At 41.9% G+C, this 130000-nt stretch overlaps 5 protein-coding genes across 10 annotated transcripts in view; 4 read left to right on the plus strand and 1 right to left on the minus strand.

Annotated features, from left to right (window-relative positions):
• Positions 1 to 2452: 2452 nt before the first annotated feature.
• On the plus strand, positions 2453 to 26031 carry slc39a14 (solute carrier family 39 member 14). The gene is made up of 10 exons (XM_071527655.1): positions 2453 to 2482; positions 6504 to 6693; positions 7165 to 7526; positions 11090 to 11267; positions 15610 to 15779; positions 18516 to 18638; positions 22213 to 22392; positions 24055 to 24280; positions 24915 to 25099; positions 25499 to 26031. Exons 3-10 carry the CDS (start codon positions 7194 to 7196, stop codon positions 25649 to 25651), a joined length of 1548 nt encoding a protein of 515 aa, XP_071383756.1. The 5' UTR covers positions 2453 to 2482; positions 6504 to 6693; positions 7165 to 7193; the 3' UTR covers positions 25652 to 26031.
• Positions 26032 to 28891: 2860 nt separating this feature from the next.
• ascc2 (activating signal cointegrator 1 complex subunit 2) lies at positions 28892 to 42943 on the plus strand. Of its 3 annotated transcripts, none has more exons than XM_071527648.1 (19): positions 28892 to 29011; positions 29879 to 29986; positions 30835 to 30991; positions 31686 to 31859; positions 32544 to 32673; positions 33161 to 33228; positions 33965 to 34078; positions 34995 to 35107; positions 35203 to 35277; positions 36612 to 36716; positions 36817 to 36885; positions 37895 to 37969; positions 38560 to 38788; positions 38963 to 39159; positions 39800 to 39919; positions 40897 to 41121; positions 41629 to 41719; positions 41829 to 41920; positions 42756 to 42943. In XM_071527648.1, the coding sequence occupies exons 4-19, from the start codon at positions 31791 to 31793 to the stop codon at positions 42925 to 42927; spliced, it is 1944 nt and encodes a 647-aa protein (XP_071383749.1). In that variant the 5' UTR covers positions 28892 to 29011; positions 29879 to 29986; positions 30835 to 30991; positions 31686 to 31790; the 3' UTR covers positions 42928 to 42943. The 3 variants fall into 3 exon arrangements, with proteins under 3 accessions (XP_071383749.1, XP_071383748.1, XP_071383750.1); XM_071527647.1 differs by having other exon boundaries at positions 28904 to 29011; positions 29839 to 29986; XM_071527649.1 differs by lacking the exons at positions 28892 to 29011; positions 29879 to 29986 and having other exon boundaries at positions 30840 to 30991; positions 32613 to 32673.
• A 2373-nt stretch (positions 42944 to 45316) lies between these two features.
• On the minus strand, positions 45317 to 54109 carry rnf215 (ring finger protein 215). Its single transcript, XM_071527650.1, has 10 exons — positions 53788 to 54109; positions 52356 to 52508; positions 51494 to 51565; positions 50799 to 50884; positions 50018 to 50072; positions 49040 to 49144; positions 47991 to 48107; positions 47390 to 47533; positions 46089 to 46191; positions 45317 to 45453 (listed from the first exon to the last, which is right to left on the minus strand). The coding sequence occupies exons 1-10, from the start codon at positions 54016 to 54018 to the stop codon at positions 45431 to 45433; spliced, it is 1089 nt and encodes a 362-aa protein (XP_071383751.1). The 5' UTR covers positions 54019 to 54109; the 3' UTR covers positions 45317 to 45430.
• A 136-nt stretch (positions 54110 to 54245) lies between these two features.
• sec14l8 (SEC14-like lipid binding 8) lies at positions 54246 to 81930 on the plus strand. Of its 4 annotated transcripts, none has more exons than XM_071527651.1 (14): positions 54246 to 54272; positions 55699 to 55744; positions 56164 to 56211; positions 58920 to 58995; positions 66727 to 66770; positions 68642 to 68704; positions 68904 to 69092; positions 69610 to 69705; positions 69808 to 69868; positions 70134 to 70217; positions 70967 to 71073; positions 76340 to 76479; positions 77648 to 77817; positions 78543 to 81930. In XM_071527651.1, exons 2-14 carry the CDS (start codon positions 55712 to 55714, stop codon positions 78689 to 78691), a joined length of 1260 nt encoding a protein of 419 aa, XP_071383752.1. In that variant the 5' UTR covers positions 54246 to 54272; positions 55699 to 55711; the 3' UTR covers positions 78692 to 81930. The 4 variants fall into 4 exon arrangements, with proteins under 4 accessions (XP_071383752.1, XP_071383753.1, XP_071383754.1 ...); XM_071527652.1 differs by having other exon boundaries at positions 54257 to 54268; XM_071527653.1 differs by lacking the exons at positions 54246 to 54272; positions 55699 to 55744; positions 56164 to 56211 and adding an exon at positions 57323 to 57440.
• Positions 81931 to 104139: 22209 nt separating this feature from the next.
• Positions 104140 to 130000, plus strand: part of LOC139650859 (metal transporter CNNM4) — a 43034-nt gene continuing 17173 nt past the window's right edge. Inside the window, 5 exon segments of the mRNA XM_071527643.1 lie at positions 104140 to 104223; positions 104225 to 105563; positions 123263 to 123406; positions 124047 to 124181; positions 126373 to 126542. Coding sequence (XP_071383744.1) covers positions 104140 to 104223; positions 104225 to 105563; positions 123263 to 123406; positions 124047 to 124181; positions 126373 to 126542 — 1872 coding nt within the window.

Below are 130000 nucleotides of genomic sequence, written 5' to 3' on the forward strand. Positions count from 1 at the left end.
CTCACTCATGATGAGTACAGCACATGGACAATGGGCTCTAAGAAGAGTCCGGCAGTTTGGTTAATGGCTGGTGAACCGACATTATGCCCATGGCCATTACTTTCTGAACTAATGACAGTCTTGGTTGATGATATCACCTGAGCACCGAGTGAAAACGATAATTACAGGCTTTGGAGAATGGTAGGTGAGTTGAAGCATGGCTTAACACGCCCATCCTTCCAACACTATAAGGTGGTCGGGGTTGAGACCGGTCCACTGTGCAGCCATAAGAAGACAAACCGCTGTCTGCTCTGAGGACAGGAAAGTGAAGAAACTATAGCCAGCCGTTAAAAGATCTGCAAAGGGGCAAGTTCTGTTTTGTTTCTACGATCATTAAAGGTATGCTTTATAATAGAAGTAGTAGTAGTAATTTTTCTTTATTGAGCCGGGGAAAGGAAAGCTAAGAGGGACACAGAGTTGGTGAGGCGCAGCAGGTTCAGGTGGGGTCCGATTCCTAAGCCAGCAGAGGCAGATGTGGGTTCAGAGACGGACATCTTAACCACCACACCAGCTTTGGACACATGCCGTATGCATTTATGATAATAGTTTGTGTAGGCTGTAGTCAAGACCACCTTAGTCGGGTCCAAGTCGATTCCAAGACAGTCCAATTCAGGTCCAAAGGGGGTCCAGACCAAGTCAAGACTCAGACGAGAGAAAATCAAGTCCTGTTCAAGACTAACACCAAAATAGGCAGTAAACAGTGTAAAAGTTTGGAGCTCAATGTTACATCTCTAAAATAATTTTTTTAGGAGTCTCTTAAGGATGAAACAGAGATCTAGAGCTATCTGCAGGAGCTCTGTACTAACTAAACCCTTCAATATCCAACTAATCGATGCATAGGATTTGGATTAAAACAATGCATAGAAAGTTTGAGGACCATCGCATGTGCATCACAGGTGCAGTCCCTTAAATTGTTTGTAGTGCTGAGGAGAAAAATAAACAAAGGTGGACCAAGGTAGACATCTGGAGAGTTAGATTATGGGGTTAGCGAGGCGACTTGATTCTTACAGGATGCCATAGACTTTATTGAAATAACTTTTCTTGCAAAAATTCCATTTACAAAACCCGATATGAGTGCAAAACATTGCAGTCAAATGAGTGAGACAAGTAAATTACTGTACAAAACAGGGGGATATTATTGAATTGGCATATAGTAGAAGGGCTCTTTGTAGGACATCGATGTTAAGAGACCGGCAGAACCATTTTGCCTTCCCTGATTATTTATTATATCAGAGATGTAATAAGAGATGCATTAGCCTAAATGTTTGTAGCGTTTCAAGGTCGTTTGCCCACTCTGGCTGTGGAAGAGGGCTTCTAACGCATGGCAAGTGGTTTAGATTTGTTGACTATAGTTATTAATAATGAACAAAATTTGCTGTTGTGTAGGCTATTAATTGCGCTGAAATTGAGTGATTTATGCAATATATTGAACCCTTATTCCCATCACCGCAGCCCCTGGAGAACATGAGGCGGACTTTGTTAATAGAAAAACTTTTCACAGCCTCAGTGTGACACAATATTGTATCAGTGAAAAGTACCATCACTGTGTCTTAATGACGGTGCAGTGATAAGACTACTTACTTACGCATTTAGGCCTACATTATCTGCAGTTTTTCCTCCTGCAGTCCTTTTCTGGCCTTGGCCCCAGTGTTGCTGCTTTTGTATTGCTCTAGGCCTGGGTATCGCCACTGATTTCCCGAATCGATTCGATTCCGATTCACAAGGTCCGGTTTCGATTGGATTTCCGATTTTGAATCAATTCGGTTGGGAATATTTCAGTTACAATACTAATTTTGCTTGGATATGAAAGAGATTCTCAGAGAACTAATGCTGTAAATTGTACAAGGAACCCTCTAACCTGGTGCATTATTAAAAATATGAATGTTTTCATTAAGAATTGACCCCAAAGCAGTTACATACTGTAATGTACTTTTTATTTAACATGACCAACACACTACAGCAGTCAACACAATATAGCCTAGTGCAAGTTGTGCAACTCTAAAGACTCTACAGGCATATATTGGGCATATATTAAAAGATCGATCTTGGGATTTTATGAATCGATATCAGATCATTCAAAATGAAGATCGATTTGAATCGGAAAATCGATTTTTAAACCCAGCCCTATATTGCTCATATGTACAAATGTGTTCTTCTTAAGAGAGGAACATACTGTACATGTTAGTAATCCATTTATTTCCCGTACTTCCCACTTTGACAGTCTACAGCGTTTACTTAACCAAAACACTTATTTGTAGTCTACCACCTTTATTTATCTGCCCATGTTGCATGTGATTGGCTATTTGTTACAAACCCCGCCCCTTTCATGCTGGATTGGGAAATCCTGGGTTGATTGTTGCTTGGTTTTATAACCACCTTTTGTGAGACCAGTTATCCAGGATTGACACTGTTGGGTTTTCTTCGTGACATAGGCCGCTGGTAGGTGAGCGCATGATTTTGTGGAATTTGTCAGCATTTGTCCTTACAGTTGAAAACTAGATGTTAGCTAGTCTTGCCAAAAGCTGATTTAGGAGTATGAAATGTAAACAGCGAGGTTCCATCAGCACTATTGTCAGTTATGAGTTTGCCCTGATTGGGGCTGGTGTTCGTTTTACAGAACTGTTGCCTGCTGACAGCCAGTATTAGTAGAGCAAGACTTCTCCATGCTGAAACAGGGTCAAATTGACAGAGCCTTTGTCTAGATGATAAATTATGCAGCGTCACAACTATTCACCAGTTTCTTTGGAAGTTGTGTCGGTCTTTCATAACTTGGTGATAAATCCTTAACTTGAAATGTTAACGTTTTACTCTGTTACATAATCCTGTCCCCTGTACTACTGTACAGCTTAAAGACATCGTTACTTCCATGTGTCATTCACATTCTGATGGATAAACCTATGAGTCAGCGTGTTCCTGTTGGTAAAGCGTCAGACTGTGGTCCTGTTGGTTTTGTGATCAATCGTAGATGTTTTTCTACTCAGTCAGCTGATAAAGGTGATGACGACAAGGGAAATTTTCTCAGCGTGCTGTGTTTTTATGGATGCAGGTGTGTTTGTGTGGGAGTGAGAGAGGTGACAGTAGTGCTGATAACACTGTTAAGTTTGCCTGTCTGATGTAATCACCAGATGTGCTCATTTACTCATTCCCAATGCTCAGATTGCCAAGTGGCCATGGTGATATGAACCTCAACGTGTGTGTGTGTGTGAGAGAGAGAGAGAGAGAGAGAGAGTCTGACTGACTGCATAGACATGTAGGCTTGTTGCTTTGTATCTGACAAAAAACACGAAGAAAGAGAAAGTAGGACCAACAGGAGACTTTGCCTTTGACTTAGGACGGAGAGTGTGAGAGGATGGGCAGAGTGGGATCGGCTGCATGCCTTTGGGATTGGAGACCAGCAGACTGTGACTAAACATTTTCACATCCTGCTCTCTCCTCTCCATTCTCTTTTGCCACCGGCTGTCTAGTAAAGCTCTTATTTAATATGGCAGAGGACTTTGCCGTCGTAGTGAAGGTGGAGTAATGTCCCTGGCTGTAGATAACCTGCCTCCTGGTGCTACGCAGACAAGCAGTCTGTTCCTATCACCTCTTATCTCCCAATCACAAGTAGGCCTTGGACCCTGAGGATCTAAACACATACACACACACATACACACACACACACACACACACACACCACACAAAGACACAGTGTCTCTGTTTATGTCCGTTTTATCAGAGTGTGCGGTGACACCAGTTCTGACCGGACATGCTGACATTCACTCTGAAAGCGTCTCCAGCCAAGTTTCTGCACTGACTTGATTTGACTGTGGCTGAGAGTGTTTTACCAAGGGAAACTCTATTTTGTTCATCAACAAAGACGGCTACAGCTCCTTCAGTGTTTATTGTAGCCCAGCTGCTAAGAGCAATGCCCTTTCCACAGCAAAAGGAGTTCTTATTTAGGAGCATGAGTGCATGTGTATATTTAGTAACCCTTCCAAGTCGTCAGTTATTGTCATAGCCAAGGCAACAGAGTCAAAGGTAGCAATTAAACGGCCATTCTCCTTCACAAGTTTTCTTCTCACATGCCAGCCCCCGAGAATTAAGCTACTGCAAAGTCAGCTTTAATCGGGTGAGACATTTGATTGGTCCATATACTTTTTGCTGACTCCTTGGCTTTGTATGTCCCCCTCGCTTCCTAAAGGAAAGTGGGTAATGCACTCATTCGTAATACATTGGTGTATTAACCGTAAACAGATGAGACCATGGTCCGGATTGGTAGCCTCTAACTCACACCAGTGTTGTTGTTAGTGTTAGTGTTTCTCAAAATTAATACCACATTTCTCATAAACTCTGGTTTCCTGTTGCAGATTTATCACTCTTCTTCCTCTTCTCCTTCTTTGCGTCTCCAGTCAAAGGTTTTCTCTTTGGCTTTACAGGAACCAAAGAGAAAACCTTTGCCGAAAAGTTGTAAGTGATTTTTTTTTTTCCATCTGCCATTGAGAGAAACTATGACAGCTTTAGCTTTTTTTGCGCTGGAAGAACAGCGCCCCCTTGGTGTTTTGTTCCATAAAGCGATCCACCAGATTGTGTGTGAAATCTGACCCAGTGACACATGATGTAAAATGCTGTATAGAGGCAGGTAGAAGCTGGCAATCTTCTCTGCAATGGTCTCATGTGTTCACGGTAATTATAATAATGTCTCAAAATGAATGTGGTAATGATTTATTGATGTGAAATTGCTACACGTGACACCTGGGTGTGGTAGTGTGTTTACTAGCAATACCCAAATGTAAACAAATGAGGTAGCTTTAACACTGGTTAACTAGAGCTAGGCTGTCTTCATGCTTCACCCGTGTGCCGCTGCTACCTGCCACTCCCATACATTTCCTCACACACCTTGCTTCTCTCCTCTCTCTAATGAAATATTGATGTGGAAGAGGAGAGAGCTCACTTTACCTCTGGCCTCTTTCCTGGGTGTGTAAGGGAGAGGAGGAGGGCATGTCGTCGTACGTCTGTCCTCTGTCTGGCCCTCTGTTTGTTTTGGTGGGAGAGGTCACACACTCCTTCCTCATTTTACATTTTAGGCAGCTCCAGAGCAGCTTATCATGAGTGTACGAATAGAGTAAGTTTCAATTCCTACATCACGAAGATAACCAGCAGCCAGCAGTAACGAGGGCAAGGGTCAGATTTCATGCAACCCCTAGAATGATCATGTAAGAGAGAAGTGCTGGGGATAGAAATAATAAAATAAGAGGCTTAGAAGGGTTTTTGTTTTCTTTTTTTCCTCCTACTTCAGGATAAGGCCAAATTAGACCGAGTAGAGGAGGGATATTTTGGAGAGAGGATATGATTCAGTGGGGAGAGGGTGACGTGAGATATTTGTTGAAGAGAACTGTCTCTGTCTCTCCGCCTCCTCAGCACAGAGAGACGTGGAGTGAGAGACAGAGAGAGAGAGAGGGAGAAAAAGGGAAAACGTTGGTGACTGAACGGAATTGAGAAGTAGGAGGAAAAAAAAAAGGGAGACAGACTGACCTTTTATGAAACCTTTATTTATCCAGGGAAATTCGGCGGCTTTGTCAGCACCGCTCTACTTCACATTCATACATTTACACATTTTCACACATGGGAGCTGCCACTCCAGCAGCTGGGGGTTTAGTGCCTTGCTCAAGGGCACATTGACATAGGGCTGGGCGATACGGTTGAAATCAATATCACGATAATCATAAGGATTTTTCTCTATCAATATATATCACGATATGGTTCATGTATGCAAAATCACGTTAAATAATCAAATTAATGTTCATCTCATTGAACCGAATGGTAATGTTAGGTGTGATGTCAAACAAAACAGAAATTTTCAAATATTATTCCTACCATACCTCATTTTATGAGAGTTTTTAAGTAAAATTTGCTTGTCATCATCAATTTAGACAGCAATAAGCCCCCAGCCCTACATTGACAGTATTTGTTGAGGGAGGGGAGACTGCTTCTCATTACCTTTGCCTGTCCAGATTTTCCCAGCAGGTTGGGGGGGGTTTGAACCAGCGTTCTTCTAGTCACAAGGCCACGTTTCTACTGACATTTCATCATAACAGTACAGTTGTCTGTGCTCCTCTACAGCAGCTGGATCAGATGTTTTTGCGGCTGCAGTGTATGCCCAGCCGATTCTAGCTAGCTAAATGGCCTTCACTGTATACAGCAGAACAGGAATAAACAAGGAATGCTCACACTGGTTCGGAAAATGAGCGACGTGGTTTTGGCATGGTGCTTGACTTTGTGGCTTGGGAGTGCTAGCTTGGAATCTCAAGAAGGCAAGTTGATGGATAGAGTGAACACAGCTACTTTATAAGCCTGCTGCTGCCATTTTCGGTTAGACCGTGTTTTTCTTCTTCACTGCTTCTTTTCTTTCTTCCATCCTCTCCTGTTCCTTTCTTCCTCGCCGGTGAGTCGTAACCTTGGTTTATCTGTCTTCCTCTCCTCCACAGTCCACTGCACTCCTGAGGACCCTGCTGCTCTCTGCAGGCATCTCTCCGTCTCTGCTCGCTATTCCCCAGGCTCCCTCCCTGCTACCAGGTAACCTGTAGGCGTCAACTCAGTGCACCGAGAGCCCCGGGGTAGGCAGACTGACTCAGACGCTCTACGCAAGACGTATCACCAGGGCCGCAGTTGAAAGAGGTGAGTGTCTCTCATGCGAATGAATGGAGCTGCTTATAATATACAGCCTAAATCGTTCACTCAGCATTTATGTAGACCTGGAAGGCTGACTGGGGGGTGTATGGAAATGAATTGCGGCTCTGTATGTATTGAACAGGGGAGTGGAAGATTAGCGTTTTCCCTATATGCAGTGTGTATGTTCATGTTTGTGTGTGAGAGAGTGTTATTGTACTTTCCCCTTCCTGATCGGTTACAGCGGGGCCATTGATAGCCGGTGTGTTGTGTAGTGGAAGTGTGCTTTAATTGTGTGTAATGGGTGGTTGTGTTTTCCCTCCGGTTTCCTGCCCTCCCCCCGTATGCATTGCGCTGCAGTTAAAAGAACAATGGTTTTCTGTCATAGTTTTATAGTTGTTTCAAGTTACACTTTGAGATGCTCTTTACCACCCTTTCCAACTATTTCTCCTTCCCCCCCTCTGTCACCCACCCTCCCAGATCTTGGCCCTCTAGCCAGTGGAGGAGCCATGCTCAGTCGGTCCCGTCAAGGCCGTACCACCACCGCCGTCACCCTCCTCCAGCCCCAGCTGATGCTCACCCTGGTGCTTGCTGTTCTGCTCTGTCCCCTGGGCAGGGTGCTGGGCCAGGGGGAGAGCCAGGCTCAGTCCCAGTCTCCTGCCCAGGTCCTCCAATACCTGCTGTCCCGCTACGGCGACAATGCCACCATCACCGTGCCCCAACTCCGCTCTCTGCTGGCCCGCCTCAGCCAGGGCGACGGCGACGGCAGCGACAGCAGCAGCAATGGGACCTCCGTTACTGAGAGACCTCCAGCCACGGTGCCCAAAGCCAACGGCTCCAAGGTGAGGACGCAGTGTCTACTTATCGTGCGTTTACACTTGATGGGTTGATGGGTGGCTTTATTCTGACTGACTGTGGGCGGTGCAAGAGGCTCCAGTTGCATCTGTGCAGTGGTCACGTGCAGCTACAAAGTTTTGAACAATCAAAATAACCTTTGTATACAAATCATATGTTGTTTGCTGCTTTGCTATTGCCTTTCATAATGTTACATCATTTTGATGCGTTAACACTGCTAGCTAGCAAGTGCCAATTGGGTAGTATTAATCAAAAATACACTGAAACAAAATCAGTAAAATGACTTCAGAGCTTTCGTGGACCCCAACAATTGATCGCAGCTGTTCTCCAAATATTGTGTTTGATATTCCTGTAATCTTTCTAATTAAAGTATGTATGTAGAGAACTGGGAGGCTCTGAATGGCTATAATCAACTTCTTGTCCATTGTGCACATACCAGCCAGTACTGTTTGTCATGAAACAAAATCACATTGGTAGGGAAACAAGGAACTACGGAAATCTGACTGGGTGTTAACAGCTGATGACCGTAGAAAGTTCAGCCGTGGCCAACCTTTCTCAGTCGACAAAGTTATTGACCATCCACACATCAGCCAGGTTTCACTGATCACATGGATTGATCGTGTTGCTTGCTATGTGAATGCACAGTCTTAGTCTTACAGACATAGCCATTGTAGAGGACCCACTTTTTTACTGCACACTTACTGAACTAACACAGCACTTTGGACCCATCCACAAGATAAAGTGTTTGGAAAAAAATAAAAATTACTAGCGTTTTGCTATGCAGTTTTCAAAATTGGTTCCACTTTGTCTTCGTTACATTCAAGAAGTAATTATCTGCAGCACTAATGCAGGATAGATGCATAAAGGAGGACTTCTACAATATATATATTATATTGTATATAATAGTGTATATTATATTCTTGGTCTAAGTAGGTGTTTACTGAATATTATATACAGAGATAAATATTATATCAACACCATTTTGTCAGATAACATGTGTAATCTTTTATAGGAACCACTAGAGTACACGGTTCATAAATGGACCTGAAGCCCCAGGTTTGACTCCTAGACTTTAAGTTTATAGGTTCACTCGGGGCTGGGAGATATGGCCTGAGATTCATCACTATATACTGTCACATTAACCTCGATAATGATAACACAAATGAAACCGTTTATGCAAAGTTGCCTACTTGACAAATGTATTTACCGAACATACGGACACGTTTTGGTAAATTTTCGATATATTGCCCAGCCCTAGGTTCACTCATTTTAAATTCCCCTTCCCTTCACAACCCACCCCGACGTTGACCTCTAGTCTCTACTGAGGTGGTCGCATCATGAGTGTGGGTGGCACAGCTTAGGCCTGTCTGGCGGAACAAGGAGCCACCGGTGCCAGATTGCTGAAATATTCTGCATATTTCCCAAGCTTAGTGCCATGTACGATTGACTCACTAACATGCTGATCTGCTTTGAGTGGATTTACCTTGAGTAATGGTGACAAGGTGATGGACTAGCCAGAGAAAATGATATAGATCATGAGGTTAAGGTCATAATCACTGGCCACTTTATTAGGTACACCTCTCTAGTACCAGCTGGTCATCTGTTGTTGCTGTCCATTTAGATAGATAAATACTTTATTGATCCCGAAGGAAATTCTGGTGTACAGTAGCATCCAATGTGTACATTACGAGATAGAATTCTAAAAAAGCATGATAAGAGACTAAAGACAGCTAGAAATAAACAAATTTATCATGAGGACCAACATCTTGTGTGTTCAGATGCCCTTCTGCACACCGCTGTTGGGAAGAGCTGTTATTGGAGCATTTGTGGCCTTTCTGTTAGCTTGACAAGTCTGCCCATTCTCCTCTAACCTGTAATGCTGGAACCAACAATCACATGACAAGTCGCACCTTGCCCATTCAAATGTTTGGTCGAACAAAAAAAAAAAAACACTTCACCATGCTTTATATATTGATTTGCTGCCACATTATTTGCTGTTTGGAAGAGCAGGCTATTTGTGTTAACGAGCCTGTACCTGTACCTAATAAAGTGGCCGGTGAGTAGCAGTGGGATTAGGTAACACTGAGGTAGAAAAGACATGCACTGGAGTGTTGCTGTCTTTACTGGTTGCTTCTGTCTGTGTGCATGTGACATAAGAGAGAAATGGGTGTGTAATGTCAATGTAGTGTGACCCCATGTGCCTTAACTGAGAGAACAGGAGTGCAACTGATGCCTCAAGGCGATAACTGTCACTGTTCTGTCTTGTAGCGTAGCGCATGCCTATATGCAGTGGAATTTAATGTGTCACCCGCATATTTTTAAACGCGTTTCAGAAACACTCCATCATCACTGGAGATGTGTGGCACTCTAATGGCGGTGGCTGCCACCTCATTAAAATGTAATTTCCCACCTTTTCCTTGTGTGTGAAAGGCAGAATTGACAAAGAGAACAATTTCCTTCCTTGTGTTTGTGCTGGGGAGAAAAGTAACACGTTATTTTTCAACGAGACAATGGTTCCATTGTATAGAATATTGAATATATGTCCTGCTGCGATGACTGTTTCTGATTTTTGTTAACATTTGGCAAAGTGGGGTGGGTTGTGCATGTGTACTTTCATTGCATACTGACTCATTACCAACACCCCTACTTACTGTAAGATTTTATATCTGGCATTCAGCCTGACTTTTTGTTTTTCCAGCAGATGAAATGCTGATTGCTGAAGAAATGCTGAATGGGCTCTGTGTCCCAATATGATATTTACCATGGATACAGTTACACTTGTCTTTTCAATGTGACTTTTGAGATCTAATTCTCAAGATAGGATTTCATACCTTGGCCACACTTGGCCTGACAATGGCTGTCAGACATCTCCTGTGGCTTTATTTATTCAAATCTGTGTCTACTAGGGTTAGAGCGATATATGGGTTTACTGATATATTGGGGTGAAATTTGCGTTTTGTTAAATATCTGATATCAGCCAGTCAGTGTCGTCCACCTCTGATATGATGGAGGTTCCTCTCTGAACACAGCTACATCATAAAACAGTCCTGCAATGAAATATGCACATTTTTATTTATTCATTTAATTGTTCTATAATGTTTTTTTGTAAATGATGTCTTCATTTTCATTTACCCTACCATTAAATAGGTGTGGGTCACCTGCTGTAAAGCCCTGCTAATGCTAAAATAATTTCATTAATCTGGGTTTCAGTAGAGTTTTAGTGTCTCATGATGGTCTAAATGTGGTTCAGAGGCTTTACCACCCTGCCAAGAATAAAACACCGGATACTTGGAAATTTTTTGGCATGAAAATTGTCAAATTTAAGGATACCAAATATCGGCACAAAATAATAACAATACTGGCTTTAGTTTGTAGCTTGATTGCCACCGGACTATGTAGAATTCTGATGGCAATGCGAACCCGACCATTTCCATATCTGGCTTTTGATGATTCAATAGCAGACACTAGGTCACTTCTTCTTTGGATGATAAAAGTCGCATTGAAACGACCAAAGCCAGAAACCGACTGATGGGTTTGTTTCCATCCCCAGTGCCTGCCTGCGGACACTCTGGCTGTTTACAGCATCAGTGAGCAGTCGCGGCTGGATGGGCGGGGCTTAAAGGAGCTTTGCCCCACCATGCTGCAGCAGTTGGACTCCGGCGTCTGCGGGGCGGAGAAAAAGGAGGAGCTTAGCAACGAGACCTCCCCCAGGCCCTCAGATGCCGAAGGTGAGCCCCAATTCTGAACAGTGTGGTTTCTGAATATATTTGTCTTTTACTTTGTACAGTAAAGATACTTTTTTTTACTTTACAATGAGCTTCATGTTACATTATGTGTGATGAATGTTGAATATTGTTTGATTTTCAGTATTCTTCAATGTTTTTTTTTTTGTTTTTTTTTGTAGTGGTAATTGTGTTATGGGTTTGTCAAACTTTGCTGCTGCAACTTACTGTTTATTGAGGTTTCATGTCTTTACAGCTTTTTTTTCCTTGCTATACAGTATATGTATATTCGCTGAACTTTTATTTTTCTCCTTGTACTCTAAGTACATCTCATCTCTGTCAATGACTAACTGCATGACATAAAAACCGTTGTGTAAAGTTTTGCCCAGTGTTCCTTATTTCTTTTTACAGCCCTGTTGGCAGTTAAAATGTTACCAAGAGAACCGGATGCAGGTAGAACAGATGCAGATCAGGTGCATCTGCTTGCATAGAAACTGTGATATGTTGATGTCCCCAAGGGGATCAAGGCCAAAGTTAGCATGCACTGTTGGCCAAAGCTCAGATTGTATTTCCCAATCTGACTTATAAACCAAAACATCCATTAGACCCCGCAATCCTGCCTCAGTCAGCAGATCCAGTGTCTAGCGGAGCTCTCTTCCAGTTAAAGACAATCTGTAAAGGAAAGAACCTCAGTGACAAACTCCTCTTCTTTCCTCTCCGTCAACCTGGCCGCCGTCCCACTGTAACTCCATATATTGTGCTGACTGGACAAACCCAACCGGCCGTCCTTGGGAATTCTTGAAGCCTTTTTGGCATCTGCTTCCAATCTGATGGGCGTGGAGATGTGGACTGCAGCGTAGGCTGTTGCTCAGTGAGTCTTTGAGTTCCTGTCAAGTAGGAGCTAAATTGGCTGTGGAGTAGGTGGCGGGTATAAAAAGCCGGGTAATGACAGACTTGGAGAATTTGGGGAACTTGTGTGATGTTCTGCCCTAGAGGGTGCAGCGCTGCCGCTCTTTCCTAGAGAGGCACAACTTCAGGAGTGTTCACAGTGCTGTAGTTAGGTTTGTGGGTGATAACAAGGGGTCAAAGGTGCCGTCGCCTTTTAAAATGAATGACCTAGGGCTCAGCTTCAATAACCAACCCACCAACCCTAGTTCTGTGAGAAGCAAGATAGGCAAATCTAAGCAGATAACATTTTCAGCCTTTGTTTTACTTGGCAAAATGTTCAATTCCAACCACAGAGGAGAGACAGCAGGATTTCAGCCTCTGATCCTCTGCTCTTCCAAGTCTCCTTTTCCTGTTTATTTCAGGCAGAGGCAGTAACAGTTTGTTGGCCCAGAGCGCCATCTTTATCTAACCCTCTCCGCTGACACATTTGTTTTCCCTCATCATCCACTAATATGCCCTCAGCTTGCCTCACACAAGCCCCTGTAGTGCAAGGCGGGCAGGTTTGTTTTGGGCATGAGATCTGTTTTTCCTTGTCTAGGCTGGGGAGATCTACCAGCAGCAGGGGAGCAAAAGTCATGGAAAAAACATCACTGCTCATAACTAGAATTAGGCAATAGAATAAATCACTAACTTCATATTCATATTCAAAGTTATGATTCTGGCTATTTGGGGAGACAAACATTTTTCAAATTGGTATTCATATCTATTCAGATATAAAATCTGCTGTAAAGATGCTGTTTTTGTGTCACAACTTCTCTCACATTCTTTTTCTTTTAGCGTCTTGTTCTTCACATTTTCACTGGACATAATTTTATGCTTCATTTTTCTTAATATTCTTGTGTTATTTTATAATGTTATTTATCAAGTATGTTCAATAATCATGATAATTAGATCTGAAGTTGATGAAGGAATTTGAAGGGTGTTTTTCCACTTTGTTTACTCTTCTTGTCTGTATTAATTGCCCATTTCATCATCACCTGTGACGATGATTTGAGTTGTATCACAGGACAATACACACTGGCCCTGATTTACTAAAGCCTTTCCTGGATGCAAAAACGTTAAGCATGTGAAAAACCAATAGTCTGATACAAGTTGTCTTGTTTGCACAAGACATTGCAGAGGTTTTTGTACCCACTAAAGGTTTTAGTAAATCTGGGCCACTGTGTCCCTTCTAGAGAAGTCAGTCAGAGCTGTTGCTGCGCTGCCTACCAACCCTCATCATCTAGTCTGTTTCCTTTCTCGTCAGACGGAAAATTTATGTCTCTCCACAGACTAGAATGGAAACCAAACTCTTCAATACTTAACACTTTCTCTTACAGAAACATCACAGGTGCTGCAGCCTCAGCCAAAACTGGCATGAGACACTATATATGTCACTAATGGGCCATAGCCTGATTCCTTTCTACAGGTCTCAGTCATGGCATTCACCCCTTTTAGCAATTATACAGTAAATGTACCTACTCCTGACTTTCTCTACCCTCTCTACATGAAAAGGTTTTTGTTTGTTTTTTTAAACCATGTTTTACAATAGGGCTGGGTGACATGGACGAAATGATTTATCACTATAATCAGAACAAATATACAAATATTTTGTTATTGAAATATAACGGTAACTGCTCTAACTACTAGAATCAAATTGAGGTTCTTTGCACCGAAATGTACGGTAACATAAAATATGATAAATTGTCAAATAATATTCCCTAATTTGTTTCACATCTCATTTTGTAAGAGATTATATTTAGTATTTTCTTTTTGTCATTAATGTAGGCAACAGAATTGTGCATCAAAATAACTCGACATCATTATTTAATCGCAATATGATTCTATTGAAAGAAAGTTACAATTTTGAATTATTGCCCAGCCCTACTTTAAAATGAGTTATGTGTGTGTGTACCCTCTGTGTATGAGCCTGTGTATGTTTTTAATTTTCACCTACCTCCCCCACCCCCTCCACCTCCACCCCTGCCCCCACCCCCGCCCCAGTGTGGGGTTTTTCTTTCCTGAGTGTGACGGTGGTCAGTGCCTTCTCCCTCACCGGAGCCTTCCTGGTGCCTCTCATGACGACGCGCTACATGAAGCGTGCGCTCACCTATTTCATCGCTCTCTCCATTGGCACGCTCTACTCCACCGCTGTCTTCCAGCTCCTGCCTGAGGTGTGCCTGCCATCCATCCACCCATCCATCCTCTACACCCTCCTGACTTTTCAAAACACACACCCGCACACACACAAAGTTGAAAACCTCTTTTCAGTTGAACATAGTATCACATGGTCTTTAAAAGTAGTGCACCATTGACCAAGCGCTCCCTTCCCCTGCCCTCTGGCCATTTCTCTTCCCCCTCCTTCCTGCCTTTGTTTTCCCTCTGTGTTTTTCTCGGGCTCTAATAAGCACCTTGGAAAGCTTTGGTTTACAGTCTATCACTCAGCTCTGCCTTCACTGCATCACTGATCAAGTGGTGGTGTGTGTGTGTGTGTGTGTAAGTGTGTGTGTGTTTCTATGTTTGTATCTGTGTCTGCACCTTCCCTGGCATTGAGATCTAGGCCAGCCATGAGGTTTAGCTCGGAGAGAGCGAGTTCAGTTGGCTGGCTGTGCTAACCAACAGTGCAGCTCGCTGTTCTGCCACTGCAATATGCAACACACTTCAAGAAAGCCAGGCTAAGAGAGCTTTTCAATTACCCAGTCCTTTTTGTTTATGAATGCATGAATTGCAGTTTGGGCAAAAGACAATGCTAAAGCAATGGACTGCAACGCCCTTAAAACATCCTTCAAATTGAAATGTGACCCCTTGTTAGCAGTGCTCCCTTTGCTGCTATTAGGCTATTTAAAGTTCATTTGGCCCCTTTGTGTCTGCAGTGAGCAAGCTAGTGTTTACCCCGAGGCTAGCACAGTGGTGCAGACACACCTGAGCTGACTGGAACAAAGTGTGTGTGTCTGTGTGTCTATAGTATGTGTGTGTGTGTGTTTTCAGAAAAGCGTAATTTCACTTTAATTACCTCCCGTCTTTATCAAAGGAAATGTATGGGGTTCGAACGCGGCTTCAAAGGACAGCGAATTACTATCTTCAATTGCACATGAAAGGTGGTCCTCCAGTGGTCCCGCAGTCGATGTTTTGAATGGACAGTGAGCCTTTTGTCTCGGGAAACACTGGCAGGCATCTTTGTCTGAGATCTCTTGTTTCTCAGGGTGATTTCACTTAATTCTTACTTCCTTTTTTTAGGGGGTGAACTGCAGGGTGTCCTCCAATGTCTCCCCCCCCCCCCCCCCCGTACGCTTTTGAACAACCATAATAACCTCATACAATCAATCCTGAACTAATGATCTCTCTTTCCTCTCTTTTTCTCCCTCTCTCCTTCTTTCTTCGACTTTCTCTACTCCCTTTTCTTCGTTGTGATGATGGTCAGTGTGGGGTTATGGGTTCCTGTGCGTGACGCTGATCTCGCTGTGTTCGCTGGTGGGTGCGAGCGTGGTGCCCTTCATGAGGAAAACCTTTTACAAGCGACTGCTGCTCTACTTCATAGCCCTGGCCATTGGCACGCTCTACTCCAACGCCCTGTTTCAGCTCATCCCAGAGGTAGTGTTGATGCTGCTCTGACTCACTTAACTAAAGCTTCTGCAGAGGGCCTGATAGGGATGGGACGATCTGCTTATCTCACGATACGATACGCAATATGGGGTTAACGATTCGATACAACCACGATACGATGTAATAAATAAAAGTTCAGTGAAAACACAGGCTGGCTGTGCAGAATTATGTTTATTTCTGAGCCACAAATCCTTATAGCGATGTCACTGGCTCGCTAGAATGTAAACAACAATTTAAAAACGTCCTTACAAAGTGCAAATAATATAATTTGGATGGAGAGCTTGTGAAATTGTGATGGTCAAGCCATCTCATTTGGGAAATTATGTTATCGTCGTAATCATTGCATAATCTATACTTAATCAATATAATCAAGGAGAATATAGTAACACATTCCTTTGATCAGACAGTACACATGCATGTACTATGCACAGTAAGAAGAGAGTAGAGAGAAAGAGGCCTTTGATACCAGCTCATGCCAGTAAGCTTCTCACAAACAAGAAAGATTAATTGGATTGTTATTGCCAGAAACAGAGGTTGTAGCCAAATATTGTATGCAGAGAGCACTCTGATCAGAGACAGTATGATACAGGAATTAGTTTCGGCCTAGTTTAGGCCTAGTTTAGGCCTAGTTTGGGCCTCGAGGTACAAAACAACAGGTGCTTTCCGTCAGCAGTAGCTGGATTGACATACTGACCACATTCCAACAGTTAGACCAATTAGAAAGCCATAATAGATAAAGTTTAGGAATAGACTATCCCTATAGGTGGAGCATGGTGTGCAGGGGGGTTAGAAGGTAGAAAAGAACCTGAAGATGAGAATTCTTTGTCAGACCCTTCACATATCAGTTGTATTATGTACTCTAATCAGAGTTTGTCTCATTCGTACAGTAGAAGTTGAAGAAAGAAGAAAATCTACACTACAACAATTACTACAGCAGAATAAAATGTAGCTAATATCACTAATAATAATTTTTTGCCCCATGATGCGTATTGTTACGTTTTTGTATTGCGATATATTGAATTTCGATATATCGTCCCATCCCTAGTGCAGGGTTGCTATACAGGTCTGGAAGAGTATGGAAAAGTTTTAGAATTTCCAGGTCTTGAAAACTTTGGGAATTGCACAAAAAAAGCTGTAAAAGTACAGGGAAAATATGGTTGTCCAGTCCTGACACTTGTAGACCCACTCTCATTTCACTTTATTGTGATATTTATTGTTGTGAGATTATTCTTCACCTATAGAGTGATGTGGTCTAGTTGGCAGTCACCTTGCCCAGACACCATCATCATCAATACATCATATTGAACGCCAAACAACATCTTCAGTGCCTCTCAAGAAATTAAGCTCTCAATTTTTTTTTTTGTAGGAACCTGACCAATTATAATATGGGGTATATTTGGCCTAGATAAAAAAAAAAAGAAAGTTATCAGCTACTCTACTCACTGCACTGTCAAATCAAATTTATTTAGAAATCACTTTTTACAAACCAAGTTCATCACAATGTGCTTTACAGATCAACACAAAAAACACAAAAAGCATTTAAAGACAAGAGAAAAACAAATACAGTTTGATAGTATGATGTGTGTGTGTCTGTGTTTATGGTTTTGTCTTTGTGCGTCAGGGCAGGAAACTCTTTTGTCTACCCGCTGCAGTGGCTGGTACATCCTTAAAATTCACCAGAAACTTTCACTTTACAAGCCAGCTAAATTTATTGACTAGAACTTCTAAACTTACTTACTTACCAACTTCACTAGAGGTGACATTTGTTGGAGACTTTTCCCAAATGGATCATCATTTGCAAGCTTCTTTATAAGCAGAGAGGTTTTATTATGACAGTGAAAACAATTTGACATATTGAGGCTGTAGGTGTGATTGGGAAAACTCTGCAGGCTTAGAAACATAAAACCACTAAAGTACAAAGTCATGCTTGCTTTCAGTGATGTAAAGTACCAGCTGTTGTCTATTAAGTTTTCAAATGTTGCTTAAGATATGTCTAGACAGTAATCTACAGATTTGCATGTAGCTGTAGCACCAAGCTGACTAATTCATACCAACATTTCACGTGGGAGTAAGGAAAATGATTCTGTTTACCTCAAACCTCAAGTGGTTTGATTAATGGGATGTTGTCTCCTGAGCCTAGACGCTTACGTGCATAACTCAACTTTTCCTTCAAATGAAGGACGGCTGTGTAATATCTCAGTAAAGTCTTCAAAATATATCAGCTTTAGTTGACTGCGAAGTGTCGGATGATGTTGATTATGCAATGTCATGTAACATCTGAAAAAAAGAAAAGCCCTTGAAAAGCGTTTGGCAATATGAGACAAAATTCTGTTTGTTCAACAGCCGACCCTGACAGTGAATGAAAACATGAGAGGAAAGTGTCATGTTTTTTCACCCTTTGCCAAAACCTCCTTTTGCCAGACAGTTGGCTACACAGCCTAGACCCACTTAGAGCTAAAACCTAGCAATTCACCCACCACTAATTATTGACTCACAAAACCTGCTGAACCATGACCCTTACATCTGTTTGCCAGTCATTTCAAATAACATTTTATCTAAAAAAAAAAAAAAATGCCTCACTTCCACATTGGTTGTAGTTATGAAAATTCTTAATCGCACATCCTTAAATAGCAAGAACCAGTGATGTCAGGCAGTGATGGTGTGATTACAGCTACCATCAGAATTCGCCCCAAAGCTAACAGTGTTTTCCTTCCTGTGCGGCAGGCCTTTGGTTTTGACCCCATGGTGGATTTCTACGTGTCCAAGTCCACGGTGGTGTTCGGAGGCTTCTACCTCTTCTTCTTCACTGAGAAGGTCCTCAAGGTGCTGCTCAAACAGAAACAGGGGGTGAGTGGACAAAATAAAAAAATGCCACGTGAAAAAGTAACTAAATCACAATTACAATGGCAGTTACACAGGTGAATAATCCTAAATTGAATAGCAGTTAGCAGTATGTCAGCTTTAAAAGAGGTTTAACAATCAACACTTTTTATATCTGAGTTTTCAAAACAACATGAGTTACAGTTCCAAAGAGGCCAAATAAATGCCGCCCTAATTGCAGGTGCATGAGTCACAAAAACTGCTAAATTATGGGATGTGGCAAGGGGAAAAGTTTTTGATTTTTTTGTTAAAGTATAGCACTCAAATTCACCAATAAGCTCTCTGGACCTCTGTCCATCACATCCTGAGTAAAACCCTCTGCGTTGATCTAGCAGCAGTTTAAAAAATTTGACAGTATCGTAAAAAATGAGACCTCTATAATGTTTAATTTTGGTCAATGTTGTTTCTTACCCCAAAACATGAGTCTTTGAATTTCACTAAACTAGACCTTGAAGTCCATTGAAACATCAACTTCATAACACATAACCTGGAATAAGGAGCACAAAACCTGGATCTATGAGCAGTGGAAAAAAATAATATGGTCTGATGAATCATCTGTCACCCTTTTCCCTACATCCGGAAGGGTTTGTTTGGACAAAGTTAAAGGATGGCTTCAACCCACAGTGTCTGCTGCATGGTCGTATATCAGCCAAGGAATATGAGGCCATTTTATAGCACCAAACACCTCACGATGTTTCCATATCCCGAGGTGACAATGCCCCCGTACACTCAGCTAAACACATTCAGGACTGGTTTGATGAAATTCCCTCCTCCCCAGTCACAGCATCTAAACATCACTGAAGTTCTGTAGCGCAACAGGCGATTTCGCTAATTATTATTTGCTCTGAGAGGAGGTACCATCTTGTTTAAAAGATTTTCCCCCCACGCTATTTATACGTCAGAGGCAGGTTAAACCAGTTAAACAGGATGTCACACACATGTGGAAGTTCATATTCAGATAGTGATGATATGATGTCCTTTTGTTGGCTTTGTTTTCTTGTAAGGGCGTTGCACAGTCTTTACACACGCACGCACACACACACACAGATGTCGTCACTGTCATTTTCTTTTAGTCTTGATACACGTGTACTTAAGGCGCATGTGTGCTTCAAGTTCACCGTTTTGCCCTAAGGATTATACATTGTGTAACTGAAGGTACACTCCCATACAGTAAACCACTTTCTCACTGTACATGTTAAAGCAAAGTTATACACGCAAGGAGATGCTTCACATTGTTTCAGAGTGGAATTCCTCAGCACATTCCTTCCACAGTTCAGAAACCACTGTTAGTGATGAGGTGGTGGTTGAGGAACAAATATCCAAGACATTGTGTTCCCCGACTGGATTAATTCAGTTTAATTCAGTTTACTGTAGACCTATACTTTGAAAAGCTAAGGAGTGTAGTGGTTCCTGTGAAGGGTTGTAAAGGCAATTTCTATTTTTTTGTCAAAAGTACAGCACCTTTGCAACTTACATGCAATTTAAATTTAATCCTGAAACGAGCTTCATCAAAATTGCAAACTCCAACTGCAAACCGGTTCATACAGCCTTTGCAATCAATTATTTTTTATTGCTTTGTCAGGCATTGAAATTTGAGAAGTACAATATAATTTGTAAAGACGAAGCCTACACCTAACCAAACATTTAGAACATTAAGACATTTATAACAACAGAACACAAGAATGACAAGAAAGAAAAGAGAGAAAAAAAAAAAAAATCCCACAGAAACGAGGATAAATGACACTAACCCCCCAATCCCCACCAAAATCCCATGTAGAAGTTAGTTTCTTTCATCAGTCAATAAGTCACAAGCATGTAAATCACTTACATGTCATTAAAAGAAGAGAGAGATAAAGAGAAATGGAAAAAAAGGTAAAGAGGTACATGTCATATTTAACTTCAATAACCAAATAAGTCAAATGAGGCTAAATAAGATAAGCATTAAAAAAATATTACATTACACCCCTTAAGGTAACAGTGCTATCCATTCATTCATAAAAAGCAGCAGTATGGAATGTGGAGTGGTGAGTCTGGGACAGTAGCTCCTCCTTGTGGTCACTTTCCTCTGAGCCATATGGTCCAGCCAGCCTGATCCGAACACTCGGACCTGGTGATCCTATTACAGAGGCTCTCTGACCTACATTGGCACCTGCACTGCTGCTGTCCACTGTTCACTTTAACCTCCAAAGGGGCAAGAAAAACCCTGTGAGCTATTGCTAGTCTGTCAGTGAAAACACATTCTTAAAATAATAGTGTTGAACTGTAACTTTGTGGTTGAGAAGGGAGACTGTAATCTGGAAGGTCTGGGCTGTGGTTAAGCATCTGCCCTGCTGAAATGTCCTGTAGCAACCCAATGATTTTCCCTACAGATAGTGATATAATATTATATAATATAGACAGTATTATCAGTTATTATGGCTTAGTTATTAGGGTTAGGGTTACGTCCTCAACCAATCATCATTGCATATACAAAGTTTGGGGAAACCTAGCTTTTGAAAATGTTTAATAAATAAGCATGTTTTCTTTGTTGGTTTGCCATAATTTTAACCCTATTAAAGACTAACTAGGTTTAGTTTGAGGAAAAACAAAATCATACATGCAAATATTTGTGACAATAACACTAAACAATTAAACAATATGTGTTCATCAAAAAAAAACTCCCTTAGCTGCTATAACTGCTGCACACACTTTCTTCATGCCAACAGTCAGAGACACTCTGCCATGAAAAACCTTCTCTTCACACCAAAGAGACACTTTGATGAACATGAAGCTGGGTGTTGAGTAAATATATCCAAAGTAGTGCTGCAGTGATTAATCGATTAATCGATTAGTTGTCAACTATTAAATTAATTACCAACTATTTTGATAATCGATTAATCGGTTTGAGTAATTTTTTAAGAAAAATAAGTCAAAATTCTCTGATTCCAGCTTCTTAAATGTGAATATTTTCTGGTTTCTTTACTCCTCTTTGACAGTAAACTGAATATCTTTGGGTTGTGGACAAAACAAGACATTTGAGGACGTCATCTTGGGCTTTGGGAAACACTGATCGACATTTTTCACAGTTTTCTGACATTTTATAGACCAAACAACTAATTGATTAATCGAGAAAATAATCGACAGATTAATGGACAATGAAAATAATCGTTAGTTGCAGCCCTAATCCAAAGTATTAGTAAATAGCTAAAAGCATAGCAGACATTTTTTCCTTAATTGAAAAATAACAGAGAAAATCAAATATTACTAAAAGGCAAAGTGTCTCCAAACTTTTGACAGGCAGTGTGTAGCCTGTCCCCGATGTCTTCATCCATGCCAGGGGGAAGGTGACAGACACACTCATTGTGCATGGTGTAGGCGTGATGATTTGAATTGAAACAAAGGTTTTAAATGTGTAAGGAATGGGAATTTGCATTTTATCGCAAACATTTGTATTTGTAGTTGGAAGTATAATGGCCTCTCTGTCACTCTCCCTCTCCCTCTCCCACTCTCTCTCTCTCTCCCTCTCTCTCCCTCTCTCTCTCTCTGTCTCTCTCTGTCCCAGGACCACGGCCACGGCCACAGCCACTACCCCGGCGCAGATCGCTACTCTGCAGCCAACGGGGACATGGAGGAGGGGGTGAGGGAGAAGCTGCAGCAGAACGGGGAAGCCAGCAGCCTGGCGTTGGGCAAGGTGGACGCAGGAGAGGGCGAGCTCATGCTCAGCCCTGCACAGACACCACAGGTAGAGGTTGGGAAAGGACAATAGTGATATATGATTATTTAATTTTATTATACCGGGGTTCCCTGCATGCCTCTCAGCACTGAGGTTAGAGTTGTGACCACATTAGCGGGACAAGAATCAAAATAAAGTCAAATTTGTTTTATTTATACACCACATTTGATACAACAATATAACTCAAAGTGCTTTACAGACATGGTCAAGACAGCCAACCCAAGAGAAACGAGATGAGCAGTATCATAAAGGGACACAAAAACAGGAGAAATAACATTTACAAAATGTAACTATATGTATACAGTAAGTGTGGTTAAAAAACAATAACACTAAGAAATATCAAACCTCGTACTCAGCCTGTGACTTGGTGCAGATCCTTTGCACACCTGGTGAAGAATGTGTAAGTCGGTCGCACACAAAACAATAGATCCCGAAACGTTTGTCTTCTTGTTCTCCTGTGCCAAAAAAAATAACAACTGACACGATCATCTAGCATAGATTAAATGCTTTAATTTCTGTGTGCGTAGACTAATTGGCACCAGCAGCATTAATAATCACATCCTTGATTATGACGTGGTATTTGCATATGGCTGCTATATTTCCGCAGGTGTGCTTACTTCACTTGGGTGTTCACAGATAAATTCACACACGATTAACTTATTTGCAATAAATGTCAATATTTGCTCACAGCAATCACAGAATATTTGAGTATGCAGCTCATTTCACTTGGCCGACACTCTCTGTGCCGTGACAATTAAATAAAACTACACATATTTTTGGTTACACACCCGACTCACCCAGCCTTCTCCCCAGGGGTGAAAGGAAGCGTACACGATCGGGTACAAAGCACGGGTCAACAACAAAAAAAAAATATTTGCATGGATTGACCGCAAGAAATAATGAATACATACGCAAATTGGCTCTGCCTATGTCAGAGAGCACTCTGCCACTCCGGTTAGCTTACTGTACAGGAGAGAAGTGTGAATTCTATCATATAAAAGTACCACGGGGCGTCCCGGGGGCTCAGTGGGCGAAGGGGCGGACCATGTAAACGTCTTGGGTTTGAATCCGGCCTGGACCTTTGTCACATGTCATCCCCCTTCTCTCTCCCAGGCTTTCCTGACTCTCTCAACTTTGAACTTTCTAATAAAGGGCTAAATGCCCCCAAAAAATAGTCTTTAAAAAATAATAATAACGATAATAATAACTAATAACTATGATTTGTATAGCATTTTTCTAAAAAACAGTGTTTACAAAGTGCTTTACATACAATAAAACAGAGAGACAGTCATGTAAAAGTGCCACATTTAAGTATGTAACTAAGTAAAAAATATAAATAAATGGTAATACAAGAGATCTACAGATACAAATAGAAAACAAACTGATATACAACTAAAAACAGATAGTATTTTACATAAAAGTGTGTGCTGAACCACATGAATGTCCAGACAATACAAGTTGTCCCCTAAAGAGACAGTAACGATTAATTAATTATAAAATGAAAAATAAAACGGAGATACAACTATAAGGAGCAATTCACATAAAAGCCTGTCTATAAAAGTGTGTTTTTAGAAGGAATGTAAAGGATGAATCTGTTATGGCTAGCCTGAAAGTGCTATGTATTCTTAATCTGCTTCCCATATACTATCCTCCCTCCCACTTCCCCCCCAGGACTCCCAGAGCGCGGAGGGTGGGGGCCGGTCCGGCGGCAGCTGCTATTGGCTGAAGGGGGCGACCTACTCGGACATCGGCACCCTGGCCTGGATGATCACGCTGAGCGACGGTCTGCACAACTTCATCGACGGCCTGGCCATCGGCGCCTCCTTCACCGCCTCCGTCTTCCAGGGCATCAGCACCTCGGTGGCCATCCTGTGTGAGGAGTTCCCCCACGAGCTCGGTGAGTCGGGAACGGGCGGGCCTTGCCGCTTTTCACATGTCCTGTTCCTACCTTGAGCTGCTTTTTGGGTCCAGAGTCTCATCTGAAGTCCTGATTTTATTATTTTATTAGAACTAAGAACTTTTCTACATTTTTAAATCAGTAGAATTGAGGATTTGGTTTTTTTTTTTATCAAAGAGAAGCGGCATTTACTCCGTTCAACAGAGTTCCCACGGGTTTTGAAAATCTTTGAAAGTTTGTGGATTTGAGAAAAATAAAATACAGCCTTTATAAGTTTTTGAAAATGAATGGCTGGCCTTGAAAATATTTATTTATTTATTTTATATTGGCACCCAAATTCTTCAGTATGCCTCAGCTCTGTGGACCTCTCAGACTTCACCTGGATTTCTTAACTTGATGAGATCAAGAGTAAAAAAAAAAAAAAAAAATGAGGCCTCTGATGTCTAATTTTCACCAATGTCATGTACATTTTTAGCCTTTATATAAGACCTTGAAAGTCATTGAAAAGTCCTTGAATTTGATGTCCAAGTGAGTGGGAACAGCTCTTTAATACTCAATTTCTCTCTCTCTCTCCCCCCCCCCCCCTCTCTCTCTCTCTCTCTCCCCCTCTCTCCCTCCCTCTCTCTCTCTCCAGGAGACTTTGTCATCCTGCTGAACGCCGGCATGAGCATCCAGCAGGCTCTGTTCTTCAACTTCCTCTCCGCCTGCTGCTGCTACCTGGGCATGGGCTTCGGCATCCTGGCCGGCAACAGCTTCTCCCCCAACTGGATCTTCGCCCTGGCAGGCGGCATGTTCCTCTACATCGCTCTGGCAGACATGGTCAGTTGTGAAAGTGTGTGTGTGTGAGTGGGGGATTTTGGGGCATCTGTGTAAGGGAAATAGGGGTGTGTGTGAGGTCAGTACACATATTCGTGGTTGTGGTTATGTGTGTGTTCTCGTAAGACTCCTTGTAGTCGATTGATAGAATATTAATTGAATATAATTTTGATAATCAATTTAATGTTTTACCAAACATTTGCTGGTTACAGCTTCACAAATAATAAGATTTACTGCTTTTCTCTGTTGCATGTGTGTGAATCTGCATGAATGTGAAGCAAGGCGTTGTTGGAAAAGTATGGATTCTCAGTCGACTTTCCCTGGATAGAAAAAGGTTAAAAAAGTGTTTTCTCTCTCTCTTCCTCTCTCTCTCTCTTTTTTTTTGTCTTTTATCCCTCTCAGTTCCCGGAGATGAATGAGGTGAGTCGCGAGGAAGAGGAGGCGGGTGGCAGCAGCTTCCTCCTCACATTCGCCATCCAGAACGCCGGCCTGCTAACGGGCTTCTCCATCATGCTCCTCCTCACCACTTACTCTGGACAGATACAAATGAACTAGCACTGGGCACATCCGGTACCAGTGGGGAACTGGAACTGGGGCCTAAGCTGGTTTATACCGGTGTGAACTGGCCCCAAACTGGCACCGAGACAGAACTGGCGGGTTGAAAAGGAAGCCCTCCACATTGTTTTGTTTTTTTGTTTTTTTTCCCTCTCTCCCTCTCAGATTTAGGTTTACCTGGGACCCCACAGATATCAGGATCCTACGGTCTGGGGAGTTTGGCTGTTGTGCGGCAGGAACGCACCTCTATCAAACTATCGGAGTACCTGTTCATATGAAGTTCTGACATGCAGTAGATTTATGGCAGAGGGGGCAGCAGCGTTGTTCCTTCATCTCTCATTGGCCTTCTTCTGACCAGTCCCCCTAACCCCCCCCCCCCCCCCCCCTACCCCCCCCCCCCCCCCCCTTGCTCTAACCCTAACCCTCCACCAGTCTAGAGATCTCTGGACTGAACCAGTATTCAGCTCAGAAGTACCGGGAGAGACATGAGATTCCTGCGCTGATCGCGACCCGACGTGCAATATTCAACCAGTTGCTCAGACTGTCCTGTGTTCCCCAGACTACTGATCAGACATTTTGTGTTCTGCTCTTTATCTTCTTCCTCTTGTCCTTCTCTCAGCGGATGTGATCGAGCCTCAACTAGGGCCTATTAAAATTCAGTAGGCACATATTTATATCAGTAACCCTCTGTGCCCATACACCTCCCAAGGAAGTGGGATAAGCACAATCAGGTAACGGCAGTTGCATTGTAGACATCCTCGGCCCGATTCTTTATCCTTCTTTCCACAGTTCAAGCCCCCCCCCCCTTTCATTCCATACCAAAAATAAATCCTAACGGAGCTGAACTGGAATTTTGATCAAGTGTCGACAACAAACGGACTTCCAGTGGGAATTTGTTTTTTGTGCGTTGATGGTTTATTTTTTTACGTAAAAAAAAAAAAAAAAAAACAACAACAAAAAAATGAAACCTGAAAAATCATGAGATTTTGAAGACCAAATACAGGCAGGCCATTGATAATGGTGAAGGGCTACATAGTGACGTAGACTCTGTTTGGAATACTTTGCTTGCATACTTTGTTCTCTTTAGTATGCAGGTGCATTGTATACAACCTTGGCATGCAGTTTCCAGTTCTTAAAAATAAAAACCCTGGGGCAATTCTGTTAAGTGAGACCAATGTTGGAAGCATGACATCTGGCTTTATCCGGTTATTTTCTCCGAGGTCAGGCGTGTCCACACCGCCATTTTCCCATAGTTAACCATCGGTGCCCTTCATAAATACAGCATTGAGTAGTTGTACTGTTTTTATTATTCCTTGTAATCTTGAACTCTATGAATGCAATTCCTCGGTCTTCGCTCATATCCCCATATACTGTTTTCATGTAAAAGTTTATGAATCTCAGAATATTTATTCTTTTACAGTCTGTTTAAAGGTTTTAATGGAATACTGTACGCTGAATCTTACAGGCACACACACTGTGCCTACTAGTATGTGACCTTATCCATAATATTCATCTGTAATAATATAGAGGGAAAACAAGTTATTTTATTAGAATCACCTATACTGTAGCTAGCTAGGTCGTTTAGCCAAACCCTCTGGTTCTCTCTGAGATATTTTAAACGTGAGGACGACCACCGATAAGCTGTTTATCATCTGTGATGCTGAGAGTTGGTGGATCTTTGGTGCGGTATGGTGAAGTTCATCAGGGGACCATTTGGTATTATTCATACACATTGGAACATAACAGGATTCACATCAGCAAAACCCCATAATGGCGTACAGAAGGACGACAGATTTAGGCAACCATCTAAACCATAACGGCTTAACCCTTTGTGCTGCTGTATACTCTACAAGATAAATATAAGGTTGGTGTGTGTCACTGGTGACGCACATTTTCAGTCAAACTGTTCCGCTGACACACTTGTGAACTGACAGTTAGGTGACATATTACAGATAAATTCTGTATCCGGGAGTGTATGTGTTCTCCATTCTAGATTAAGGCAAAACGCACAGAAAATGAATGAGAGCCGTTATCAGACGCTACATACTCTTTAGCAGATTAAATGTTACTATTTGAATAGAGCTGTACAATATAATTTAGCAGAGATATAAACTGGAAGCTGTCATTCTGTGTAGACCTACTATAAAACTGCAAGACATTTTTTGCGTTACTCCTGGACGGAGAAGGCAAACCAAGCCATGAAATCATGCACCGTAAGGTATTTTGAGATGCTAGAAATCTGTGGATGATAATTTATTATTGTTTGAGCCATGTAATGTTTCATGTCTTTTATGCTTTACGCTCACCGGCGTGCACACAAGATAAATTATTCTGTTTAGCTTTATACCACAAGCCATGGAGCCAGGCAAGAATGCAATCTTTTTTTTTTTCTCTTTGTTATCCAGTAGTTCATGTCTTATATAATCATTTGAACTGTTAAAGTAATGGGACAGCTGACAAAATACATAAGCCCTTATTGCAGTGTACACGTTTTTTTTTTAACTGTACTTGGGAAAAACTGAAGCCACAGCATGCACACACACACACACACACAGTCAAAGATGATATTCTGATACCTCACAGGTTTTGGTTGGTCAGACACAAACCAATGAATGATGTTAGACATTTCTGGAGACATTATTTATTGATGCTGTTTCAGACTCGTAATGCATAGTGGTGTCTTTATAAGTATTGTACCTTATGTAATTTATGGGAAACCTCATCAGCCTTCTCTTGTGTGTTGTGAGAATCTTTTTCTTTCTTTTTTTTTTATAAATATCCTTTTTCAAGAAAACAATGACTCAAGTTTCATTATTCCATGATATTTTCTTAATGGATGTTGTTAATTTAACAGTATATTTTAACTTTATCACCAGCAAAGACTAGCTAGGTTGAAGAATTAATTTTAAAAATGATCCAGGGTAAAAACAGGTAAGCTTATTCTAAACCCCAGAAGTGCTTGACATAATGGTGTTTTTTTTTTTTTATACTGCCACATCTTTTTGCATTTAGCTGTGCATGTGATTTAAAATAACCTCACTTTCATACACATGAAAAAGAGATGAGGAGAGAGGAGAGTTGAGTATAAAGTAGAAATAGGAGAGAGTAGAAAGTAGAATTTTATTTATTTATTTTATAAAGTAGAAATAGATGCCTGGTCATGCTGCATTCTCCTCGTTGCCCGCTAGGGGGCTGTGAAGACGTCAAACTACTATTCTTCTACTGCGCATGCGTGCTGCTAAAAATTCAAGCCACTTCCTGGCCCAAGACAGATGATTAGAAAAGCGCTGTGAAACTGTGACAAGCTTTTGACGACTTGGTGTTATGGCTTGAAAGAATTACAAACAGTCAGAGTAAGAGGTGAGCCGATTTACGAACTTACTTTCTGTACACTTCTCACTTTCGATTCTCACACGAGGAAGACTAATACCAGCCGGCTAGCCACGTTAGCCTCTTGCCATTGACGTGCTTTCACTTCTGTTGAACTTGCTAAATGGCAGATGTTAGCAAGTTACCTAAGCTAGCTTTATGTAGCTAGCAAGCAGTTACATAGGTTTTTCATTCAGGATTAGGCTAATTAACTAGCTGGCTACATTCCTAGCGAGCTGTAATACTGTCATTGAGCGGCTTGCTAGCTACATTACGTGTCATTACAATGCCAATGGCACGTCGATTTAACTGGGATTGCAAGCAACTGCAACTAGCGAGCTAACTAGTTTTTACCTATGGTTTTTACCAGCTGTTTGCTAATTAAACTGTTGCTGTTAGCAAACCAGCTCCCTGTTGCTATCATTAGTTCAGTAGGCACCACAACTATCTTTAAGCAGGGGTGAAAGAGTCCTAAAATGGCCTACTGACATAGAAGTACTGTTACTTTACAGACATTTTACTGAAATATCGTTAGAAGTGATTTGCCTATATGTAAATCTACTACTTAAGTACAAGTAAAAAAGTAGCTAATTTAGAACTAAAAGTGACTTGAGTTAGCTAGCTACTTTTTGACAAAAAAAACACTGACAAAAGGACAGAGATCAAACTAGATTCCTTTCATAAAAAACAACTGTAAAGCCAGATTTCTCTTCTCCCTCTCTGCTGACTGACAGTTCACTGCTATTGGCTCCACAATTGACCAATTAACCACTGACCAGTTTCTAATGCTACTCAATTACAGAAACGATTTCAAACAGAATCTCTGTTTGCCATCTTTGTGCTTGTATTCTCTGACAGAACCAACTAGAGAGGAAAGCGATGGCTTGTGCCAGAGTGCCACTGGATGAACAACAGGTGACGGAGCCAGGTGGGCCCCTGGGGAAGGAGCGCACCCTGCCTGCTCTGGTGAGGGAGGCCCTCATGATGCTGCATGAATACATTCACATAGCAGCCCTCTTGCACTGCAGAAGTAGCCTGATATTCCTTAATCTCGCATAGCCAGACCTCCATGTAAAACAAACGGAGGTCTTAAGAACTTCTTGTCAGAAAATGTTGGATAAGGAGACCTTGTGGACCCAGAGGCAGCCATTCGATTGGCTAAGAGTTTGAAAACACACAAGACACCCCGGAAACGGCATGTTTTTCTGTCCAGATGGAAACAAATTTCTGCTTTCTGTTTGCTCTTGACATCCAAATTGAGAAAATGAAGCCTTTAGAGCTTCTTAGCTTGAAGACTCTGCTCCAAAACAGGGATGTAATGGCTGTTTACCAACAGGCTGCGGTAAAAATTAGATTTATCAAACCTGGCTGACAGCCTGAGATGCATTAGATGGGAGAGAGAAATCTATAGTTTTAATAGTCTGTCCTCCCACGTCAATAATGGTGGAACAGGTAGCCGTTCTAAAGGCCAAAGGGATTGATGCTGCATTAAGCTGATCTAAGTTCAGAGGAGGATGCAAAAATAATGAGTGGGGAATGTTCTGTTATCTGCGTAGTTGCTGTAGTTGCTAGTAGGACAACATACAGGTGAGCACCAGCTCTAGCGTAGTTTTATTGGTCTGAAGCATGATGACAGCCCACAGCGTCTCCGCCCCTTTCTAACCAACTGTTCCGCTTTAATTTCTCCGAGAACTGTTTGTTTTCCACGGAGGTGTGGCTACGCTAGATTAGATATACCTCTCATATTAGATCAGTTTATTGGAATACACCCTGGGTCATCCAAGTGTCGCTTACAGCATTCTGTTCCATGTTAGCACCCGGACAGGAAGGAGGAGCGCTGTTTTGTGCCTTACATGCCGCTGCCAGAGAACGGCTGCCTGCTCAGGCGAGGAGTTTTTGGAACATGCCAAATTCATCACTGACGACCTGGAGTGGCTGCTGGCGCTGCCCCACGACAAGTTCTGGTGTCAGGTGAGCGACTGTCGCAGGCCGTCTTTATGGTTCAGAGGAGCACACAGAGGCGGTTTTTCCTGTCCATTCATTTAGCTGCGATGAACCCCAAGAGCTAGAAAAATGTAAATACAGTGAGAGTGCATCACCTGGCTGTATTATCAGTTCAGCTATTACAGCACATTTGCCATACATCATGAAATAAATAAACAAATAAAAGCCATCCCCATGAGTGACCTTGGTCTCAGAAAATTCACCAAAATCCACGCCACCTAGGGATCACTTTTCCCCTTATTCATTGATTTTAACAAGGTTGATTAAAGTTAGTAGGTTTGATGGAGGTATTTTCAACTGGAGATAGGAGGTGTGAATTGTTTTGTTTGCCACAGCAGATCATGTATTGGCACTCTAATGCACTGTTTAATGAAATCTTTATAGAGTGCAGTATTAGAGTAGTTCTTGTTCAAGACTCTGTTGTCTCCAATGGGAAACTGTCTTGCAGCGTGGGCACAATCACATAGAATCATACATAAGACTGTTAAAATAAAACAGTGGAACGGGCAGTAGATTGATTGACCGGGAAACTGTGGGAGATGGGTTGGACGTTACTGAAGGTCTGTTGTGCTTGAAGCTCAAATTGTTTTTTAGTTTTTACTTCTCCCTCTTGTCTCTTTTCTCCCCCTCCTCTTCCCGTTCGGTCTGTCTCTTCCACTAGGTGGTGTTTGACGAGTCTCTGCAGAAGTGCCTGGACTCGTACCTGCGCCACGCGCCCCGCGGCCTCGACCCCGCCGCCCTGCCCTCCTCCCCGGCGGTGGCCGACATGCAGCGCTCCGTCCACCGAGCCGTCTTCATGACCTTCCTCAGGATGGCCACGCACAAAGAGTCCAAGGTAGGAACCGTCCCTAAGCTCTAGAGAGGCACTGATGATGCACTTTTGTTGTTGTTGTTGTTGTTTCAGATCTTTAGGGGCATATTGGTCTTTTCTGGGGGAATTTTAATAATGCTCATAGTTCAGTTGCCTCCCTCCTTGAGTTGACATTTTTAGCTTATATACAATTACAATTTCACATTTGGCAGACGCTTTTCATACAACACAAGCAAGGTTCTAGTTAGGAGAGAACAACGAGAGTAAGTGCTATAAAGCTAAGTTCTGGTCCAACAGGACATAGGTGCTACGAGGCAGTGCTACATGGCAGTGCTATGAGGCAGTGCATAGAGGCACATTTTTATTTTTTTTTGGTTTGGTTACACGGGCCATTAGGTGAGAAGGTATTCGCTAAAGAGCTGGGTCTTTAGCCTTTTCCTAAGGATTGAGAGGGACTCTGCGGATCGAATGGAGTTTGGTAACTCGTTCCACCACCGGGGAACCACAGAAGAGAAGAGTCTAGCTAGTGACTTACGATTGGTCCTCACCTGGAGGCTTCAAAACAAGCACAGCTTCAAATGGCAAGCTTGTGAAATGGGAAATAGGTAAACCGTCTCATTTGTAATTACTACAGCAGAATAAAATGGAGCTAATACTACAATTCAAACGTTGTTTTTTTTGTGTGTGTGTGCGCTCCTCTTCCCTCAGGAGAACTTCCTCACCCCGGCTGTGTTTGGAGAAATCATCTATGAGAACTTCCTGTTTGACATTCCCAAGATCCTGGACCTGTGTGTGCTCTTTGGAAAGGGCAACACCCAGCTGCTGCATAAGATGATAGGTGGGCAGTTTGTGATTTGGCTCTTGAAATCTGATAAGTCAGCGTAGGGTATTTTGAGAAGAAATATAGAAGATCAAAAAGAATTTGCACACTGTAAAGACCATCATCACTTCTTAAGACAAAGAGCAACATCAGACAATATATCAGTTTGGGAAATCACTGGAACAAGCCACCATAGGCCAACCAGACAATAGTTCAGTTATCAGTTATTAAGGAGTGAGGAGACCAGAACGCTTCCTCATATGGTATAAACCTTTAGAGGGGGGTAACATGGCTGGACCGAGCGAGACTCACTGAAAAAACAAAGTAATCAATACATAAATCCGATGCAATATAAATATATTACAAAAAACAAGATAACATTTCCTCATTAACACCTGCTGAATTGCACACATTAGGTTGAATTGTGGTGTAAAGGTTTTTTTGTTTTTGTATTCTCTCTCTCTCTCCCACTCATGATGATTTCCACTGATTTATTCCTTTTCAGAGAACATCTTTACCCAGCAGCCCTCTTACTACATTGACCTGGATGAGACGGTGCCCGCTGTGCTACAGGTGAGACACAAAGAGGGAGGCAAGAGAACAGAGGAGCTGGATTTTAATTGAGTACAGGGTCTGAAGTTACTGCACCACCCGCCAAGCAGGAAACGCCGAAATTTGTCTTTGGCGGACAAATCGCCCACCGCATAACTTTTTGAGACGATGACACTTGAATGTCTCAGTTACAGTGTTACAGTTAGTTTGTAAGTATTTGGACAGTGACACACTTTTTTTTGGCTTTGTTACTCCAGCACATCGGATTTGCAATGAAACAATGACTGTGAGGTTAAAGTGCAGACTGTCATACCTCATAGTCATTATTTAATTTTAATTTCAAATCCAATGTGCTGGAGCACAGAGCCAAAACAACAAAAAATGTGTCACTGTCCAAATAAAAAAAACAGTTTTTGGTCTTCGCCTGTTTCAAACTTTGTCCCTGCTGACTGTAAGCAAATCAAAGTAAAACAAAGGTTCTGTGTCAAAACAGGCTTCTGATTGGCTGCCTGTTACGCTGCTTTACACAAAGTGATAGCATCTGAACTTCTGTTTCTCCGCTGCCTGGATGGTTAATTCCATATGGGAATAAACGTCACGTTATCTTAATGGAATAACCTCTCTCTCTCTCTCTCTCTCTCTCTCTCTCTCTCTCTCTCTCTCTCTCTCTCTCTCTCTCTCTCTCTCTCTCTCTCTCTCTCTCTCTCTCTCTCTCTCTCTCTCTCCTCTCTCTCTCCCCTCTCTCTCTCTCCTCCAGGTGTTTGACACCATCCTGGTTAGGTGTGGTCTCCAGTGTGAAGGGGCCACAGCCATGGAACCGCTGAAGCTGAACACACACAGCCAGCCCACTGCCATGACCATGAGCCAGCAGGTCAGACACACACACACACACACACACACATCTTCATTCATCACCACATGCCTTATTAATGTACTACAACATCCAGTGCTTATGACATGTTGGAAACCCATTGGCTACGTTTGCATGCAGGGAGAATTACATTCTCAACCCGGTGACACAAGTAAGCTGGATTTGGGTCGACACATGTAAATGTCATAACTCGGTTAGAATAACCCGGTTAAGGGACTACACACACTTCTTTTGGGTGATAGGCCCATTTATGTGACGAGAGGACTGGAAGAAAAAACACCAACTCTGGATTACTAAAAAGGTCTATCTTCTTATGTTAGACAATGCCTGTTGAGAATAGCTAAATAATTTGCACACACTATTGATTCTTCCAATACTTTATTTCAGTGTGACATTTCGGTCACAAAACCTTCATCTGGCATGACCATGACCTTATGACCAAAGCATTGCATTGTTCTCTATCCGGTTACGTTTGCGTTAATGGCACAGATGTAAATAACAAACCTAAAAAAAATCTGACAAATGGTATACACGGGCCAAGTAATTTGAAAGATTGGGCAAAAAGCTAGCTGTGTTAACATAATGTGGTAACAGCTTTTATCCGATTAAGGAAATTGCACTATGCTGTTTCCACATAACCGGAATTGCCTCAGTCAGACTATGATCAGTTTATCAGTGTGCATATAAACGCGCTCAGTGGTTCATATAAACAGCTTAACCTGAATAGGTGTTAAGCCGGGTCGCTCTGCATGTAAACATAGCCAGTGTTGTCTCTTATTGTGACTTGTACAACAAGAAAACATTGTCATTCACAGTTGTTGGACAATAAAGTTTCCACACTGTGTGACAGCTCAACTTGGTGTCAGTGCTAATATATAATGTGTTTGTGTTGTGTGTGTGTGTCTGTGTGTCCCAGGACCTTGTAGATTTGGCCCTGTACCTGTGTGACTCGACCACCACTATCCATGCCTTCCTGGACATCTTCCCTGCCGCCTGCTCCAGCTTCCACTCCCACGGCTTCCTCAACAGGTAGACGGACTCAGAACTTGGTTTCCCGGCCAGTGCTGGACCAGCGCTCACGGTCCAGAAGCTTTTCATGCTCATTTTGTTTCCTCTCCCGGCAGACTGGCCTCGTTTTATGAGACCGCCGTGCCTGACATTGAGAAGGCGGTGAGGAGGAGACATTTTGATGACAAAGGGTGAGTGTTTTACTTTGGTTGTTTTTTCATGCAGAATGAAACGGAGGGGCAGTGATGTGTGAATGTGCTCAGATTGTATTGCAACGGTTCTAGTATCTTCCACAGCCAATTAATTCGTGTTTTTGATTAGGGCTGAACAATTAATGGAAATCGCAATATGGCCTACTGCAATTTTCAAATCGCAGGAGTGGCAATATTTGTTAAAGGCGAAATATGTGTCAAAATACCATTTTAAATTAAATATTGTGGTGCTGCAGAGATGTCCTGGCCTACACGTCATATTCTACAAACTTAAGAAAACATCTTTGTGTGGTACAGATCCCCGCAAAAATCACACCATAATCATTTTAATACGTTTTTCAATGAAAATGTGAATAATGATGTAAAAATTATCATTCCCTCTAATATCGCAAATCATATCGCAATTGCAATATCAGTCAAAATAATCGCAATTAGATATTTTTTCAAAATCATTCAGCCCTATTTTTGATGTTTAAAAGCTTCGTTCAGATGTCAGAATGAATTATGAAGTCTCAATATGAAGTCCTGTTTGATTCATATGGGTCTGCTCAGAAAAAACTTTCTGAAAGGTTGCTGAATGATTAGGTCGCACGCATGATCTTCCAGACCCATAGGGGGGGGGGGAAGCAGACACTTGACCCATTAATTGCCTGTATTTTGGAAAATGTGTGGCATGGGTGTGGATGAGAATTCAGGGGGATTCAGTGGGGGTGCACCCAGGCTAAACGACTGTATGCAAAGATAAGATGAAACTTTAATGAATCCTGTGAGGAAATGAGGTCGCTGTAGCAGCAAATGTGATGGGATTGATTCGGCAGGGAAACGGACACATAGAATGTAAGCACAAAAACAGAAGATGCAGTAAGTAATAAAAACAATAACGGAATTAAATAGAATATAAACCATTGTGGGGTTATATAACAAATGCCTCTGACAATTTTAACACGTAAAGTAGACTCTAAGGGTGGGAAATATGGATTGCTTACACATATGAATTAACATACAGTTGTTACTTAGAGTTACAAAGATGTGTGATAGTCTAATGAATAAACTCCTCTAGGGCTGCAACTAATGATTATTTATATTATTGATTATTTTTTCGATTAATCATTTAGTCTATAAAAAAGTTACCAGAGCCCAAAGTGATTCTTAAAATGATTTATTTAGTCTGACCAGCAGCTAAAAAAACCCAAAGTATTCTTTTTATAATGCTATTATCATATATCAATTATAATTGATTAATTTTCTGTCGATCGACTAATCGATTAATCAACTAATCGTTTCAGCACTAAACCCCTCTCCCCCTCCTCTAGTCTTCAGGAGGACTTGTGGAAGAGGGTGTCCCACTCCTGTCGGAGGATGGTGGAGATCGCCCACCTGCTGCTGCAACACACCTGCCTACAGCCAATCCTGGAGGGGTGAGACGCCAAACACTCTCACTCACTCCTAGACAGCAGCACTGGCATTCAGTCATCATCACCTGTGACACACAGTAATGCTGCTGCTGTTATCTTGCAGGGGAGAAAACACCCAAACATTCGTAGAGGAACTTCTACAACATTTCACATCTTTTTTACCTGAGAAAAGGTATGATCTACAGTTTACATCGGTGGTTCAGGGATCCGCCCAAGGTCCTTTAGGGTGTTCCATGTATATGACAAATGGTCTATTTTCACAAATCTTTGACTTACTCAAAGTACAATGAGAAAATGTGTAAGAATGGCTATTCTGATCATAGCTTTCTCTCTGCTGTTATCTGCCCAGCCACAGGAGAGGCAGTTTTGTATTATATCTAACAGCAAATGTCCTTTCAGATTCTGGGTCTTTGGGGCAAAATTGTACCCAGTCGGTATCTTTGGCCTAATTAATGCTGAGCGATATGGTTAAAATCAATATCATCATAATCATAAGGATTTTTTTCAATATTGGTATACATCAAGATATGGCTAATGTATGCAAAATCACTTTAATTAATCAAATTAATGTTCATCCCATTGAACCGAACGGTCATGTTAGGTGTGATGCGAAACAAAACTGACATTTTTTAAATAATATCCTATCCATAATATTCCTCGCACCTCATTTTTTAAATAAAATGTACTTGTTATCATCAGTTTAGACAGCAGAATTGTGCGTCACGATATCCCAAAATCACCATATCATCACAATGTGATTCCACTGACAATAAGATTTAATATTGAATCATTGCCCAGCCCTAGGCCTAATATGTACCTATTTATAGAGTTCTTTGACATGGAAGAAGTTTGGAAACATAATCTAAATGGTTGCCAACATTTTTTTGGTAAGCCACTTTGTCCCCAGGCTCCTATTTTTTAGCTGTCAAACAGATGCTTAGTGGATGTGTTGGTTGTGGCTTATGGTGTTGCCATGGCAGTATTGAAAACCTGTTTGAAGTGTGGCCTTCTTTTGGTAAAAGATCAAATATATTTTAAAATATGCCAAGCTTTAATTGCTGTTGGGACAACAATGCGTCTTATCCATTGAAAGTAACATGAAAAAGAAGTCTGTGCCAGAAAGAGGGTTTCCCAGTAGATCTCTAAATGGAGATTGACCATTTGTTTGTCTCTCCTCTCAGGTTCTTGTCGGACTACGATGAGCAGTTCCCCATTGCAGACGACATCAGCCTCCTACAACAGGCCCTGCCTGTCATGTATCTTTATAAGCTTTATATCAATACCTTTGCACTAATAACTATCTGCATACAGTGCTGCTTCCAAAAGACCTAATTTGAATGAGTTCTTTGATATTTGTTAATTGTAAGTACTTGGAGATGGGCTTGTATGAAAGGTGCAGTGCAAATTATTATCAAGTCTGTAGTCAAGACCACCTTAGTCGAGACTGAGACCAGAGCAAATTGAGTCCTATTCAAGACCAAAACGGGTGATAAACAGTGTCTTTCCAAATGTAAAAATCCTTAAGGAGTTTCTTAAGGATCAACAGAGATGTAGATCTATCTGCAGGATCACTGTACTAAACCCTTCCAACTAATCAATGCATGGGAATTGACTAATCAGGGCATAGAAAAATAATAATTTTAGATTGTCACGAACAAGTAGAGTCAACGTCCAATAGTGACTGAGACAAGTCTGAGTTAAAATAAGACCAAGTCCAAGACGTCAGAAAAGTGTTTTTTAGACCAAAACTGTACTACAGTCCTGATAGTAGTAGTATTAGTAGTAGTACTAGAAGTAGTCTCAACCACTTGGTCAGTATTCCCTCCTTAACCGCCTCCTCCCTTAGTGATGAGACCAGGACGTCCTACCTGCTGCAGGGGGTAGAGAGTGCCTGGGACAGCGTGGGTCGGCAGAGACCCCAGAGCCAGATTCAGCCCAAAACCTCCTCGGCAGTGCCGGGCGGCCTGGGAGCGACGGGCGGCGGCGAACCCCGAGGGATCAGAGAACCAGGAGAAGGAGGAGAGAGCCTGAGGGGGGCAGAAGCCATGCTGGATACGCCCAGAAAAGGAAACAACGTTAGTCTACATTTCTACATTTAGACTTAGGACTTGACTTGAGACTGACTCGGGACCTCGAGCAAAGTGGACTTTGCACCTTTCAAATGTATTCAGAATGTATGGAACATTGGCAAGCAGCTCCACTTGACTTGCACCTTGAGCATGTACCTTTCTGTTTTACGCGTCGTCCAGGGTGCGGTGTGTCCGGTGAGCGCTGCGGAGCTGGAGTCTCTGCTGTCGTGTATCAGAGACCTGCTGCCCGACCTGGGCGAGGGCTTCCTGCTGGCCTGCCTCCAGGAGTACCACTACAACTCTGAGCTGGTCATCAACAACATCCTGGAGGACCGGCTGGCCCCCAGCCTGGACAAACTGGACCGTGCCATGCCCAGGTAACGCCACGCCCCCGGCCGGGATGGCCTTACAAAATGATGTTACTAACATTTTATTTTTCTCCTCAATGGTAAGTCAGGGGATAAAGATGATTTGAGGCTGAGATTCTCTTAGGGAAACAGGTTGCTGATAATGATCTTTCCCTCAGTCTGTGAGGAGTATTGCTTTAGATATTGTTGGTCGGAAGGTTATTGGTGTGCCTGTGTAGAGATCTAATTTCTGATTTAATAAAGTATGGAAGCATCTCTTGAGTAGAGACATGACTTTCACCACCTTTTAATTATCCTGGACCACACCGCTGTGCAGAATCTAGCCTGCCACTGTCTATTGTCCTACCTATTTTATGGCATTTTCTTTCTGTTGTCTGCATATTTGGGGCACACGGAACATCTTTTGCTACTGTAACTACTCATATCTTTCTTCAACTAAGATGACTTCCCTCTCTTACATGTTGTTACTGGCTTCATGGGTTTATTTTTTCCTCGGTCAGTCATGGAGATGAATTTTGTCAAATCCAGATCTTTTGTGTGGATCATTTGGACTAAATGGAGCGGATGGTATCGGAAGAAATGGTAAATGAAAAAGGGATCTTGTTACGATATCGCTGTATTTGGTCTCTCCCCTCTCTCGTCTCCTCAGGCCGGTGAAGGAGGAGCTTCCATCTGTCCTGAGCAGCAGGTCCAATGTGTTTGACGATGACGAGTTTGACGTCTTCCATAGGGACCAGGTGGACACGTCCCGCATCTGGAAGGGCAGGAGGTGAGCGCACAGGGGGACGCTCACTAATGAAACAGTAGAAAGGCCTGCACTCCATTATTTCCCTGCGATTGCACCGGCTTAGTACTAATTACTTTCTGTTGACAAAACTGAAGCTTTTCCCTGATCCACTTACATCAGAAAGTCAAAGCCTTCCACTATAACTCAAGTCAGTTTTTCATATGTTATATGCTACCGGTTCTAGTCATTCCACCCTGAAAATCACACTGAGGGCAATATAGGGGCTTTTTTTCTCATGTGACTTTGCCAACTCAAGCATTTCAAGGAAGAGGAGACTATCGAGGGCTCAACATTAAGAATATTTAGAATACATTAAGAATATTTTCTACTCACCTGGTTGGGCCAGCTGGTCAGAGTTTTACATGCCCCTAGTATGTTTTCAGTGACCCAGCAGGTAAAAAATTAAACTTAACTACTTTTTCATAACATTTTTCACAATTCACATTTAAAAAAAAAAAAAAAAACCTACAAACAATAGAGTGGAAATCCATGAATGGACTTTTTGCTTTGTAATTCCAAGTATCAACTTCACACAAACCTGTGACTTGCGCATATTTTATACTTCAATGAAAATATCGTCTGCATGTAAACTGACACATAAAAATCTCAACTTGCGTTGAGTCTACACGGAGTCGCGCACTCTGATTGGTTGATCATAGGGGCAATCATGATGACATCCAACTCTTCTTCAACACACGTCTGCTTCCTGTTCCTCTCTTCTTCTATGTTTCGTTTTGGTGCGATATGATTTTTTTTTTTTTTTTTAAACACTGCCTCCCTGTGTACGGAATTTCAACAACATGATACGCGCACATCAACGCAGAAGCACAAAAACTTAAATGTAAGCGCCGCCGCATTGTTTACATTCGCGCTTTACATTACGTTTACATTACGTGCGACTGTAAAATGCACTTACCTCTGAGGTGGCGTCCAATCTGATCTCTCTCTTAATCCCACAGGAAAGGAGAGAGCGCTCAAGAGATGCTGAACGACAAGCAGCACATAGCGGAGCAGAGGAGTCGTTACCAGGCCTATGAGACGGTGGTGGACGAGGTCGTCATCGAACCTGGACATTCGGCGGCCGACTACGGCCTGGACGACTACGATGACGAGTATGACGACACCTACGACATCAACCAAGTAGGAGCTAATGACCTGGACGGAGACAGTCTGCTGAACCGAAGGTAAAGTACAGAGGTCCTAGTGTATATCCTTGGTGCATACCTCACCTACAGTATCTCTCCATAGGTTTTATGCCTTGCTCAGCTGGACCTGTGACTCTTTTAGGCAGCATAAGATTGGATGTAGTAACATTTGATCATCACCTGAGGAGATCAGGCTGTCAGTCTCCTTTAAAACACTCCTTTTTATCAGAAGGCCTTTTTATAATCACTCTACTCTCTTGTATTTGTATTTAATTCATTTGAATGTAATCTTGTTTTATCTGAAATTTTATTGACGGATTGGTGTGACTATGCCTTTATGTTATGTCAGCTTTTGTTTTGATCTGTTTGTGTGAAGCACTTTGTTTTGAAAAGTGCTATGTAAAGTATTATTTTAATTTTTGTGGGATGCCCTCTAACTTTTTATTGAGCTGTGGTTTAAAGGAAACTATGGTGTTTTAGAGGCTGCTTGCACTCGATATGCTGTATTGATTTTTGTCTGGAATATGCCCTTCTGTCTCCCTGCAGGCCTTTCACCATCCCACAGGTCCTGCGAACGGGAAACAAACCAGGTGTGGAGGATGAGGAGGGTGAAGAAGAGGAGGAAGAAACTGAGCAGGTACCATTAGAAATATGATATATGTGGTCACACTATTTCTATTTTTTATTGTGTTCTTTGCTTTCCTTTATTACTGAGTGAGTTTACATTTGAACCCATCCTGTTGCAGAACAATGTGAACAGGGACCAGTTTGTGCAGGATCCAGCGCTGCTGAGGGAGAGGGCTGAAGCTAGAAGAGCTGCCATGCAGCAAAGGAAGGGGTAAAGACAAAACTCCTATACTCTCTCTGTCTGTCTCTAGCTGGGTTTCCATCCAAGTATTTATTTATTTATTTATTTTTGCGAATTGGGATGCATCAAATTACAGAAGTGGAACATTTTTAAAAATCCCCTATATCGCAAAAGTTTTCCACGCTAGCTTGAAGCTGAAGTGTTTTCTTTTATTTATTTATTTATTTATTTTTTATAAATTCTGCAATAAATAGTGCATTTGTCAAATAAATAATGAAGTAGGCTTGGCATGACCGGCCCGTCAAATGATTTAATCTCATTTCACAAGCATTTCATCTCAAAAGCAGAAATGTTGCCTGTGCATAACGTCCACCACAACCTCCCAGAAATGTCATACTTGTTTTTGCAAGAGGTATATAAGGTACCCATTGAGGTTGTATGGTCATTAGTTGGTAGATTAGAATGTCATACGTGTTGTTTCTAACATGTACAATTCTCTGTCGTGGTTATATGGCCATTAGCCATTGTATTTTTATTTTCGTCTTTGAATGAAAGCATGGAATACAGCCAACATTAGCAGAAACTAAAGAACAAAAAATTCTTGACTCTTTCCATTTTTCTGGTTGGCTGCTGGTTTTTCATGTTCAGGAAGCCTATTTATTTGCTTCAACCCAGCAGATGGAAACGCACTTAATTTGCATTTTATGTTTCATGAATTAAAAAAAAAAAATGTGCTTTACAGTTGGATGGAAATGTAGTTGATGCCTCTCACATTTCACATTAATACACTGGTAGAAGTTTACCCAGTGACTCCATCCATACCCGTCTTGACTTCCCTTCATCCCTCTCTTCATCTCTCTCCCAGCTACCGGCCGGACCCTGCCGGCAACGTGGTCGGCAAGCCCAAGGGCCAAGGCCAGACCCTGGAGACCTACCTGGACCGACGCAAGAAGGAGGCCAACAAGAGCCGCGGCGCCAACCATAACCGCCGCACCATGGCCGACCGCAAGAGGAACAAAGGCATGATCCCCTCCTGACCTGTGCCTGAGTGACGGCCCGCCGCGGGAACCAGCCGGACTGATGGGAGGGAGGAGACAGCAGGACGGCGGCTGAGGAGTGAGGGAGGGAAAGAAGAACTGAAGCCTAGGTATCGCTTTTGGTTACATTTAAAGGTTGGCGACATTTGGTTGACCTCTGGTTACCTTTATGATCCTCCTTTGTCCCCAAGATCGTGCCAAAGCCCCAAAGTCGTTGTCTTTGCACAAGAAGGAAAGCCACCGAGGTTATTCATGGTTAGCCTTTTCAGTTGTTGATGAAAAGTTGCACTAGTTTCCTAATTTTCTTTGGCAAGGCCACACTTTGGCTTTTTGTCACCAGAGCTTGTCAAGCAGCTTGTCGGCGGAATGTTTAAAGAGACACTGAACACCTACTTTTAATGTTTGAGCCTGAAGACTTGCAGTTCTTTGGCCCAATTAGATTTTTTTTTTTTTTTACAGTTCATTAAAAACCAAAGTTCTGAGTGTGAGCCAGCGACTGAGGACAAAGGATGAGACCTTTATTTTTGCCAAGTAACAAATCAGTTTATTATTAAGATCCAGAGTGATGGAATCAAGTTTCTTTGACATCATCATCATCAAATGAACAACATAGGAATAAAAGGAAGAGACATCCAGGGCATTGGAGAGACTGTGGCTCCTACTGTAGCTGGAAGAACAATTACCATGACCTGGTAATCTCAATCTGGACATCAGAGACGGGCTGGGAATCGGAGGCGTGTGTCTTATTACTCATTCTGTGTGAGTAGCATATGTGAAAGGTGCTTGCATAATGTTCAAGTGTATGATCCACCCAGTTCCCACCACTGTTGCCCAGCCTGCGCAAAAATCATAGAAACAGAAAAGCCGCTATTGTAACATCTCATTAGCACACTCCAGTGTGTTAGGAAGCACATGCTGTACAGAGGGGCCTCATGCCTCCAAACAAATGAGGTGAGGGGGAGAAGCTCCTACATTTTGCCATGCACAGCAACTATTTTCTATGAAGAGAATAGATATATCAGAGCATTTTGTAACAAAAAAAGCACATGATTGCTTTTTGGAGTTGTCATTACAAAAAACAACAAAAAATAAAATAAATACATTAATACTGTGTTTTGATATTCTTTAAATCGAAGCTTCGTCACTCATGACTTCAGTTATATTGTGCCAAAATCAATCATACTTCTACTTTTTTGCTTTTCTGGAACAATATGTTAGAAACTTCACTGGAGACATATTTCTCACACTAGGTAAGAGATTACCTGTCAGGCACATTCCCTTCTTCCCAGCCAGCGTTGAGGCTTTCCATTACTTTGTCTTTCCTTGACTTCTTCAAACGGATTGGGGGAATTTTCAAAGTTCTTCCTCCTTAGATCTTCTAATATATTCCGACCCAGCTTTTATCTCAACCACTAACATTTTAAAACGGTGCTACTCTACTGTATACAACTCAGGTTTAAAACTATAATTCACAAACTGTTTGTGGCATGCAGTTCCACCACTCTGCAGTTAAGTCATAAGGCAAGTTCAGGACAAGTGCAACCACTTTCCATGTTTTCTATCAACCGTGGCACAGTTAATTCTGGATTATAATTGGCTCTACAACTAACACTTAATTGCGAGTTATTAGTTTCTACATTGGCTGAAATCGATCAAGTTGGAGTTCCAGTTAGTCCACCTCATTAGTTGGCTACTGACATCATTTGGACCTAGAGAGAACATCGACATTGGCCGGCTATGGCTACCTGTAGATGCATTTTAAGGACATCGACACATCCATGCTTATAACCATAAAGCATTGAACGTCCATGCACAGACAATTCACTCGTTAAGTACTTGTGTTAGGTTAGCTAGGTTCACCGATTTTTAAAAGCCAACAAAGTTTGTATCTAGGCTGTTTGCAGCAAAACAGAGCACAAGGTATTCCTGGAAAAGAGTCACAAAGCGCACACACACACTCATGAAAAATGGCCTGCGTTCCCTCTCAGAAGCTACGGGGTATGACTGTCTTCCAGCTTGGAAAAAGGATCCACACCCACCTTCAGTGACCAATACTGGCTACCAATGTGCTAAAATTCACAAACACCCTCATGAGTCACAACATCACTGGTGTAGATCACACATACACACAACATACCGGCAAAAAAAAGCGTTCCACAATAGTACAGTAACATGATCCCGGGAAGAAGTACTGTTCACACACAACAGTACCAGTACAGTACATCATAGTATAGTTTTCACACAACCACCGTGTGCCAGTGAGACCTGCTTTGGGATTGGCTGCACCCGCACCCCGAGGGTCAGAGGTCAAAACAGGACTGCTCCACAGTCCCGGTGGCTGCTCAGCTGCTGTGAGAAGATTCATTTGCTCCCACAATCCAGTGCTGGAAGGAGGAAGCGGCGAGGTCAGAAAACGGCTACTGGAGTGTCACCAAAGACGAGACGAGACTTGATTCGCTGCGTTGTTCCGGTTGAGGTGAGGCGGCGCCGAGCAGCGGCAACATTAACTGTCTTTGCAGAGGTTGCCTTGGGAGAGGTGTGGAAGAACAAGGGGTGTAGTGAGTTTCAGGCTTTTGTGAATACACACATTACTGTTAGACCAATTGTCCTTTTATTAGGCTAAATATTGGATATCAGCCGGTCATTTTGTCCACTCTCGATATGATGGAGGTTAAGAGCTACATAAAAACTGTAAAACCTGTAATGAAATTTTATTTCCTTTGCATATTTAATTCATTCACTTAATGTTATTTTTATCAAGTTAATTATTAATTTCAAGGTATAAATCTATCTATCCCAGAGAGTTTCTGCTACCATTGAATAGATAAGGTGGATCACCCTGCCTTAAGGAGCTGCTACCCCATTAGTATTGGTTTCAGTGGAGAGTTTTAGTGTCCCATGTTGTCTAAATGCCATTTCAGAGACTTTTCCACCCTGACAAGAATAAAATTCTGGGGGAAAATCTGAATCCTTGTATTTTTTTGGGCATGAGAATGGAAAAATTGAAAGATAAAGAATATTGGCAGCTCCAATACAAAATACTCTGTCAGCCTTCAAAAACCCATGTCGGTCAAACCCCAACATGCACTGGACAAGGTTTAACAGCATTACAAATTGTGGAAGTACCGCAGGTAAGCATGACTCCATGATGAGAGACTTACTGAGTATGCTGCGTTTGCACAGCGGACAGGTGTGCTGCAGCAGCAGCCAGGGGTCCACACAGTCCCTGTGGTACTCATGGAGGCACGGCAGCACCCGCAGACACTGAAACAACACATCACATAACATCAGCCTGCATCATCTTACCCTTTCACTTCATTGCAGGGCAGTATTTATATATGTAATTATTTTTATGTATTTTGTAATTTTTAGATAGGGGAATGAGACGCTCTTCTCTGTTGCAGCCCTAATTTGTGGTTGGACAGATAGGACAGGTGTAAATGTTTCATAAATGTCTTACCTAGTGCAGCTTTAAAGGTTTATCATTTGTAGCAGGATATATTTTGATGCATTATGACTCAACTCTGTACATTTAAACTACTTAAGTTTTAAATTCATATGAGTTAAAACATCAAAACAACATGGTGGAGAGAGTGAACCAGTAGCAGAAGGTGTAAATGTGAGGTGTGGGTAATGATGTAACGATGCATCGTACTGAACCTTTCTGTGTGACGTCACCACTAGTATTTTTTGATTGAATTCAACTGGGGATGCAAAACAGCGCAGGATAAAGTATCCTACAGGCTAGGACCGGGTAAAAAATAACGATTTTCCGATTAATTGCTATTTTCATTTGGACAATCCGATATGGATTCTTAAAATCCAGAGATCGATCTTTTAATCTATGCCTTTTTTCAGTAGATGTGCGTAGATTTACGCAAAACGTTATTTGTAGCGGGCCTCCCCTCCTCCAATTGTCAATGTTAACATTAACATTTTTAGTAATGCACCATATTATACAGGGTTCCCTGTGCAGTTCACAGCATTAATTCTCAGAGACTTTCTTTCATACCGATATTGGTATTGTAACTGAAGTAATCCCTAATAAAATCAAATTGAATTGGGAGATGAGTGCTGATACTCAGCCCTACTGCAGGGAGTAGTGGGAGTGAAGCATTAGCCAAGCTTTCAGTTCAACTCTGGATCAAACTCAGCAAATCACCCTGACATGCTATGTGCATAGCAGTAACCTAAATACAACTTTGTTTTCCCTCACTTCATCAGCGAGATTGAAACAAATGCTATACATTTACATGAGAAAAGTGTGTGGGTATGACAGAAAGTGAGGAAAATTCATTCATGCATTTAAAGCCATTACAAGGAGTTATGTATATGGGAGTATTATATTCTATGCTGTATCCTACCACTATTTACTACTGCAATGATGCCGTTTCCCCATGGGGATCAGTAAAGTTCCATCTTATCTTTAAAAAAAAAAAAAAAAAAGTGTCGCTGTGCTGACCTGGTTGTTATTGAACGGCTCCAGACAGACGGCACAGTTGTCGGTCTCTACCGGCTGGGACGGGTCACACCAGGGTTTGGGCTGCCGGTACATCTTGGTCTTCAGGGACGACATTCTCTTCAGTATGTCCTGTTTAGGCAGCAGCTGAATAACGCAACAACGGGCCAGTAAGGCACTGACAAATCACACAAAGTTGTTACTCAATCAAGTCATTCTGTTTTGTTGGACAAAAAAAATGGACAGGTGCCACACTCTCTCCATTAAAATTAATATTAATTTAACTGGAGAATATTAAAAACATCACACTTTCTTGTATGCAAATAAAAAAAAGTAAGTAAACAGCAAGTCATCCAGCTGGTTATGTGATTTGTGTTCACTGAAGCATTATGGCTGACGGCAAAATACTATGAACACAAAGGAGAAAAGGTTTTAAGATTTAAAATATGCAAGTAAAAAAAAATCATAAACAGTAAAATATCGTACACGTCAAGCCAAGTCTCAAGTATTCTCTTCATGCATCAAGTCAAGTCTGAAGCAATTAAAACTGACTTGAGTCTGGCTCTTGTCCCCTCCTCTGGTAAACAGTAACAGTAGAGTGTACCTCCAAGTCGTCATTGAGCTGGTGGTCCTGGTACTGCCAGCGGGCCTGAACTATGACTCCAGTACTGAGGATGAGAGCCACCAGGAGAACCGTGTCCCACAGCTGCTGCAGATATTTCTGCAAACACACACACAAACACACACACACAAACACACACACACGCGATTTACATCTTTCATTTGGTTCCTGCAAAGGAAGTATAAAGCAATCTGTTGATCATCCTGTAACACCAGGAAGTGACAGACTCTTTCAGTCCAGCCTCTATCAGCAGCCAGTATTTAGGGCTGGGCCATAATTCAATAGTATTGTTTATCGTCTGTCAGTGGAATTTTATGAACAAAAATATAAATGCAAACACGTCAAGTTTTGGTCCCATGTTTCTTCAGCTCAAATAAAATATCCAATCATTTTTCCACCAAAAAGCAAATTTCTCTCAAATCCTGTGCACAAACCTTGTTTACATCCCTGCTGGTGAACATTTCTTCTTGGCCAAGAATGATTTTCTTATGTGAACTGTAACAAAGTAAAGTCTTCAAAGTAAAATTGCTGCATGTTGCATTTATATTTTTGTTCAGTATATAGGCCTATTTTTGTACTTTCTCTTGTTTCACGTGTACAAATGTGCTCTTTTTGTGTTGATTTATGATTTTAGTGTTTTTTATGTGAAATTCTGCACTGTTTTCAATACACCTTTAATCAAAGTCAATCATATCGTGATGATATGATGATTCTGGGATATCATGACACACAATTCTGCTGTCTAAACTGATGATAAGTTAATTTAATTTAAAAACTCTGACAAAATGAGGTATGAAACATTTTAAGGAAAATGTCAGTTCTGTTTGACATCACACCTAACGCTACCATTCAGTTCAATGGGATGAACATGCATTTTTTGATTATTTATCATGTGATTTTGCATACATGAGCCATATCGTGATATAGGCTATATCATTATTGAAAAAAATCCATATGAATTTCGTAACCATGTTGCCCAGCCCGACCCAATGTGATCTGTTTGATATCATGGACATGTGTCCCACCCCCACCTGGACCTGAGAGTTGGTCTCTCCTGTACAGATGACTCCCTGCCATTCTCCGTACAGGCCGCCTCTGGAGCGCCCGCAGCTGGACCATAGCGTGAGAGTGGCCCCCTGCGCGCACACACACACACACACACACAGAAACATGTGCTAGTGTATGCAGTTTATCGTGTTGTATTGTTTGTCCAATTTAACTACACTAAACCAGACTAGACTAGACTAGACTAGACTAGACAAAACTAAACTAAACAATAGAGAGTTTCCTCTGTTTGGTGGTCATTTTGTCACAGACAGACGGATAGACAGACAGACAGACACACACACACACTGACACACACACACACACAGAAACATGTGCTAGTGTATGCAGTTTAGCTTGTCGTTTGTTCCTTTGCCAGTGGTTGGTGGTAATAACAAACGTGTAACAAATAAACTCAATGTAAAGCATGTGTAAAGGCCCAAAATGCAATAATTGCCCATAACGTAATAACTGCAATTAATGTAATAAATCCAAATATAATAAAGTCTATAACATAATAAAAATCCAATAATGGAATAAAATCTTGAACCTCTAACATAATACAATTTTTGCCGATAATGCAATAACTTATTACTTTATTGAACATTTATTACATTACTACAGATGATCTCTAAGTGCCAAAACGCCTGTTACAAGAATCATGAAACAAGGAGCCAATCCCAAAGCACCACAAAGAACAACACAGTAAATGAATAGACATTTTAGACTATTATTACATTACTGGTTTATGTTATTACATTATTTAGCGAAAATATTGTTATCAGGCCGGTAATGTAATAAACCAGCAATAACGTAATAAATTATATCGTTAAGTGGAAAAAAGCTGTTATGTTACAGGTTCAATATTTTATTAAGTTATTGGATTTTAGGACATTATGGGCAGTTATTACATTATGGTCAATTATTGTGTTTTGGGCCTTTATGTTGTTGCTGTTAGAGCTCACCAAGTTGTCCGGTAGAATGGTCTTGTATGTGACTTTCGCTGTTGCATGAAGGCCCCTGTAAGAGATCAACTGTCACTCAAGAGCCACGCAAGAGCTACATCTCAAGTCTAAATGCAGATTACCAAGTCAAGTCCAAGTCAAGTCCAAGTCATTAATGTCAAGTCTCAAGTCTAAATGTAGAACAGCAAGTCAAGTCAGAACAAATTAACAGTTCAGTATCAATTTAATATCTTAAAGAAAACTAAATATCTCTGTCTTTTCAATGCAAAATGGTTTTAATAGGATAAAAACTTGGTAAGAGCATCATGAGTTTGATTTCTAGAATCAGTTTCAACTTCAATAAATTCAGTCATTCCATACAAATTCAGAAAACAGAATTTAAATTCAGTCGTCTGCTGGAACAAATCTCATCACACAAACACAAGATCTCAAGTCAAGACTTTAGAAACCTTTTCAAGTCATCAAAGTCAAGTCCCAAGTCACCAGAACCCAAGTCGAGTCAAGTCTCAAGTAATTCAAATTGTGATTAATGTCAGACTCAAGTCCGAATCATATGATGTGTTTTCGTTGCTTTTCATTCAGTCATGGTAAGCCTCCCTTCCTATTTTAATGTTTTTAGTTTCTTCCACAAATAAAGTGGCATCATGAGGGATAGCTGAGTTTGAAAGTGCAGTTATTTCCAAGCTGCCAACACCGGCGATCATATCTCTGTTATCTATTGATTTGCATTGTGGATGTGTTTGTGTGAACTACCCCCTGAATTCACCCGGTGCCTCTGTACCTGAGAAGGGCTCCGATCAGCTTGGTGACGTTCTCCGATGTCTGGATGACGATGACGGGCTTGGACAGGACCTGGGACAGATCCATCTGCAACAGTCCCAGGCAGGTTTATATGTGAAGGTAGGGCCGGGCGATAATTCAATAATATCATGTGGAATCATATCGTGATGATATTGTTATGTTATGTTATGTGTGTTTATTTCAAACATGTAACAACAAAAAATAAGAAACAAAACAAGAAAATACATTAAATAGGCAAAAAAGAAACATCAACAAAACAAAAGATTCTTGACAAACAAAAAAAAGTAGACAATATTACATGTTCAAGTAGGAAGAAGTAAAACTCATTTTGTCCTACCCCCTTTCTCTAATTAAATAATCACATCATCGATATATCCATATATAGATATATATAAATAATATGATATGAAACACAATTCTACTGTCTAAATTGATGATATCAAGCAAATGTTATTTAAAAACTCTAACAAAATGAAGTATGAAACATTTTAAGGAATATATTTTGAAGATTTCAGACTTTGGTTTGGCATCACACCAAACATTACCATGCAGTTCAATACAATTTGATTATTTAACATGATTTTGAATACCTAAGCCAGCTATTGTGATATATATTGATATACTGAGTCCAGGTTGAAAATGGCTGCCAGAGTTATGCTTTAATGTAAAATTTACCTCGCTGACGGTGTTTTGGTTGAGGGCCAGGATGATCAGTGCAGACGCTCCCAGGACCAAGGCCCGCTTCATCTGGCAGAGAGGAAGACAATGATGACTTGTGCTTTGAAAGTCTCCCTCAACATTATACATTTCAGGCACTTAGCTAACAGACTGCACCGACTTTCAACAATCATACAGGGAGAAATCCATCGTAGAAGAGGAGACCAATTTCTCCACTGACAGCAGCCTCAATGTGTAATGTGTAATGTGTAATAACTCATGTTAATGTGTAATAACTCATGCTAATGTCTAATAACTCATGTATATAATGTAACCTGTTACACCAACAACTCTATATTTATCCCAGCATCTTTGCACTCTGCACCATTGCACTATTGTCCTGTACATAGTAGTTAAATGTTTAGGTTTACCTCTGTTCATCTTGTTGTCCTTGTCTTTAGCTGTATATTTATTCTGTGTTAGTACATTGAGAGCAAAGAAAAACCGGAGTCAAATTCCTTGTATGTGTACATACTTGGCCAATAAAGCTGATCCTGATTCTGATTCTGATTCTGAACAGACTAGGAGGAGCACAGCTGCAATCAAAGACACCCCAAACATCCCAATGTTCACAAACCTGTTGGCCAGCTAGCTATATTTATATGCCCAGACTCTTTTGAAAATAACAAGTTAATGGTTTTGTCTCTGGGGGTTGTTGAAAGGCATTCTGGGAAATGTAGGCAATCACTAACTGAAGTAGAAGTAGACCATCATCTTATTCATCACAAAATAACTCCTGGAATCATGCACTGAACATCACAAACTGCTGATATAGAAACAGTGTGTGTGCGAGGCTGGATTTCTCCTTTAAACTACTCACTTTATTGACCACTGCATCAGCGAAGGACTCCTGGTTGCCGGTGGAGGCTTTGCTCTCCTCCATCTCGACGGGCACCAGTCCTATCCAGGGCTCCGGCTCTTTGGTTTCGTCTTCACCTGTCCCTCCGCTCACCTGGGGCTCCTCGTCCTGCACCTGGTCACAGCAAATGGAAATGAACACTTGTAGGGCAAGGTGTAAATCCCGACATGATCGGTTATCATGATGTTAACGTTATTTCCCTTTTTGGTAATTTTTACTTCATTACAGTCATTGTTTTTAAAGGAAATCCCAGAAAGTCCTTTTCTTTTTCTTTTTAAAGGGAAAATCGACTGCATGCTCTTTTCCAGCGACACCTTGCTTCACATTCACATAGTTGCACACATTCACAGCTGGGAGCTGCCCAGTGCAACCAGTCTACTACTGTTATCCATTGAGCAACTCCACTGGAAAAGCTGCCTTGCTCAAGGGAACTTCAACAGTCGCTGCTGAGGGAGGCACAGCTCATTCACTTTCTTCACCCCACATTTTCCCAGCTGGGATTTGAACTCGCAACCTTCAGCTAACTGTTCACTACCACTCCCAAATACATCACATTAATCCATTCAAAAGCAAACTCAAGGTTAATGTGCCAATAGGTCTGTCTGTTAGGTCTCTGACATATGGGTTACCCTAATGGAAAATCATTGTATTTCTCTGTATCTATATAAAGATAGTTCACTACATTTACATATGGATATATATATATAGTTTTGCTGTGATTTTTGTATGGTATCCTTCTAAAATGTATGACATTTGTATAATGGTTATCATGTTGATACCGGTTGACACCCCACCTTACTTGCCAGTTTTCCCCAGAAACTCCTGATTTCTCACATATTTTGATCTGTCCATTTACTATATTATTTGTTAAAACTAGCAGCACAAAAAAATCTAGTCCCTACACTTACTGCGGTTACTGCGGTTTCCGAACGGTCAACAAAATACGTTACACCAAAATTATGGTCTCCATGGTTACACTATTAGTTCAGTGGCGGTTAACTTTGAGCCAAACCAGCAAGTATAGATCTTTATGTTAAACTAATTGATTTTTTTATGCATTGGTTTTTTGTTTGTTTGTTTTTTCTATGATATTTATTCTTTTTTAGAATATATTAAACGATCTAGATGCAGTTTTTTGCACTATTTTCATTGTTATTGTGTACAATAAGTCACCAGAATAAAGGAAATATCTCTGACCCCGAGACCCGCATTGATTTTGAAAATCTCACCTGTTTCTGGACTGTCAACGTTGCCAATATTCGCTTTTACATCCACTTTATTGCATCTGTTTATCAAATTTAACAAATCAACTGTTGAGAAAACAAAACGTCTGTCTCGTCTGCAGTAACATCTTACATCTCTCCTGGCTGTGTGTGTATCCCCGCTAACTCACCAGTATCAGGTCTCCCTCCAGATCCCGGTCCTCGTCCCGGTGCTCGGAGCCGCTGCCCCGGCTCGACTCGACCACCTCTCCCTGGAGAAGAGCGCTGACACCCGGCCGCTGCTCCAGGAAAACCTCCACCAGAGCGACCTGCTCAGCCGCGACCAGCAGACCCGAAAACACGGAGGGAGCGGAGAGGACAACCGACACGCACACGTAGTACCAGCAGCACACTGAAGCCATGGCCCGGATAATACAAAAAAAGCTAAGAAAGTTGAAAACCCTATAAATAAATAATCCCGAATCAACTGTCACCCGTCATTTCGGAGGAGCCGCTAGCTTCGACAGCGAAAAAAATGTAAACAAGCGAAGGCAGCTTCCGGGCTGGACAGGAAAGGGCGTGAAGGTGTTGTCTTGGAAACGAGGCTGCCATCTGGTGGGGATTTGTGGGAATTATCGAAACAATTATCTGACAGCTGCATTTATTTTGATAGTAGGTATGTTTTTGCCATATATTCGGGGAAACACACGTTTAATTTCAACATTTTCGCTAGCCGTCCACACACGGACATGTTGTTTACAATGGTGTGTTTGACATGTAAAGCCAGAGAGGAATATAGCGAAGTGAGAGATTAAATCGATTTTACTTCCCTCTTTGCTTAAAAGTCATGACGCAGATCAGACCGCTACTGCGTCAGCTGGAGAGTTAGAGCTTCAGTCAGATATTTCAGTTTCTGCGACAGGGATTATTGTATTTGTTTTAGCGCGATATTTTGTTTCTTGGTAAACTACGATAGCGCACTGTGCAATAGAAGCTCTGATAAGCAAAGGGAAGTTGCGCTTGTTTCAATTTTACGCATGCGCAGTGCAAATATCGTTACTGCCTGGTATATAAATCCCCAAACGGGGTAAAACGTAATGTAGTCTATAGTCTTGGTGAGTAGCAATATACTTAATCACAGTTATGATGCTTTTTGGCTCAAACTTAATCCAATAATATTTGTTTTGGTCGTTGTTGTGGTTGTATGTGCGCAAGTGCGAGAGTCCCGATTTGTCCCAAAGATTACCTATTTGGGAAGAGGAATCACGTGAACCACGTGAGAGTCTTGCCCAAAACCACAACGCATCATGTGGATGCATTGCATTCTGGTCTATCGAGGCTGATGTCAGTGGGGAAATTCAATGGATTTCTCTCTGTGTGATTATAGAACGTTGGTGCAAAATGGCGGCTCTTGAAAGAAGCCCTCCCTCTTTGGGACTGACACCAAAACCTGACGTTGCAGTTGATGTTTAATGTTTTAGATCAGTGAAAATATTTCCACTGCTCTGGAAATATCTCGATGTGTTGTCTTCATTACAACTTCATGTTGTCTATGTCTAGCCAGTTACCTGGGAATAAGAAAAATACACCACAAAACAACAATATAGCTGTTTTTTTTATTACCTCATTACCTTTATCAGATAGCTGATAGTGTAGAACTGGGTGTCAAACTCTGGTCCTGGAGAGCCGGTGTGCTGCAGCTTTTTGTTCCTCCCTGATAGTGTGACCAGGTGACCAGGTGTGGCTCATTAAGAAAAGGCATCCAGACAGGACAAAGGATTTGAACCCAGGACAGCAGTTACATCCCAACAATGGCTGTTTTGTTTTAAACGTCTTAATGTGATTTAGGGAAGATTTTTCCTTTTCTTCCTCTGAAGATAGACTTTGTAGTTGATCAGTAGCGAGGATTTGCATTGTCAGAGTGCTCCAGCATCTCGTCTCAGAGAAGTAAAGGGGCTGGTGTGGCTCTGCTGGGTCAGCAAGTTATGTTTTTATTTGCACATGTGCATGGTTAACATCTATTTTCACACTTTTTATGCAACTTATGCGCATGATTTATATATGGTCAATACTTTATCATGAAACACACTTTTCCCTCCCAGGCTCTGTGTCAAGATGATGTTTGCAAGATTCAAGATGATGTTTGAGGTAAAGCAGAAGTCTCACTAGAATCCACATCCAGTGGGCTGTAGAGCTACAGCACAGCTGCCCACTGATGCCAAGAAGTGTATCTTCATATAATCAAATCATAAACATTATAAATAAAATAAATGTATTATTTTCCTTTGTCTTTTCCTAAAATGACTTGGGTACAATTGACGTCACAAATGTGTGTAGCATAGGACACAAAAGTGCAGCTATAGCAGCCATCCTGGAAGTTCTGGGATGATGCGTACCAAAACTTCATGTAGCCTACTGTTGGGTTTGCTAATGATAGATAGATAGATAGATAGATAGATAGATAGATAGATAGATAGATAGATAGATAGATGAAGGTAGCATTACTATTGGTATGTTTTGTACCTGATTGACCATTATAACACAGAAAACGATGACTTGTTTTACAGATTTCCATCGGACATCAAGGAGAGGAAGAGATGGATGTATTTGATAAGGTACCTATGACAAGTGTATGATGGGAAATTAAGTTCTCAAGTCCCCACAATGTTCAAGACATCAAAAAAGTGGTATAGTTGTGGTTGCATTGCCCTCAAATTCTGTAAACATATCCTGAAATCCTGTGACCAGATGGGAAGCCAGAACAGAGTAGCCTACATTGCAGAGTTTGCTTAGTGTTTTGTAATTTATGCTGTTACCTGATATCAAGGGTGGAAGGAACTAATTAGCCAACATTTCCCCACCTTACTAAGCACATTTTTACCTAAGTATTGCAGCCGTCAATCACATCCATTACAAAACTACAAATTTTGCGGCTCCATCAGCAACAGTAACTGGATAATCGTAAATTGACAAATTATGGAGTGATTCACAGTGAGAAGAATACTGTGGCTTTACTTTGTTTGGGCACTTTAGTTTATAATTTCCAGATTTTCCAGTGAAAAGAATCTAGTCTGAACTCTGACCTCTCTCCTTTTAGAATCACATGGGAAAGATCAAATCTAACATGTAAAAGATCAAATCTCAATTCAATTCAAGGTGCTTTATTGGCATGACAGTTCACAAACAAACAATATTGCCAAAGCATGTAACAAGAGATTAATCATCAATAAAATTATTAAATAACAAAAAAAATAAATAAATAAATTAAGTAACAGAAAAATAATTCCATCCCCTCCCATGTATTATGTATCTCTCTTTTCTAAAAAAGCAACTCAGAAACCTTTACTCTGAGGACATTTTGAATTAGCTACTTTTAACTTTTACTTCAGTAGATTTTCACACCAGAACTTCTACTTATGTAAAAATATAAGCAAAGTAAACAGTAGGTTAGTCTGTGCTTCATCCTCCTCTCAGATAACCCTCTTCTCATTTTGTCCTATCTTTGGTGGAGCCAGCCGGCTGCACCGTCTCGATGGGCGGGGCGTGTGGCGTGTTTACATTTTTTATTTTTTTATTTTTTTTTACTTAGCATGACAGCTGACAGGCAGCCACAGCGCCCCCGCACAGCCTGAGCATCACACACACACACACACACACACTCCCTCTCTCTCTCTCTCTCTCTCTCTCTCTCTCTCACTCAGACAGACAGACAGACAGTCAGACAGGGACGCATGAAACCTAAGCGTGCTGCGCGTTACAGTTTGCAGGTATTCTCTCTGTGATCGCGGCCATGAGCGGCAGGGTTGGAGACCTCAGCCCTAAACAGGCTGAAGCGCTGGAGCAGGTAAGTTTGCGTATAAAATAAATAAATAAATAAATAAATGAATCGTTTCCATAACGCTGTTGACACGGGCTGATGTGATGCTTGAGGTGACACCACGGGATTTGCCTGCGTTGCCTTATGCTTTTTTCAGAGCATATTTATGTTTTTTTTCTCGCGGGTCTGTGTGTGTGTGTGTGTGTGTGTGTGTAGCGAGCTGTCGACTCATACTGTAAATATTATTCCTATAATTTTCAGACAGGGACCTGCAATAGGGCTCAGTAGTGAGTTTTTATAGCAATATTATCCAATATTATCCTTCCTTGATATTAAAAAAAAATAAAAATCTCCTGTGGTATCACCTTAATATTCATACAGTATATTGGAAATAGTTGTATGGTATGTTTTAAAATGTCTTACGGTGTCATTATAATATTCCTATAGGGACTTACAGTGTGTCTGTTGTTCTCAATAGTGAGTTTATAGTGATCTTATTTTACTTTATGGTATTCTCATAATCTGCTATGGCATCACTATAATTTTCCTGTAGTATATCATAAATAGTTGTATTGTATTTTTCTTAATATCCTATGGTATCACTATGATATTCTCATAGTATATTATGAATAGTTGTATGGTATTTTTCTTATTCTCCTATGGTATCACTGTGATATTTCTATAGTATATTATAAATACTTGTATGGTATTTTTCTTAATCTCCTATGGTATCACTATGATATTTCTATAGTATATTATAAATACTTGTATGGTATTTTTCTTAATCTCCTATGGTATCACTGTGATATTCCTATAGTATATTATAAATACTTGTATGGTATTTTTCTTAATCTCCTATGGTATCACTGTGATATTCCTATAGTATATTATAAATACTTGTATGGCATTTTGTTTAATCTCCTATGGTATCACTATAATATTCCTATAGTATATTATAAATACTTGTATGGTATTTTTCTTAATCTTCTATGGTATCACTGTGATATTCCTATAGTATATTATAAATACTTGTAGTTTTATATTTGTATAGTATCCTAAAATGTATTATAGGACTGCTATAGTTCTTTTTTTTTTTTTTTAGGGGAATTCTATTAATTTTATGAAAGACAAATATGGCAAAGTGAATGTTAGAGTCCACTAAGCTGAAACTTAAAATGTGTCCTGTGGGTTTGTCTTGGCTTTTTTTGTACTGGTGCAAAAAAAAAAATGTTGACCATTTTCAGATTCGAGCATGTAAAATGATTAGTCATCAAGTCACACGCTGTAGCAGGGTTAGGTAATGGAACCTGATGATCTGAAATGAAGAGACATTAAAGAGAGACAAAGTGTTTCTCAAGACTGTTTTTTTTTTTGTTTTTTTTTGCAGGGTGAAGATTTCCCTTCAGCTCTGTTTTAATGTGTTGAAATCCTCAGTGTTGCCTGTATGCAAATCTTGACGGTCAAATCTCTCAAAACTCTTTCCTCTCTGTCTTCCTTTCTTGAAAGTTTCGAGAGAGGATACAAGACATTCTTCCTCAACTTCCTGCCCAGCATGACCACTTCCTGCTACGGTGGCTCAGAGGTAAGGATGAAAACCAACCAACCAGGCACCTGCTGACCTGAACTAAAGCAAACAATTCACTATATAACCCCCCCCCCCCCCCTCCCAGTCTGTCCAAACTGTCAGTGTCTCCATGCTTCTGCAGTAAGGAGAAGCTGCGGTGGTTTGTAAGCCGCTCTTACGTGATGAAAGGACGTGATGAAACATTTGTAAACACCGTGAAAGATGCGGTGGGATTGGGAAAGAGAACGACTCTGCTTGAGAAAACGCTTCGAAATCTGAACACGACGCTCAAACCGTGACGAACCATCAAGGCAGCTGTTAGACTGTAATCAAGGGTGGAAGTAACTGATTACATTTACTCACGTTACTGTACTTTTCTGAGTGTTTTTAAAGTCAGTTTGTTTTATTTTACTTATGTACATTTTTGCTGAAGTACAGTACTTAGCTACATTTTAAATCACATCCGTTACAGAGGACAGATTTTGTGTCTCTCTATAACAGTGGTTCTCAACGTGGGGTCCGGGGACCACCAGGGGTCCTTGAGGGGGTTCCAGGGGGTCCCCGGCAAATTGATGAATTGTTAAACTTCAGCATTATTTCATTTACAAGAAGTTCACACAATGAGAGAATGTAGAAGAATGACTGTTTTGATCATAGGTTCACTGTTATCTCTCTACCTACAATACAGACAGTCATGGGATTCTGGACAAAATCATATCTAGCAATAAAAATATTCTCAGATTTGGGGCAGAGACACAAAATCTCATCAAATGGGAGTCTGTGTGTGTAATGTGGACTAAATTAGGGTCCTTGATATGAAAAAGTTTGAGAATCACTGCTCTATAAACATCAGAAACTGGACAATCATAAACTGACAAATTGTGGATCCATTCACAGCGAGAAGAGAAATCTGGCTTTACTTTGTTTGTGCGCTTTATTTTTTAATTTCCAATTTTTTCCAATGAAAAGAATCTAGTTTGAACTCTGTCCCCTCGTCCTTTTTAGAATCACATGGAAAAAGATCACAACTAACAGCGTTCTCTTTTCTAGAAAGTAAGTCAGTAACTTTTACTCTTGAGTACATTTTAAATGAGCTACTTTTTATTTTTACTTAAGTAGATTTTTACCCTGGTACTTTTACTTGTACTTAAGTAAAATATCAGCAAAGTAACAGTCCTTCTGCTTGAGTCGGACATTCTAGTACTCTTCCACCACTGCTGGTTGCTCGGTCACGCCAAGACCGATAACCGGAAGTGATCGTATGTCCGGGTGTGTTTCAGACTGAATCTGACCGGTCCTCTGCCTCTGATTTCCCCCCGGGGAGGGAGGTGGAGGTGGAGGTGCAGGTGCAGGTGCAGGTTACACACTCAGACTGGAGGAGGAAATGGGAAGCCGGTCTTGTTTGTGTCAAAGGCCTGGAGCAGAGGGCTGTAGCACTCTGTGTATCATCCTAATCTAGGGCTAATCGCATTAAAGCTGGACAGCGACGGACGACAGCCCTTCTGTCCGTTCCTTCACTTCGTCTTAATCTTTCGTAGCCGGGCAGAAATCTTTTACAGCAAGGGTTCCAGGTCTTGAGAACACTGAAGCACAGGGAATCGAGTCCTAATTTGTGGCAGCGAGGGCCGCCTGCTGTACTGTACGTCTCAGTGTGTGTATTGTTCTGGTAATTAGGCCTTATTGAGTAACCGCAGAGGCCGCGAAGCGCCTCTTTCCCTCTGGCGGGTCGGGGGTTAATGCTCCCAGCCTGGACAATGGCGGCCTGTTTGGGGGCGCCGTATGCTCTGAATGATTCAAGTTATTTTCACCGTGAATTGTGTAGGCTATTCCTGTGTGGGTTTCATGTTTCACTGAAGCTGTGGGAAGAGAGAGGAAAAGGACGGCCTGCCCATCTTATTGATTTAAACCAAATAACCCCAAGATGGCTCACGGTCAGCAGTCATAATCAACCGCACATACTGTATAGCTGACCCTGACCTCTGACCTCATGGGGATCGATAAAGAATCACACAAGTAGTATTGTGCTGAAATAAAAAATTCTTAGTAGAAAGAATCCCGCACACTGTTCTTGCAGCTTATTACCATTTAATACTTTTGCTGACGTTTTGGTCTCACTAGACCGTCTTCAGAGTTTCGTTTTTTTTTACTCTGAGAAAATTCAAATGCAATTCACCCATTTTTTTTTTTTGTCTCCATCTTTGTTGCTCAGCCTCATTGCTGTGGTGTTTCTGCACTGCTCTTCCCAGAGATCACCTGTCAATCAAACAGTGTGGGCGGGACTGACGTCTTTTTCCTTGGATTTTCTGTTGCGGTTTGAGTTTCCGTTCAGCCATGGTGGCTATTGCTGCTCATACTAACTACCCAGTTCTTCTTCTGCTGTTTATTCCAAACAAGCCAGAAACGCAAAACACATCTCTTCCTGTGTGGCAGAGGAAAAAGCTACCAGACACCGGGAGTTAAGAACAGCAAACGTAAAAGCTTTCGTGAACCGGGAATAGATCGAATGCATCACTCTTGTGTTATATCAACCGTCGATATAGAGAGCAGCAAAACGGAAATGTATTAAAATGTCTCAGATTATCGGCCCAGAGCTCAAGGGGAACCAGCTCTGCCTGTTTGAGTTTACTGTTCTCCAAATCATCAAATTAATTTGCTTCTCACTGCGGCTGCGTTTCCCTGTGAGGATTTCATGTTTCACACGCTGTTGGAAGCAGCGGTTGGAGAGAGGAGAGATAGAGAGAGGGCCTCAAAACTCAATGAAATCATGAATATGAAAATTTATAGGAACTGCGTTGACTTTCCCGAAACAGATCTGGGGTATGAGCTGACATTCTTTAACACTCCAGCTTCAATAGGCCCCCGGGCCCCTGCGCCCTGGAACTATCACCCATCCTCTACTCCCTCTTCCTCAGATCTCTCTGCAGTTCCACAATTCCAGTCATATGGAAGACCTCAACTGTCATCCCATTTCCTAAAAAAAACCCCCACCCATCTGAATTAAATCAATAGGCCTGTAGCCCTCACCTCCATCATAATGAAGTGTCTTGAGAAACTGGTCCTCAACATCGTCCTCCCACACGTCGCACCGTCCCTGGACCCCCTCCAGTCTGCATATAAGCAAAAGAGAGGCACAGATGATGCACTGGCCTGTTTCCTGCACTATCTACTACAACATCTGGACACCCCTGGAAGCCATGCCAGACTACTCTTCATTGATTTTAGCTCTGCCTTTAACGCTATCCAGTAGGGCTGAACAATTAATCGAAATTTTATCGAAATCGCAATATGGCCTACTGCAATTTTCAAATCGCAGGAGGCGCAATATTTGTTAAAGGCGAAATGTGTGTCAAAATACCATTTTAAATTAAATATTGTCGTACTGCAGAGATGTCCTGGCCTACACATCATATTCTACAGACTTAAGAAAACATCTTTGTTTGGTACAGATCCCTGCAAAAATCACACTTCCGCACATGGTGCGACAATAACTTTCTACACCTCACCATCTCAAAAACCAAAGAACTGCTAATAAGCCCTTCTGCAACACCAGATCATACCCCCAGTCACACCATAATTAAGGGAGAGAAGGTAGAGGTGGTTGAGGCCTTCAAATACCTTGGAATCACACTGGACAATAACTTCAGCTTGCCAACAGAGACTTTCAGCCATCTGTAAATTAAAACATCTGTCCGTCCAACCCCATCTCCTCCTCCTCCTGTATCACGGTATCATTGAGCCAGTTCTCCTGTATGGTGCCATTTGCTTTTTCAACATGCTGACAGTTGCCACTAAGAACAGACTCCTAAAAATCACCCATTCTGCCACCAAACTAATCGGTCTTCCCACTCCCAATTTATCCGACCGTACCACCAGAACTCTGACCCGTAAAGCACACATAATTGCACAGGACCCAGAACACCCACTTCACCGTCGCTTCACCCTCCTTCCCTCTGGTCGTAGATAGAGAGTACCCATGTGCAGGAGGGCCCGCTTCAGCAAGAGCTTTGTCCCTTCTGCCATACAAGCTTTAAATACGAACACCGCCCCGTCCCAGTGAATATTACCATTCTTGTAACTTTTTCGTACAATGTCAGTATGTTTTTGTCTCTGTACCACTGTATAATGTCAGTGTGTTTTTTGGGTTTCTGCTATATTTTTATGCTATTTTGTATCATGTCTTTAACTGTTTTTGTGTGTGCATCAACTGTGAAAAGAATTTCCTCTTTGAGGACAATAAGCTGACTAACTAACTTTCACATTGTCATGATAACAGCTTCTGTATTGCAAAGGTGCATTACAACTCCCTGTTCCACAACCTTCCCAAAATCAACACTGATGAAATACAAAGACTATTTTTGTTGACTCCTGGATCTAGGAAGTTTTCTCTTCGCAAAAATAAAGTTGCCACAGGAAGTTGTAATGCACTGGTTCCTCAGGCTGTTACCGTGACGATGTGAAAAGGGCCTATAGAGAGGCAGTTCCCATCCAATGTGGCAGGAGATGAGGGATGTACTAGAGGCCAACAACCTTCCTCTTCCTCTAGATTTAGTTACTGAGAGGAACCAACGAAGCAAACTGTGTGCCAATTCCCAGATGACTCAGACTGCAAGCTGCAGATAAATGTCTCTAAAGAACTTCGACTTGACAGATTATAGTTATATGGTGGCAATTAAATCTGTGATTGTCTTTTCGTTGGCGTGTCACTTGTACTGGGCCGCGTTAAGAGAAAGTGTCCTGACCTACATTGTGCAAGACTGTACCAGAGTTCAGTGAGATAGACCTTTTATACGATGCCTAACCCTGACGTCCGTTTTCGGTTTTGAGTCTGTTCTCAAGACGCTTCTCTGACGTCTCGGTCTTGTCTCGGTCTCCTGTCTATTTTGACTCTGACTTGTCTTGGCTACTATTGGATGTTGTCTCGGCTTTTTCCTTCTATCTAAAAAAACTTAAAAATGTGTAATTTTATTGATGTTTGGTTTGTATTCTCCCCAGTGCTACAAACAATTTAAGGGATTTTACCTGGAGAAGCCCACTATGTAATCGCCCTTGAACTTCTGTGTGCTTCTGTAGATTAGTGAGTTCCTATGCATTGATTAATTGGATGTCGAAAGGGTATAATACAGAGTGGATTTGCAGATAGATCTACATCTCTGTTGATCCTTAACAAACTCCATAATCATTAGTTTTGCATTTGGAAATACATTTTTATTGTATATTTTGGTCTTGCTCTTGAATAGGACTCGATTTGCTCTGGTCTTGGTCTTGACTTGGTCTCGAAACCCTTTAGATCCGGTCTTGACTCAAACTCCACTGGTCTTGCCCAAAGCCCTGGAGCCTGTTGCACCAGTTAAACTTCAGTTCAAACGTAGGCTAGTTTGAACGTAAAGTCTCATTAAGTCAGAGTTTACGTGTTAGTAAAATTTTAACGGTTGCAACAACTGAAATAGTTCCAATGTAGACTGAAGTTACAACTTAAAACTTACACCTACCTCCTACTGCAACTAAACAAAGACACAGCTTTAGTGTCAAACTAACTAGTTTCAATGTAATGGTTAGTGTAGACTTTACAAACTAGAGTGTATGATCAGCTGGTGCAGCAACAGGCTGCTGGTCATTATCTCAATTGAGAGTCCCGTTCTACATTTAACCATTAGTTGCCATCCATCACTTAACAGTTAGACTTTGTGGACTTGCTCCATTCCTTTTTGTTCTCCCTGCTGCTGGAATAAAGCAACATGCCAAATATTTATCCATGCATCAAGAGCTATGCTGCAAACTTCCCCATGAGTAAACACCAGGAGCATAACTGAAGTATGTGGAGGGTTGGCGACGAGGGCTTTAATTCAATAAAACCAACAAATTAACAGAAAAGCAAATAGCTTTAAGTCAAATGTTTAAAGAAGGACTGTGTATTTATTCTAAACTGTATTTTTTTCAGTCTTGCCCTGAGGCAGGGCATCTTGCCTGAAACATCCATGAGTAAATAAAAAAAAATGGACAATCTCAAGATCAAATTCTGGCACAGCGTAACATGGTAAATACTACAAGGCAACAGTAAAGATGTCGTTCAACAACTGATGCACGTAGTCCTTGGGCCAGTTGGTAACACGATGCATCGTCTCTTCAAGTTTAATCAAAATTCAAACTGGTGGTGTAACAGTTTTTGCCTTTCAAAGTTCGACATTTGGACCTTTAACTATCTTGCCCTTATCAGGCCAGCCAGTGTGACGTTTTTATACACCAGAACACGGAGCCAAAGTGGACCATCCCTCTGAGTTCAAAACTGGACCAGTGGGGTCTGAGATATCATGTTTGAGTTTTTAAAATTTTGACTATTCCCACTTCACCAATCAGAATAATTTGCAAGGATAGCTGGATATGTGTATGCAAGATGCATCATTCCTCCCAGGTTTCGTCAAAATCAGGCGAAACTAAAATACAACAGAGAAACGTAGGCTGTGTGAATGTAGCTCACAAACAGTGCAGAGAGAACCAGGGGCTTAACAAGTGTTTTGATGTTTGTCAGACAATGTGAGTTGGATAGGAAACAAGTGGCTAAGCCAGTGACCGAGCGAGCGGCTGGGGCCATGGCAGCAGAAACAGTGGACAGCATGGTGAGTGCAGGATGGGCGTAAATAGAGCTGCATCAGTTAAGGTGAGGCGACATTGGAGCACAACAGTTATTAGTGTCCCAGCACAACATGACTCAGTCTACTGACAGAACCTGCTTTGCCCTTTCAACTGGGATACTTTCAATCTGAGGAGCCAAAATGGAGCATTAAGTGTAATTCATTGCCGGAGTTGGGTGCAAGTCTCAGTTCCCGGCAGCAGTGCAGGTTGTTGGGTCATCGTTGCCTCGGTCAGTGCTGCTGTCAGCTGCCGAGCTAATCACCTTACATAGAGTATTAGATGCTGTGTGTCCACTCTATTCTGGGTCAGTCGTGCTGTCAGGCAGAACGTCTGATCATTTAAGACCTTGGCAACCCCATCACTACTTTACTGACGGAATGATTGACTTGTTTTAGAGTTGTAATGGAGTTTGTGGATGGGCTGTTGTCCATCTTATTGGTTTTCAAATAGCCCTAGGAGGCCTAGTGTTACACCCGCAATCAAGATTATTATGTAGTCACCCTCTTTGTAAACAAACCCTAGGGTAGTTTACATTTGTGAAGGACATACCGTATCTTACTGGTCTCATACCGTTTTTCTTTTGTCCATCGATTTTGCAACGTATAATTACCTAATAAAAGCAAGTTAAAAATGAGAAATTGGAAACGGTAAAATCAAGAGATTAAAGTAAGAAGGAAAAACGATATTAAAGGAAAGGGACAATAAAATAAAAGTAGTAAAGTGTCTGCTCTATGAGACTGTTCCATAGCGATTAAAAAATGTTGGAGACAGTTGGGTAGATCAGTCGAAATTAAAGTCCATTGCTAGAGGGGAATGTGTCTCGCATCAGCAGCACCAAAGATGTTTTCTCCACTGGGTCCATTTTTATCTGGTGTGTTTGCGGTTTTTGGTCAGTCATGTTTCTACCATTAGTGACGGGCTGGGAGGGGGACAAGGACAGTGATTGTCCCTAAAAAGAGTAAAGGCAGTGTGTTGTAATACCATGCTGTGTTTTTAACTCCTTTGATGCTGGCAAAAAACACATTTTAATATTTAACATCAGTTATGGACAATGGATTTCTGTGTATTACTCACACTTCCCTCCCCTTTTCTCACTCTTTTTCACTTAATCTTTTTCAGCCAGAAACTTCAACATCCAGAAGTCTGAGGCCATGCTGCGAAAGGTGACTCTCCACACTCTCTGTTGTCCAGGATGGGACATTTCTAAAGCTGCTGTATTGTAGCCTACACCTGCATGTGTGGAGCTCTTGCAGAATTGCCACAAAGTCCATGCAAATTGTTTATTGCACCCTCTTCCACATTAGACAATGGACTTTTGAAAGCAGGGGCACAGCCACAATGCCGGCTCTTTCACCGGCTGATTTGTGTTGCATAAAAGTGCTGATTGTGAAAGTATAATTAGTCCAGCACATACATGAACTCAGGCATAGCTGTAGATGAGAGATTAGATGAGATTAAACTTTTATGACCCCTGTGGAGAAACTGGGGTTTTACAGCAGCAGAGGATAAGATATAGATAGGAATAAGAGGAATAGTGTGTAGAATCACTGCAGGTAGAATTACAGCAACCAAACATGAAGAGGGCTTTCAGGAGATGTAACACACTCTCTGGCAGCCGTATTGGAGGTCCTCAGCTCTTGGGCCTCAGTAGCTTTGATTGCATTTCTAAATGTACAACCAGAGTTGTGTGACACGACTGCAAAGCCTGTCTATATAGTAATACAGCAACTGAATAAATACAGATAAAGATACAGTATGTTCATGGATGGCAGATGGCAGTACATATATACAGTGTATATATACAGAAATGTGCCCCAACATGCAAATATGCATTATAGGCTATTCACATTATCAGACTTACAGATGGAGGTAGCATACTGTATGTGAAGAAATGTGTGCAGGATGTGCAATGTTAGCTATTACCTTGTAAAACGTATAGATGGAGGCAACATGCCTACAGAAAAAAGTCCTGACATGCAAAATGTGCAGTGTTTAGTATTTACAGATGGAAGCGGCGTACATACAGATAAGTACAGAAAATATGTACTGTCTGGCTTGTGTCCAAAAATATATATGTACAGGTCATGTGCATGTGTATTGGTCATGTGCACACATAGGGGCCATGGATGTAGGCAGAATTGCTAAGCAGGGCAGATGGAAGTAGCATAATATACTAAAAAAGTGGTAAAGTGTGTGCAGAGATATCAGAAGAGTCTGACAACAATCATCTCAGTCAAAGAATGGGCAAATTCAAGTATATTCATGTTATAGTCCTAAAAATGGCTAAAAACTCAGTAAGAGTCAGTAGTTCCTTACATTTAAATTATTTTCTGCAAGATGATGATGAAACTCTTACTCTTTATAAACTTGAGGGACAGTCACCAGAAATTACTCTCAAAATATAAAAATATACTCTGCACAGTTCTGAGTACTATAAAAATATAATTAGTGGAGGAGCTTTTACAGTATATCCTCATGAATAAAGGAATACCAGTGACTGGGTGAGGAACAGATGTCCACCCACTAATAATCACAGTGACAGTGTAGAATAATGACATGAGGGCCTTACAGTTTGTCACAGCACATTATCCTTAACAATATTTAACATGTGCAGACACTGAGCTGATGCTTCATATTTGGCAAATTTTGATTGTAGCTAATTGTTTCTGAAATGTCTGCCATGTCAAACAAACAATTTTATACATGAAATCGGTCTATGAACATAAATGGGATATATGTGGAACATTTCTTTCCCCTTTGTGTGTGTGTATTATGTGTGTGCATGTGTGTGAGTGTGTGTACGACTGTGTACCATTGATCCCCTTCCTGCTGATGGGGCGGGTTTTACTTTCACCAGGTGTCTAAAACCTCATAAGCCACTTAAATCGGCTGCATGAGCTGATCTGCCATTGTACACTCAAACTCTATGTTCAAAGAAAGATAAAAACAAAAAACACATTCTACTGTATGTCTGTGTGCTCTGCTATGACAAACACTTTTACTGATGTTAACAAGCACCCGTCTTTTCTTCCAGCATTTGGAGTTCAGGAAACAGATGAAAGTAGACACAATAACAACAGAATGGCGTCCGCCAGAGGTAAAACACTCTAAACTTTGGTTACCAATAGGTTCAGTGCACTTAAGGTCACTCTCAAATAACACTGTACCTCATTACCTTTTGGGCGGATTTCTATTTAGCGGTCAGCATCATGAATATTCTTAGCAAAGCCTCAGTCCACAGCTAATCAATTACACCCGAGGTTGTTTGACATTATAATGTCCGCTGCTGTTTCCAGGTGATAGAGAAGTATCTGTCGGGAGGGATGTGCGGCCATGATCGCGAGGGCAGTCCCATCTGGTACGATGTCATCGGACCAATGGATCCCAAAGGCCTCTTCCTGTCCGCCGCCAAGCAAGACTTCATCAAGTCCAAGATCCGAGACTGTGAGATTCTGCAGAAGGACTGCAGCCTCCAGTCCCAGAGGGTAAGAGGAAAGGCTGGTGTGTTGTGGCTCATATTAAGGTGGATATTTAATGTGTGACTGATGTGAAGTTTCCAGAGGCTTTAAAGCTGCAATAAGTGATTCTCTGACCACTAGAGGGCGACAGAACCGCAACACATTAGTAAATAACACACGGCAAAGCCACTGCACTACAGAGGCCTACGATAGACGACAATGGCTCTGTTTACCTCTATTATCATCAAATCGTTTTAGGATTTATCAAATCGCTTAACAATTTTATCACTCATTTTGCAATCTCAAAATTTCATCACTCTTATTTTCAATTCACATTTTCATCACATCTATGTTTGTCATTTAATTTTTGTTACTTCCACCCCTCATAATCAGCCACGCCCACCACACACATCCCCCATTAAATTTTATAGGTTACACTAATGACTTATGCCTAAACCTCTCTCACACATACTTTTTCTCTCTCACTCTGTTTTTTTTTTTTGTTTTTTTTTTTCCTCTGCCCATCACTCTTGTTTTCCTCTAGCTGGGGAGGAACGTGGAGTCAATCACCATGATCTATGATGTCGAAGGCCTGGGTCTCAAACACTTGTGGAAACCTGCAATTGAGACATTTGGAGAGGTACACGCACACACACACACACACACACACACACACACACACAAAAGTAAGACTTGAAGTAAGTTGGTCAGCGCCTCCAAATGTATTCCTCTGCGTCACCAGCTCCTCCAGATGTTTGAAGACAACTACCCAGAGGCGCTGAAAAGACTGTTTGTCATTAAAGGTAAGTTTTCCATTTCTCCATCACTAGCTATGAAGACGGAGCAGATAATCCTCGATGCGGGCAAGTTAAAGGAATTGATAATTCAGATGAGGAGCGGAATTCATTGATTTTTTTCCTGGGTTTTTGTTTTGATCACTGCTGTTATCCTGTTCTCACCCTGATCTTAAAGGGGCAGTTTTGCTTCAAACTGTGACAATGCTAGCTGGTTAATGTTCTCTGCATCTGTCGGTTGAAGTCAGTTAACACCCTCTTTTTCTCCCTGCAGCCCCTAAACTCTTCCCTGTGGCCTACAACCTTGTCAAGCACTTCCTGTGTGAGAATACGCGGCAAAAGATCTTCATCCTGGGGGGTGAGAGAGCCCAGCCTGTTTTACCCTAATTTAATTGTCAGGGAGGCTGATTCGCCCTCTTACAGTTCTTGAAGAACAAGATCAGTAAAACACATTAAGTTTGAGACGTTAGTATAAATACCATAAACAAACGAGACCATCGCCATCATGTGTCAATTTCACGGGAGATCTGCTGGATCGCTTTACGGCACAAAGGGAGATGCTGTATGGCATAAAACAGGAAGAGGGCGCTGTTCTCCCGGTTTCTGGAAATGGTGGAAAGAGTGAAACGCTGATGGGGAAAAATGGCATCCAGCATCTTTAATCTCTTCCTTAAAGCCATAATGCTAAAAAAAACAAAAAAACAAACACTAGCACAAACCGAAAAAATGCAGAATTTGTGCAGTAAAATGACATTATCAACTCATAAAATGACATTAGAAAGAAAGATAAAATAGGTAAGTAAGGATAATAATAAAACACATAAATAAAATAAATAAATAATAATAAAAATAATAACACCTGTTACACCTACATACAGAAGGCCACAGAACAGGAATGTTTTGTGCCTACTTTTAAAAGAGGTGACAGTGGGAGTCGCATCTCAGGGCATCTGGAAGTTTATTCCAGTAACTGGGAGTTTAATTACTAAAAGCAGCTTCACCAGCTTCTCCATGCAGTTTCCCCCTCAAATTTGAATGAATAACCTCTATCTCTCTCTTTTTTTTGTTATCTCTCTCACCTTCATTGTTTGATCTGTGGTTGTACAGACAACTGGCAGGAGATGTTACTGAAGTACATCGACCCAGAGGAGCTGCCTGCTATGTACGGGGGCAAACTGACTGATCCTGACGGAGACCCCCGCTGTCGGACCTGGGTGAGTCAGTCTGCGTTACGATTAGCAGGCCACCCTGCGCACCTATGGGTGGGGATTCTCCCGCTGTTACTAAGGTGGGCCGATAAATCGGAAGAAACGAGTATCCGTTACAGATACTGCTTTTTTACTGTAATCATTTTGAGATATTATCAATATTTGGAGAACAATGACTCAAAAATTGGCAAGTTCATGAGCTTACATTCCCTTAGCGTTATTATAAGTGACCTAACTTGTTTATGAATTAGGCAAGCTACTGCAAACAGGCCTATTATAAGTAGTATAATCCTATACACTCTTCATTCTCTTCACCACTTCATTAGGTACACATGTTCAACTGCTCGTTAACACAAATATTTAATCAACCAATCACGTGGCAGCAACTCAATACATTTAGGCATGTAGACATGGTCAAGACACTCTCCTGAAGCTCAAACCAAGCATCAGAATGGGGAAGAAAGGTGATTTAAGTGTCTTTGAACATGGCATGGTTGTTGGTGCCAGACAGGCTGGTTTGAGTATTTCAGAAACTGCTGATCTACTGGGATTTTCACGCACAACCATCTCTAGGGTTTACAGAGAATTGTCCGAAAAAGAGAAAATATCCAGTGAGCGGCAGTTCTTTGGGCGAAAATGCCTTGTTGATGGCAGAGGTCAGAGGAGAATGGCCAGACTGGTTCGAGCTGATAGAAAGGCAACAGTAACTCAAATAACCACTCATTACAACCGAGGTATGCAGAAGAGCAAGAGGCTACAATTCGCACGGGCTCACCAAAATTGGACAATAGAAGATTGGAAAAACGTTGCCTGGTCTGATGAGTCTCGATTTCTGCTGCGACATTCAGATGGTAGGGTCAGAATTTGGCGTAAAAAACATGAAAGCATGGGTCCATCCTGCCTTGTATCAACGGTTCAGGCTGCTGGTGGTGGTCTAGTGGTGTGGGGGATATTTTCTTGGCACACTTTGAGCTACCTACCTGAGTATTGTTGCTGACCATGTCCATCCTTTTATGACCACAGTGTACCCATCTTCTAATGGCTACTTCCAGCAGGATAACGCACCATGTCACAAAGCTCAAATCATCTCAAACTGGTTTCTTGAACATGACAATGAGTTCACTGTACTCAAATGGCCTCCACAGTCACCAGATCTCAATCCAGTAGAGCACCTTTGGGATGTGGTGGAACGGGAGATTCGCATCATGGATGTGCAGCCGACAAATCTGCAGCAACTGCGTGATGCTATCATGTCAATATGGACCAAAATCTCTGAGGAATGTTTCCAGCACCTTGTTGAATCCATGTCACAAAGAATTAAGGCAGTTCTGAAGGCAAAAGGGGGTCCAATCCGGTACTAGCAAGGTGTACCTAATGAAGTGGCTGTTGAGTGTATATATAATAGCTGTTAGAATATATGAGTGAAACTTGTTTAAAAATCTAGTCGCAGGCTTACTATCTGGTTGTCAAGCTCATCTGCATAATCATTTGCCTTGTTGCAGTGTGTGCGGTGAGAAATCACGTAGAAAAGCCATGGCTGCACTAAAATAATGCAAGAGACAAGGAAAGGCAATGATTGTAGGTCTATACCTTACTTTCCTCTTTCAATATCCATCCAGGTATTTTGTCTGATCGCATTCATGAACATTAAACTCTGCCCTATTTGTAAGACCTCTGTTGAAATTTTGACAGCTAACATGTTGATCTCACCTCGGGCTTTTCCACTCTGGCTGGGGTCGCTGAAGCATCTCCCCACTTGGCACTTGCTTGTATTTTTACTGGCTTTTCTTGAGTGAAAGTGGTTTCCTCAGATCAAAGGACTGAAATGAACACCTGTCCACCGTGTTCATGTTTTTTTTTCAAATGTTAATCGGTCACACATTCCCTGAAGTCATGGCCCAGACTGGCCCAGAAGTGGTTATGTACTGTATGTATACCAAATTTAACTGTTTTACTTCTTTGTGTAACATTACTCAGAAGATAAACTCAGAGCTACAGCATATAGCCAACTGCCTTTAAAGGGTCTGGGGCAACTTTTCTGATCACAAACATTGTCAGACACAAGTAGCACCAGTCGGTGTAACGGATACAAGTCAAAATCCAATCACAGCATGATCGGCCCACCTGTAGCAGTCAAAATAACCGATAGACCCGCAACCCATTGCTGAAATACGGTAAGCAGGCTGGCTGTGGAGTGGCTTACGCGTTTTATCGACTCTACATGTTGGTGTGAGCTTGGCTTGTGACTCCTGCCTTGATGCCAGTGTTGGTAGTTTTATTCTAGTGGTTTGCGTAGTGCGACTTAGGGCTGGACGATAATTCAATATTATCGTTTATTGTCTCTTTCAGTGGGATTATATTGTGATGATATGGTGATTTTGGGATATCAAGACGCACAATTCTGCTGTCTGAACTGATGAGAACAAGCAAATTTTATTTAGAAACTCAGACAAAATGAAGTATGGTAGGAATATTATGTGAAAATTTCAGCTTAGTTTGACATCACACCAAACATTACCATTCGGTTCAATATGATGAACATTAATTTGATTATTTAACGTGATTTTGCTTACGTGAGCCATATCGTCATATATAGCGATATAGAAAAAAATCCTTATGATTATCGTGATATTGATTTCCACCATATTGTCCAGCCCTAGCGCGACTCCAGATCTGCTCATGTAGTTAGAAGACGGTAGCTTTGCTTTGCTGAGGGACGTCCCGGTGGCTTGGCTGGCTGACATCACTCCACGCACCTCAGATACAGTATTGTGAGTTTAAATTTGGCCAACTTTGTTATTTGTCAATCCCCATCTCACCAGTTTTTCCTGTCGCTCCCAAATGTTTGTTGTCTGATGAGGCAGAAATTATAGAAAATCAAAAATTTAGAAGAATGTGATGTTACATCCAGGCTGCAGAAATGTCTGACGTAAACACACTGACATGAGAGTTTGTCACCCATTTTGGAGTTTTCTAAAACACTGGATCCCAAAATGTTAGAGCTGTTAATATTGGCTGTGGCAAGGATCCTATTAAGCATGAATGAGCCAATTTTATCACAGCAGCTCAATGACAATACAAGCACCAGTCTGGACTGGCTGCCCATAGCAGGCTAATCAATACATTTGACTTTGAATTGCAATGACATTGCGGTGGAGAGATTTTTGCTGTTATGGCAATCATTGACCAGATTTCTGGATTTGATCAACTTCTTCAAATGGATTGGCTCAAGCCTAGTAGATTTACTCCACATGGACGGCTATTTCTTTGGAATTAGAGGTTTGGAAAAGAGCAATGTTTGGATTTGCATGAGACAAATCTTCAGAAATATAATACTAAAAACATGTGAGAACTTAGACTTTGTCCCCAATGCAGCCCTGCCTTGCAGCGTAGGAATATGGCCTGGGCACAAGATACACCATCAAACCGCTGGCTGTTTCTTCAGCCATCGGATGCTCATAGACACTTTAGTACCCAGCAGCTGGCAGCCTTGACTGCAGACAACAGCAGCTTGAGTAGTCGCTCGCTAATCGATCATTTTCTAGACGAGAAAACTGACCCCACATTTGTCACTGTCTCTATAGATAAATAATTGGTCCGAAGACAGCTGAGGAAGAGAAGGAGAGAATTTCATTTCCTTTTTTGGAGCGGCCCGCATTCAAGATTCAAGGAATGAGACGCTCAGCCTCAAATCGTTTTTTTTGTTTTTCAACTCTTCTGGGTTTTTTTTTTATCGCAGGGACAGGGAGCTAGCTGTTTGTTCTCGTCCTTGTCATCGTACTGTATTGTTTTTGTAGTTTATAGGTATTGATGTGTAAATATAATTTGAACTGAACTGAAGATGTTGCTACTCGTGTGATACCAGTCGCTGACACGCCTCCAGGGTCTTGTGTAGTTCTGTTCTAATGTGAAGCACAAGGCAGGGGGACTTTCATCTCACCATGCAGTCTCATGATAAGAGATGGATGAAGTTGGTGAATGACTGATAAAAGGAAAGGTTTAGGATTTTTGGAGGCCTAGTAATCCTTCGAGGAGTTCGAAAAAAAGATGCTTGTTTCTTTCTTTCTTTCTTTCATGCTGCTAGTGCATTTGTTTCTAAGAATCTGGCACCACTTCAGGGCCCAATGTTTGCACTTGCAGACATTTTTGACATTTGAAATTTTATAAATAAAACTCTGCTTTCAAGTAGACTTGTAAAGAAAGACTTGATCCAGGCTTTGATGGAGATTTCTTCCCACTTCCAGTCAGCGCAATTCCCTTGGAATTTGTATTTTCTGTATGCATTTTTCTACATCTTATTTGTGAGGTAGCTCTCCCACTTTCCTCCTTGGGGTTCAGTTAAGTTTCCGGTCCTGCAGCTATGACAACTTAATTTAAAAATGTTTCGCTATGATAAAGTGCATAGAAGCTGTTTTCATTTCTTAGTACTGCCTATCTTCCAGCACCTTTCCTGAGTCTTTGCGTGTGTGCGGTGGTTTTCCTATTAAGTTTGAAAGGTTTCTTTGAAAGGACTTTGTTTGCAATTTTGACAGAAATGGTTTCATTCCACCTTGACCTCTCTCACTTTTGCTGACAAACACCTACAGGAGGCCGGTGCCAATTTCTCAGAAACAAAAACATGGGTGTCAAAACCGTTTAAGCATCGCTAAGAAGTAACTTAGAGATCAGACAGACAGGCTTCTAAAACTCCTGAACTTTCCCTTTAAGTACGTAAGGTTGTGTAACTTTAAGAGGGGTCAAGAAAGGTACAAGGCACATGAAAGGTCACATAGGAAGAGTTTTTTTTTGTTACACCACCTATTATGGTGGTGTGTGTTCGAGCTTTGTCTGCCTTCTGCGATGTAAATATTGATTGATCGCCCACTGGAGTCAACTGAAACTGCACTCCTTATGACCGCCTCCCATTCTCCTGATTTCATATTTAGACACTCACTGCCCCCTGCTGGTTCCAGTGCTGTTAAGGATTTCTCAGAACTTGATTGATTTGGTTTGAAGTGAATAAATAGAAAAGTGGAAAAGAGCAAACACTCTGTGCTTTCGTTTGTACGGCAAAGCTTTTAATGTTTAAAGAGGCTAATTTTGTGCAAACGAAGAAAGTAGAAACATTTATAGATAGATGATTCCTCAAAGACGCAGTAAGTCACGCTTTCTCTTTATCCTCATTTCTCTTCCCCCTCAAACTATTCCAACATTTCATATATACATTTCCCACATTAACTGTTTAACGCCCATGTTCTAACTCTCTGCATGTGCGTATGTGTCCCTGTTCCAGATCAACCATGTAGGCCCGGTTCCCACCTCCTACTATGTGCGGGACCATGTGAAGGTGGACTATGAGCAGTGTCTGACAGTCAGTCGAGGTTCCTCCCAGCAGCTGGAGTATGAGATCCTCTTCCCCGGCTGCGTCCTCAGGTCAGCTGGATGTCAAGACCGCCTTAGTCGAGTCCCAGTCAGTCCCAAGAACAAGTCCAGTCAAGTTCGAGATGAGACCGGGTCTAAAATTTTAACTTTATTTATCCATTTAGCAAATTAATCTGGTCCATAGTACACTAACATACATACACAGTAACATTGAAACAACAATAACATTGACAACAAGAAGCAAATCAACTAGCAGCAGTTCTAAGAAAACATTTTACAGGTCTAAAATAGTTAGGACTACAGTAGTTATAGTCTAAAATAACTAAAAAGGTTGGTAGCAGAGGTGTGACCAAATCAACTTTGCTCAAGTCCCAAGTCAGTCTCAAGTCTTGAGGCACAAGTCTCAAGTCAAGTCCCAAGTCTAAATGTAGATTACCGAGTCAAGTCCAAGTCAAGTCCGTGTCATTAATGCCAAGTCTCAAGTGTAAATGTAGAACTCCAAGTCAAGTCAGAACAAATCAAGAGTCCAGTATCAATTTAATTACCTTAAAAAAAATTAAATATGTAGGACTTTTCAATGCAATATGGTTTTAATAGGATAAAAACTTGGTAAGAGTTTGATTTCTATAATCAGTTTCAACTTCAATAAATTCAATCATTTCATACAAATTCAGAAAACAGAATTTAAATTCAGTCATGGAACAAATCTCATCACTTTTAAACGAAGTCATTTACACAAACACAAGAGCTTTTGTCATTGTCAAGACTTCAGAAAGCTTTTCAAGTCATCAAAGTACAAGTCAAAGTCAAGTCCCAAGTCACCAGAACCCAAGTCAAGTCTCAAGTATTCTCTTCATGCATTAAGTTAAGTCTCAAGCAATTAAAATTCTCGAGTCTGACTCAAGTCCAAGTCATGGTAGCAGTAAAAGTATTTGCACAGTACAAAACTTATGAGATTGTAAAATAAAATTCAGTACTGACTGTTGAAGACATTAATGGCAGCAGGAACAAATGACTGCTTGAACCTGGTAGTTTTTAATTTTGCGCTGCAGTATTCTGCCTCGCTGATTCATTTTAATGAATGAAGACAGTGAATATTTCCCATTGTCTCTATTTTTCCTTTTTATTTAATTTTTTTCTTTTTTATAAATTAAGTCCATAAAAAAATCAGAAAAGCATGATTTGATTTATTTAATATGTCCTTTTCATCCATTCATAGGTGGCAGTTTGCCAGCGAGGGGGCAGACATTGGCTTTGGGGTGTTCCTGAAGGCTAAGAAGGGCGAACGGCAGAAGGCGGCTCAGATGCAGGAGGTGGTGCTCAGCCAGCGCTACAACGCCCACTTAGTGCCTGAGGACGGCTCGCTGACCTGCGAACGCCCAGGAGTCTGTGAGTAGGCTGTGCAGTGACACTTGAAGGGAAGGTTCAGCGATTTTATAAGCCTACCCTATCAATCACTAATCAAGCCCCCCCCGTTAGAATCTGCCAAAAGTTCTTACATTAGAGCTTGTGTTTCTGTGAAATCGGCAGCCACCTCCCATTATCATTTGTTAGCAATGCACAAGTCAATGGGATATGACACCACACCTCTTAAAATCACTTGTTAGCCATTCCATATACTTCCATAGCTGTAGTAATAGTAATAGAACATGCTCAAAGCACTTGAAAGAGATTTCGAAAGCAATGGTTTCATACCCCATTGACTTCCACTAGCATTGCTAACAAATGCTAACAGGAGGCTGGTGCTGATTTCTGTAAAAATGTTTCAATTTTATAATAGTGGACCTTCCCTTTAACATGAAAAGGTGCTCATAAGGCATTATAACATATAATAAATGCGTTATAGTCACATTGTGAGTGCATGATAATCATTGTAATCCAAGCATGATATAATAAAATCAGTGTGCAAAAACCTTATGGGGCTGAATACTTTATGGCAACTGTAAAGGCACATTACATAATCTGTGACTTTTATTGACCTCTGTCTGTGACCAAGGAATTGCAACAACATCACTGTATTTATTGGATGGAGTTTGGCTTGCTGTTCAGTGTCTTCACACAGTGAGAACAGTATAAATATTGCTAACTGCTCTCCGTTCTGCGTGTCTCCCCAGACGTGCTGCGATTTGACAACACTTACAGCATCTTCCAGGCCAAGCAAATCAGCTTTACTGTGGAGGTCCTGCTACCGGACCAGGTGCAGTCCCCGCAGCCCAATGGTGGGACTAGCATCCGGTTAAATGAAGGCAGCAACGGCCAATAATGACCAAGAAGAGGGCAGAATTTCCCACCTCACTGTTGTCAGGTAGACTGGACCAGCTCTGATTAGTCGCCACTAATAGACCCTTTTCACAGACATGGCTGATGGGCTTCCGCTTTGTCTTAGCAGGGTATAGGTCAGTTCTCACCATTGGCAGCAATGTTAAAAAGCCAACTTTCTGTCGTCTAAGACTTATAACACAATACAGGTGTTGTCACTGACATATCTTTCTGTTTCTGTATGTATGTGGAAACACAAAATGAGTGATCACAGACAGAGTTTAAGCCGACAGAAAGTTGGCTTTTTAACATTGCTGCCAATGGTGAGAACTGACCTAAGCGGAAGTACGTCAGCCATGTTTGTGAAAAAGGTCTAAAAGCACAGCCTGAGACACTTGATGTGAATTGGAACTGCAGCCATGGAAATTACATGCTGCCAACACCTGTCCTCCTCAAGAAATAAAGAATCTGATCAATATCAAGATCTGAATGTTTGATGACCCTTTGATATATCGCTCTCTCTCTCTCTCTCTCTCTCTCTCTCTCTCTCTCTCTCTCTCTCTCCCTCCCTCCCTCCCTCTCCCTCTCTCCTCGTCTCAGCTATGAGTTTTTAAAGTGTGGATAACATCCCCTTTGCATATATATTTATTTCTCTGTTTTCAGTTTATTTCTAAAATTTATGAGATGAAATGAGATTGATTATCTGGTAAAATCATAAAGCCTTAATTTCAAATTGTCAAAGAATAATTAGTGTTAAATACTGCTTATTTAAAATCATATGCATTCATGTTTCAAAGAATATGCAGTATTACGTACTGTTCATGTTAATCGGAATTGTTAATGTCCTCTGACGATGTTGTACTCACCAGACAATTATTGAATGTAGATTGTGGTTGATAGCCCAAATAGATAAGTAAATCATAATATTTTCATATCTAAATTGTCAGGATACTAACTCCTTTCTTTTTTGCAATACTATTGATCCCCAAAAGAAAAATAGATCTTTTTGAGTGAAGGGAGCTGGTAGGGTTTCAGTATCTTAAAGGACAATTCCGGTGTGATTTGAGTTTTTGCTCATTTGGTTCATTTTCCATCCTTTTAATTCTTTAATTCTCCTGTTAATTCTGATAGTTTTTACAGGCATGTGCCGCAAGTAATGATCGTTTTAAATTTGTTGTGCCAAACCTCTGGGGCTCATTCGCTCCCAGGCAGTTCCAAACAGAATAGAAAACAACTCCAGAGACTTATGATTCAGTCAGTAAAAGTAATCCATCACTGTGAATGAGAAGCTGACAATCGTGTTTGGCAAAGTTGCATCAGAACGGTAATATCAGGCTATAAACTTTTAAAAGAAGTTCCATTCACCATTTCATAGTAAAAGGAATAGTTCACCCAAAAATAAAAATTCAGTCATTATCTACTCACCCCCATGCCAGTAGAAAATCGGGTAAAGTTTCTTAGTCCATAAGACAGTCCCGGAGATCCCCTGAAGAAGTACAATGCAGCTTTCTCCAAAACAACTGCAGTTGCCGGAGACCTGTCTTCAGACCATGCTTCAGACTTCAAAAAATAACAGAAAATAACCACAAAACGGCTCTGTGCAGGTCTCCCAAGATAATCCAAGTCTCTTGAAGCCAGCAGATCCCAAATTGACTTGAGAAGACAGACATTTACACCATTATTTAGCTGAAATCGCCACTCTAGCTGTTATTTCAAAATACGTCACGTTTGCGCGCACCTGGCCTCGATAGGTAAGACTAGCTCGAATTAGCAGAAACAAGACTTCCGGTTTGGCCGGTTTGTTTTATGGACTAACAAACTTTACCTGATTTTCTACTGGCATGGGGGTGAGTAGATAATGACAGAATTTTCATTTTTGGGTTAACTATTCCTTTAATGTGCACATTTGGGAACACCAAGAGAGCCGAGACGAGACAGGAGGAGGCGTCTTATGGCTGAGATATAGGTTTGTGTTCAAGCGGCGCCGTAGCTTGCTAGCGTAGCTTGTGTCTATGGCGGTGCAAGCATTTATAGATCTGCGTTGGTGGTTCTGTGTGTAGATTGCTGAAACGCTAGATGACAGTGTCAAGTTTTTATTACTTTCATGCTAACAAAGCGGATAAAAAGCAAGGCGGACCGATCACAGGTCTTGTGGTCTTGCCTATGGGTCTTGTGTGGGTCTTGTGTCTACGCCGACATTTTGACGTTGAACCATGAATGATCCTTTTCTTCCGCTTTCTGCTTGTAAACAAAGCCAGCTAAAGTTTCCAAACGTCATTACGTGTCCAAATTGCGGCTTTTTTCTCTCTTTGAAACAATAGCTGACGTTCTCTTTGGATACATCAGGACCTGCCTTCTATCAAGCACAACCTGTTCAAGCCAGCAGACAAACCAAAGCAAGACACTTCCGCCAGATATAATCCGTAAAATTAAGCGGAAAATTGAGTTTACATAATTATAGTTTAAAGTTGGCGCCCTCTTCTTCTCTGGGAGTACCTCTTAATATTTAGACAGCGTTTATTTCAAAGTAATTTACCTTGAAAAATAGCAAATATTTCATACGGTCTCACTCATACATATGCTCAACGGTGATGTGAAACAGTAACGGAATACAGGAGGTGAGCAAAAACTCCAATCATGCTGGAATTGTCATTTAAGGACATTAGGGCAGATATTTGGAATTGAACCAAGGGCCTTCACGATGCAGGACAGTTTCTCTAACCACTAGGCCACTCTAATCCCCTTGTTCAGCTGATCCTCAGCTTGTGTCATTTGAGATATTGAGAGTGAACTGAAGATGAAGCTCACCAGACTGAAGTACAAGTGAAAGCGCACTGTCTCTTGCAGTAGGCAATCGTTGCATGGAGTTTTCTTATTGTTTTACTTGAAATTGAAAAACGGAAAAATAGAGTCCGCACACCAAATAATGCTCACATGAACATTTGTTGGTATACCAACATGTGTCTGCGGACTCAATTTTTCCGTTTTTCACATGTAGGCTACTTCTGTCCAGCACCTAGTATTCATTGCGTTTGGATGTGCGTGCTTTTGTAACCTTTTTACTTGAAATTGAAACATGTTTCTACACAAGTCCCAGACAAGTGTGAAAACGAAACAGCCACCACATGCTCTCAGGCTGAATATGCTTATCAGAAAAAGTTCTCAATAACAATCGGTGGAAGAATAACATTTATCTGTTATATTATTATTGTTGAATTAATATAAATTAAAATTCAAAGATATATCGAACATTTGTGTTTGTTCTTTTTTAATACAATGTTGTGTTACTGCATTGTGCCCAACAATGCCTCTGAGCTGTTCTGAAATCACTGTAAAGCACAGAATTCATAACTTTTTGCCGAACAAATATCGTCATTAAAGGTGCTACATGTAGTATTTTAACATCAATAAATCATTACCACATTAAATTTGAAAAGAAGACTGGCAGCCTCTACACTGCATTTTACATTGTGTGCAACCGGGTTAGATGTGATGGGAAATCTGCTGCTTTGCTTTATGGCACAAAGGGAGATTCCTGTACAGCACAAAGCAGGAAGAGGGCACTGTTCTCTCAATTTCTGGCAATGGCAGATGGTGGAAAGAGTGAAAGGCTGGTGGAAAAAGTAGTGCACGACTTTATTCCAGTTCCAATATTCTAACTGCACAGTTTCAACTTCATGTTAGCTTACCTAGTCAGAATGCATTTTAGCTGCAATATGCAACTTTTTGCCTCGAGGCAGGAAGTGTGCTGTCTACTTTGAAACAGCATCTAGCCCGAGGCTGAGGGAACCGGCATCCGTGAAGCCAACACAGGCGTTGAAGAATCAGACGGTGAACGCAGCTAATCTGCGATTTAATAAATACAATAATAAAAAATACAAATGTTTGCTGTATTTTTGAACGGGTCTTGCTCATTGTTGTTTTGTTTCTTTCGCTTTCAACCATTTTAGTTACTCTGACTTTCCCTTCCCTGCCTCTCGCTTTTTCTTGACTGCTACTCTTGCTGTTACTATTGCTATCTACTGTATTTCATTATTGCTCTCTCCACCACAAGTCCAGGTGAGTTCTCTGGATGTTGTCAAAAGGCATTATGGGAAACATAGGAAATCACTAACTCAGGTAGAAGTAGAAAAGGCAGGTTGAGGGAAAGAGGATTCAACAAAAACGTACAACCCAATTACAACCCTTCATCACAAAATAAATTAATTGAACATCACAGACTGCTGATGTAGCTGAGGTTGGAATTTTCCTTTAAGTTTAGCCGTATTCTGTTTTCTGACAGTCACAGACCTTACCGGGCTTTCACATCAAACGCCCAAACGCGGAATTGCACAGAGCAAGGACGTGGCAGCGCTCTCCTAATCAGCTGCGCAGCCGAAAGCGGTGCAAACCACCTTGATATTTCGCCAGGTTTTGCGCCCAAAGTTCAACTATATTGAACTTTGACCTCCAAAAACGCTGACCTCTACGAGGCACGTCCAATGGCATTCTGGCATTTACAGGAGGCGGATGTTTTGTAGGCGCCGGAGCACCAAGAAGTTATAACTCCACATTAAAAACATATCGGAACCTGGTCAAAAAGTCACAGGCATGGCAGAAAACATCTGAAAGGATGGGGATACCAGATTAGAAAAATTATATTGCGTTATTTACATATTCAAAAGAAGCCTAGATAGCATCGTTGAATTATTTCAGCTGCTTTGTACGATGTTAAGACCTGAAAGCATTAATTTAGCTGATTATTCATGTCATTAGTAAATCTATCTTCCCCATTTAAAACAGACTATTTACAGAAAACTAACCAATAAGCTGTTGAAATTGTTTAATAAACTGCTGATGACCCCGCCAGTGCATATTCATTCAGGCTCACATTTCTGGAAAGGTGAAAATATGTTTCTGTAGCCTACCGAGATTCCAGCTTGCGCTCTACCTCGCGCAAACTATGTGCATTGTCGCTTCTGGTGTGAACGCCCTGTTAGTCAGGGTTGAGTTGTACGCTCTACACACCTCACAGTTGACATAAGTTATCCTATTCGAAGATCATCAGTAGATACACTTGTAGTCCCTCTCACCCGTCACACTCTGTAACTGGTGTCTCACTGTACAAAACATACAGCTACTGATTCTTGTAATTCAATACCTTCAGCATGAGTCAGTTTCCTGTATAAAGGCCCAGTAAACTGATAAATATCCTGCTGTCTGCCTCGATGGCTCTGCACTGACTGAGCTCTGCTGTTCCTGATTCATGTTTGGTCGCTTCCTGAGACTTCGAGTCTGATGGAGCTCCAAAATCCTTGAACCCGGTTTTCCAATTGTTCATTTTGATGGAAACAACGTCTGTGCAAAAGGCAGACATTTCTCACACACTTGAATACACAAAGCTATTGAATCATCCTCACACTAGTAATAAGCTGAAAATTAAGGAATCCATATGGAGCTGATGTGCCATTCCTGCCCATAGTATAATTCAAAGTGTTCTGCAGTTGTTTATATCATACTTGATGGTACTTATCTCAGTTTCATGACACTAATATTAAGGGGTCCAAGCACATAGTGCTGGAACCCTATTGTTTTTGCTGGAATTCGTTCTTTCTTTCTTTCTTTCTTTTTCTCCCCTAAAGTATCTGCAGCTCAGAAACTGAAAGTCCTACAGCAACCATATTTGGCAGGTGGGCTCCTATGGCGAACCGCTACTCAGGCAAGGCAGCCCGTGCATATTGGCCAGATGGTGGCGCTATAACAAGCAACTTTACGTTTCGGCCAATAACTTCTGAACCGTGTCTCGTAGACTGAAACTTCTTGTGTCCATAGATTCTTTAGAAGGTGCTGAGTCCAACCCATATATAATTTTCAATGTCCACCATATTGTATTGTCCGCCATTTTGAATTCTTTAAGAAACGCTTCCGATTTACACGAAACTTGGTGTGGAGAATCTTGGGACCGTCCTCTTTCAAGGTTGCATAAAGGTTATTGATAGGCCAAATGGTTTGGCTTTTATTGACCAATAAACTTTTAACAAAACATGCCCTAATACTAATTGGTCATAATTCATTAACCATTCATCTAATCAAGCCAAAATTTGAAACACGTTGAGCAGTGTTCCTTGAACATGGCCTCAAAAGCATTTTGAGCTCTACTACTAGTGGGCAGCCCAAAAATTTTAATAATATCTTGAATCTGAGCGTACAGTAGATGGAAATGTGCAACTGCAAATAATCTGATAAATTGACAATGTGATATGTTCAAGATAGTTTGATCAATCTTCATAAAACTAAAGACAAACAATGTCTGGACTCTCAAGATGATGGCTGAGGCTTTCAATATGGGTTGTACTATCACCTATGACCAATCACTTGTGCCTTTGTTTCGTTTCCCCACTGTGACACACACCAAGGTGGAAGTTGGCAGAGTGGTAAAGCTCAGGTCTGATGAACTGTGTCTGTGACCATTTCATGAAAAGTAAATCAACACTAAATCACACAGTGCAGAAAAATCAAACAGGTGTTTGACATCACTGTCAATGGCAAAATACCTGATTGGCATCACTGATTGAGGTGTGGCCTGAACTTTCAACCCACAGAGAGTAGTGCAGCAGCAGCTTTCTGGCCCATGTGACTTACTATTGTTTTATTTGTTAATGGAGAACACTACAATGTTCTATAAAGTGATGAGCACTGTCAGTCTGTCAATCATAGGCTGCAGTATCACAATACTTTTCCCTTTATCTTTTCTTCAGTAATCCTGTAACAGGTGTTTGGCTCAGTAGGTAAAGCCTCAGCCTTTCACGTGGAAGGTTGAGGGTTTGAATCCAGGCTTGTCCTTTCTGAAATTGTTGACAGAAATCACGAGCCAACACAAAAGCCGGTGTTGAGCCATAACTAATAGACTGCATGTCTCATCTTCACAACATGTCAGTTTTTGTGTGTGTCTTGTTTTGTCTGTCTGTATTTTCAAATTGTGCCTGGACCCCACAATTGCCGCTTGCAGCTATATTGTTTTCTATTTTTGTTTATCTTAGTAACATAATCTGTTAATTCGTAAAGTCACCAATGTGTAGCCAAACCAGATTGTTACCTCACCAACCACTGGGCAAATTCACGATTTCTGAATGTTGCACCCTTGTATAGTTACTGTAATTGTGTCATATGTCAAAGAAAAATTATTTTCTGATATAGCTAAAATGTGTATAAAGTTTGTTTTTTTGTTCCTGATGCTGCAAATATTCAAGCAAGCTGTCTTTAATCTCTTCATGCGTCATTTTCAAATTAAAGTAATTATAAGTCAATGCTAATGTGTATTTGATCCTGAACCAAGAATATTCATTGAAAGCCAAGGTAAACTAAAGAGGTTTAGGACTGGAAAAATGAAATATTCCTTATATGTTACGATGTGCATTGTTAGATATTCACCTTATCACATTTATAGATGGAGGTAGCCTGTATACAGAAATGTTTCCAGATGTGCAAATGTAGACTGTTAGCTGTTCTCATTACCAGATGAAGTAGCATATTCATGTGCAAGCACACAGGTCAGAATTGTGCAAATTGTTGGCCTACAGAGTAGGGCAAATGGACAGAAATATGGAAATATTCATTTTTATTAATGCATTATCAATCAACCATTATCAATCACAGCAACAGAGTAAATTGTATGGGATATTTGGCTGAGGAAATCCAGTCCTGATGTCGCTGAAGAAGAAGGTTGCTGTTGATCGTGTCTGTCCATAGCAGGAAAGATGTTTGTCATCCACAGGTTCCAGATGATATTGTGAGGCGGCTGAAATCTCAGGAATGGGTGGAGGTGTACGGTGGCAGAGCAAAATGGTTGAGGGTTGCAAAAGGGATGGCGCCGTGGCAGGAACCTTACCTTGCGAGGCAGTTGGATTCGCGAGATCACGATCACGCGAGAATCCATCTTGCCAGGCTTCAAGTTATGCGTTTGTGGCCGAACCACAGTGGTGCGGACCAATCAGCGTCCTATGAGGGCAGCTAGGGGCGTGGTTTAGGTGTGCCACACTGTGTGGCGACAGCGAGAAGCGACTGTTCGTTCACAACATTGGCGGCTCCTTAAGAGGCTAGCGTAGATGCCACTATAACATCCGTTATTTCTGAACTCCCGACTGGCTTCAGCAAGAGTTTGTTTATATGGTTCGTTGATCTGATTGGTTGAAGTTAGCCCGTTGTAGGTACAATCCCTCAGCCGTCCTGAAAACTACAGTTCCCTATGTAAAGAACTACAACTGTTTCCTGTGGTAACCCCCCTGAACACCCAAAACCGTGCCCTGATAGGCTGTGAGTCATTTCACACCTAGGTGTGAAATTATCTTCCTTAAAAACCAAGTGCTGCCATTCTCTTACTCTCTTACTCTCTGTTAGGATGGCGAGTGGATAGGAGAGGAAGGCACAGGCCGAGGCAGGCTTCAATAGCACCACGTGGAATTTATTGTGGAGTATTTACAAGTTGAGTTGTCAGAACACCAAAAAAATGAAAAATACTCAAAAATGTTTTGAAAAGAAAAATAAAGAAATAGACAATGCGTCAAGAAAACTACAAAAAATGACAAGGCAGAACTAGAACTAAACCTAAACATAGGCTAAGCCCATGACGTGGGCCCTATGCTTATAGGCCAGCAGTCCTGGTCCCATTTCTGGCTGGAGCGAGGCAGAGTGAGCAGGCACCCATGGGTGCTGGCCTCTTATATACCCTAAGCCCCTCCTATGTATACAAAACATAATTAATTTCAATTACCACAGCAATACCTCAAGGGTCTGATTCAATACAATAATTATGACATTGATACAACCATGTAATAAACATAATAAATTGCAATGACCCTTTTATCAGTCTGAAGCATTAAAAATAGCAGTATACATTTATCAATTTGGACCCCCCCCCCCCTCTCTCAACCACACTTGGCACATTCCACTGCCACCCCTCTCTACAAATGAGGTTGGCCTCCTCCGCCTCCGTTTCGCACTCTGGGTCCAAAGCCGGAACTGCCAAGTGCAGGAGAACAAAAATACACGGGGTAAGAGTAATTTGTGAACTGTTGCAGTAAACATGATGAATAATTAAATGTCTCCGCTTCGTTATTTAACGAATTATTTGGTGTGTAAATATTGCGGAGTTACGTCAACAATGCAGGCGGGAATATTAAATAACGCCAATGCCGGTAGGCCTCCCGGTATGGCTGGAACACTGCAGTGAGACACAAACTACAAAGAAAATGCAAGAATGTAACAATCAAAACCAAAACACCGTAACACTTAACTAACATGTCTTAATGGCGCCAAGATGTAATCTATTGTAAAGAAATGAAAGTTAATGCAGGGAATGTTTGGCTGTTAATATAGGGCATCGGGCATCCCCGTGACACTCTCTTACTCTCTTTGCTGCTCTTACTGCTCGGTCTCTCGAGCCGTTTGGGGCTCCCCTTGAGTTCTCTCCTGGTGGCTGCACAGACGGACTGGTGTCCCTTCTCCTGCAGGCCCAAGGCCTGTACTGTCTCCTCCAAAACGGAGTGAATACGCGCAGCCTACCCTCTCTTCCCTGCAGAAGCAAACTGCGGACGTGAAAGGAACTTTCCTCTGCTAAGAGAGCAGAGTGACCAGAACCAGGACCGAACCAGAGGCCTACACCAGAAGCCTACGACGTGCTGAGGAGCGCACACAACTCTCTCCCTTTTCTTCCACATGCAACAGATGTGGCCAACAGAGAGAAACACCGCTGGATCACCGACCCAGACATCAGGACACAACAGAGCAATCCTTTTCCCTGGAAAAACAGAGTTTTGAAACCGCAAGCTTTGAACCGCTCACAACGCAACAAAGGACTCCAAGTAAGACTGTAACAACTGGGCATATAGCATAGCAACAGCATTAGGAAAATGACATATATATTTTCAATGAAGTGAATGTAAACTGTTTACTAATGCTGAATTGTTGATATGTATTGTAGTTACAAACTGTTAGTCGGTTTACACCAAATAGCCATCCCGTATGTTAGATAGTTAAAATACACTCAAACTTAGGGTTTGCATGTATTTTAACTAACATGATCTAACTTCATGATCTCATAACAGCAAAGAATATATCGTTATTCTATTTACTCATAGTCTATTGTTAGATAAAATCCCTGAATTCTCATTCTTAGTTTACCAACTCCACCAGGCCTACACAGCTTTCCCTACATTTAGGCCTATGGTTTACGACCCTTTGTTCTCTCTAACATGCGGCCAGCATGCTCATACATACCCTATAGTTAAGGACCCATGCACACTCACACCCATACCCACACTCTTGTAAATAATTTGTATTAGTTTGTGTTACTTTTAATCAATAAATTGTGTGTTTATACAAAAGGGGTCTTGTGTCTGTATTACAGAATGCATGAATGAACCAACCTCTGCTGTTAAAGTCCTCACTTTATCCTTCAACCCTTAGTTAAATTACCAATATTATTAATTTAGTATTCAGACCATCTGAATAGCGAGAAATATACACAAATGTATTATATTGTAATTTATTCCCATGCATGCTGCTCAGAGTAATCTCAGTCAGCAGCTCTTCTGCGTCTCTCCCTCTCCTCTCGCGCCGTGCGCACGCAGGCAGGAGTGAGAGTGAGTTGCTATGGTTACGGGGACGCTTTGTGTCTGTCGCTCTGAAACTTTCTCATGATTCCCAATAATAGGTTTTTAGGTTAGTATGCCTATGCAAAATCATGAATGTAAGCACCTCAATGCTGAAATCTAGTAATATAACATAATTTTACATTTTTGGTTAACATTATACAGGGTTGCTGTTTCTTGACTTAATCTAAGAGGTTAGGTGGTGTAGAAATGCAGGAAATTTATTTTAAATTACAATTTTTTTCTGACCCCCCCACCAATTATGTATCTACCCCCCGTAGAAATGCAGGAAATTTATTTTAAATTACTATTTTTTTCTGAACCCCCCCCTCCGAAACAGGGTTCCCCCACCTGCCAAATCCCACTTTAACCCCAGAGTATAGAAACAGAGTTTTTCTTAGTTACTGGAAAATGGAAATGGAATTGGAATTTTTTACATTTCATACTGCATTTCATTCTGTTATTTCTAGATTGGATTACATAGGCTATTAATCTCTGTGAGAGGTCACAAATGCAAGAATATCCACAATATCGACAATAGCCAATGTATATCCATTAGTAAGAAAATCTCCCTCTTTATCACAGCCTAATGTTGGCAGGTATGCATATGTATGGTACATACTGGAGCAGACTGAAGTAAAGGTAAAAACAGGAGTCACTCCATTCCTCCGATCTCGTGATGGCTCTGGCTATGGAAATAATGTCTGTAACCATAGTAACGTTTACCACTGCCTGTATTTTAAGTTTGTTTGACACCAGTAACCAGAGGCGTCAATTTATCCATAAGATCTTAATAAACCGCCACTGACAGCGGCGTCACTTTCTCTTTTTCCACCGCAGGAACTTGATACTTTTAACCGCAACATCTGGGCCGAGACCGCAGAACTGGTAGGAGCAACTGCAATGTTGAGGAATATAAAATTTGAGAATGTCCCACAACACTTACCTCCGTCTCTTTCAAATTAAGGATGATAATGTTACGTAACATAACGAGTGTCGCGCCACGTAACAACCAGTTGTCCAGTCCCGTTCTGGTTCACACTACTAACCGAAACCGCTGTCAAATTGGGTAGTCAGTACCTGCTTTTTTCAGGTAGTGAGTTTGGTTATAGAATGCGGTTGTCACTCTCCTTAATAACCGAACTGCGTGTGAAATTGCAAGGAGAGTTGTGAGTTTCATAGAGGTTTCAAAATAATAGCGATTTCTGCTGAACCTCTGATCGCGCAGCGAACGGTTGCCATGGTAACGACGGACTCAACTGAAGCGTTACAGCTGAAACTACTGTATAACGCTAAATACAAGGCATTAGCTGAGGAGATCATTTTAGGGGCTTCATGTAACGCTCCTAAAGAAATTCCTGGCCTTTGATGTTACCACCCAAGTTTAACCAAGTCCCACTGACTCCATTTTGCCAATGTTCAAAATATAAATGGGAGAAGTAAAGGGAGGAAAAGGGAAAGATTAGAGGGACTTCTGTTTTAGGAGGTTTGTTAAAGCCAGTATGCAGGTGTTATGACTATGTAAAATTGGGGGCATTTTGCCACTGCAAACATTCCCTTAGCCGGCTACTTTTCCCATCTGGCTGGCTACTCAAAAATTTGGGGAACCCCCTGGGCACCACAGTTCCTGCTTTTTGCCTTTTTAGGGGTATTTTTTCTTCTTCAGTTACACAGATATCATAGATGAATTGTCTTGCAATATATCGAGTATCGCAGAATTGCTGTATCGTGATACCATCGTTATCGTGGGCAACGTATCGTGATAGTATCGTATCGTGAGTTACTCTGTGATTCCCACCCCTAGCAAACACAGCAGTTGAACGAGGGTTCTTGTGCAGACTTTTTGTGCCTTCCATCGACCCTTACTGCAAGTCTGCATCTCAGCAGAGTTATGCTGATGGAATTACCCAGAATTCAGATTGTCAACGAGGTTGACCGAGGTAAAATCATCTGATCATCTCAACATGCAATGGCATACCGTTGCATATTGCCTAAACTACACACAAAACTGCTGTGTAAAAGTAGACGACTTCGTTACTCCCCCAAAACATGTGGAGTCGCCAGCCGCGTTTTTCTGGAAGAGCGCACGCACGCACGCACGCACTCTCCAAAATCCATCGGCCATGGGCTCCGACGCCCAGGCCGCGTTCTCCCGTCCCTTCTTCCCCCTTAATTTTAGAAGGGTCCACCAGGAGCATTATCACTCGTAACCACGTATAGGTTCCAAAGGCCAACCAACGCACTTACTAGCTGCCGTCCGAAACACAGGGCTGGTTTCTGAATTCAAGGAGTGGGGTTCGTTACTTCTTCTGAAGTTTCTTCAGCGCCTTCTCCCGCTGCTTTGCTTTCCACTCATCCTCCTTCTTCTGCCTTCTCTCTTCTTTTTTCAACAGTTCTTTCCTCTTCTCCATCGCCTTCAGGACTACCTTTGCTTGATGTTCGCAAAGTTGGTCTAAAAAAACAAAAACAAAGAAAAAGAAGTTAAGTCACAAGTCAAAGTTATGTATGTTGTAGGCTGTTCTAGAATACATGTTGTCTGTCTCAGTTGCACATTCAGCTCCATTCTTAATGCTTCATTTGGATCTTAGGAAGACCATAGTGTCGAAAAGTTGCTTTGCTGCACTAAATAAAGCATTAAGAATGGAGCTCTAATAATTCTTTGTTGAACCACTTTTCATGACTATTTTATTCACCTTAATGTAGGTTGAATGTGCACACCTCCACTACCCTTCTTGCAAATAATAAATCATACCTATGAGGCTTTAAATACAAGTTAAAAATATAAAGCATGTATCTACAGCAGACAGTGCTGACATAGTGAACATAGTGAAATATATTATAAAAGTAAGTAAACTGACTTCCTTACCGTTACATCCGCATTTGCTGCCCTTGATTTGGAAAGTCGTTGCAATCGCCTCCACGTTTTTCACTCTCTGCCTGTCGAAGTTCCACCTCTTGATCTTTGTGATGAAACCTTTCTTTTCAAGCTTTTGCAACTTTTTCACTCTTTTCTCCTCCTCCTCCTTCGCTTCCCTCTCTCGGTCCGCTCTTTCTCTCGCCTCCCGCATTCTCTCCTTCCGCGCACTCTCCTCTCTTTCTCTCGCCACCCTTTCTCTCTCCTCCTCCCTCTTCTCCAGCGTGGCCGCTCTCGTTCTTATTAACCCTTCAGCGTAGATTCTCCTTCGCTGCTCTATCTTTCTTCTCTGCTCCTGCTCTCTTTGCAGCTCCTCTTCCTTCTGTTTCCTCTCGAATTCCAGCTCCTCCCCTTCATCGCTCCTTATCTGCTGGACTCGCACCACCTCCTTCCTGGCGGGCTCGGGGTTCAGGACCTTCTCCTCTTCCTCAGTCTTCTGCTGTGGACTGGCCTTCTTCTGCTGTCTTTGCAGCACCTCTTCCCTCAGTTTCCTCGCGGGCTTGGGGTTCAGGGCCTTCTGCTGTTGACCGGCCTCCTGATGTCCTCCCCTGCCCTCTGCATCTGACTGGCTGCTGATCTTCCTCTTCTTCTCCTCCATCTGTCCTCTGTTGCATCTCTCCTCTTGTTCTCTCTGTTCCTCCTCCCTCTCTTTTTCTCTCTCCTCTCGCTCTCTCTCTTCTCTTGCCTCCCTTTCTCTCTCCTCTCGTTCTCTTTCCTCTCTTTCTCTCTCCTTCCTTTCTCTCCTCTCCCTCTTCCTCTCCTCTTTTTCTCTCTCCTCTCTTTCTATCTCCTCCCTTGCCTCCCTTTCTCTCTCCTCCCTTTCTCTCTCCTCTCTTTCTCTCTCCTTCCTTTCTCTCCTCTCCCTCTTCCTCTCCTCTTTTTCTCTCTCCTCCCTTTCTCTTTCCTCTCTTTCTCTCTCCTCTCGTTCTCTCTCCTCCCTTGCCTCTCTTTCTCTCTCCTTCTTTTCTCTCCTCTCCCTCTTCCTCTCCTCTTTTTCTCTCTCCTCCTGTTCTCTCTCCTCCCTTTCTCTTTCCTCTCGTTCTCTCTCCTCCCTCGCCTCCCTTTCTCTCTCCTCTCTTTCTCTCTCCTTCCTTTCTCTCCTCTCTCTCTTCCTCTCCTCTTTTTCTCTCTCCTCTCGTTCTCTCTCCTCCTTAGCCTCCCTTTCTCTCTCCTCTCTTTCTCTCTCCTTCCTTTCTCTCCTCTCTCTCTTCCTCTCCTCTTTTTCTCTCTCCTCTCGTTCTCTCTCCTCACTTGCCTCCCTTTCTCTCTCCTCTCTTTCTCTCTCCTCCCTCTCTCTCTCCTTCCTTTCTCTCCTCTCTCTCTTCCTCTCCTCTTTTTCTCTCTCCTCTCGTTCTCTCTCTTCCCTTGCCTCCCTTTCTCTCTCCTCTCTTTCTCTCTCCTCCCTTTCTCTCTCCTTCCTTTCTCTCCTCTCTCTCTTCCTCTCCTCTTTTTCTCTCTCCTCTCGTTCTCTCTCCTCCCTTGCCTCCCTTTCTCTCTCCTCTATCTCTCTCTCCTCTCGTTCTCTCTCCTCCCTTGCCTCCCTTTCTCTTTCCTCTATCTCTCTCTCCTCTTGTTCTCTCTCCTTTCTTTCTCTCTTCTCCCTCTCCCTCTCCTCCCTCTCCTGAATCCTGTCCTCCCAACTTTCATCCACGCAGTCTTCTGCTGTCTGACTGGAGTCTTCCAGTCTTTCTTCTCTTCCATCAGTCTCTAACTCAGCTGGCTCATAGTGTATTGTGTCTTTGAGTTTCTGCAACTGAATTCAATTTGAAATGGATAAGCGTTCATTTTTGTGTGAAACATGTGGCAAGGTGTGGCATCTTAAGCCACTTTATACTAGTGATGGGAGAAACAAGGAACCAACTGAAAATGATTCACTGTGTGGAAACACTCCAAACACCACACACTGGTGACATCTGCTGGTCAAATGCGTGTAAAGGGAAGACCCAAAACAACCAGCTACAATGATTCAACGATTCGGAAGTTACTTGCATTTCATTTAAAAGTAGTCTCCAATATCCTGAGATGTTACTGAGGAAAACAATTCGTTCAAGTGACTGCGGATCAGTCTCATCAACTCGTTGAATCAGTCAGGTAGTATGAGCTTAGCCCCGTTGGGACTGGCACTACACTGTGTGGGTGCCAGGCCCGAGTCGTTCTATTAAAAACCATTCTGACAACATTCTCTACTGCCTTGTCCTAGTTGTTTTCATATGGATGTCTTAAAAATGGCTGCCACTCTTCTTCTACGCCTCTTCCCGTCTGGGGCTCGCCCCACAGGGAAGAGGCGTAGAAGAAGAGTGGCAGCGTTTCAACACTGTGTTTCAAGTCTGCCCATCACTACTTGGGCACAACAATAGCTCATGCATACATTGATTTCTGCAGCTTGAAAAAAAACTTACCTTCAGCCTCAGTTCCCTTGTGTCCTTGTGGTTTGGGTTATCAGCTAGGAATTGGTCAAACCATCCTAGCAGCATGTCGTTTGCACTCTTGAACACATATACACGTTCACATTGCTGCATGAGGGCTGTCTTTAGCTCCCACACGAGCTCCCTGGCCCTCTTCTTATAGGCCACAGCTTTCTCTTTAGATCTTGTCAGATCAGCATTCTCAGTCTGGAGCTCCTCGATGGTTTCATTTTTCTCCAAAATGGTGTTCTGGAGCTTAGTGATCTGTTGAGCACTGTCCACTTTCTGGAATTTGAGCTTCTCTGACAAGATCTGAATCCTCTGCTCTGTGATCCTCTCTCTCTCTGTCCGACTGGCAAGAAATAAAGTCACAGTATACAGTCATTAGCCACACTTTTCAAAACAGAGCAACTTTTTGTCACAACAATTTTGTCACCTGTGAATACTCTGAGCTACTGAGATACTGTGTTTTCTTCAAATGATTGTCATTTTTCACTTAACAGTAAACAAAGTAGAGTTTAAAGTAGAATTTACTGTCAACAAAACTGACAAAACCAAAGCTAGTAATCTATTGTATCTTAGTAGACAGCTACACAACACTATACGTCCTTGTATGCATTGAGGGTCTAAGGCTGGTGGTGCTGGGGAGATTTGGTTATGTAGAATAGGTAGGCTGTTATTTCGTGCTAAAATCTGCTTTTGTGTGTATTGTGCTCTTCCTAATGTTAGTCCTATATCATTCTGCTCTATAGGTGATTGCTGATCAGTTAGATCTAGTTAGGCTCATTCTCTGTAAAGTCCTTTGAGACATGCGTGTGATAAAGGGCTATATAAACAAAGCTGAACTTGAACTTGTACTTACCGATGGTTCTCAACAGGAGCAGCTTGAGCAGGGAGTGGCTGAGCGTCGTCGGTGATTTCTACAGAAATGAGCTCGTCTCCCACCCGACACGATATGGCAATGTTAGCCAGCTGAGGTGTCGAGAATTGGTGGATTCCTCCCGCGTTGCAGTTTACCGGTGCGGGAGGCGGGGCTCCGGCCACAGGGGCGGAGGTACCTGGCCCAGCAGGGGGGATCCCACCTGGAGAGAGAGGTGTCCCACTCATCTCTCTTGTCTCCTGAGCTGGGTTGTAGGGGGTCGGTGAGGACGGGGACTTCCCACTAGAGCCCGTCGTCATCTCACAATTTCCTTTCTCCTTTCTTTCTCTTTGAAGTTTCGTTTGTTATCTGTTGTTACAAGCACACAGTAAATACATTAGCATTTCAACATAATTTGGTCATCAGACAAATTATTACCATTCATAGTATATTCCTATCCTTTGAAATTAGCATAATAGAGTAAATTCTGTCATTTTGGTTAACCGAACTGAACTGAACTGTTTCTATAATCAATACTCTTGGTAGAACTGTGCATCCTGAACTAGAAGTTCCTGGGCCATTTGTAGTATGGCTGCAGTTAACAGTCTGAAATAACACTCTGTTAGTGTATATATAATTTGAATATTGTTGCAGTATGGTGTGGTTATACCTCACACATTATAAGACTCAAAAAACTAACATTCCCATCATTCACTATGAGGCGTATAAAAGATTTACAGATGAATGACATAATACTGAATTACCCAGTTACGCATCTAATATTCACTTGATTACTACTGCTACTACTACTACCACTAATAATAATATTATTTAAAACAAAGAAAAACAACATAATCAACAACAATAATAAACTTGGAAACACAGCAGTAAGGTGTTTAACTTATCACTTGAAGAGAAGGCTTTTACAGGAAAGTTTTCTGGTCCATTTCAAAGGAGCCCAGACTGGCATTTTCTCAGATGGTATGAAAAGATTGTTGAAAAAATATGTATACTGTAATAATAGATCAATTAAATACAATGCAGATAATGCTGTTTTACAGGAACCCTAAGAATAGGGTTTGTTATGTTTTCAGCCTGTGTCCCAAAATAAATTAAGACATATTTGTACTCTTGCCATGAGGACCCAGAAAAACTAGGCTTGTAGTACATTTTGGGTCCAAACCTATAGTCTAGTTTAAGAAACCAGAATAGCATAATCTACAAAATATACAAATGTACCACTCAGTTGAACTTGCATCTCTTGATTGCATTTAAGATTACTCCACCTCAGACTCATAATTTGAATGCCAAATGACAAGAAAAGTATTTTTCTATGTATGTATTTGATGGAATAACACAGTGAAAATACTTTTCTTCACTTTCCTTCTTTTTCTCAAAACACATTGCTAACTAAATAAGTTAATTAGATGAGAACTCACCTTTCCAGTGTCCAGATATCTACTGCCTGTGTTTGGAACTGTGTGGCTATTTATGTCTGGGGACCCATTATGATGTCATAAACACCAACAGTTGGAAAATGGAATTCCATACCTTCCAATATCAAAGAGTCTAAAATCTTTTAAATCAAGCTTAAAGGTCTGGCTTAAGTCAACTCAATCCCCACTAATGATTGCCTTGTATGGCTAATTGTTTCTGCTATAGTCACTACTATACATTGTACTGTTTTTTTTATGTACATTGTACTGTTTTTTTTGTTTATTTGCTTTTTTTTTTTTTTTTTTAAATAACTAAATCTCTGTCATCCCACAGCCTGTCTTAGATACTAGTGCTGGTTTCTTGACAGCAGCTGAATATGGATGTGTGCAACTTTAGAGGCACATAGAACCATGTCCATCTTTGTGCCAACATCCATCAGACTGTTGAACGGACACTAAGGCCCCCACCCTCTAGGCTCCCGCCTATTCGCCTTTCCCCCCACTAACACTATGTCCTCCCTACCCACCCACCTACCCATCTACCCCTACCCACGTGGCTTTTTAAGCATTTATTGTGTTTATGTATTTATTGCTGAATGTATTTGAATTTGAATTGAATTGAATAGAGCTAATGAGTGAGGAAAGAGTTCCACCAAATAAGATTAGTTCAATTCTGATCTCAGTAACAGAGTTTGGGCGTTTGCTACTTACTCTGTAGCAATGAATTACATCAATAATATTACTTAATATATAACCAAATTTAGTAGTAGCATTATTACAGTTACTTTTTCAAGTAACTCATGGCTAATACATACCCAGAGAGATCTGTGACTACATCAGCTGAAGAAAGCAGCTAGACAAGGACACAGTTGTATTTGCTGGGTATAAATAGAATAAATAAAACTCCAGGAGCCTCACTGCCAACAGAAAGAGTCTTGGCCCTTTGTAGAGGAGCAGTAACAGTGCCAGATATACACAGACTGTAGCAGATCTCTTCAGTAGAATTGAAGAGTTCTGTTCCAAATTGAGACATTAGAAAAAATAGAAGAAAAAAAATGTACACCTACTCGAATACATTAAGCCTCTAAATGAAGAATTAATTTACAAACAAATTTCATTGCAGATTTTACAGACTGTTTTCATGTCACTGTAGTCAGGGAGGAACCTGTGTCACATCAGAGGTGGCTGACACTGACTGGCTGATATCTGATAATAAAAGGACAGCATCGGCCCACTGTAATGGCAAATCAACATATTGGTGTATCCTTATTGTTTAATCCTGACAATGGATTCAATGGACACTTCCTGTCCATTGAATCTACTCAATGACAAACTTACACTAGTAATGAAATTCTGGGGTCTGCATCCACCATATAACACAACTTTAGGCCTAAATCATGATTTTCCACACTGGATTTAATGCTTTAACCCTCCTGTTGTGTTTGTTTCGTTAATTAATTCTGTGTTCCCGGTCCAAAATGACCGCTCCATTATAGCTGATTATAAATCCATAATATATTATCACCTAATGTTGTGTTAGATCTTTTTATCAACTTAAGTTCTTGTGAACATTACAAGTTTTGAACTTCTATTTGCTATTTATGACCTGTAGGCCTCATTGACCTGAGCTCATACAACTCGTTTTTGAGTAAAAAAAAAGCATAATGTATGGATTATTTTGACTATAACAAATGCTCAGATGAAACGTATTGTGCTATTTATCACAGACTACTTTGTGTCAAGGTTTAACAAGGACATTTGTTTTGAAACCATTTCAAACTTTTAAATAGTGGCACAAAATAACATCTGTTGTGTTCGCGGTCAAAACTGACCGGTATGATTTCATTAGTAAAGAAAGGACATGGGCCCAAAACTACACATGAAAATTTTACTGCATCTTCACTGTCAGTTTCCTGGCTTCTCTCCTCCTCACCAGTGTCATGATCAAAGATAAGATCAAGAGCCTTACATACAGTATATTGTTTGGTCATTGTGCTGCCACAGAATCAATCGTGAGCAAGGCCTCAAAAAAGCTTTATATACCAGAGCTGTGAGAAAAGTTCTATATATTATTGAAACAATGTTGAAATTGTTTGTGAGAACGCCAACAGGTGTGGTTCCTGTGGGGGAAAGATTCTACTGGGGAAAGGTTTCCGTGGGGGTTGCCATGGGGTGCATTCCATTTGGCCAAAATGCGTCCTCTCCTCCGTCCTCGCGGCCTCGTCTCCTCGCTGACTCGGCATCCAAAAATGAGCCGCCATCATGAAGGACGTTCCAATTGGTCAAAAAACGCATGAAGGATCCTTCATGTCTCCTCGGGTGCATTGTCTTGTGTCTCCTCCTCCGTCCTCGCGACCTCGTCTCCTCGCTGACCCGGCATCCAAAAATGAGCCGCCATCATTAAGGATGTTCCAATTGGTTAAAAGACACATGAAGGATCCTTCAAGTATCCTCGCCTCCGTCCTCCAATAAGGCGTGTTCGGAGGATACTCAGGTGTATCCTCGATGCGGAAATAATGAGTGAAGTCAATTAACTATTGGCACGTGCGGATATAAGCCCGCCTCCATCCCATCAGAAAACGTGCGGACATTGGCAGAAAAAAAATCCACAGGTGTAAGTAGCTAACCTGACTTGCCAGATGATTCCGCGAATCCAGCTGCCTCGCAAGGTAAGTAAGTAGCACCAACTTGTTATATATTTTTCAAACAGAAATAGCAGAGGTTTTAAATGTTAGCCTAACATTTGTTAATGAAGGGGTATACTTAAATGTTCATATACTGACAGATCTGCTGTAGTTGTAGGATGTCAAACTTTTCCCAAATAGGCATCAGTAAATTATTTTAAGGCTTGAATGTGATATAGGGACAGAGGAGACGGCCAGCTGATCCTCCAGCGCATAGTGGGGTGAGTGGGGGGCAAGTAACGTGAATTTTATAGGCTATGGAGTTATTTTATAGGATTTATCATTAATATGAATGACATTCCATGGTCTAATAAGCCTAAATGAAATCCGTTCATTAGGACATATAGAAATAGCCTATAAATGCACACATGCGTCTCTTTTACCATGCGCGTCTCTTTCTAACAGGACCTCAAGTCACCAGCAACGGGCTCTGGGTCTGAGGATGGGGAGCAAACGGCTGCAGCTGGCCCCGGTTCTCCCTCATGCATGAGGCTATCGGCGGGAGGCCGTCGGCGCTCCCTCCCGCTTTAACAGACTCATGTGGAGGACCAGCAGCCGGAGTCAGCCGCTGTGCGCTCCCCATCCAGCCCCGATCCCAGTCCCCCTGACGAGCAACCGGGGCCATCAGATGCTGCTGCCCGCTCCCATGTGTGACCTCCGCGGCTTCCTCGGGTCCCCCGGCAGCCAAGAGGCGAAGAGGAGAGGGAGCTGCTGGGGTTTCTCCGGGAAGTGACCGAGGACGCACGGGCTGAGCAGCAGACGGAGCGATTTTCAACTATATTAGAGACAGTTTTATTTTATTTTTTTAATGTAAAAAAATAAATAAAATGCAAATTTCTCTGCCTTTTAGGCGTAGCCTACCTCTGTTTCCATTCTCACCATATTCATAACCTTGGTCACGGTGCGTAATGACCGTTGCCATGACAGCACATATTTTCATCATGAAGGCCGGTATGTTTGTCTTTTGCTGGAATCACTTCTGTGTCTTCTCTGGATCACCAGCTGGTTTGCTGCGTTTGTTTGATGTGTCTCTCATTCAGTATTCATCATGCTTATGAATTGTGTTTGTGTGTGTTGCCATGGAATTTCTCTTCTGGAGAATAAATTCTTACTAAACATTAACAGCATTTCCTTGTTTTAAATCGCACATTTTGCTCTTACAGCTAGATCTATGGTTATTTGGGAATTGTATTTATTTATTTAGGAATAAAAAGAAAGCACTTTGGTTCATTGCCAGTAAGTGTCAAACAGCCCACATGATCGTTGTCTAATCCAAGTCGCATAAAGGATAAAAGTTGGACAATTTGTACAGCACCTTTCTTATCAGTGCTGCAAAGTGCTTCACAAAATTAAAATGTAGCATACAGCAGACAGAATAACAAAAAAACTGAATAAAAACAGAAACAGAAACGCTTTTTAGGCATTAGGGATTTTTTGTTCTACCTTTATTGAGGTAGAAAAGGCCCACTAGAGGCTGGCATAATTTAGATGAATTAAACATTAATCTGAACTTTGTTAAACGTTTTTATGTGGATAAAACATGAGCCTTAGAATAATTTAGACAGCTGTCATCCTGAGCGGGAAGAGCCTCAACGCAACGCTTCACACGTCAGTTCAATATGGCGGAGTGAAGACGTTCCAATTGACAAGCCAGGTTCACTCGCCTCCTCGCATCTTCTCCTCGTTTCCTCTGTGACCTTTGACCGAGGAGTCGAGGAAGAGACGCGAGGCGAGGAGACGAGGAGAAATCGTTACCAAATGGAATGCACCCATGGAAGCCAAGAAGGGGAGTGAGGTGTGTGTGTGTGTGTGTGTGTGTGTGTGTGTGTGTGTGTGTGTGTGTGTGTGTGTGTGTGTGTGTGCGCGTGCGCACTCTCAAACACACATGCATGTGGGGGTCTGGGAGAGGAAGTGTGTCCATCTGATGAATGGGCATGTGTGACGGTCCCATGGCTTGTTTTAACGTTCTATGTCACCTATTTCTATAATGCAGCAGGTACCTGGAGGGCGGAGTGCTGATCGCTTTAGTTGGAAGCACCTGGGCCCGGTGCTCCCATGCTATAAGACCCCGCCTCTCTGGCTGAGAGCTCTCTCTTTCCTTTCTGCCTCGATCGCGCATTGTTGTTTTGTTTGCAGCCATCCAACATCTCTTCCTTATATCACACATTGCACACATGCACACCTGCACCCTCACCACTGACTTTACTGACAACCACACCTCATCGTATCCTTGGTTTCGCTTGTGTTTTCTGTTATATACTTTATTTAAATAAATTACTCATGTTTTTGGCTTTCAGCCTGCGTCCCCCTCTCTTTTGTCATGGCTCCAGAGCCAGGTCGTGACAGCATGTGCCTGAACTCAATTTTATACACCAATTGTAGTCTCACCCATTCATTTCTAATGACCGGTCATTTTGACCGGGAACACCACAGGTGTACAAAAGTTAAATAAAACACCCAACATTTAATGAAAATAATCAAAATGTATTTTGTGTGTTCAGATGCCCTGTGTGGACAGAGTCATGGAACCTTATGACAATCAGATTAAATGAAGTACATTTTTCAGAGAGAAAACTTGTAAATTGGTCCAATTTGACCAGAACACAACAGGAGGGTTAATGCTTGCTTTATTTTATGTTTGTTTTATTTTATGTTTATATTTTATGTGTATCTATTTTTAACCTGCGTCTCATAACTCTCAAAGTGAGTGCTCCTCAGCCCTTTTTTTCCCCTGTCAATGGGGTAATGTGTTTATTGTACTATTTGCAATGCCGTGCTATCTAATGCACTTTACTCTGTATGTGATTTGTAAGTTGAGGAGTGACACATAAATAAAAGATTGTCTGTCTGTCTGTCTGTCTGTTTGTCTGTCTGTCTATCTTTGAGCTAATTTCTATTTGAACACCAGTTGCTCTACCATATAGTTTTATATAAAAAGCAGCCCTCCAATGCTGGCAGTCAGTGCTGTGTGAGCTGAACGCTGAACACAAGAGGGCGCACTGCACTCAAAAAAGGCCTTTCTACTACTGTGCCAAAGGGAGAGGGGAGGGGAGAGTAGAAAAGGATAAAAAAAAATCACTTCACTGAACTGACGCATCACACTCTTGCTTGGTAGTTTTTTCAATTTTCTTGTGAAATACAGTAGAAGGGCTCTGTACTCAGCTGGTTGGGTTCAGAAATCCCTCAGCACTAAGATTTGTTTGTCCTATAATGTGTATAGGCATGGGGCAGGGGCGGTCTTACCATTAGGCAAAGGTAGGCGACTACCTTAGGCCCCAGCAGCCAGAGGGCCCCACAATATACTAGAATACAACTTAAATAAACATATTTCTCATCCGTTTAAAAGAAACAGACACACTAAAAGAACCCCTCTTTTTGTTACAATAAAAATGTTTTCATCTTATGTCAGGTTATAGTGGTAATGGGCTATTCCACTTAACCTCTAGCGCAATATTGCCTCTTGACTTTAACCTTATTTTGCTTTGCCACTGCACCATTTTCTGCGAGATGCAAAGAACTTAGCAAGTGGTGGAAAATAGAAGGTATATAAGACATTAGATAAATACAGGATAAGATAAATTAAAAAAAACAATTAAAGAGATAATACTGTAAAGTGTATAAGAGGAGAGAATAAATTATATTTAAAAAAAAAAAAAGGGTGAATGTTGGGATTCAGGGGGCTCCATGTTTGCCTTTGTCCAGGGCCCCCAAATCACTAAGTCCGCCCCTGGCATGGGGTTCTTGTAAATTTTTATTCCACACATATCTGCAGTGAGAAAAGGAGAGGTCAGAGGTCGACTACAGGACAGGGCGGGAGAGGTGGATTCACTGTTCAAGCCCAGGTGTAAGGAGTGTCAGGAGGAGAACGGAGGAGAATTGCGGAGCCATTCACAATGAACAGTCAATCAGCAAAGAAGAGAGGAGTAATCTGGCTTTGCTTTGTTTGTGCTCTTTATTTTTGTAAAACTCTGATCTCTGTCCTCTTGTGCTTTAGAGTTTCTTGTCTAAAAAGTAACTCAGTAACTCTTACTCTGAGGACATTTTAAACTGCTGAAGCATTGTATAGCAGTACTTTTACTTCTACTTAAGTAAAATATCAGCAAAGTAGCAGTACTTCTACTTGAGTGGGACATTCTAGTACTCTTTCCACCACTGCCTCTCTCTCTCTCTCTCTCTCTCTCTCTCTCTCTCTCTCTCTCTCTCTCTCTCTCTCTCTCTCTCTCTCTCTCTCTCTCTCTCTCTCTCTCTCTCTCTCTCTCTCTCTCTCTCTCTCTCTCTCTCTCTCTCTCCCTCTCCCTCCTCTGATAGCGTGCTTTTGGGTTTTTAAAAAAAAGATCCAGTCGACCTTAAAAGCATCGTCCCAGTCGACCTTAACAAAATAAAACTAAGGGGGCTCGCTCAAGCTTTTCAAGTGACGTCTCGGTCGCTGAATGGACGCATTTTAGAGTTATGCAAATGAGAAGGGCGGGGGCTGTGGAAAACGAGTAGGTGACGTCAGTTCCCCGTTCGCAGAGAGTGAAACAAACATGGCGACAGACTGGAGTGGACAGGGGTTTACGCTAACTTTATTCGTCTTTTCTTGGTTTTTCGCGGGTGGACACGCCGAGACCGGGGGTCGCGGAGTTGGGCGGCGGCACCCGGATATTCGGCATGCGGCTGGAGAGGAGCGACAAGCTGGCAGAGACCACCAAGGAAGGGGTTATCCAGGTGACCGAGGGCAGCAACATCCTCTTCAGGTTCTACGGGCTGCAGATCGGACCGGAGACCTCGGCGCTCATCAAGTTCACGGAGCTGTACTCGAGTGATGGTGATGATGAAGACGGCCACGGAGGCACCGGCGCCACCCGCGTCCCTTTTAACAGGACTTGCTCTGAGTACACGAAGGATATAGTCGTGCGGGGGGCCATGAACGTCAGCAACCAGGGCACTTCGGGGGTGCTCAGCCTCAAAATCCTGCGGCTCCGCAAGAACGAGATGGCGAAGATGTTCGGCTTGTGCGTCCGGGAGAGCCAGGAGGAGGACAGGTGGCTCATGCTCGGGGACGACGACGGCAGGGTGCGGGTGGTGGAGGAGAAGACCTCCCTGCTGCCCATGTGGCTGCAGGTGATCATCATCTCCTTCCTGCTGGTGCTCTCCGGCATGTTCAGCGGGCTCAACCTGGGTCTGATGGCGCTGGACCCCATGGAGCTGCGCATCGTGCAGAGCTGCGGCACGGACAAGGAGAAGAAGTACGCCCGGAAAATCGAGCCCATCCGGAGGAAAGGCAACTACCTGCTGTGCTCGCTGCTCCTCGGCAACGTCCTGGTCAACACCACGCTCACCATCCTCCTGGACGACCTCATCGGCTCCGGGATCGGCGCCGTGGTCGCCTCCACCACCGGCATCGTCATTTTCGGTGAAATCGTCCCCCAGGCGCTGTGCTCTCGCCACGGCCTGGCAGTGGGAGCCAACACCATCATGGTCACCAAGTTGTTCATGCTGCTGACGTTCCCCCTGTCCTGGCCTATCAGCAAGATCCTTGACTACGTCCTGGGTCAGGAAATCGGCACGGTGTACAACCGGGAGAAGCTGGTGGAGATGCTGAAGGTGACCGAGCCCTACAACGACTTGGTGAAGGAGGAGCTCAACATGATCCAAGGCGCTCTGGAGCTCAGGACCAAAACAGTGGAGGACGTCATGACGCCGCTCGGCAACTGCTTCATGATCCACAGCGACGCCGTGTTGGACTTCAACACCATGTCGGAGATCATGGAGAGCGGGTACACGCGCATACCGGTGTTTGAGGACGAGCGCTCCAACATCGTGGATGTCCTGTTCGTCAAGGACTTGGCCTTCGTGGACCCGGACGACTGCACGACCCTCAAGACCATCACCAAGTTCTACAACCACCCGGTCCACTTCGTGTTTCACGACACCAAGCTGGACTCCATGCTGGAGGAGTTCAAGAAAGGTTTGTTTTGGAAAGGGGGGGGGGGGGGGGTAATGGGGTCAGACAGTGGGAAATCTGGGCGTTGATGCTGTCAGGCAAGTAGGAAATTCATGGTTTTGGTTTTGGTGAATTGAAACTGCAGAAGTGCTTTTGTTTGTGGAGGGTTTTGTAGCTCAAGAGAGTTAGGTGAGACTCTTTTGCTCAAGGTAACTTGTCAAAGGTTTTGCCAAAGGCCTGTGTGTGTGTGTGTGTGTGTGTGTTAGGACTGCAACTAACGATTATTTTCATTGTCGATTAATCTGTCGATTATTTTCTTGATTAATCGATTAGTTGTTTGGTCTATAAAATGTTAGAAAATGGTGAAAAATGTGGATCAGTGTTTCCCAAAGCCCAAGATGACGTCCTCAAATGTCTTGTTTTGTCCACAACCCAAAGATATTCAGTTTACTGTCATAGAGGAGTAAAGAAACCAGAAAATATTCACATTTAAGAAGCTGGAATCGGAGAATTTTTACTTATTTTTCTTAAAAAATTACTCAAACCGATTATCAAAATAGTTGGCGATTAATTTAGTAGTTGACAACTGATCGATTAATCGTTGCAGCTCTAGTGTGTGTGTGTGTGTGTGTGTGTGTGTGTGTGTGAGAGAGTGAAGCTTTAGTGAGATGAGTACAAGCAGCTGTCACTTAAAATGTAGGATTCCCACAACTGTCCACTATGTGGAAAGCACAGGTCTGCAGTGTTCCAGTGCGTTCAAAAAGGTAATTTCCCAACTGGAGATCAATATGAGGTATCACTTTATCCTTCCCTACTATGGGGATCAAAATAGTACACACACACACACACACACACACACACACACACACACACATATGAGATAGCAATATGCACTACTATTGTCCCTGAATGCAGCTGCTCCTCAGGAAGACACAGCAGCCAGAACTCAACTGAGAAACATCTTTCTTTACTGTTGTTTGCGAGTAAATAAGTGACAAAGTGTGAATGGATATACTGTGGTACCAGGCAGTGCTTCAGTGTGTTGCTCAGAGAAACTGACACGACACGTGACTGTGGACAGACAGGATGACTGTTGTGGGGATCGAACCTGAAGCCTTTCGGTTACGGGACAGGTCTCTCTGACACCACTCCACTCCACCCCCCTTCCCCTTCCCCTTCCCCCTGCTATTTATTATGTGATCAGTGGCATATTTGTTTTGCATTTTAACCCGGTTAGATTTCTACCATTTACCTGAGATCAAGAACATTGCATAGTTGCCATCATTATTATTCACTGTATTTGGCCCATTATAGCTATTCCTGTTAAGATTACTAAGAGGAGAGCAGGTCTACTTATTAGAGTCGCAAATATAATGTACAATGTTCTGATTTTTGAGGTAACAAAAATACAGTAAAATTGATGTTGTGTTGTTTAGAAACGCTGTCTTGGTGTCAAAAATGACCCCGATAAGAATTGTGATTCAATTCTACTTTTGAGTCTCTCACAGTCAGCTGCTTTCCTTCTTTCGACACACACACACACACACACACAGACACACGAGCAAACACACTCTCAGGAGGACATACACACACTGACGCCATCTCCCGCGGGGATGTATTTTTCCTTTCTCAGGCATCTCGTCTCAAGGTCACAGACAGTAGACACACACACACACACACAGACAGACACACACTGTGTTTATATCCCAGCACAGCGAGGAATGAGTTGCTGCCTGTCTCCACAGCATTGACAGTAGCATATCTTATCTGGTTGTAAGACTGTGTAGTATTGGAGCCAAGGCTAAATTTCATGGAACTTTCTCAACAAATTCAACTCAGTAACTGAGCCAGTATGAATTCATCTCATTCCTGTACAGTTTATAACTGCATCCTGATAGAATAGCTATAACTCAAAATCACAGCTTTTGCCTTTCATCTCATAAGCAGCCGGTTTGGATTGACTTTTGAGTTGCTGTAGCAGCGGAGCGCGGCGCAGCGTGACATTTGGCCAAGAAAAGGCTCTGCAGTTCATCTCAGTAGGCTTGGCTGGCGAGGTGAGAAGGGTTGGCAACAAGTCGCAGTGCCTCCGCTCAAGTCCACAAACACACACGCACACGCACACACACACACACACACACAAACACACACAAGTCCACCCTGACAGAGAGAGCTGAAGACAGTCCACATTAGCTCAAGGATGACAAAGAGATTTAAGTCGTTATGAAAGCACACTCACAGCCGCTCTGTGTAGACTCCTGAGTTTGAGGGCTATCATGTTGGAGAGTCCTCAGTGCCTCTCATTCCCGCTAGTTATATGACCCTACACATGAGATACCACCGGTTTATTGGTGATCTAAAAGTTATAATCTGCGACATTTTCCCACAAATAATCGTCCCTTTTGCTACTGTCTATCACTGATTGCTATAACACAATAATGATTCTACCTATACCCAGTGAAAATGAAAGCTTTTACATTTGGTGTTCTAAACACCCGGTGTCTGGTAGGCGTTTCTTTAGGAAGATCCTCTGGCGGACAGCGGTTTGTTTTGAATAAACAGAAGAAGAAGAACTGGGTAGTTAGCATGAGCAGCAGCGACAGCCGCCATGGCTGAACAGACACAGAAAAGAGCGCCGCCTACAGAAACTCAAACTTCATCAACAGAAAATCCAAGGCGTCACAGTATCGCTCCCCACACTGTTTGATTGACAGGTGATCTCTGGGAAGTGCAGTGCAGAAACGCCGCAGCAATGAGCGCTTGACACCAAAGATGTCGCCCAAAAAAAAACAAACCCCATTTACCACTTTAAGCCGTAACTGTGTTGCTTGTGGCTCCGTAGCGGTGGATTGCGTTGGCATGGTAACATACAGGATTGATTGGCCACCAGCCCCCCCTGCCTCTCCTCTGACCCGACTCCCCGCTCGCAGCTCGAGTTCCACTCCCTTGGCCCTTGGCATCGGTTGCCATGGCGATGGCATCCAACAGCGCCGTGTGTGTACACAGGTTGGGTTGTCTTGCCCCCTCTGCCACCTCCCACCTCCCCCTCCCTGACTCACATGTAGTCAGGTACACAGTGGGCCGGCATGTTGGAGGATTTTCTCTTTATTTTCAGCCTTTTTTTTTTTACCTAGAGAACTTTCACTGACCACGCATGCTCTCTTTCAGCACCGCTCTGCCTCACACTCACACAGTTGTACCCATTCACAGCTGGGAGCCGCCCAGCACAGCCCCGGTCTTATACTGTTGGTCCCTGTTGTGGGTTCAGTGCCTTGCTCACCGGCACCTCGGCAGTTGCTGACAGAGTGTTCGGGTACAGGTCGTGTATTCAAACTTTATTTCAGACTCAGGATCCAGATAAAAAAAAAAAAACAGGACATAAGATACAATGAATTACATACAAAGGATCAATAAAAGATCATGGTTTGAAATATATATTAATGTCTTACAAAGAGACAACTGTACCAATGCCTCCACAGCTGGGATTGGTAGCATATAGTACTAAACCTTATGTTTGATTAGGGCTGGGTGATAATTCAATATTATCGTTTATCGTCTTTCAGTGGAATCATATCGTGCCGTCATTTCTGCTGTCTAAATTGATGATGACAAGCAGATTTTACTTAAAAACTCTCATAAAATGAGGTATGGTAGGAATATTATTTGAATATTTCTGTTTTGTTTGACATCACACCTAACATTACCATTCGGTTCAATGAGATGAACATTAATTTGATTATTTAACGTGATTTTGCATACATGAACCATATCGTGAGATATATTGATATCGAGAAAAATCCTTATGATTATCATGATATTGATTTCAACCATATCGCCCAGCCCTATGTTTGATAAAACCAAGATGATTTCATTTACAGAGTCATTAAGCCGGCAGATAAATTTATACATGAGATTTCTTAAAACAGCTTGGAAAGTATTGACTCCTGCAGCCACAAACATTTCACTTGCACTACACCATCTAGGTCTTTTAAGTAATATTCGCATGGCATCATTATAAGCTACTTGAAGTCTCTGTAAGCTTTACTTTTCTTTACTTTCCCCACACCGATTTTCCCAGTCAGTCCAGGATTTGAGCTGGTGACGTTGTGAAATGATCGAGTTTACATGCATAACCCGGCAACTGGGAATCATCAGGTTACAGCAATAATTCGATTGATGCGTTTACATGCACTCTAGTAATGCGATAACAGGGAAGACCCTGGTTTACATGATTCAGTCATGGTATTTCTCTCCTTAACGAAGTGAAGGGAAACTCAAACTTCCTGCCAGTTGATATGGATTTTGAACATGGTGCCGCACCTTGCTCATTTTCACATGTTCAGGTTTCTGTGTCTCATTAAAACAGTTTCCCCATCAGTTTCCTGCTTCTGGGGACGTTGTTCTCTATCTGGTTTGCGCTCATGCTCAGATATAAAAAAAAACAACGTATAGAATGAGATCAGACTAAGGGTAAACATGCGCTGAATAATTCAAAAGATTGGGCAAAAACCTCGCTGTGTTAATGGGGTTTCTCATAATGCGATAACAGCCTTTATCTGATTAAGGAAATCGCACTCTGCTGTTTACACTTCAATAATCAGAGAAATACCTTTAGACTATGATCGTTTTATTAGTGTGTATGTAAACACGCTCACTGTTAAGACATTGGCCACAGAGGCGAGGGAGTCTCATCGGTGTATTCTTGCAGAGTCACACTGACGTTTCTCCTTCACACAGTGTTTTCTTTCTGAGTCATACCATAGGAAACCTTACAGCAGTGTGAGTGTGTTGCATATTTGACTCATTACTCTCCTCATCAACCACGATGTCGGTCCACATGTGACCTTTGAGAACAGACTGTGAAGTTGCCTTATTAGATGAGATGAAAGTTTAATGACAAATTGCCCTGTTGCCTCTGCAAATAATCACAAATGAGACGGCTTGCCCATCACAATTTCAAAAACTCTCCATCCAGATTATATTATTTGCACTTAATAAACTTGGAATGACATTTTTAAGTTGTTGCTTACATTCTAGGAAGCCAATGCCATCGCTGGAAAGATTTGTGGCTCAGAAATAAACATAATTCTGCATATATATATATATATATATATCTCGATCCACATATATAGGATTAGGGATGGGAGGATATAAGATTTTGTCTTTTATCGCGATAAAAATACTCAAGATCATTTTATCTTGGTGAATTTCAATTATCGGGATAATCGTGAATATCCTCACATGAGCGTGAATATCCTCACAAGTGACTTGAAAAAGCTGTCTAGCTCACTAACCTACAAGTTATTCATTTACTGTGCATTTACAACACATAACTAATTGAACCATGTGAATGCTTGGATGTCAGGTTGATAGGTAGATTCTTTTTATTAATGGATTTTTTTCTCTCATTGTGATTACCTGCTGGGTGCTGGATTCCAGTATGTTTTAGTGCCATTTTAAGAGTTTTAAGCATATTTTGATGATTTTCGGGATAATATTGTCAATCACAATTATTTTGGCCAGGATAATCGTGACATGAAATTTTCATATCGTCCCATGCCTATATAGGATTATACATGATTAACTGGGCCGCCCCTTGCTCCAGGCCTACGGTTTCAAGACTAAACAGCATTCCAGTTGAACCGTCTCGCCTTTCTGCCTTTCAGGAAACGGGACAGGCTCGGGTTTGGTGTGTGGTTGTCAGGTTTGTCTAGGTTGTCCCCTGTCTGGGTTTTATCAGTGTGCAGGCACTTATCTGGCCACCCCACCCGGTATTTAGGACCCGGCCGTGAGTGCTACAGTTCGATGACAGTTGATTTAGTCGTGGCTACGCAGCTGTATGAGATCTGCTTTTTTTTCTGTCTTTCTCTTCTTTCCTTCATCTTTTCTGTTTCTGTCTCTCAGTCGGTTCTTTCATTCTTGCCACTTTTAAATAATCACTCTTTTTTTTTTGCCTCCCCCTCCCTTGTCTTTCTTTCTTTCTTTCATCAACTTTCTTAACTCTTCACTGTGTCATGTGTTCTTACAGAGTGGCCTCAGTGACCTTTGTACCACACACACACTCTCACACTTTAACCTCCCCCTCTACTAAGGCTGGGCTTGGATAACTCCTGTGCCTGACACTCCCTGTAGCTACACACACACACACACCACACACACAGAGTTTTATGACTTTGTGTAAAAGGTTGCTCAATCTCTGGTTGATAAGACCTGAATCTCCACTCCTCTTTTTGTATGATGGGTGTGCCTCTCTCTCTCTCTCTCTCTCTCTCTCTCTCTCCTCCATCCTAACCCTCCACTCCCCCTTTTTCTCTCTCCCTCTCCCTTCTCTCTCTCCGTCCATCTATCCATGTGTTTTTTCGTCTTGTCTGTGACTGTCTAGGAAGTAAGAACAACGTCAGCTACTCTTGGATGAATGTTCTGAAATACCTGCTGTGTGTTTCTTTATTGGCACAAAAAGAAAAAAACAACACGTTGTGGCAGAAAGCTGTCATCATGGGTTACATAACAACGGCTGCGTTCACACTGCTGTTCAAAGTTGCCCAAGTATGATTTTCTTTTTCCCCTCACGTGACTCAGTTTTGATGTTTGTGTCAACGGCGAAAAGCTGCAAGCAACCTACATGCGACTTGCATTTGAACGCTAAAATCTGAATTTCTCAGTGTTGCCATGACAATATGGAAATCTTGCATCATTCACCGGTGACTAGTGTCATAATTTTGAAGCGCTGCAGCGGCTCCACACGAAATCTAACACAACAATGGAAAGAAAGCCAAATAGACGCCATGACCAAAGTATCTTCAAAACAACCAGGAGAAGTGTGTGTGTCCAAAAATAGATGTGATGTCTTTTGTTGTTGTCCTTTCAACATCACTGTCAGTTCATATTGCTATCAGATATGTGTTACATCTTAGAAGAGACTTGAACATCTATCTGTCTGTCTGTCTGTCTGTCTGTCTGTCTGGCTGGCTATTGTTTGTGCTGTATTTTATGTCGACCTGCCCTGGGATTGCAGATGGAAAAAATTAGCAAATAGCTATAATCTGGTGCAAAGCATCTTTTCTCTTTTCTGAGATCAATGTTCTCTTTTGCACATGGTCCCTGACAAATAAACTTAATAAACTAAACTAATCTATCTATCTATCTATTAGGGATGTTAATGATTAATCGATGATCATTTTATCACTGTTAAGAATTTGATCGATCAAGCGTATATTAACGGATTAATCGACAATGTAGGCTATGTGCTATTTCTCATTTCTTGCTGAAATGATTTACCACCACGAGGGCGCAATTTAACTGTCACCTCTTATACAGAGGAAGAAGAAAGCCAAGCAAGCGGGGGCGAAAAGTCCAGTGAAGGAGAATTACACCCAAAAAGACAACGTTGTAAACATCATTGTAAACATTGTAATACCATGTTGAAATACAAACACACATTTTCTATTTTCTATGTCAAAAGCTGTTTTTTTACATAATGATTAATCGATTAACTGGTTGTCAACGTGACAAATTTGCATCCCTATCTATCTGTCTGTCTATCTGTCAATCTGTCTGTCTATCTATCTATCTATCTATCTATCTGTCTATCTATCTGTCTATCTGTCTGTCTATCTGTCTATCTGTCTGTCTATCTATCTATCTATCTATCTATCTATCTATCTATCTATCTATCTATCTATCTATCTATCTATCTGTCTGTCTGTCTCTCTGTGTTTTCACTGGGTTGTGTACTGTAGGTTTGTGTGTCCATGCACCTTTTGACTTTCTGTTTTCATGAGACAGACCCTCAGGTGTTTTGCTGAGTCACAGAGAGTAAAAACACACACATACACACACACACATACACATCAGTGTTCACTCACACACACCAGCGTTCACTCACACACACACACACACACACACGCTTGTCAGCTGACTTCCCTGTCTTCCCTTCCCTGCCTTCATTTGAGGAAGACAGAACCTGCACCATTGATTTAGGACTGCAAACTACATTTCTACTTTGCTGTTGTGACAGCTTCCAAAAACACTTTCCTAAGAACAGCAGCTTAATCCAAAAGATCATCATCTTGACAGATAAACTGACATTTTTAGGTTATAAAGCATATTTTCCTTAAGGGAGTGCTCTTTAATTAGACCCATTATGTATATCTGGCTATATGCAGGCCCTTAAAATGTGTAAAAAAGTCTTAAATTATCTATATTTAAGGCCTTAAAAACATGTCTTAAATTCAGTAATTGTTTATCACATGTCCACTATTAGATTAATACAGAACACAGTTAATACAATATGCCAAACATGTTTTGATTTCATCACATCGGCTTTAAGAAACACAGTTGGACATCATTTATTAGCTTTGTTCATTCATTTTATGCAAGCTTTTTGTTTTTTAATTAGTCTTAAATCCATTTCCAGGTAGCATTAAAAAGGTCTTAAAATTTAGCTTCCTGAAAAATGCAGATACCCTGTATATGCAAAGCTCCTATACATATATTATCTATCTATACATCTATTTTCTAGTACTATCCTACTAATGTAGTATACTGTATTCTAATACAGTACTGCAAGTAAGGATTCCCCAGTGGAAAAGACTCGTCTAACCCTGCCAGTGGTAGTGTGCGTTCACACTAGACATGTTTGGAACGATTTATTCAAACTCTGGAGCGTTTACTCCTTTAGTTCAGTTTGTTGTTTGGTTTGAACTTGGGTGACGCCAACTAACGGCACTGAGATACCTGAAAGTGTGAGTCTCTGTCCTCTAACCAGCGAAATATGGTTTGGTTCATCAGGAGTGAGAACGTAATCCCAACCATACAGGAAACGACCCCAAAGCACCAGGTTTTATGGGTATAAGGAGATGTTCGTATTGAGCTATTTCTTCATGTGTTCTTACCTGGAATGAACACCAGAGAGGGGAAACTATAGCAAAGAGTGCAGACAAATCCATAATGTTTGGCTAAAGTCACAAAGACTGGAATCAGATTTGTTTTGACTCTAACCTTGCAGGACGACAGGTCACCAAAACTCTGTCCAATAAACGAGCTGCTTGTGAGTCGCTGTGACTTTTGTTTACAAGCCCTGCTTCTCTTGTAGTCGGGCAGTGTGAACCTAAACGGACCAAATACAAAAAAGGCAACAAAGTAAACTTTTCCACTCTGGTAAAGACCAAAGAAAACAAACTTGTCAGTGTGATCGCAGCCTTCGAGCCAAGAGTGTTGAGCTACACAGGACCAGGTCTAGCCTTCTTGATCCTCCCGCCGTTTCTGACAGTTTCTTAACAGGCAACGGTCAACATTGGTGTTTTGTGCCGTTTGGGAAGTGGAATGACTTCAAACCAGGGCCGCATGGACTATTGTCCCGTGCCTCATCAAAGCTCATACAATCAGTTACAGTCACTCTTCTCTCCCTGTCTAATTCCCTCTGTGTTCTTATCAGCCGCCTTCTGCTTTTCTCTCTTTTCCTGTCTTGTCATTGGAGCTGGAAGTGCTGACGGTGCAGCCACAGTCCGCTCGCCTCCCCGACTTGGTGTGTGTGTGTGTGTGTGTGTGTGTGTTTTTGTGTGTTTGTGTGTGCGTCGTCACATCAACACTTCCAGACTACCATCCTCTAATGATATCAGTCAGCACAGAGAAGGGACAGCTCAGCAGAAATGACACACAGCTTGTCTTGTCGATTTGCTTTAAACGAGGTTCGTTTTGCTGTGCGTCACATGATGTAATGTACTTATGTAAACCCAGTAGTGGAATTCCTCTCATTTTCAAAGCCTCAGTGGATGGGAAGGTCACAGTGGAGGGATTTTAGTTTCCACAACTAATAATCAGACAATATTGGCATAATGGCAGTATTAAAGCCTCTGTTGTAATTAAAGTTGGTCGGTTGATATAAGGTGCAATAATGCGAAATAATGGTGATAATCATTTTAGCCAAAATTTTGCAGCCCTCCTTTCCCTCAAATCAGTGTAGATCTATCTGCAGGAGACTCCAGCTTTAGCCACCGTTACTGGAAAAACAGGTTGGAAGAGCTTGGCCTGACCCGCAAGCTGAAGCCTTTGTGTGTGTAAGTGTGTGTGTGTGTGTGTGTGTGTGTGTGTGTGGTTAGTGGTGCATATTTGTGAGCGTCCTTGTGCGTTTCATCCCTCAGCGCATGCAGGTTTTCCAGTTTGTGTCTGTGGTCAGTGCTGTTGATATGCGGTGGGTTGTGTTTTTGCGTGGGTGGTATGCATGTGGCATTCCTTTCCCATACAAACTCATCGTCCTCACTCCCCCCCCCCCCCCGTCCTTTTGTCACTGATGTTTCATGTCAACAAACACACAGGCTCGCATGCTGGTGACGGGATAGCTAAAGGTTACAGAAGCAGGCCGAAAGGTCACCCAGTTGAATTACTGGACCTGCTGGGAGAATCGAAGTGAATGAGTTGTCGCTGCTCCTCTCCTTCAGCGACTACTGCCGAGATGCCCTTGAGCAAGACGCTTAAATGGATAGTTCACCAATTCCACATAAATGCAGTAAATAGAGTCCTGTGCTGTAGGCTTCAGAAGGGGCAAAAATGTCCATGAATGTTCTCCATACAGTTCGTGCAGGACAATCCAAGTATTCTGATGCCATATGATCGAAAAAAAAAAACATTTTATCAATTTTTTAATGAAAAAGAGTCGTCCTCCATTGTATTCGGCTTCCGTGTTCCCAAACCTGGACGTTTTCTTGCCCTTTTTGGATCCATGAGGATGAGTAGATCATGACCAAATTAAAATTTTTGGGTGAACTATTCCTTTAACCTTCAGTTGCCCTGTGGCTGGTGCTGATAAAGAGTAAACGTGCTCAGAAAACTTTTCCCTGGTGAAATAAAGGTTTGAAAATTATTCCTGACATCTTTGTGAGGCAGTTTATTGCTACAGAAGGCAGCAGGAAATACTAAACCTAGCTTAGCTGTTTCAGATTTTGCAGGGCGAGGCGAAAGAGGAGGAAATTGCAACATCCGATTTTTGTCCTTTGGATTTGAATGTGTTGTTGTGCCCCGTTTGATCGTCTTGTGTTTGTACCATCAACTTCTCTGGCTCTGTGAGGCATAGATATTTAGAGGAGTCAGGCTGTGTGTGTGTGTGTGTGTGTGTGACAGACAGCGATATTAGCTGCTTAACTGATTTTCTAGCTGTTGGGCCTAAGTCTGTGCTGCCTTGTTAACCTCAATTAGTCTTAAGCACCAAGGTCTGGTTTGACCGTTTGAAAATACGATTTAGGAGCGCTACTTGATACCAGAAGTGTCCATGGCAGACACACAGCAGGTGCCCTTCAGAATGGGTGCTATAAGAATATATTGAAAACCAAAGAGCGTCCGAGGCACTCTGTTGGATAGCAAAAGTTAAAACCCTTTACTTTACATTGGCAATCTGAAAATTTAAACTGACTGATCGCATTTAAAAGCCAAAAGTGATTCTTACAATTACTTACTTAGTCTGACCAGCAGCCATGAAAATTAATTAATGTTCTGTCGGTCGACTAATTGATTTATCGACTGATCGCTTCAGCACTGCGGGTCGGTATCAGAGTAGGTCAGTGGTCTGTAACCATGTGCCATCGAGAGCCAAGAGACTGAAGGTTTTCATTTCAGCGAAAAACCACAGTAGCTGAGGGGAACTGAGCAGTGAAATCGGCTGCTGTCGTGAAAACCTGCCAGCTAAACAACATTATTTTCATGAGGTCATTTATGTTCTGCGGTGTGTTGTAAGTCAAAGGAACAGAAGCTACGACTCGCGGCGCGTGACAGAGGTCAACAGTGTGTTTCTCACTTCCCGTTTTGATGCATGTTACTTCTCCGATCTCACAGTTCCCCCCCCCCCCCTCCTCGTTTGGGAGAAAATCTTTTTTGCAGCGCCATTTGTGGAAGCTTGTCTGTCGTGTCGTACGCACAACTTTGTAAGTGGGTGAACTGTAACTTGGCCTCTGCAGCAGCGAATGCCTTTAAGGATTAGCTTCAAAGACAAAGCCAGTGAGTAGAGGGGTTTGTTTGCTGCTTGTGTGAATACAGAGAGAACGGAGGCCGGAGGTTATAAGACCAGATCCTCCATGTTGCATCCTCTGCTCCAGTCTCTACCTGTGTCCTCTTCTCATTAGTCACAACGTTATGTTTGAGCTCTTTCCTTACTATCAAGTGTCAGAGGCCGATTTGCGTTGCGTACACTTCGCCAAAGCCACCTCAGCAGACAGCCGTAGGCCTAATAATACCACAACTGCAATCTACAAATAAAAAGATGAAGAACAATAAATCAACAAATACAACATTCAAAAGTAAAAGGAAATACAAGCAAATAAGCAAGGAACATACAATCCACTCATAAAACAGGGCATCCATAGGACCTTGAAGTCTAAAAACATCTTAAATTATCTACATTTAAGACTTTCAAGAGTATCAAAATGTTTTTTCATATCCAATGACAGATTCCTTTGTGTTGCATATAAACTATTCAATAGTAGCACAATATGCAAAACAGGTTTCTTTTTTCATTGTATATGCTAAACACAGTTGGACTTCATTTCCCTTAAAAATGTAGTTCCTGGTTAATTTCCTTTTTCTTGCTCTGCCGTTTGTGTTCAGTCAGAAATAGGCTGGATTTGCAGTCTTTGTTTCTTTATTTTGTTTTTAAAATTCATTTACAGGTAGCATTAAAACAGTCTTAGAAGCACAGGTAGCATTAAAATGGTCTTAAAAAGTCTTAAATTTGGCTTTCTGAAACCTGCATTATACCTTTATAAAAAGCGAGGTAGAGAACAATTAATAAAAGATTAATACGTAAAGGCAAGTTTATAAAAGTGTGTTCTCAAGTGCATCGATTTAAAAGGTGACACTGATTTTTCCAGCCTGAGCTCGTTTCAAAGTCCAGGAGCCCTGATGATCCGTCACCATCAGCTCAGGGTGTCTGTATAAGCCAGGAGCGGTGGAAGGAAAGATTTTAGAAATAAAAATTCTCTGTCTGTCATGTCAACTCCTCGGTTCAAAGTGACAGCTGTGTGTATTTCTGTGTGAGCCTGAGGCCGGCGGGCTGTGCTGATTGGGTCACCTTATGTCGTGTTTCGTGACAAACACGCTCACCGCGGCTGCAGACCAGCAGCCACACACACACACACACACACACACACACACACAGAGGTGAGCTGTTTTCTTTTTATTGTAGACTCAGCTGACACAGGTCAGATCCTGAACGCATGAAGAAGCAGTCGGTACTTGGCTGAACTTCCGTGTGTGTGTGTGTGTGTGTGTGTGTGTGTGTGTGTGTGTGTGTTTGTTCCAAAGGAGTCAGTAGACTCTCAAGTGAGTCTCCAGTGACTAGCGGTAAGTATGTCCCCCGGGGTCCCACTTCCTCAGAAATATTGACTCAGCTCCACAGGGAGCCAAGGGAGAGGTCACACACACACACACACACACACACAGCCTTTTCCATTGCGTTATTTCTCTATTATATCTCTATCTCTCTCTCTATTCTGTTGCCACAGTGACCTAGCATAGAATGAACAACGATCAGCAAATGAATGTACTAGGAGGCTCAGTGTTGGGCATTATGGGTTAGTGTACTCCATCCTGTCAAAGTCACACCTGAACAGCAGTATGGTGCAGTAGATCTCAGGCTCTGGGTGGCTGAAACTTCCTCAGAAACACATTAAAAGGAGAAACCAGGCCATCGCCACCTGACATTTCACCTATCCCATCTCATCGGTTCTTCAAGTCGATCCCCCTTTACACCTGGCCTTAACATTCAACTTCGGATTGCAGTTGGATAGAGAAAAAAGAAAATCCAGGTATAAATGTGCCCAAGAGCCATTGAAGATGTACCGATCAACCGAAACCACGTCTGGAAGTGATCAAAGACACAATTTGGCCGCATAAACAGGTGTGGATGCTTTGCAGGATCTCCAATCCATGTACAGCAACAGCATAAACGAAAATAAACTTCCAACCAGGAGACGCATGCAGATGCACATGTCAAAATGCAAAAATGGATTGTCAGGATGCTCATGAATGGGAACAAGCGGGACAAGGTCTTAAATGTCTGTTTTAAAGGGCATAAATATTACAAGAGGAAGAGACATGAGCAGACAAGCAGGAATTTGCGTTTTGCAAGGGAAAGAGTGATCTCATTTCAATGTGTAGCCTATATCCGAGACACATTTAACTGTCAGGTGTCCATGTAATCCAGATAAACAATATCTACAAACAATCCAAGAACATCCAAGATGCAGATCGTAAAGTCAATTGTTGTCGTTAACAAAAATCAACTATAAACAATCTGCAGCAGATATTGTTCTCTTTTTGTCAGTAGAGTTGATTGTATTAATAATAATAACAACTTTATTTGTATAGCACTTTTCTAAAAACAATGTTTACAAAGTGCTTTACATACAATAAAACCCAAAAGCAGTGATGTGAAACTGCCACAATGAATGATAGAAAAAATAAAAATAAATTTAAAAATATATATATCATAGAACATAGGAATAAAAGGTAATATATGAGGTAAACAGGTACAACTAAAAACACACAAACAAGCAGAGATACAATTAAAAACAGATCGAACTTTACATAAAAGTGTGTGCCCGAAAACAAATGATAAAAAATAGGAATAAAAGGCAATAGAAGAGATAAACAGGAACAACAAAAAAAAACAAACAAACAGTATTAGTGTGAATACAACTTTAGTAATATATTGGGTTTTTTTTTTACTTTGGACCACCGACACCAGTGGATTCGCTGCCATGTTTGCCTGTGTTGACACACTTCTGTAATTCATTTTGGGAAGTGGAATCCAATATGACATGAATGCAGTATTTGTTTACTGGTTTGATTTCTAGGTATTGAAGCCCTCAAAAATTCAGTTGTTGCCATTTTGGGCCGCCGAGCTGCCTAGCGCCGCTTTAATGCGAGGTGTAAAGGAGGCTGTTTTGATCGGTTACGGCCTTGTGACGGGGGCCAGCAGCCAGCGATGAACGTCCGGCCTCGCTACTCCCTCTAGAGACTCGAGAGTCCAGACTAAATATACATCATCCCCCGCTCTCTGTCCTGCCATGACATCACAGACTCCTTCAGTAAAGCCAGACTGGGGGGGAAATAGATTCCTCAAACTCTCTCTGCTCTATTCCTGTTTGTAAAACGCGGCAAGGTCAGAGCAGAGGGAATGTGTAGAATGTGCGTCTGGCGTCCGGCCAGCAGCGGCTGCTCGCCACGGCATGCCGGCTGGCATCAAGGACACAGTAAAAAAAAAAAAAACAACACTTATACCTTGTGATCTTCTTTTAATGGCTGGCCATATGAGCCCTCTCCAAATCCCATTGATCTGCTGCTGTCTTTTTGGAAACAAATTGACGGCGGGCCTTTGTTGCTTCTCTCTCTCTCTCTTCTTCTTCTTTTTCTCTCTCCCTCTCATTTCATCCTTTATCATGATTTCCGCAATTCGGCTTTCAGGAGAATAAGAACAAACTGTGTGTCTGTGTGTGTGTGTGTGTGTGTGTGTGTGTTCCTTAGTACAATAGGTGCTTTTTCAGATGCTATTTTGAACAACAGTGAAGGCAGCTCCATCTATATTTAGGAATCAAATTGTCTCCCTTGTTCTCATCCGTCCTGCTGTGCAAATCCAATCGCTTAATGGTCCTGTGTTTGCATGCGTGCGCATATGTGTGTGAGTGTGTGTGAGAGAAAGCGAGAGAGAGAGAGAGAGAGAGTATGCATGTGTGTTGGCACCGTGTGAGAGTGCAACAAAGATCAAGAGTGTGTGTATGTATGTGTGTGTGCATGCAGTCAATTCAAACCTGTTGCTTGTATGCATATCCCCATGTGTGCAGTGTGTGTGTGTGTGTGCATGTGTGTGTCGGGGCGGAGGCGAGGTCATTATCCCCCGCCGCCCGCCGCCGCCCGGGGCCGATCCCCCAGATAGCCTCTGAGTGGTTCACTCTGCCGCTGACATTAATAATTCAGCCTCCTATGGCGAGACTGTTTGCCAACTCCGCGCCTGTTTGGTCACGGCTATTCAGCCAGAAAGGGGCAGCATCAACATTTGCACTGGGAAGAGTTTGCACTGTGCCATGTGAGGAGTTCATTAGGTGTGTGTGTGTGTGTGTGTTTGGTACAGTACCACACATGGCCAAAGTCCAGACCCAGCCCTACTGTAACGACCCGTACACATTAACGTGCTGTTTGCAGTACAAGCAGAGGCAGGAGGGCAGATGGGTGAGATGGGGTTGGGTTAGAGTTAGAAAAGAGCTGCTATACATAAAGATATGGATATTTGTCTAGGGATGGGACAATACCCGTTTTTAAATAATAATAATAATGATAATAATAAACTTTATTTGTATAGCACCTTTCATACAAGAAATGCAGCTCAAAGTGCTTTACATCAAAGAAATTACATGCACCAAGTGCTTCACATAAAACTTGATAAAAACTTTAATAATAGCGAAAATAAGATAAAGATGAGAATAGAATACATAGAATGCATCTTCACATGAAAATAGACATAGAATGAGCATAAAAACAGGGATAGAATGCCATAATTAATGTAAAATAAGATAAGATAAAATAATGTAAAATAATAAGAATAAAACCCACTTGATAATAATAGTAAAAATAAGATAAAAATGAGGAAATAAAACCCACTGAATAATAATAATAAAAATACAGTTAAAAAATAGAGTACATAGAATGCATAAAATCAAGTAAAATACAACATTTTAAAAGAAGTGTATTACTATATATATATATAAAAAACAATAACGGTTATGACACCACTCTCCCCCCCCCTAAAGTTTTATTATCATGACCACTGCAATAACCGGCAACTTGTTGCTGAATAGCAAATGCAAAAAGTCTCTATTTTACATAAATATTTTACAGATGTTCTACAGTCTTACATTAAAACATGTGTAAAAAAGAGAAATGTCTTGCTATTGACATGATGAATTAGTTTTTACAGTACTGATTTTAAGATTTTCATCTTAATTGATTAATTAATAATATTTTAATTAATTATATTAATTAATTAATTAATATTTATCGGGATAATGTTGATGATCGGGAGGCTCGGCCAGAATTGGAAGTTGCAATGTTCTCAGTCACATCGACTCTTTGAAATGTGACTGTGATTTCCACCTGTGACTCCCATTTATTTAGTATTAGCAATAGTGAAATTGTTGTTAAAATGCTGATGGTTGTGTGGCAATTACTAACCAAGGCATGCTTCCTGGTTTCAACTGGGTCTTGGATGGCTGTCAGGTGCAAAGAAGAAGATCACATGAAAAAAACAAACTTGCATGGATTTGGTAGTGAGTCGTGACACTAAACCACATCCAGTGTTCTTCTCACATGATAAATAGGCACACAGCAAGCTCTGTCATGGCTGCTCAACTCATCGTGTTTAACTACTGTATATATCATGGTTTTAGTTTTCACTATTTATAATCTTATAATATTTGCACATTGGCAACACTTAAACATTTAATTTCATTTAGTATGTCCACTGTAGATGAAAATTGTCCAGAATGTTTGTAGAAAATGTGAAAAGTGCAGTAAAATTTAGCTTCTCAAATCATCAAGCAAAGTAATGAGGGCTGTAATTTTAACCATAATTTTGCACCTGTATTTGCCATATAGTTGATTTAAAGACATTGATCCATCCAGCTGACTGATTGATGGATTGATTGACTGATAATCCAGCAAATGCTTCTCTCTGTCCCACTTAGGAAAATCCCATCTGGCCATTGTCCAGAAGGTGAACAACGAGGGGGAGGGGGATCCTTTCTACGAGGTGCTGGGATTGGTCACCCTGGAGGACGTGATCGAGGAAATTATCAAATCGGAGATCCTGGATGAGTCGGACCTTTACAGTGAGTTGGGTTTGCTCATTACATGTCTTATGACAGACGCTGTGTTTTCACCAAGTTGTTGATTGTTTGATAGGCTGCCTATCAGTGCAGATAAGACTCTGTTTTTGTCTTTATCTCAGTAATCAAATTTGCTGTTGTTTTATCTTTGTGATAGGTGAAACAGACTGTTTTCAAGTATTAAAACACTTGTACAATGTTGAATTAGTGGGTCTTGCAAGATTAAGCAGTAAGTCACTCAGGGTGGAGCTTTACAGAACAGCTAACATGACTTTAACAACTCTTCTACAAACACTGTGCAGCATGGCCTTGAGCGGCTTATTGCTTTTATTGCACGCCATTGTAATAAAAAGATAAAATGTTCTATAAATCTTCATTTTTTAAAACAATAATAATTAAATAATAGTAGTGATTCTTCTGCCAAGCAATTTAGTTCTTTAACAGTAGCTAAACAAAGAGGCTGCTTATTAATATTTCAATGAACAGTTAGTCTATGCGGTCACACCTGTGTGTTTGTCGGATATCTTACAACAGTTTTGAATGTGACTCAGCCAATCAGAACTGAGGAACAGAACTATCCATTATTTATAATTAATAACACTGTCTGCTGTGTGTGTGTGTGTGTGTGTGTGTGTCTCCTCAGCTGATAACCGCAACAGGAAAAAGGTGGCACCCAATAAGAATAAGAGAGACTTCTCCGCCTTCAAACACGAGAGCGAATCAAAAGTCAAGATCTCTCCTCAGCTGCTGTTGGCCGCCCATCGCTTCCTGGCTACCGGTGGGGAATGGACACATGCAAGCATGCACACACACACACACACACACACACACACACACACACACCACAGTGTTACTAACATGCTGCCAATACCACATTTCTAACCTCTGAACCAACCAGCGTATATGTCTTTTATCATTTAGCCACAACATTATCATCTGATCAACATGGCAGGAAATAAGTAATGCTGATATCCTGCCATCTTGCAAGCAATGCAAGTCCTTGCATGCAGTGAGAAGGTTTCTATTTGTATGTTTACTTAATAAATCTATTTGAGATCCAAGCAGTGTGCCTGCACTTGCCTACTAGCAGAAGGTGAGACTGGAGTCCGTCCAGCGGGATGTAATGCCTCACCAGCGCTACAAATCACTTCAGCATGTGGGCTGTTGCTATCTGTCTGGTTAGCGAGCGTTAGCTGATACACTCTTGCCAGGGGGAGTTAGCACTAGCCGCGGCTAGCATGATGTAGCACTTCACTGCCCAGCCGGCACCAGAGCAGTGCAGCAGCCTGTGTCTGAATCTGCAAACATACTGTCAATGTCTGTCTGACTTCTGTCTGTCTTTGTTTTTTATTTCCCATGCTGCTGTTATCATCTTTCCCTCTCCATTCATCACACAGAGGTTGGATTTTTCAGGGTTTTTTCAGGGTTTCTGATCTTTTTTTTTTTTGACACCCGTTCCTTTTCAGCATGAGGTGACAGATCCCTGCTTCTTTTACTCCTTTTCGTGTTCCTGTTGACATCCCTGATCCCTGATTCATGCCTGATTTTTTTTTTGTCCACAATCTCTGCTCAGGTTTCCCTTTGGTTGTGGGATTTCTGGAATATCTCTGAACTTTGAGAAGTGTAATCCGGCCAGGAAAAGACAGGGAATCTGATAAATCCTCTGGGGAAAGTCGGGGAATATCAGTGAATTTTAGAGATGGAGACATGAGAACACCATGATGTATTTTACAACTTGTTTCACACTTTCATTGCAGTAGCTGGTGGTTTCCAGCTGATTTTCGCCACAGCAAGCCTAACTGTTGTGGAAACAAGTTTATCACTTTAGAACTTTTCTGATCTGAAAAACAAGATTAACAAACCAGGAAGGAATAAAACGTATAGGTCATGGAAGCATTCTGACTTAGTTATGGACAGTCATGGAAAAGTCTTGCATCAGAGCCGCAGTGCTGAACCCTGTCGCTTATTTGTTTTCTTGACGTTGTGCTTGTCAGTAGCTGACACACACACACACACACACACACACACACACACGCACACACACACACTGCACCAGGTGAACTTGTTGACTTTACATGAAAACCAGAATGAAAGAAGTGGGCTGTTTGCTTGTTAGATGATGAATTCCTCCGGCACTCATATACGCCCCACCTCTCACTGTGTGTCACACACTGTGAAACTCCTCATCACTCCTGTTTGCAGAGTAGACTGTTGCTTTGTCCTGGGTGTGGGAGGGGACGAGGGACATGTGTGGCGGGGCGCCGATCGCAGCACCTGTCCCAGGACGGCTGCCAAACTCATGCAATGAAGGAGAAACTGAATTTTAGATTTTTAATCAACATCCATCTTTGTCCGGCAGGTGTGTGGGTGGGTGGGTGGGTGAGGGAGTTGGTGAATTTCTTAAGGTGTTTTTAGTTACTTTTTCTCTGTTTTGTTGTAAGATGTTTCATTAAAAGGCCATTAAGCCATCTATTTTTTTTATCAACTGCTATCGGCGACCGGTAGGAATTGCATTGATTGAACTTGTCTCCTCGCACAGCCCACACTCCTCTAATCCCCTTGAGCTACGGGAGCCTGTAATTGACACAAATAATAAAGTCATTTGTCATTTGCTTTTTGGCTTCAGAATGAGGCTTTTTAGCCTTTGTAGCTGAAATGCTGGTACCAGCATCCTTCATCATTGAGCAGTCGAAAATATGAGTAGGTGGCGGGTGTTGAAATGCCAGTGGGTTGGGACTTTATGTTCCTTAACTGACTATTGGCTGAAAGTGAGTTTTTAATTGCTGGGTCATTGGTATTGATCACCAACCCTATCAAACCCTTGCAGATATATTGCGGTCATTCTGTGCTATATGAGGCAGTAAAAATCTTAATTATTACCCTTTAAAAGAACATCAAAACTAAAAGCCTCTTTATGTCTTTCTCTCTCTTTCTCTCTCTCTCTCTCTCTCCCTCCACTCCTCCTGCAGAGGTGAGTTTGTTCAGCCCGTCTCAGATCTCGGACAAGGTGCTGCTGCGAATCCTTCGCCACCCCGACGTGATCCAGGAGATCAAGTTCAACGACAGCGACAAGCGCTCGCCACATCACTACGTCTACCAGAGGGGCAAGGCCGTCGACTACTTCGTTCTCATCCTGCAGGTACGTGATGACTCAGGCGAGGGTGGGTCGGTGACTACTTGTCGTTTCGGTGAGCGTTTTATCATCCAATCACGCCATGATGCATTAAGTGGCGGGTCGGGATCAAGCGGCCAAAACCACGGGTGAATTTTGACGCCAGTAAGGAGGTGGCGGCAGGCGGCAATTCCTCTAACGTCAACTAGGGGCCGGCTCCAAAAAGACTCCAACTACTCCCAACTACATGCAAGTCAATGGGACCACAACCCAACATCTCACTAAAAATATAAAATCAATAAATTCTATGGTCTATGGTCGGGATGCATGATAATTGCGAATTGCTCATATTGCTATTGGATTTTCAAAAAACATATATATAGGTGATCAGGCTCGCATTGTGATTGGAATTCTACATAATCTGGAGACGATCCAGCCATAAAGTGAATAGAAACAAAGTGAAACGATGGAGTCAAATAAATATAGCCACAGGAGACACATAACAGGCGTGGACGCACAGCGATGTGATCTCGTAACATTTGATCTTTAGAATCAGAAATCTCTGAAATGACAATGTTCTTTTATGCTGCCTGAGGTCTGAACTTGTTGGGGGTCAAAGATAACAACCTCACCATGAACACATCCCACCCTGCAGTCCCTCTGAATGTCACGTTCACTTTGGTTCAGCTCGGAAAAAAGCTGTGCAGCGTGTGGCACTGTGGGATGAGGAGGTAAACCCCCATCCCCCTTTCCTCTTTTTTTTTTTTTCTCTGACTCTCCATCTTCTCTCCATCTCCTCCTCCTCTCCACCTGTCAGTTCACAGAGAGTTCACACTTTGACTTGACTTAATGCGTCTTGTTGCACGAGTCCCCCCCTCTCCAAGTGTAGCCGGGGCTTAGCAGCACTGAGCCACACACTTACAGAACCCCGCTCTGTCTCGGTGTTGAACGCAACTCTAAGCCGCAGCCTGTAACAGATGGCAGTAGGCGTAACCAGCACCGATCCTACAGGGGTCCCAAACCCATGTTGGTAAAGCCAAGTGTTTTGGTTTGGTTTGGAGTGTGTGTATGTGTGTGTGTATGTACAGCGTTGGAAATCAACTTTTTGGCTGGTAAACAAAAAAAAAATCCCTTCCAAGAATCATTTTTACCGACCAAGATGATTAACATACATTTTTCATAGAAATATGTCACCCTACCCGTTTTCAGTGCCATTTCATATGTAGAATCAGGTGTTAATTTAAAATTTAAATAACAAATTTGTAAGTTTTAGAACAGGCAAAAACTGTATATAACCAAGGCATTCAAATGTTATCATCTCAAAAAGTAGAAGTAGTGTAGAAGTAGAAGTAGTGCAAGATGGTGCAAACATCACTAGTTCAAAACACGGATATCTGTGTCTGATGTCTGTGTGTGTGTCACTACAACATCAACAGAAGTCAGTCTGCCAAGTCTGGTCCCAAGCCAATCAACTCCACAAGGAGATTAGCCGGCCACCGCGAGGTTTTAGAGAGCCAGATTTGGTGTTGTACCAGGCTGGAGGAGGTTAAAACCCCGGGTAAAAAATAACACGCTTACGCACATATGTGTGACAGTCACGCATGAGCACGCCGTCATACCTATACTGACACTGAGAGTGACGGGGATAATCATGATGTCACGTTCACCATACTTTTACTATGTTTTTTTTAAAACCAAGTTTACAAAGTGCAATGAAGACAAAGAAAGACACGGAAAGGTTACACAAGGAAAGAAGAAGGACACCAGGAAAAACAAACACGTAGCCATAAGGGTGGGTGTGGGATAAAGCCCTTGCTTAGAGTAATGGGTGGGGGAGGAGGGTAAGATTATTATGCAAATCAGTGTTGTGGAATTTGGACTTGATGTCAGAAATCTTCAAGGAGGGCAAAAACTTTATTGCTGGATGATTGAACTGATTTACCGAAAGTGGAGAGGTAAAATTACTAACTTAAGCATCTGTTGCATTATTCAAATCTGTTACTCAATCGAAATTGTTGACAAAATTTACTTGTGAACTTCAGTAAGTCGCTGCTAAAATACATAATGTCATGTAATGTAAAACCATGTGCCACGAAACCAGTGGAAGCAAAGGGAACATTAATGGAAATGAGCCTTGAGAATTAAAGGTGCCATGTGTAGCATTCTAAAACATCTATATATCATTGTCAAAGTAGTTGTGATACGTTGGTATAAATACCATAAACACACAACCATAGTTGAGACTATTTGTAGCCTCTGTCTCACACTGCTGGTATTGTTAGTATTTCTCAAAATGATTTCCACATTTCCCATAAACCCTGTTGCTTCCTGTTGTGAAGAGGATGTTTGTTACTTGCCCCCCCTCCCCCTCCTTGGCCTCTCATTTTTTTTTCTTTGGCTTCACTGAAGAGGACAGTAGAGGTGAATAGAGGTGATTTTTCCATCGGACCTTTCACTCCTTCCACCATCTACTGTTGCCAGAAACTCTGTAAGCTTTAGCTTTGTTGGCTCTGGAAGAACAGCGCCCTCTTCCTGTTTTGTGCCGCAAAGCAGTATAGTCGATTTCCCATGAAATTTGACCCGGTGGCTCGCAATACAAAATGCAGTGCAGAGGCCAGCAGAAGCTGCCAGTCCTCTTGGCAGTGGTCTCGTTTGTTTGTGGTAATTACACTAATGTCTCTGAATCAATGTTATAATGATTTATTGATGTTAAAACGCTTCTTTAGCACCTTTTTTAAATCGACGCAGCTGAAGGAAAGGCTTCTCTTCCAGCACCACATCATCCCTGGGAAGGAGAGGAGACATGGGGTTCATACTGTACGACAAGGAAAGGTGAAAAGGAAGGAGAGGAGAGGAGGGCAAATGGGGTTTCAGACAGCTGTAACCTTGGACTGACAGAGAGATAGATGGAGATAGAAGGAGGGGAGTGTTGCTGGGTCCCAAAGGGCTTGCTCTTCACTAATTGATCCCCATTATATAAGACTGTAGTGGAGGGCGGAGGAGACCATACTGGCCTGCTGTCAATCTGCTGTCAATACACTAATACCAAACACACACACACACACACACACACACACACACCCCAGAGAATCTCTACCTCACTCTGTATGCCTAACATACAAAAAACACCAATACAGTCTTTGTATATCCACTGTTTCCGCCTTGTGTACATATACACTCAAGTCACAGAGGGTGGGAAATTATGCCTCATTATCTTACCTCTCACTCCGTCACACACACACACACACACACACACTCACACACCCACCCACATTGTTTATTTCCCACAAGTCGGTTATGTCAGTGTCCCCAAACAGTCATTAGTCGGGGGCCAGTAATCCAGGGATCATTACGGCTTCAAACCCCCCCTGCTCATCTTGGTGGAATCTTCCCTGTGGGAGGCAGGATATTGAGGATATGCTAGAGACCCCACATGTGGAATAATCCACCGAGACCTTTAGGGGGGGGAGGGTGGGGAGGGGGTG

This window comes from Centroberyx affinis, unplaced genomic scaffold (genome assembly GCF_046629955.1).
Source record: "Centroberyx affinis isolate AG114_WGS23_722 - 3 ecotype Tasmania unplaced genomic scaffold, CSIRO-AGI_Caff_v1 ptg001560l_1, whole genome shotgun sequence".
NCBI lineage: Eukaryota > Metazoa > Chordata > Actinopteri > Beryciformes > Berycidae > Centroberyx > Centroberyx affinis.

Bases quoted from the DNA above. Each gene is read 5' to 3' on its own strand.
- slc39a14 (XM_071527655.1), top strand. From the start codon at position 7,194: ATGCTCAGTCGGTCCCGTCAAGGCCGTACCACCACCGCCGTCACCCTC. The intron at 18,639-22,212 runs GTGAGTGGACAA...TCTCTGTCCCAG, and splicing joins TGCTCAAACAGAAACAGGGG to GACCACGGCCACGGCCACAG. The intron at 24,281-24,914 runs GTGAGTCGGGAA...CTCTCTCTCCAG, and splicing joins GGAGTTCCCCCACGAGCTCG to GAGACTTTGTCATCCTGCTG.
- ascc2 (XM_071527648.1), top strand. From the start codon at position 31,791: ATGCAGCGCTCCGTCCACCGAGCCGTCTTCATGACCTTCCTCAGGATG. The intron at 33,229-33,964 runs GTGAGACACAAA...TCTCTCCTCCAG, and splicing joins CGGTGCCCGCTGTGCTACAG to GTGTTTGACACCATCCTGGT. The intron at 34,079-34,994 runs GTCAGACACACA...TGTGTGTCCCAG, and splicing joins CCATGACCATGAGCCAGCAG to GACCTTGTAGATTTGGCCCT.
- rnf215 (XM_071527650.1), bottom strand. From the start codon at position 54,018: ATGGCTTCAGTGTGCTGCTGGTACTACGTGTGCGTGTCGGTTGTCCTC. The intron at 52,509-53,787 runs GTGAGTTAGCGG...TGCTGTGACCAG, and splicing joins TGGAGGGAGACCTGATACTG to GTGCAGGACGAGGAGCCCCA. The intron at 51,566-52,355 runs GTGAGTAGTTTA...CCTCTCTGCCAG, and splicing joins CTGATGCAGTGGTCAATAAA to ATGAAGCGGGCCTTGGTCCT.
- sec14l8 (XM_071527651.1), top strand. From the start codon at position 55,712: ATGATGTTTGCAAGATTCAAGATGATGTTTGAG. The intron at 69,706-69,807 runs GTACACGCACAC...CTGCGTCACCAG, and splicing joins CAATTGAGACATTTGGAGAG to CTCCTCCAGATGTTTGAAGA. The intron at 70,218-70,966 runs GTGAGAGAGCCC...GTGGTTGTACAG, and splicing joins AAAGATCTTCATCCTGGGGG to ACAACTGGCAGGAGATGTTA.